Source organism: Apteryx mantelli, chromosome 5, assembly GCF_036417845.1.
Source record: "Apteryx mantelli isolate bAptMan1 chromosome 5, bAptMan1.hap1, whole genome shotgun sequence".
NCBI classification, from domain to species: domain Eukaryota; kingdom Metazoa; phylum Chordata; class Aves; order Apterygiformes; family Apterygidae; genus Apteryx; species Apteryx mantelli.
The window spans coordinates 81,463,382-81,606,873 of record NC_089982.1 but is presented as its reverse complement, the minus strand read 5'-3'; the positions used below and the strand labels follow the sequence as shown (position 1 = coordinate 81,606,873).

At 44.1% G+C, this 143,492-nt stretch overlaps 4 protein-coding genes across 4 annotated transcripts in view; 1 reads left to right on the top strand and 3 right to left on the bottom strand.

Moving 5' to 3' along the window:
- The window catches only part of SUCLG1 (succinate-CoA ligase GDP/ADP-forming subunit alpha), a 16,568-nt gene extending 15,622 nt beyond the window's left edge, over positions 1-946 (bottom strand). Inside the window, exon 1 of the mRNA XM_067298376.1 lies at positions 838-946. Coding sequence (XP_067154477.1) covers positions 838-889 — 52 coding nt within the window. The 5' untranslated portion in view covers positions 890-946. The remainder of the gene's footprint in view (positions 1-837) is intronic.
- Positions 947-31,645: 30,699 nt separating this feature from the next.
- On the bottom strand, positions 31,646-48,908 carry RPIA (ribose 5-phosphate isomerase A). Its single transcript, XM_067298375.1, has 9 exons — positions 48,708-48,908; positions 44,282-44,342; positions 42,217-42,272; positions 38,918-38,977; positions 37,995-38,059; positions 37,620-37,688; positions 36,938-37,079; positions 35,728-35,827; positions 31,646-32,871 (listed from the first exon to the last, which is right to left on the bottom strand). The coding sequence occupies exons 1-9, from the start codon at positions 48,906-48,908 to the stop codon at positions 32,774-32,776; spliced, it is 852 nt and encodes a 283-aa protein (XP_067154476.1). The 3' UTR covers positions 31,646-32,773.
- A 7,736-nt stretch (positions 48,909-56,644) lies between these two features.
- On the top strand, positions 56,645-102,604 carry EIF2AK3 (eukaryotic translation initiation factor 2 alpha kinase 3). The gene is made up of 17 exons (XM_067298374.1): positions 56,645-57,002; positions 63,513-63,642; positions 79,750-79,944; positions 81,954-82,084; positions 84,034-84,268; positions 84,531-84,693; positions 86,436-86,573; positions 87,121-87,243; positions 87,840-88,060; positions 88,391-88,503; positions 89,556-89,678; positions 90,935-91,084; positions 91,961-92,735; positions 97,229-97,396; positions 97,957-98,058; positions 100,247-100,309; positions 101,396-102,604. The coding sequence occupies exons 1-17, from the start codon at positions 56,731-56,733 to the stop codon at positions 101,570-101,572; spliced, it is 3,279 nt and encodes a 1,092-aa protein (XP_067154475.1). The 5' UTR covers positions 56,645-56,730; the 3' UTR covers positions 101,573-102,604.
- A 3,728-nt stretch (positions 102,605-106,332) lies between these two features.
- Positions 106,333-114,955, bottom strand: LOC106484894 (histamine H2 receptor-like). Its single transcript, XM_013943186.2, has 4 exons — positions 114,937-114,955; positions 114,496-114,784; positions 108,596-108,772; positions 106,333-107,005 (listed from the first exon to the last, which is right to left on the bottom strand). The coding sequence occupies exons 1-4, from the start codon at positions 114,953-114,955 to the stop codon at positions 106,333-106,335; spliced, it is 1,158 nt and encodes a 385-aa protein (XP_013798640.2).
- Positions 114,956-143,492: the final 28,537 nt, after the last annotated feature.

Sequence of the window (143,492 nt, the reverse complement as noted above, 5' to 3'; positions counted from 1 at the left end):
CATCTGCTCCCCTCCATCAGATCCAATTCTCACCTGACCAGCAGGAGCCAGTTCAAAGAGCTGAAGTGTGAAAAATAAACACAACAGTACAAAAGTAGAGCTTCCCGCTCGTGCTTATGGAGGATGAGTAAAGACGAAGGAATGTATAGCTGGGGGGATGGCTGCCCTGCCTCAGGAACAACCTGACCAGCTTAAACTGTTGTAGGGCCCCACTACCAGCCCCTGACCTGCAAGTTACCACTCTGAGACATAGAGCTTCGCTTGCACAGGAACGTGGCGAAGTCAGTCAGGTTTAAGGCAGTCCATTCAACGCGAGCTACGAGATCTAGGGCGAATGCGCCAACTCCTCAGCTAACGCTCCAAGAAACGGCTCTCGTGCCTAGGCATACCCATACTGATTTCAGCAGAGGATACCGTGCTACCTGGGCGAAACAAGCAGGCTGGAGGGAGGAAAAAATAACAAACACTTTATTTTCACTTCTCACGGTCTTCAAAATAACGCGTGTGGAAGACTTCGAGCCGCAGTACGAGTCGCGGGTGGCTCGCGGCCTCGCTCGTTAGAAGCGGGTATCCTTATCCTCGACCGAAAGCGACAACTTTGCCGAGGCGAGGCGGGCTGGGAGGGCGCCGGGGGCTCCGCGGCCGCCGGGGGCTCCGCGCCACCACAGCTCCGGCGCGGCCCAGGCGCTGCCGCGGCGCCCCGAGGCCCGCCCCGGGTGACCTTGCTCGGCGCGGGGGGAGCAGGCCGCGGCGCAGCGCCGTTGCCAGGCAGCGGGGAGGGAGGGAGGGAGGGAAGGAGGCAGGGCCCCGCGGCGGCGGCAGCGGCCCGGTACTCACGGCGGAGGAAGCGGCCCAGGAGGCGGGCGGCGGCGCCGCGGCAGTGCGACATCGTCCCCGGCGGATCGCGGCCAGCGGGCGAGAGGCCCTGCGCGCCGCCTGTAGAGCTGCCCACTACCGGCGCGGCGACGGGCAGCCCCGCGCTCCGATTGGCCCGTCTCGGAGGCCCCCCAGTGGCGGCAGCCAATCAATGCCCCCGTGGCCGCGGGGCTTTGTGGGAGTTGTAGTGCCCGGCCCCCTCCGGGGGGGGAGGCGGCGTAGGCCGCACTGTGGCAGCCGCCAACTGCGCCACCCGCGATGGGGAGGAGGGTGAAAACCCGCCTCGATAACGCCTAACTTCTACCAAAATCAGGCCACAAGTAACGTTTGGGATGGGTGCCTGCTGGGAGCAGTCATGGCCCCCCCATTGACCGCCATACCCTTTATGGGTTGTCAGGAGAAGTGAAAAAAGGCTTTGCCTAACGAGCCAAAGGGGGTTTTAAACAGGGATTGCGCTTTATTTGTTGTGGTTGTAGCTGTGACGGTGTAAAGATGCACAAAAAGTAACATTTTTAGGTGGTATTTTTGAGCAGCTGATGCATAAGCCACATACGCTTTAATCGGTTGATCTCTACATATCTCTGCATACTTGTGTATTGTTAACTTGTAATAATATTAATTGGTAATAGCCCTGTTTCTTATTAATTTGTATTGTCATGCAAAATATCCTGCAGTGCAAAGCATTGTTGAGAGAAAGAAAGAAAAAAAAAAAGCTTAATTAACCGCAAGAAAGGCTCAGCTCCTGTTTTTTGAAGAGGGAATTGAGGCAGCCATTCACAAGGTGACCATGCGTCAGGGACAGTGATGACAAGACAGACATGTCCAGAGCAAATAGAGGGTATGTCTACACCTGGGACTTGCAGGCAAGTTAGAAAAATAAGGTAATGGTGTGAGGTCAGTTAATTCATTAAAGAACATGCAGTTCTTGCAACCAGAGTACATTGACCTTAGATCACAGTCATTAGAAACCAAAGAAATCTCAAACCACTTAACTCTACAATGAGATTTCCCACAGTGGGTTTTGAAGTGCTTTAACTTACATTAGTTTCAGGTATGGGTTGGTTTATCTGGTATGTCATGAGCTGCCCTCAGAAACAATGTGTGCATATATTTGTGTATCTGTGGACATATGCATGTGTGAGGGGAGGCAAGAAGAGTCAAAACATTCTTTCAGGATAAGAATAAACATACGCAGTTTTACTCTGATTTCACCTTGATTATTTCATTCACTTCATGTCCACGTAACTGAGGCCAGAATGAGGCCATAAACAATAAATGAAGCACCCAAATGTTCAAATTCTTGTGAAGTATAAATGATGCCCTTCAATTGCACATGCACACTGATTTTATAAGAAATCCATTCACTACTAAAAATATTATACCAGAATCCATTTCCAAATCAATCTGTCCTTGATTTGGGACTTTCACTTCGATTCTTGCAGAAATTATTGAATTTGGGTTAGATGCCACTGTATTATCAATCTGTATACAAGAAGCTTTCAATGTTAGCAATTTCTGTATAAACTATTCCCATGGGAGAGAGAGAAGCTGATCTACCGAATAACACACAGTAAGAAAATGCCGTGTAGACAAGAGAAATGAATGAGACTGGATAGCAGAAAAATGAACAGAAAAATGAGAACCCCAACTGTTTCTAAGTTATCCCCCTCATTTTGGTTCATAGGTAGCTGTCACATTCAGAACTGTCCCACTTCCAAGGGTCAGATAACAGTCCAAGTCCTGGCAACAATGAGATGAGGAGCATTTGACCCCAGCTAAATGATATAGTCGGTCGTTCTTTTTCTTTTTCTCGTGTTGAGCTATGTAGTGTCAGAAGGAAGTCTGCCTGTTGTGTATCAAATGCATTTTAAATGACACTCAGGCATGAAGTCAAGCAACAAAAATAAGGACACCTGCAACTTTTGAATGGTTTTAGTGGGAGTATGAAAGACTGGGGTTTGGGTATTTTTTCAAACCACAGGAGCAGAAACTTCTCTTTAGTCACTTGCATTCAAAACCTGAGTGCATATAGAGTCTTTTGAATCTCTTAATATTCATGCAAGTTACTATCAGCCTAAGAGTAAAAGTTTCAGGGTACAGGAACCAGGCTGCATTCAGCTGCACAATATATAATTGGCCAGACGTACCTGGAGGTGAGAAAAATAAACCCATTTTTTTTTGTTTTAACACAGTGATTTGGCTCCTGTCAGAGAACACTCTGGCCCACCAACATTCATTTAGCTGATTTAATAAACTGCCTACAAAGATCCCGTTCAGTCTAGGGAGAAATGATACAGCAATTAGGTAGCAATTACAGAGGCTCCCTTAGAAAGTTTAGGAGAGACCCAGTTCAGTTCAGAGACATGCAACACGATCATTTGGGAGTGAATAGTCGAAGGATTAAGAAAGACTGTGGGACTTAATCTGAGAACAATATTGGGGAAAGCCCAAATGTCAGCTAAGGGATGGGGTCTCTCCTTAATGTATTTTTAAGTAAGGGACTTCAATTTAAAAGCAAGGCAGATCTTGGACCTGAACATTCTGAAAATCACACACCTAGAGACAAGCTGAATCCTACTGCAAATCTTCTCACTCTCTTACTGATAGTTTGACTTTAATCTTCTTTGTAAGCAGATCTTCCTGATTTTAAACACAGGACTTTCTGCCTCGCAGTAGTCGACAGAGAACTTGACCTTCAGATAGCAGACGGCCCGAAGGAGCTTTATGTTAATGTTTCTCTGCTTGGGAACTCCATGGTAGCATAATATAAAAGCAGCACTGTCTCCTAACATTTTCCCTTTGCTAGATCTTTAGATGAAAAGGAGATTCACTGCATGCACCAAATGCGACTTCTTAGATACTTCCTTGAAACTAATGGCAAAATGTTTTTCTTGCCATCTGTTACACGCCAGCTGGGCAGTTGAGAGGCCTGGGTGTGGTGCCTGGCCCTGCTACACACTTCCCCTGGGCCATCATATAAATGACTCAAACTCTCCCAGCCTTGGTTTCCTCTCTACAAGAGGAGGCAACGATAATGCTGTGTCTCCTTGCATCATGAGCCAAAAGCGTGTAATGCAAATAAATCACCAGCCTGTTAAACATCTGGATTTACCAGCATTAAGAGCAGCAAAAACACTTAAGACAATCATTTTTCCGGGTGTCCTGTCTATGCCCCAGGACCCACATTTGATCTCATTCCACAGTGCAGCTTCAGTCACCCTACAACACCCCATCCAGCTTCCAGCTGCCTCTCCAAAAAGCATAGGTTTCCCTGGAGTCCTGTATCCTATTAGCCAGTCCTCTGCAGCTGTCTCAGACACCCTAGGGTATCCCAGATGACACCTGCATTTAAGCAACCGAGATGAGCCTTTGCTGTCTGAACAATATGCAGCTAAGGGTGAAATTCAGGTCCGGATTCAGTCACCTGAAGATGTCTGTGTGGTAGCTGTGCACGTGCGTGTGGGGTGTCTCCATCGTTACCAGTGGAGATCTAGTCAATACATTCAGCAGAGCCTAGAAGGTGATTCCTGGGATGTACATAGGTGTCTGCTGTAAGGAGAGGACTGAATTGCACTCTCTGTGCACTGCGCTGTTGGGAAGATCTCCGCTGGCTGAGACAGCAGCTTAGCCACCCACCCGCTTGGAGGCATCCATGCGGTGGACAGAGCAATTGAAGGGATTTGAAGCTGGACCTGACTCCCACCCAAAAGTATTTTGATGTCAGTGAAAGGGACACGTCTGTGTTGCTAAATAAAGGGAGGCAGGGACAGGTCCCTGCCCCAAGGCTCACATCCGTGCTGCTCAGGGCTTAAAGCAGTGGCAGGGGAGAGGTTCAGTTCAAAGCTTTTGGAATAATATGAAGGCTCTGTTGCACCCAATGCAAAGTGGTATTTTGTAGCATGAAACTTAAAGCATGTATTGCTTTTCACAAAAAAGCCTTTAATGCTTTTTGCTAGCCCACGATAATGAGAAATGACTTGGAGCCCTGTTATTCCTTTGACAGAGAGTGACGATGGAAAAGGGTCCTTTCTCTGCTGAGTATGTCAGGAAAATCCATCTCCCAGCTATTTGCTGTTCACATTTAAATATGCACAGCCAGAGGTTAAACACTGCCGCTGGTTTCTTAGGGATATGAGTCTTGCAGTTGACTGACAGCTTCAGTAGTTGCTGCTTCCTTTGCTGGCCCGTCAATACATTCATGTCTCTACTGAATGTTATCATATGAGATCAGTAGAAAGCAGGATGCCTTTTTCTTTGCTCTAGTCCAGAAGTTCCTCCTCCCATCTTTTTCTATAATATTGATTTGTAGGGATGTTTGTAAGACCCTGTCAGCCTCCAGACACTTCCCAGAAAGGAAGCTCAAAACGGGGACAAGCCTCTTGTACCCCAGTGTGTTCAACGTTCACTGCAGCACAGCTCCCTGGGAATATAAAGTGTCAGGATTGTAAACATTTATCTCTAAGCTGAAGAATATGCCGGTCAGGAACTTCTCGCTCCTACAGACTCTTCCCTTAACACACCTGCCCGTAAAATCTGGCCCAGAGCTCAACATAAACCACAGAAGACATGAGTGATTTGAAGAGGATAAAGCCCAGAACTAAGAAGAGTTGCTGACCCTTCTAAAAGCAGGCTCATTTGTGGGTTTCTGTGCTTTTGCAAGCAAAATACAGTCTCAGCATCTCAACCCTGCAAGAATCACCAGGAACAGCTGAACCGTTCCTCTGTTATCCGCAAATAATACGGAGGAAATCAGAGGTGAAGATTCTCTCTGAAGGGATTAGCCACACTTGTGCTTTAACCCGCTGAATTTTTTTCCCTGCAGCTTGTGATGCTGCAATGTTAGAGCTACAGTTGAGAGCATCTGCTAAGGAATTAGTTAGAAATGGATTTGCTGTAACTTCTGATGTAACTCCAGATGGCAGAGATAAGAGAGACTAGGACCATTTGAGGGTTTATACCGAGCGAGGGAGAGGTTGGTACTGCTGGTGTTGTATCACTCGCTCCTTTTCTATGTAATCCATGTGGAGTTCTCAGCAAACTTTGAAAGTTTGGTATTCAGTTCTTTGCTTCTGAAACACCATCCCAACTTCCCTGGTATTGCTATTAGTGTTGTTATTTCAGCATTGTTTATTTTTCAGTATTAGTAGTGCCAAATGAAAATAAGCACACAGACACCCCCTTCTTCGCTAAGTAGTGTCATGGCTTGGTATTTCTACAAAGCCTGACATTACTTTGGGGGCTTCACAAGCATTGGGTCAGATTTTAGCATGACACAAATCAGGGTCACAGCACTGACATCAGAAGTGCTTGAGGGGGAAGTCCCCAACTGGGACACCGGGTCCGTACCTGCAGCCGGGTGGTTTTACCTTCTGGCCCACCCAGGACTGACCCTTTCAGATCCATCAGGGCTTGCTCTTCTCCAGGAAGGCAGATGCTCCTGACGGGCTGTGATCACTAGCTATCTTCCCTCCAGATATGGTTTTTTTCCCCTTTGCTGTGTGATCTGAAGCAAGTCTGGCTCTGTCACTTATCAGGGGCTTATCAAAGCTTTCTCGTTTTATTCGGTAAATTTTGCCAGAGATGCTTCAGTAACTCAGGCTCTTAAAGAAAAGCTTGACATTTGATGGGCTTTTGTAGCAGTTCACTGGGTTGCAGCTGGAGCAGCCATACACATGCCACCGCCTCTCTCCCTCCTGGAGACGGCTTGGCCAAGCACAGCGATCCAGTTTATTAAAAACACAGGTGTCAGGCCGGGGCTGCCCCCCAGCGCTGGGAAATGTTCACTTGCACAGTCTGGGGGACTTGCTCTTGCACATGATCAAGTTGCCCTGCTGGTCACAGGGTCACAAGCGGATCTGAAAATGGGGCAGGTTCACAAAAGAAAACAGCAGTTTGGGGCAAATTCTGCCCTGAACGTTACGGCATGGTGTCCTCATGGTGTTAGGGCAGGTCCACTTTAACCTCCACCTTTTTCTAGGGTGAGGTTTTTATTCCAGGCTTTGACTCAGATCAAGATGGCAACACACCAAGTGAAAGCAGGTCTTTCTTAAGCAGGGAAGAGATATGCGTACACAGAGAAAAGCCTCTCCTCTTGGCTTGGCCACCTCACTTTTGCAGAAGTAGAAGAGTTTAGTCTGACTCTTAGACTCTTTGCCCTGCAAAGAGACTGCCACTGAATAACAGTCAATCCCTGTATGATAAATCAGCGTAGCATTCCTGCCTGGGAGGTCAAGCTGGCTTTTCAGGATGCTGGCATGCAGCTCAGCTTCGGCCAAGCTGAAAGCCGACACAGCCCTGATGTCTAAGGGCCAGAGCTGCAGCAGTGGAAAACAGCATAGTCACTTTGACCTCAGCAGCCCCAAAACACTTTGGTTCCTCTGTCTCTGCATAATTAGGCATGGAATAATTTTATTTCTTATCTCTCTGGGGTTTTAGAAATCTTACTTCTGAAATTCAGCATTACAAAACAAGAGAGTAGGAAGGAGGGGTAGCAACCTGCCTCCCCACCCAAAAAACACATCAAAGATGAGGGTCTCAACCTAGTTAAATCTAACTGCCTATAAATATAACAGATTGGGTCCTGCCCTGTTCCCCAGGAATTGCAGGATCCGCAGAGCGATCTCCTTCACTGTGCACAGCAGCAGATCCAGCTACTTCCATCTTCTCTTATTGCCAGATCACTTTCATCATCTGCTATTACAGAGTCCGTGTTATTTAGGAGTCCAGTGAGTCTCAAAAGTGGAAGGGCAGGAAGAAGAGGACAGTAGAAAGAGGAGGCAATGAGAGGTGACCTGTGTTCACACCTCGGGTTACTAATAGCTGACTAAAGAGCATTTTGACTGCCTTCTGCGTTGGGCACTGGATTCATTTTGACTTGCTCCCGTCTCCACATGGGCATTTTCACACGGATCCCCAGCCAACAGTAGCTTCACGTTGGCTGCAGAGCTGAAGAGCTCTAAGAGGTTGAAATCCCCAGTGGTCAAGCAAGCTCTTTCTTACACACACACACATGCTCATACACACACTGGTCCATGACCGTGTGCCTGGATTTGTTCAAATCAACAGGACGTTGCTAGCACAGTTTCAGAAGGACCACTTGGCTGGGCTGTGTGGTCCTGGCTGTTGACTTGGCTAGTCTTTCTCCGGTTCCTCCCAGAGGAGGTAAAAGAGCTCATGTAGTGTGTTACCTCTCAAATAAATGATGCCACGCTTGGTGGGACCAGAACAAAGCACCTTGGCAGGAGCACAGGGGTGGCACCCAAGCACATGCAAGCGTGGAGGGAGAGATGCAGGAGAGCAGAGTCCAGGTGGACAGCACGGAGTGCGCCACTGTCCCCGGTGGGACGTGAGTTCATGCAATTCTCCCCAGGTCAAAAAACAGAAGCGAGGCAAGGCTTGCAGCAGGAACGGGAGCTGGTAGCTTTTATTAGGACCGGCTGATAAACCTGGAGGGCACCAAACAGCATTTGGACATGCAGACTCTCACATGGACTCTAAAACAGCAGCTGAAGACTTCAGGCACAGAACAGCTTGTCACAGCGTGCTGGTGACAGCAGGGTTTCCACCTTCCCCCTCAGCTCTGCCCTGGCGTGGACGGAGCCTGCTGACACTCGGGGCTCAGCAGCAGTCAAAAGCTGCTCTGCAATGTCTGCGGCCGGATCCCACACGTACGTGTTAGATGGGGAAAGGAGCAAACAGAGCTTACAGTTTGAGAAGGAATATTTTAATTACCTTGTACTGAGAATTGTAGATAACTGGAACAGTAGTTATTAGTAAGATAACCAACGGGAACTTATTACTGCTCCCCGCTTCTTCGTTACTTTGAAGAGGTCCCTGTCACACCACTCTGCTGGTACCTTTGCATCCTCTTAAAATCCCACTGACACCACTTGAGTGGGCAGAAAGTGGCCACGGACATCTTAACAGCACCAAAAAAAGTCTGCTCTGTGTTTGTATGGCACTTTGCACAACAGGTTTTAGCTGCTGTTTACAGCTGTGATTGTAACAGCTGTAACCTCAGCTGTAACCATGCTGCAAATCCATAATACGAGTACGAGGAGAACTGGAAAAAAGGAGTCTGAGCGTCCTGTGCAGGCTGATCAGGAACAGACCAAGGAGCCCACAGGCACGGGCCAGAGAGTCCACATGCAAAGCATTCGCTTAATACCTTAGCAAGACATTTGCCAACGTGGTGTGACAAAGCTCACTGCCTCGACCGTGCAAGTCCCTATGTGCAGGCTGTGGCTTGGGTAGTGATCTGCTGGAACTGGGAAAAAGCACCAGGAGGCACCTGGGTCCCCGCTGTGACTGTTTTTACCCCAGCTTTAGGTAATATCTGCTGGTGAGGCAGCCTCGGAGCCCGGGGTGCAGGTTCCCCAGTTACCTGATTGCTTGGGTCTGGGCAGTGCCAAGCTCTCGCCTCTCTCCTGCCTTAGCACTCCTGGGCTGACGAGGCTTGAAGAACTGTTTTTGGCTAGAAAGCAACCCAGCCTGCACTAGGCTCCCTGGTTTGGTCCACAGCCAAGGATGCTGCATTTCCAGGGATCCAGCAGCGGATGGTCCTCAAACAGAAACACAGAGGTTTGGTGGTCCTGCCCCAAGGCTGTCAAGCTTTCCAAACTCTGTTTTGACAATGAGAAAATTTCAGTCTTCTAGGTCCTTTCCCTGAGACATTTCCAGGTACCCAGGTAACATTTGCTAGAGCTTCAGCTTCTGCAAAAGTTTGTCCAAGCCAAAAGGGCTGAAGAAAAAATTTCAAACTCAAGGATTCAACACTCCCCATCAAAAGGCAAGGAGTTTTCCTATCCCTCTGGTGCCAGGCAATGAGGGGCAGGCCATAGAGGAAGAAATTTAGGGGTTTTTTTATGCCTCCTGTATCGTTATCAAACCTTATCTTTTTAATATGACTGTTTTCTAGTGCTACCTCTGTGGAAATAGCCCTGAGATTGCACAGGGAGAGAATGCAAGTGGCAAATATCCCATGCTGTGTCGAGTGCATTGCTTTCTCTCTGGCAGTCTCATGGGGACATTCTTACTAGTTTCAGTGAACTTCACCTGGGGACACACCTTCATTATGAAAGCACAAAGCGAAACTCAGTTGAAAGTCTTGTTTAATTCTGAATTTATGTTGAAGCCTTAAGAAATGGTGGACTGAAATCTGGAAATTCCACTGCTGGCTACAGCAACCTCACAAATGCACCCATTGAACATCTTCATACCAAAGTTGCCTTTTGAAGAAAAATAGAAGTTCTGTCTACTATTTTTGTGGAAACCTAATGACCCCAGAATAAAACATAAACAGAGATTTGTGCCATGGGAGAATTTGTCCAAGTTTTGTGTCCTGAAGCCACCTTTGCCTTTGCAAAAATAACTGAGGACATAAGATGTACGTTGCTTATTTGTAAGGTGAGGGATATCTTTGAGATTTTTTTCTTTCGCTTTAATATTCCAGACTCAGCGATGTGACTGTGCAAAGCTCTGCAAGACTAAGCTGATGTCCCTTTGAAATTCCTGGCTGCAGAATCGATACCTAAAATTGAATGTCCACAGAATGTCTCTAAATGAAATACGCAGGGCCTAATCCTCATTTCTCATGCTTACAGTTAAATTCAGAGCACTTGCAGAGAAGGCACTACAGTTTCAGCACTTCAGACCTTGGGGCTTCTCTGAGATTCCCCTGGCTCTTTACCCTTAAAAGCCTCAGTCAAATTCTCATTTATTATTTGAGACACACACAGAATCAGATTTCACTAAATGTGCCTATTCCAACATTCTTAACATTGTTTAATATATATTTTTCTATTCATTCCTGAAGTTGCGTTAGCACTGGTGGTTGTCAGCAAGGCTTGCCTGTTTTTTTCCGGAGTCTAAAACAACTTACCGTATGTAATTTCCTCTGTACTGAAACAGCCACAGGTACCGCTAGATGTCACAGCTGCTTCACCGTTTGCCTTTTCTCCCAGGGCTGTTTATACTGAGCAGCCTTCATCTGAGGCTTTTATCTTTACAGTATTAGCTAGAGAGGAAAAGCAAGGATCATGTAACTAAGCAAAACCAGGTTTCTGTCCTCGGGCTGTATCTGAAAGAGGTTTTAGGATTGACTTTTGCTGAGCAAATAATTCATGCACTTCTGAAACCATCCAGCTGGACAGAGCAGGCACAGAAATACTCTGGAGCTTGTTTAATCTGAATCAAGTCCTGCCAGACCTCACTGTTTGAAACTACAGCAGAAAACCAGGGAGGAGAAGGGGTTGGAGAAGGTCCACAAAGAAACGTTGATGAAGGAGGAAAAACAACGTAACCACAAGGATATGCTCTTCTCCTTTATTCTGATTATTTCAGTGTTAGGCAAAAGTAACTCTTTTACACTTCTCTAGCATTAGTTTTTGCTAGCGTTTGCTTTGTTTCCGTGGTTATTGATGCTTGCTGGTACTGGAACACAGGACCACCTGTTTCCTCCTGCTGAAATAGCTAAGAAATAACAAAAACATCAGCAGAACATAATTAGGCCAGACTCAGAGCATTTTCTGTTGGCCATGTTTTTCCTCTGTTTTAGTAACTTGTGGCAGAGAGGCAAATGATTGCAACATGAAGGAGCGAGCGTGGTTGCTCGAGGCAATGTGAACATCGGTGGAATATTCTCCCTCTGTCCTCAGGATATTCTGAATTCTGTCTCATAAAAACACTAGTACTCGTAAAAAGTACCAGTGTAAACTTTCTTCTGTGCAACCTCCTTTAGAAACCCAGGCCCCAGCTGCTGTGGCAACACCTCCAGGAGAAATGGGTGCTACAAGCCATTCAGCTCTATGAGTGAGGATATGAATGAGATCAGCTTAAATAAGGACAGATCCCCCAAATCCTCATTTATAACGCAAACAACCTTTTTTATGGAAGTTCTTACTTATTCATTGGATTCAGTGTCACTGACTTAAACATTCAACATCAATGAAATGCTGGAAAGAAAGGGTCAGTTGGGTGAGTACCAAGGACTGTGGCTTCCCTCTCAGAATTATAATCTGGAATTAAAAAAAAGCAAAGCTTTCTTCCCATAGATGTTTCAGGATTGCAGAGAGGACAACAGTTCCCTTCTCAGCATGTTATAGCCCAGTGCAAAAACCCGTCACTCTGCTGTGCAATTCTTAGCAAGAAACCTAGCAAGCCAGGTTGCATACTGCTATAGCAGTGTGAGATAAACTTCAGCTGAGAGCAATACACCTTAAATGCGTGGTTTTGTCTTCATATGCCATGAAACTGGTAGCCTTTCAATTGTAAAACCTTCCAGTTCTGTCCTCTCTGCTAGAAAGTTGCAAAGATTAGGTGAAAATGCGTTTGCACTTCTGCTACCTGCAAACATCCTGATATGGCCGTGTTGCTGTGACTGGGCCAGGGCTTGCTGAGTCCCAAAACAAAATGGGAATGCATTCACACCATGACCATCGTCAGCCATAGTGTCACACCAATTACGCTACACCAAATCAAATGCCTAAAAAAGCAGAGAGAGAAAATCATTACCCAAATTCTCAAGTTTCACTCATCCTGATATTTTTGCCCTGATTTGCCCCACGCAGTCCTGAATTCCACTTGTTCAACTGGTATTTCTGGTTCAAAATGGTTTTGCTCACAGGCAATACCAAAGGAATTGCCTAAGAGTAGGTACAGGTCTCTCTGTGACCATTCTTTGGCCTCAGAGCATACGCTGAGCCTGTCTAGACATTGGTGTTTTGTCCGGCTTCCCAGATGTCTATACCAATTGAATATATCTTGTCTAATTGTATCTCTTATTTCAGCTCAAGAAATTCTACAGCTTCATCATCTGGATGGGGAGCTTTGCTATTCTCGATCCTTTTAATTGCGTCTTCCTGGAGTCACCCTCCTAGGTGCCATGTTCTAGTTCCTGCTATACCCTGTTGACCTTCATTTCTCTGTCAGTCATACCTCTATCCCAGAGCCCAAATGCAGCACAGGGACAGAAGTGACTTACTCCAGCTCTGAGCAGCATTAAGTGGTCCCCCACATCACAAGCTTTGCCTTCAAATGGGGTCAAGCCAAACCAGCTGGCATGGCACTGACCATCAGGGCAGCATTAGTTGCCCAACATATATATGAGGGAAATGAGGAAGGGGCATCTCCCCTGGTCTATTTAACTCTCTGATACATCGCCTACAACTTGACATTGCAACTCTCCCCATTTTCACTAGGGATGACATATGATAGCTAGTCAGTTCATAGGAATGAATTTCCAGACTATGGCCATGAGATGGCAGCACTTAATTAATGAAGTTAATTAATAAAATTTAAAAAGTCACATCAGTGTGTCCTTGCTACAGGCATAGCATTAGTGGAGCAGGATCTTTAGTGGTGGACTCAGCCGATATGAGATTTATTTTGCTAGGCAAAAGTCGAATTTGGCATCATGCCTGTTGGCCATGGCTGAACTCTGTTCCCAGGAGAACACAATGAGATCCATAGGGTAATTTCAAAATCATCTTGCCAGGGAGAAAATTAAACATTCAAGATAGATAGAAACCAAAGCAATAACTGAAGAGTATCGTAGCAAAGTGAAGATCGAAACAGATAACAGGACACAGCTGTTCTGCAGGTATTGTTACTGCCAGACTCTCTGGGTGACATTGTCACACAGAGGATTTTGGCGTGCAGATCCGCTGCCAGCTGGAGCCCATCTCAGCCTGTCCTGCTGTTCCCTGTGTCCCATGGAGCCGGGTCCTGCCCTTTCCTTGTGCCAACATCAGCACTCAGAGAGCAGCGTGGTGAATCGAATTGGGAAGCTGATCCATCTGGTCTTTAACCCCACCAAAAACACAGTGACATCAGAGCCGGATCCACTCCTTGGTGCAGCTGACTGGCTGGTTGCACAATACTAGAGCTGGCAGAGGGGAGAGACCTGGGATCCAACACTGGGACTTTCCTTTTTGGTAGCATCGCATAGGAGGATTGAGTTAAGCCTCTCGTGAACTAGCAAGATTTTGGAGACATGCAAGATTTTGTGCAGGAGATCTTTTTGCTGGAGAACTTGTTTCTAAGCAACCATATATTCAAAATGATATATTTATAACTCAGTTGGATCTAACTTCAAAGTTAGATCAGGTTGCTCAGGGTCATATCCAGTTTGAAGCTGGATCTAACTTCAGAGCTAGCTTTGAGCAAGAGATTGGACTTGATGACCTGCAGAGGTCCAACGTAAATTATTCAATGATTCTATGTATTTGTTATTAAAATGTTTGCAATGTCCACTGAAGGTATAAAATCAATAACCTAAATAAAAGAGTAGAATAGAGTTAAAATATTGTTGGCCTTTAAAAATGCACCTCAGTGTGTGTATCAAGAAATTTAAGTGTTAACATATGTTGCTAACCTAGTGGGGAAAGATAAGGATGAAAATAGTTCAAATACACCTTTAAAATCTTTTCTGCCATGCTCAAATTGAATATTCGAGCGCAGCTATTTGTATGAGGAAGAAATATTTCCAGGCAGTTTCCAGCAAGTGGTGCTAGTTCTCAATTTTCCTGTTGCCTTTTCTTCCTTAAGGATTGTTTCAGGGCGGCGGATAGGCTTTAAGTTGATGGCATCTGCTTTTCAGCACTTTGTCTCCCTCCAGCCCTGAATGAAATACGCTTTGTGCTTAAGCTTTTTTTTTCATTTTGAAGATGTCAAAAGGAAAATTCCTTTAATATTCCTCAGAATATTGTGAATTCTTGATATCATCTGACTAAAATACAGAGAAAAACTTTAGGATATAACTGTCTGCTCTGTATCCCACTAAGGCCCTTTCAAGTTTTTTCTTTAATTCATGCTTAGATCTTTAGGTCTTTCGATAAAACCCCTAAAGGTTTAACCCTAAAAACCCAGGACAATACCACCGCTGTTATTATTTAGCGCAGCCAAACAGGAGATTTCTGATCATATACGTGGTAGCCTTGAAAATATTCACAGAATGAACATGTCATGAGCACTATTTATAGAAGAAGAGGGCAGAAATGTGATTGTGACTTATAGAAATCCACCTTTCCGTTTGTTCGTAACTTCAGACTCACACGAGGGACATTTAAGAAACTCGCACACCAGAACGACTTGCAGAAAGGCACTTTTAGCCGGAGGGGCTGGAACTGCTCTCCGGGACCGTGCCCCGCACCCTGCCCTTGGTGTCCCAGCCCAGGCGCAAGCGGGGACGTCGCGGGAACTCAGGTGCCAGAAGCCCTGACGGCACTTCCAGAAGTCACAGTCCCCCCAGCCCTGCACCCGACACCTCAAATGAAGGTGCCGTATTTTCCTGGAGCTATACACTGACCCCCTTCTGAGAGCCAAACAGACCAACCACTGATATAAATACAGAGGCAAACAGAGCGTGTCCCTTGCGTGCCTTTCCTGGTGTGGGTGATAAGGAGGATTACATTTGGGTTTTCTTTCCCAGGACTGTTAAGAAAATCTCGCTGGTCCTTATTTGGCACAAGGGATGTTTTTCTGCTCAGTGGGGTTTCTGCTTGGTTAAACTGCTTCAGCGCTTACTGTGGAAGATTATTAACTGGCTGCTAAAAGTTCACGCTCCAACCGTTTACCATCAAGCGGAATTATTTGCAAACCCCAATTCAATTCCAGATCAGTGGGATTGTTCACAGGCTTCGAACCACACGAGCCCAAGTACTCTGCTGAGGAAGGCCACAGTGAAGTGCTGCTAATTATATGTAGTGTCTCTAGATGACAAAATATGATTTTGGTCGGATATGCTCATGCAGTAATAAGAAAGTTGTACTTTCTGCAGTGATAGGCACAAATCTCTCCCTCGTTAAACAGTGGGTTCGCAGTGTGCCACCCGCTGGGGCTGCGTGTGCCAAGTGACAAACCGAAACAGATAGAAAAGCCCCAGTTTGCTCTTTTCATTCTTTTGTGTGTAATTTGTTGTTCCTCCTTGACTGGCCCAGAATCACTGAGTTGATTTCATGGCCTCTTGGATCTAGCTTTTAATGCTGGGCATCCAAGGTGAAAGAGAAAAAAAGACATAAATAGCTGTTTTCTCAGTTCTATGCATCGTCTTAATGCTTTTCATAGGACCAAACTAATTAAGGAAGTGTTTTAAAAGAACTAGGGCTGTAATCCAATCTCAGATAATCATCATCTTAGTAAGTCTTAATTCATTCAAGATGATGAGTAAATTATAACATGTGAAATGTCATATATGCAGCCACAGAGAAGACTTGAATGCATCATGTGTGTACATACAAAATGCTGCTGTACGCTTTGGACTCCCTGCTTGAAAATGCATAGCAGGTTGGACTGCCTTCTCACAGAATATGCACAGAATCTGCAATCACTTTACTCACTTTTGCAGTCTTTTGGAGGAAAGACAAGGTACTAATAAGACTTCTCTGTGTACGGAAGGATGAAAGACACAAAGAAGTCTTTTTTGACCTCTTTTTGCAAGCAGCTTGCTCTCCAGTCCCTCGTGCCTGTCTGGTTACATACCTTGTTACTCCAAGCTCTTCTAGACATTGTTATGCAGTACAGTCAATCCCAAAAGCTTGTGGCTATGGGAGATGTTGTGTGTCCTCATGGATTGAAGGAATAGCTGCAGAGCCGTGCTGGTTGTCGCTGGATGGAGTCGCATCACCTCATCTTCTCAATGTGCTCCGACCGCTGCAGGAGGGCTAAGCCACCCCAGACCCTAACCTCAGGCATTGAGTTGTCCATTTGCTGGGTGTCTGTTCAGTGCCTTTGTCAAATATATCCCACATCAGTCCACAGAGACTGCAGTCTCTTTGCGAGCTAGTGCTGTGATCTGTGCTTTACTGTTAGCCACGCGCTGGTTCGGTTAACCTGTTGAGTCAACAGAAATCTTCAGTGGCCTCCAGCTCACGTCCTGTTTCCTGCTTAGTGCACCCATTAAAAACCTTCCCGCATCCTCCTTCTTGCTCTCTTTGAAGATGGATGTGATATTTGCCTTTTTCCAGCCATCAGGAACCTCCCCCAATTGCCACGACCTTCCAAAGATGAAAGCGGCCTCGCAGTGACACGGGGCAGCTCCCTCCGCACCCTCCAGCGCAGCCCGTCTGGTCCCACGTACTGGTGCATACCGAAGCGGCTGAAGCGCTCCCTAACTCTTTCTTCCCCTCCTGCCGGTCCTGCTGCATTCCCACAGGCTCTCCTTGCTGGATCAGAGACCTGGGAGGCCCAAGGGCAAACCTCACCGGTGAAAACCGAGGCAAAAAAGGCACTGAGTACCTCAGCCTTTTCTATGTCTTCTGTCACTAGGTTCCCTGCACCATCAAGCAAGGGGCCCACATTTTACATAGCCTTCTTTCCCCACCAGTGCACTTACAGAAGTTCTCGTTGTCTTTCATCTCCCTTGCTAGGTCCAGCACCAGCTGGGTTCTGGCTTTCCTAATCCATCCCTGCGAGCTTGGGCAACATCTCTATATTCCCCTTGTCTCTATATTCCCTGCTTTTACCTCCTGTGTGCTTCCCCCTTGCGTCTGAGGGCAGCCAGGCCTTCCCTCTGGTCCTCCACGCTGGCCTTCTCCCACTCTGGCTCGATTTCCTGCACGTTGAGTAGACCACTTAGGAGGAGATGAAATCCCACATCCCTCCACTGATGCACTGTAATGGGGACCTGGAGTGGCCAGCTCACACGAAGGTGTCTGAACAGTGTCTCTGATCTCAAAGTTTGATCAGATGAATCCAACACTATTTGTCTCTATTCGCCCAACTTACAGAACTCGCTCATCACAAGATTATTACAGCAGTTTTAGTCAAAGTCCTTTTCTGCACTTTAAGGCAATGTTTTTTGTCCGTCTCTGTGTCTGACTTTAAAGTCAGAGGACGAAGAACTGAGGCCAATAGGTCTACTCATGCTTAGACACTGCAAAATGCAAAAGGCTCAGTGGCTCTTTCTTTTGAGATAATACCAAATCAGAGCTCACCCAAGCCTGACGCCAATTGACCTTCCATACTGGCAGAAAAGAAACTCAACCCACAACTTACTCTGGGTGGGACATCTAAAAACCAACCATTTTTTTTCTCCAGTCCTTAATATGTAGCACATTTTTTTCCTAAACTAGTCTAGCAGTTCCTAGATTAAAATGCTAAGAATCATAGCTATTATATCCAATCTCCTCCTCTATGCCAGCCTGTAGAAACACCATCTGAGATCAGGGCAGGCTTCCTCACCTTCAGCCTACAGCCTAAGCCATGCCTCTTGGAACAGCTGGTCCTCAGGGCATGGAGATGTAGAGCTGTATCAGAGAGATACCCTCGGTGACCGTTTTCAAGACACTCAAGATGCATTGTATATTTTGCCTCAGTGTCTCCACTGTTTGGTCTCTACATATATTGTCAGGGCTAACCTCCTCAAAGTATTTGTCTTGAGAATTCTTGCTGGTTTTCAGAAAAACAAGATTGTTTCAAACCATCTGTTTATCAACAACGAGACAGCTAGTATTGCTGGGTGCAAAACTGATAGCCCTCGTTTATTTTGTCTTCTTGGAACTGTATGGCAAAAACCCAGCCCCATAGCTCATCAGATTTGCTCAAAAACAGCAATATTCTGCAGAGCGTAAAAGCAATCTGCCTGCTGGACATATCAGTGCATTAAATCAGCTTCGGATCAGACCTTCACAGGCGGCGAAGGCGCCAGCAGGACTGATGCAGCAGCAAGCGCTGAAGGTAATTAGTGAGGGATGGGGTGCCTGGCAAGCAGCCAAGTCCACGGTGCAGCCACATTTCATCATCCATTTGATCTGGAAGTAAACAGCATGAAGTGGAGAGCTTCACCCTCCGTCTTACTCAGCAAAAATAGGCTGTTGCGTTTCTGCTGTCCCCTGGATGATTCCCAGAACGCACCCCCTTGTTCCAGCCCTGGCTTCGCGAGGCCTTTCTGCATGGGATTTTCCATATCCTCCCCTTCAGCATACCTTGGTGTAGAACGTGCCCAGTAAATGTGTCACATCAAGGTTTTTTCTATGAATCATCTAGATTTTTTAAACCACACCTCACTCAAAATTTCCAACACGTTCCCTTTCTGTCTTTGGATCCATCTGCAGCTAACACGAGTTTCCTGTTCGTTAGCTTCGTCCGTCTCACTGGAGCTGTCCTGATTTGCACTGAGGGAAGAAATTGAGGCTCGTTGCCATCGTATCAGTATAAGCCTTTTGCTAGACTGCACTTTCCTAGGAAGTAAAATCAACAACTTGAATTTGCGTGAAGTACTCTGCACGTTTTCTGGAGTAGATCTGAAAAATCAATCTGCATCCTTCATTGAATATTCTGAATTTGGGAAAAATTTATACCTATTCTCTTGACTTTGGTCCATCTCTAATAAAACTGTTTTTTATGCTTTCACAATAATACCATACATTGCTGAAGTATTACTATGTTTCTCTGATGTTGAGAGACTGGGTGGCAGGAAGCGATGTGAGGTGCATCGAGCTGATCTATTGTCTTTCTGATTATTGTGTATACAAAGATAGTGAAACTGATGTCATTCAGCCCAGTATTGAATTCTCCATTCTGCACACTTTAAAAAAAAATCATCCGTGTAAGGAAACAAACCTCAGCAAGCTGAACAAGCAGCCTTTCCTCTGCTGCTGTCAGTCTTTTCTTACAGCAAGGTGATCAAAACTCATCATTGTGGTGGACAAAGTGGCTGGTAAAAGGACCAAGATAGAAATCAAAGGTAAGTATATTGTAAATTCTCCATTTTCACTGTCTTCTTTGACTTTCAGTCCATACTGACTAATTTTGTAAATTTTTTAAGTAAGTGTCAGCAGGTGTTGGAGATGTCATTTAAAAAAAGCATTCAAAATGATGCCAAATGCAATAGAAAAGAGATGAATTGGAAAACAGGATGTCGTTTTCCTTTCCAGGTAAGTAACATTCAGTAAATGTTTCCCTGATACCTGTGTGGTAGGTTTCTGAAAGGTTATGGCCAAACTTTCAGCTGGTCTAAGTCAGCACAATTATCTCTGAGGTCATCGTGTCGATTCCCGCGGGGTAAGATCTGCTTTTGCGCTGTCTGAGGCTCAGGCTGCCAATCTCCGCAATACACTGCGCCTCGGAAACTGCTAACAGTCTAAATTGGAGGCAAGTGAGGTTTTTTGTAGGGGATAACAGTGGAGCACGATGGTATGTTTTCAGACAGGTGACCCAGCTGGAGATCAAATGTAAGTGCATTGTTTTGTCATTGTTCTGTTATGCTGTCAAATTTGACCATTTTTGTGGGGTTTGAGTGTTTTTAGGGTAATAAGAGAGTTATCAGCAGGGATGGCCAGGAGAGTAAAATGTATAAAATAAACCTGTCTTCAAGGTTAGAAATTGCCTGCATATTCTTAGAAATTTTTTTAACTAAATTGATTAGATAAAAACCAATATGGGCTCACAAAGCAGGGCAGCCAATAGGTTTGCCGCTTGCGCTTCCAAAAAGGAACGAAAAATGAAATTGATTCAATTTGGCATGAGTGCAGTATAAAGTGCCTCGTTATCGGGAAACCACAGTGAGGAGCACCCATGTGATATGAAGAAGGATAAAGTGCTGTTTAAAAGCCTTAAAAGCTGTGCTTGAGTGCTTTTCAGCCTGCCGCTCAGCCTCTATGACGGCACGCCGTGCACCCTTGGACTGCCTCATTCATCTGCTGCGCTGAAGAAAGGAAACCAGCCCAAAACCTGCTTTTAAACTCAAAATTGCTAAGGTTTTGCCTTGGTGCAAACCACCCATGAACAGATGCTGATCTGCAAAGGGCAGGCGGGTGTAGTCGAGGCTGTGCAAGGAGTCGAGCAGCTCGAGGAAGCCCGTCTTGCTTTAATTCCGCAGGAACCGGCTCCTCGGGGAGCGTGGACGGCAGTGTCGGAGCACAGCCGCAGGAGCAGAGACCTTGCTGCTCTTCCTGCCGTGGAGAACAGCTCCGTCGGTGGCTCTGTTCACTTTGTAAAGGCCTGAAATCTGCTATAAATGTAGGTATCTTGGTTTCTCGATGCCCGCTCAAGAACATCCAGGCCTGATCTTCCTGCTGGCAACGAACCTCTGACTCCACGGGAAATTTAAGATGATCCATTTGTAAAATGAATGCACATTTTTCGCTTTTTTGCCTTGACCTTTCTCTAGCTGTGTTTTCTCATCTGAAAAATGGCAGTTACAAAACCTTCGGAAATAATGCGATTCTTAATAAGCTAGGGGCAGATTCTGACTGCACCAGCACCAGGATTTTACCACGTACAGAGACTGGAGTGTCGCTGTTGTGAGAGATCCATTTTATACTTAAAGAAAACCAATGGCAGTATTAAAAATAAGCTCTCAATGCCATAAAAAAGGCAAACGATGTCCTCAGGTCTTCAGGGGATCAGCCTTGCTGGCACAGAGAATTATTCACCACTAAAAAATAGCAATGAACTAGAGTAAACCCTATTAAAAGACCCTAAGAAACAGTTGCTGGAAATGGTTTGGGCTGGAATATTTGGGCTGGGATCAGTGGCAGCTGCCATGTACAAGCAGTTGCATGTTAATGGAAGATGTCTTCCCGATGGAAAGGAAGAGACGGAAAGCCAGGACTCCTGCTTTGCTCTGCCCTTGGCTCCCTCTGTGTCTCTGGGAAATTCCCGTAATAATTTAGTTTAAAAGGAGGTACCACTACAAAGTTATTTATACAGCTGCAGGGAGGTTAAGAACATTTGGGATTGGCACCAGCAGCACTAAAATGGTGAAATATCACTACTACATATATAAACCCTGCCAGAAACAGCAAATATTTCTTATGAGGGAAGAAAGGGTCAATACTGTTTCAATATATTTTCTGGAAGTTCCCTCATTTTTGAATAAAAATACTTGTTTTTCCAAATCTTTTCTTTAAAAATGAAACATATTTTAAATTGAACTTTTCACATTTTGCAGGATGGTATTTTTATACCGAAAGTGTTATTGGTCCTAATACCCACCCAAAAAAGGGTGAGTGATCAGCCTGCAGATTCTTTAAAAGAATTTAACACTAGTGTAGATGCATCGCACTGTGGGAAGAAGTAGAAAACCTGCAAAGCCCTCCGAATTGATTCGATCAAACCAAAAGGAAAAAATAGATTTTGAGGGAGAAACTATGACGTGACAACATTGCACTCTTCCGTATTTCCCAAGAAGCCCATGGCAGTTCAGCAGCAGAAGGAATTCCAGGTCTTCATGATTGCAGCCCCTTTAAGCCCATTTTCTCATCCTACTGAAGTTCATGAGAAAGATCCTATTGAGTGCCTAGCAACATCGGGTTGTCAGGTCTTATCGCTGTTACTAGCGGAAAAGAACAGTCCTTCCTAGCTGGCACGCCACTCGGCAGCGATTGCAGTCACCTCCCCGCCAGCAGAGCCCAAGCAGGCAAACACTGTGCAGCTGGAGAAGCGTGAAGTGAGAATTGGCCCTCAACCCAAATACTGGCTGGGTGTCATCCCCAGGTGAGATGCTCTCACAGCCTGTTTCCTTCCCCTCTCTTCCAGTTTTGGGGCCACTGGAGCTATATCGGGGGTGTGCACCCCAAGTCCTCTCTCCCGGCTTGATAAAATTAATTTTCCCATTGAACCCTGCTCTACGTTTCACAGCGCACCAAAGTTACAGAAACCTTGTGCACAGCTACTCCAGCTCCCCAGCCACTCCTGCCCGCAGTATTACCATGACACAGAGGAGGACTGTGTGCAGAAATTTCATGGGCAAGCAAATTTCACAGTCAGAAGAGCCAGAATTTAGATAAAAAAACAGATCAGAAGCCATCTGTATTATTTAATGTACTGCACCTACTGTGTTGGGGTTTTGGATCTTCTAATCAAGTCATCAAATCTAGCAGGATCAAGACTGAATGTCCTTTACTTTCTTGATCCGATGGGGAAAATTATAGGGTCATGCAGACTCCACCTTGATTTAATCTGCCTAAACAGTAGTTACAAATTCGCAGCTTTTTAACATCTAACAGGCATGAACATTTCAAGTGTGTCCTGGCAGGTGCCTGTGGGACAAGCTCCAGTCGGAGCTCTGCAGCCTGACAAAGTCCAAAGCCAAATGAAATGCCAAGACTTCGTTAGCTTTGTACAGCACTCCACAGGTAGAGCATAAGCAGAGGGTTTCTTTTCTGGTCTGGCTTCTTCCCAATTATGTTTTTCCAAAAGAAATGCGTGTCACTGACTCCAGGTCGAAACAGAGCAATTTTCTGACTTTAGCTGCATAAATGACTCATGAATAATCATCACATGAGATTTTCCTGAATGTATTTTCAACAGACGTGAACGTTGCAGGATGACACCCAAGCATCTCCACCAACCCATTCGAACAGCAGTGAGAGCATAAGCTTTAAAGATCTCCTTTGTCTTGAAAAGCAATATAACAAGGGCTGGAATTAGGTTCAGCTGCTTTCAGCCCTCTAAAAGCTGGCTATCTAGTCTAAGCTGAACCTCTGGGCTCTGGGACTGAGGTAGGCACTGCCAGGAGGTGATCAGTCCTGCCTAAAATAGATGGGCTGAATCACTTTGGATCCTTCCATGGAGCTCCAAGTTTATTCACGTTAACTGTTCGTGTAGTTTTGGACAGCAAGCTACGTGAAACAAATCCTATTACTAATGCAGCAAGACTAGGAATAAGTTGCTCCTAGTCCTGCTATATCTGTTTGATCAACTAAATGGATGCAGAGATCAACTGATAGATAGATAAATGTATTATAGCAGACAATATTTGTCCATGCTCAGCCCGCTGGCTGGCTAAATAGCAATATTGATCCCATAAATAATGACATCCTTAAAATAACTAACATTCCTGAAGTGGTAAGTACAGGCCTAGGAACATGAATTTCTCCAGCTGAATTCACTTCTTCTTGGGAAAGGCAGCTGTTTGCCACAGAGTAACTGAATGATGCCGACTTTCTCACTCACTGGTTGTATCTTATTTCTCTTAAATCAGTTAAATGAAGACTGGAAAGGTATCGGGTTTCTTTTTTCCCCTTATTTACTGAACATTCAGTTTGGAACTTTGAATATTATTTAATTCAAAAACACTCAAGTTCTCCGAGTGGTCATTGACTGCACAAGGCTTTGTACCTTTATAACCAAAATGTTGCAAATCTGGATGACTGAAATAAGATCTTGCATTATGTACTTAGCTAGAAAATATTTGACTTACTGAATGGATATACCCACGTCAGTTCCACCAAAGTTAAGGAAGACTTTGGGTGCCTAAATATAGATTCAGCACCTTCTTCCAAATCCCTCTTTCTGCAAATCTCAGCTTCCAGGATCCCCTGCTTCTCTTGGAAGCTGATTCTGATGAAAATGTGATAAAGCTTTTCCTAACGTCCTCTTGGAGTCTCTTCTCTCATTTCCTAACACTGTCACCCAAACATGCTTTCAGATTCTCTTTCTTATATTACACTTTAGCAAAAGCCTCTGTAAACTGCAAAGGAATCCGTAAATATTTGTATTGCAGGAAAAGAAGAGCAATTTTAAGAAGGCGAGTACAAGAGCTGTTGTGCTAAAACAGAAAACATATCTGGAACCTGCGTGTGATTCCCAAAGTGAAATGGCAGCCTGCTGCCTGCCTGGAGGCTTAAAAAATGTCCATCTGACTTCCAGGAAAGGAATAATGTGTCTTTCTTTCTTTCTTTCTTTCTTTCTTTCTTTCTTTCTTTCTTTTTCTTTCTCTTTCTTTCTTTTTATTCCTTTTTTACAGGACTCAAAATTAATATAGTTAAATAACACTGAAGGGAAGAAATTACCTAGGCAGGACAGACAAAAAATATCAAGCCTGTGAATAGTATTTAATATGATTTCAATTAAAATACATCACAAAATGTTGTTGGCACCTACAGTCCCGAGAGTAGAGATTTTTCTGATGACACTTTTGTAGCTGATGGTGTCCTCTGTCATTAAAAGTTTCATGCTGACTTGCTATAAAAGCTATAAAAAGCTCAGGGACGGCCCCCTCGCCCAGCCTAGCTGCTGCGCAGGCAGCTCCGTCAGTCCGTGCCGCGCATTTGAGCACCTGCAGATGAAGCCCGAGGGGCACCAGCCCCCGCGACAACAAACCTGGGGGCTCAGAGTCAGGTGTTTTGAGGTCTGCAGCAATTTTCTACATCCTAGAAGGAAAGGGGTACGGAGAGCGGGTGGAGGAGGGAGGAAACATGTCCAGTGGTCCCCACTTCCGTAGTCGCAGGGTGCACGTTCATGAGGTCCTGCTGGAAGGGCTTCACCACTGCCGAAGCCCCGGGGAGCATGAATCAAACAGCAATGGCTGTCACAGAGAATGGCACAAAAAATGAGGGGGGACCTAGAGCATCCAAAACACCCATTTGTATTCAAGTTGAAAAACAAACCTTGTTGGAAGATAACCATCTCTTCATCTGTGTGTGAAACGGTCCCACACCCTTCCACTTCTAATAGATACCCAAGTGATATGCCTAGATTAAGAAAGGATTAATCAGTTTTAGAGCACAACATTCAAAACCAAATAATTTTGCACCAATGGTACTGCTCTGCTCTTACAGCTAACACAAATGACTGATTGCCTCCTTGAGTTGCAAATGTTTTCATAAAGTAAAACTCAGAGGACGCTCTGCAGATATCCACCAGTGTCCCTGAAACAAAAATCTGTCTCTCCTTCCTCATTAACTGTATTGCCAGATCAATTAGCTAGTAACTATAGAGACATTGTGAGACAGCCTCTATTTTCCCAGTATTAGGAGCAATTATTATTCACCTATTCATTTTCCAGTGTAACCTTTTCTTTATTTAAAACCCACCTAGAAAGATCACTGCTGGTGAGATATTAGTACCTCTGAAGGGGCTTGCAGCTGCTGTTTGCTTTCTTTAATCCATCATTTATACTCTGATAAGAACGTGCCCCATCCCTGGCAGAACGACCAATGCCTTCTTCCAAACTTAGCACGCAGAGACAGACCTATCTGTGGCATCCAGATGTCCACAAACAACGCAGCCAAAATCAAGTTACTTTGGGCAGAAGTAGAGGTCAAAACTCCACATGGATGCAAAACCAGAGGAACGCCAGTGTTTCAGCTGAATTACTGTGGAGTCACATTGGCCGAGGGTCCGTTTTCACCCCGGCGCTACGGAGAGGCTGCGGGACAGCGACCGGCCCTGGTTCTGCACTGACAGCCACAGTGTCCTGGTTCAGGAGGATGATTTTGTTGAAGACTCTGCCCTGGGCTCCTAGGATGTGTCCCTGCAGCAAACAAGGATACAACTGTAGGCTCAGTTGGCACCGGCCACCCTCACCTACCTCTAGCTACTGCAGATAGTCACTACACTGAAGGCCTGGTGAACTGGGTTGCAGAATAGCAATGCAGATACAAATTCAGCATCCTTGGGCGCTACAGACTGTTTATGGGGAAAACAGTGCCATTTTGACTTCACTAGCATGCGTAGAGAAACACTGCTAACTCTGGGCTATAAAAAAGAAACCTCTGGGGAGGCTCATGCCACCAGTTCCCTGGTGGACATTTCTCCAGATCATTGCAGGAGAGCAGAGAAAAGGGGTGGCAGTTCAGGGGTGAAGTCTTCCAGCCCAGATATCCCTCTCAAACCTCAGTGGATCCCCAGGACACGCACACCTCTGTGCAATAACATCTTGTGGCCCCCCGCAGACAGCCTTCCAAAGATGTTCAGACATCTCTAGTCCAACCTGCTCAAAGCTGGGTCCGCTGCAAGGCTGGACCAGGTTGCTCAGGGCTCAGACGGCACCAAACGGTGCTAGCATCATTGGGTGAACTTTGTAGGACCCGTCCTGGTGCTGGAAGCAGTGCGGTTGTGTTCACATTGAGGTCTGAGCTCTTGCTTGGTAGCCCAGGGAATGAGCTGAGAACGGTAAATTAACGGAGTTAGCGCTTAGCGACTTGAGTGACGGCATGGTTTACAAGGGTGAAGGTAGCCAGGCTTAGCCACGCCAGTAAATGCCCAGGGAAAGTGTAGCGCCTCGGCAAAAACGTGCAGCGCAGACCTCAAAACCCCGGCCAGATAAAACACGTGTCACTTGAGCTCTCCAACAAGGACAGGAGAAACGTCTTCGTTAATGTCACGCCGCCGCCGCGGGGGCCGTGCTGCACAAGCTGCCCAGCAGAGAAAACCCCAAGGAACGTCTCGGAAAAAGCGGGGGTGGCATTTTGCAGCTTGTGCTGTGCACAAAGCCAAACGAGGTGATTTTCCGCCTGCGGAAACTCGTAATGTCGAGGTGTCCCACAGTGTCACTGGGTGCAGGATCCAGCCCGGCAGCTCTCCAGCCCACACGGTGAACGGCGCGTGAATCATGGCCATGCCACATCGCCAAGCATTGCCACCAAGAAATTCAGGGTCAAACAAAACAGGTAATGACAGCTTCACTGGAAAAATGGAAGCATTAGCGCTGCTTGCATCTGATACGCTCGACTGAGCGTCACCACGACGCAACGGGGATGCCGATGTCCGAGGCTGATCGGTCGCTGCCCCGAATGAGCTTCAGAAATCTGAATTTCATTCTGTCAGTGTGATACCTTCAGACGAACGTAAAACAAAAGGCAATCCTGAATGCCCACTTATAGCTCAGTCAGGATAAACCAGAAAGATTTTTACTCTCTTGTATTAAAAACCTGTTTACTAGGGAGCCAGGAGTGGCCTAAATACCTTGGCTGCCTTTCAGTCATTTTCACAGCTATGAGACCGACTTTAGATTTGTGCCAATTTGGGGATTTGGACTCAGTATAAAAATAATATGTCTGAATATCCATCCTTTCAATGTACTTTTTTTCCAAAACTTATTGAAATATATTGAAATCCCGCAGTGGAATTCAGCAGGGAACAATTTTAGCCAGATCTTAACAGATATTATTTTATTGTTGCGAGGAAAGGTTGCTTTTAACTGCTAGCATTAAGGTATAGTTTAAAAAATGCTGAGCTTCAGCTTTATAGCTGTTAATTTTTTTTTTACTGCCATACAACCAGAAACAGAACAGAAAATAGAGGAGAAAGAAGAGGCTTTTTAGAGGAGAACTGGGAGGTTTTATGAGCAACTTCTACAAAAAGTGACAATGAAATAATATTTCTGTCTAATCAGAGCTGCCTGTTCTGGTCTGGGTATGAATTGGAAATGCATTGTACACGCTACCATCTACCACCCAAAGCAGAGAGAAAGGTGAAATAGTGCTCTTCAGTTATATAAGATTTTGGTATTATTTTGCACTAGCAACAAGCTGTTGGATTTGGACTCCTCACTGATCTGGTCCAGTCCTTGCTAAATTATACATAAAAATAAAAAAGAAAATGATAGTATCCTCTCTGAAAAAAAAAGATAGGTAAGGATTAGAGGAAGGCAAGACGGTCTTTTTTCTTTAGTAAGGAATTAATATTGCAAAAAAGTGTCACAGTATGCCGTCTAGATTTACAGTACGTTTTTTTCAATTTAATTTGTCATTGCTAAATACATTACACTGGGATTAAACTGTGCAGGTTATTAAACACCACTTGCAAGGCGACGCTGTACTGCGGAAAGCAAATCACTTAGAAGTTACCAAAATTTAGCCTTTGAAAGTGTTTGAAGGGAATTGGTGTTTAGCTAATGATTTTGACCTGAAATTAAAGTGATTAAGAATATTCCTAATTCAGCAGCGAAGGTTAACTCGGATATTAAATGATGGTACAGATCTGAGGCTATTAGTCTTTTAAAGTTAGCAAGGTGTTGCTGGCTTTTTTTGGTGCTGAATGCAGCCGCTTTTTTCCTTCCCCTGAATTTCGTGTTTCTGCTACCGACTTCCAGAAATAATATAAATAATTATCAGTGTTTAACTGTCCAGCTTACGAGATCTGCGTGAAATCACAATTATTTATATTGGAAAACTTCATCTTATACTAAGAAATTCTTGTGTGAAATCTTTTTCTTTTTTCCATTGAAAAGTAGTTGATTTATGTAGTTTCTTCTAGAAAAAAATAAGTCATTGATCCTTCGCTGTTTTGCCGTTCACTAAATTTACCTTGACGTTCTGACGTTATTTTCACAAGGCTGTAAGTATAATCAAGGAAGTCTGAAAGAGGTTGGTGTCAGTAGCTGTAAAAATACGAACATGAAAGTCTATTGAACTGCAAACGTTAAATATTTGGTATTACTTTTCCTACCGAGCTGCGGTTACAAAGGCTCTCCTGCACAAAAACGTAAGGGAACTATACGCGAATTTATAGTGCCTGATCAGGAGATAAATTCCATTCAAGACATCTTAAAAAGTTGGTCTATGAAGTTCTGTAAGGATATAGGGGCTTTTTAGCAGTTCTGATCTTGAAGGGCCACAGTGATAAGGAGGTGACATAAATCCCCTTAAAGTTACCTGCAGGGGAAATGAATAATCTTCAATAGTTTTAGGTACAAAAAATTGCATCAAAATTTTTAAGTTCATTTTTAAGCTGAAATACATCACCTTTTTGCTACTGGACTGAGTAAAACAAAACTGCAAAGAAATTTTGGAGGATTCATGGTGCTCAATAAATAAAATTTGAAAAAAACACTTTGAAAATGAGGACTTAATTCCTTTTGCTCATTTTTTTCTGGTGCAGCAATAACAAAGCCAAAACAACCACATGATCTTTGGTTAAGCCACCTAAATTAAAAGCCCTTCCAGACTTAATAACTTTATCGGTTAAGGGAACAGGAAGGTTTTCCCTGGTTACGAGATGGATCTGGCTTTATGTTCAGAAGATATTCGTACTCATTAGTTTCACACTAGTTGCAGCGTGCGCATTTTCTCCGCATCGCTTTGGTTATAAACCTTTGGTTTAATACACGGAGCGCACATCCTCTGTACTGCCTGCTTAATTATTTTCATCTCTTTTTATGTCAAGCTCCTCCGAACAACAATTATGTCAGATCGTAAAGCTAGTCTGACAGTGACAATAATAAAAACCTGACAGACAGTAACACTTGCATGCAACAAGGTGATTTATTTTAGCTCAACACTCAATTTATGTTCATTTAGTCCAATTAATTCAGCTTAACTATTTAACCTGTTAACCAAAGATTAATGGCATTGAATCTGAAGCACTCTATTATTATATTTATATTGCTTTTTTCTTTTTTGGAACAAGACTAGTGTTTTATTACCTCTCTTGCTCATTAATTTTCGTGCTGCTGTTGATCTTTCTTGAAACCTTTTTTTTCTCCAGTGTAAAGTTAATCCATAATTCAGTGCTAATGGTAGCTCGGTCGTGCATTACCCGCCACGCACAGTGCCAAGAGCGATCCGGGGGCTAATGTGCAGGGGACGGATTCCACCATCTCACGGCGGTAAGAGGAACGGCTGCGTGCACGGCAATAGCACACGCTGAACAGTCACAACTGCTCTGCCTTGCGCTTTAACCGGACACCTCCTGCCACCTGTTTTGGGGTTTTTTTGCAGCGCCACCTTCTAAATACGTGCCCATGCTATTACTCCCAAGCTGCAAGAGAGCAGGGCAGCATAAAGACGGCAGCTCCATCTCTTCAGGCTCCTTTGACAAGATCCTTCAAAAATGAAAGACAAAAGCAACTGCCGCAGTGCAAACTAGCCAAGGCATTAAAAAATTAAACTCGGGCGCAAGAGCCATTGGGAGAAGCCCACCGAAGGAGCCACTGCTTCCCAGGCGCAGCTGAGCTCCCCCTGCACAGGGAGATTACACGTATTCGCAGTGCCTGGTCTTCTCTGCAGGTCTATCACGGCATGCTCTGCTGGAAATCCTTCTCTCTCTGAAAAAAACACAGCAACCAACGATCACAACAGCAGTCTGGGACAGCCAGTGGACACCAGAACAGGACACCACGGCAGAGCCACCCGGGCCTGGGTACGTGGGTGCTGAGCACAGCACCGCACCAGCCGTCCCGCTCCTCCTCCTGGTCCCTCTCCATCCCTACGTTGCAAGCTTGGGAGCCCAACGCTGATGTCTAGAGCGGCTCTGCTTTGCACCACTTCGCCAGCTTTGGTCCAGCAGAGTACACAGAGAAGCTCAAGAATTAGACCTGCGACTTTCAGGCTTAGATTTAACAAGCCCCTGCTAAGCACAAAGCTGCATGAGATCACATCTGGGCCAGGGCCAGCAAGTAATGGTGCAGTAATGGTTTTATTGGATTTTTGAGAAGGAGCTGTTTGATTTTAGAGAGTCGGAGTCAACAGCAGCGTTCTCTCCTGCTAATCTCATTTTCAGAAGCACGCTGTGAAAGAAGATGCTTCGTCACAAAGCTTTGCTTGATTGCTCTCTGTGTATCTGGGATTACATTAGGAGCCCGAGAAGTATCTGAAAACAGCCCACGGCAATCTAGACTGAACTATTACATTGTGAATTATTTCTGCAGTATCAAACTTGCGGGAAGAGATATTCCTGGCTTTCCAGCAAGTTGTTGACTTGATGGCAGTCAGTTTTCTCAATACAATCACTTCAGAACTAACAGAATAGTCATGGAGAAAAGGGAAAATTTAAAGATGCAAAAATAGCTCCTTTTTTACAAAAATGAACTATATTTTAAACATGTGGTTTTGAGACATGCAAATGCAAGACATTTCTATGGCAAGCGCTGCAGATAACAAGTGCTGATTAGATATTCCTGTTCATTTAAAATAATCTCATGTATTTATCTGAAGCAAAAAGAAACCAGATGCAAAATGGTGAATTTGGCTTGGGTGAAGTTTGCCTTCATAAGGGAAACACAAACAGAAGCTCTTCACGGAATTACAACGTAACTTGGTCCAACAAGGATCCGCCCTGTTGTCCAAGAAACAGTTACTTTAAGAATCAAACTCCCACCAAATCTGGTATAACAGCTCTTTATTTCAGTGCCTATACCACAAAGTAAGGGCTTGCATTTTGACACCGGAACCATGCAAAGCACCTATATGCAAAGAACAATACATTGAACAATACGTCTCTCTCCTGCTACATGTGGTAAGTTTAGGCAGGAAGACTCAGTTTTCCTTTGCGTTTGCTCTATCCTTCCACAAATCAACCAGCTGCAAGAGGTGCTAAATAACCTTCATTCCAAACAAAATAATTTGCCACTGAACAGTATTTCACGTTGTGCTAAGTTGCTCAAATATGCTTCTGTAAACTTCATCAAGGACCCAGATCTGCTCTTGTTTTACAGGGGATGAAGTCCAGAATATCTCCATATATTGGAACGGACTTTAATCAGAGGTACTGGATCAACACAGTTGTACAAGAGCAGAATTTGGCCCAAAGGATGAATGTCTCCTCCACACAGCGGCCCAGAAAAAGGCCCTTATAATGCTTATGTCCCAGACAAGAGGGATGTAGAGACCACAGTACCCCTAGGCTCAGAGATTTGTCATATGCACAGAGGATAACTAGACACCCCGAACTATTACAAACAGTGGTGTAGAAAAATAAAAGGCATAAAATTTCGAACCAAAAAGGTTCCAAATAAGGCATCAGCAGGTCCCAACTGGATATGCTCCCATTACACACATCACCCTCCCAGCCAAGGGATTAAAACTAATGCACTAGGATTGTACTTCTGACCTCAACCACTAAACACCAAGAGCAACCAGAAGGGTTCAAGTTCTGTTTAAAAAACAACAGCAACAACAAAAAACAAAAACAAAAACTCAAAATAAGAAGTGTCTTTTTTGGTAAATATTTCTTAGAAAATAAAAAAGTGTTAAAGCAATTTGTTTAAAAGATTCTTTAAAAAAAAAGACAACATTCCGGTAAAGTAAAAATATATATATAGGTAGAAATAGAATATAATTTTTTTGTTTTTAAAAAAAGACATTCAGTATCACATCAGCAGATTCTGATCAACTCTTCATCTGTCTTCTGCAATAACCGCTGCTCGTTAAGGCAAAACGTCAGGTTGGCACCATTACGACAGCTGAATCAAACCGGCCGAAGGCAAAGCAGAGCGGGCAGCTCGCCTGGGTCAGCGAGGCTGCTTCTCCCGCACGCTGACCGAGCCGTCCTCCATGCCGAAGTAAACCACCTCTGCCATGTCGATGAAGAGGCCCGTCTCCACCACACCTGCAAAACAAGGTTTCACGCGCCAGTTAACACCAGAGCCACCCCACCGCTCGGATGTTAAGACACACTGGATTTGATACTATTTTTGCAGTTGGTAGCCTGTTTGCAAACGTACTTCTTGTTCCATTTAATTATTCAGTGATGGCACGTTCCTTACTTCACGGCAGTCAGGAGCTGTGTGCTCCGTCTTTGCGAATGACTGATTCCTGCTGCCTTTATCACAATATCACACCGGGCAGCCCTAAGCCACAGCAAGGGCCCGTAAACACCCAGGCCAGCAGTTTCCAAACACGAGCCAGACCTGCGGGTTCAAACTGAGTCTCCAGGCTTTCTTCTCATCCAGCAAAAGATTCCTCTGGGAATCTGAAAATGAAACTTCCCCTGGGAGATGGAAGAAAGCCATTTTCTCGTATGGATGATGGTCTTTGAAATCACAGAGATGAGGACCACAGAAAAGCCCGAGAAAGTTAATTGCATTGTCTTCAGAGGAGTTAAGGGCAAGACGGGTTTGAGGACAAAGATCAAGGGGCGGGGGGTCACTCAGTGGGTCACTCCTTAGACAAAAGGCCTGCGGACACTGTAAGCTCTATTTTGAGAGGTATGAAATTCTCAAGCAACGTGAACGTTGGCAGTTTGTAGCGATGAGGAGCCCAGCCCTGCAGCCTTACGTGCCCTTTCAACACGGTCGCTCGAGGAATGCACGCAGCACGTGGCTGACCAAGGCCCTGGCCTCACCACGGACCCAGAGCGGGAGGCCACCAACGCTCAGAGCCCAGCTCCAGCCCAGGACCACCATGCCATGGAAATTTAACTGCGCTGTTTGCAGCAGTGCAGGGATTTCAACAAGAAGCCCCGCTGCAATCCATGACCTGCATGCCCTCATACTGAGCACTCGCACAGCCAAGCCCCCAAAATCAAGTGCTACCAGATGATCACTACGCAGGGAGGTGGAAGGAAAGGGAGGACAAGGGCTACCACAAGCACAAGGTGGCCAGAGCCCAGTTACCACCACATCCAGGCTTTGACTGCTCTTGCCCTTCTGCCTAGCAAAGATGCTTTTCTCCCCTTAGCAGGCCCATTTCTGAGGAGCAAATGAAGGAGACCATCTCTGCATCAACATGATGGAGTTATGTCTCATCACCTGCCCTTTCATTTCTCCTCCAGACCAGCAGCAGTCATTGCTTTTTTTTTAGATCTGCTCCTGCCTAAAGTTCGAACCTGCCTTCTACGGTTGGCAGCAAGCAAGTGCCAGGTAATTATTCAGACTAAGCAAACACCAGGACAAGCCAAAGCAGAGGTAACAATTTAGCAGTTCGGCCCTAGAGCAGGAAAAAAGAAAATGGGTAAGTTTTCAGCGAATCAACCTTATAATAAACATTGAGGGAAGCAAAGCCACTGCACAGAAACAGCTAGAAGTTACTGGTGACTCTTCACCTAACCTATACCCATGCCCTGTGCTTGGTCTCAAGTTTTAATTGTGGTGTAAGGGCAATGTTTTGCCCCTTTGTGCAAACGTTGAGGTCTGTGCAACAGAATCCCTACCCCTTCCTCGGCAGTAAGACAACACACAAGCAGTGGGCAAAGTTAAAGGGAGCTGTCCTGTGGACTTCAGGGCTGGTAGGTATCAGGGATAAGCAGGGAGCCTCCAAGGAACAAGAGAAAAAAAGACTGAACAGCCAAGAAAGCTACATCTGCGAGCAGCCAAGAAAAGCAGGACTGAAGGGAAGATTTTGAGAAGTCAAATTTCCTTCCAAGATTAACAGTGAAATTAAAAACAGAACAAAGAAAAGAGACTGTTCCACAATGAGAATGGGCTGCACTGCTAGGTATCAGGTCTGCTTCAAGAGCTCTAGGAGAACTTTGCCCTGGTTTTCTGTAAGAAAGTTGCCGATTTGTGGGGTTTACAGCAGAGCAGCTAAAATCGATGTGGTAGTGGTGATGGAGAGAGACTTCGGCAACAGGAGGATTATTCAGTGTCATCACAAGACCCTCCAAGATCAAAACCAAGAGATCAAGCAGAGACCGAGACTGATGCACACCCATAAAAATAAATAAATAAATAAAAGATTTATGATTTTCACTTCCTGATGGTTAAGTCTTCAAGGTCAGCATTTAAGAGCTTGTCTCTGCAGCAGAACATGCTCACAGGGCAATTTAACAGTACTCGCACAACCAGGTCCAGGGACTCAGTATCAAATATTTTATTTGGATGACATGAGACACTGATGCACTCTGCCAGGGAATTAGAAACTGCAGTTAACACTCAGTGCAATTCAACTCACAGAACTGTTAAGGACGGAAATGCGCATATCTCATGCCTTTTTGTAGAAAAAGCCAGCAGTCCCTTAATCTGGGCTTCTTTTGTGCCACGGAACAAAAGAGGCTGCGTTTTGTTTAGAAATAGTTAATGTAACCAGCCACTGTTTCTCTCTTGCATAGAAATAGCTACAACAATGTAGACATTTATAGAGCCACGGGCAGCAACCACATTAAGATACGCTGCACCCCCACAGCAAGGTGAGCCTGTAGACTACACGACAGCAATGGGACACAGAGCTGTAAGCAGCCTCTGGAAAATGATGTAACCCAGAGAAACCCCTCCCTCCAGGGTCCACAAGCGTTTCCATTAAAAGCCCCTCTCTAAATGGGCACAAGGACAGTAAGGAGGAGTGCGGGATTGGCATGCCTAGTGAAGACAGACTTGTGGGTCCCCTGGGATCACCCCAGGCTTTCACCACCATATGGAAATCCTGCTTGTGTACAGTTATAGTAATTCAGCTCATCCCTCCTATTCAGGGTTTTCTAGCACGGACCAAACCTCAGCCAACTCTCAGTTTTTAAAATTGGAGAAATTACCTGGTATCATTTTTATAGCTGTGTTCACTTCACTCCACGTGTGAACCTTGTCAAACTTCCAGTCCAGGATGAAGTTCCCATTGTCCGTCACCACGGGGCCCTGGGAAGCAAACCCATTTATCAGCGCTGCAAGCTCCTGTTCTACCCAGCAAAGCGAGAGGCTGTCACAGCTTCTCCCTGGGCACAACCAACCCTGTCCCTGATGGAACAGTTTAAAGAGCCATCATTCAAGTACATCAGGACAGGCCACTGCTCCGCACAAACAATAAGCCTGTGAACAAAACGGTTGCCCAAGGCAACCATGAGATCCTCATTGTCCTGTGGAACAGCTCAGATAACCACATGGATGCTGGAGATAACAATTCTTTTAAGGGTTCAATTTCATCATTGCATTAGGGGACCCTTTTCACGTGAGCAAAGTCACATGAATATCCTAGAAAGGCTACTATAGGCAACAGAAGCGGAAATAAGATTCCCCCCACCACCACCACCAGCAGTGGTAAGTGTGCTATGTTCTGCTGGATGCCCTCAGGAAGTTTTGGAGTTGAAGGGCTGCTGGCCTCCTTAGTGCCCCAGATGTGCCCAGCACTTTCTCAGACCCAACAGAAGGGGCAGTTGGGTTCTTTTAATACAGCAGAGACAAATGGGGCTGAGAACAAGACATATCAGTGGCACTGAGCAGGGTTTGCAACCACATATACCAGGAGAGACCTGCGTGCAAGACCACAGCAGGAGACCGCATCCTCCGAGGACCCGACTCATGCTGGAGCAGCACAGATGTGCATTCCCTGAGCAAGGCTGGTTTCAAGTTCACGGAGAACGACTGGCTCGCTTTTCTCAGGAGGTTAAACATAGCCTGTGCAGGCTCTCGGGCCAGGGGTTTTCAATGCATTAAAAACAAGTATTATTTAGCTTTCAGGCATTAAGTCCAGTTGTTACTGCAGACACCCCTCTTCTTCCTCTTCCCTTGTGACAGGGACCGGCTAAGTCTGGTTGCCCAACTCAGGATAAGACTGTGGCAGTGGAGACAGAGCAGTTGCAATCTTAATTTAGTCCAGCTCTAGCTCCATGTGGTGAGAATTGCACAAGGTGGCCACTTGCAGAAATAAGAAGCCAAACTTGATTAGATGAAAGACCAGGCCTCTGGTCCTTTGTCTGGCCAGGTTCCCATCGCTCCTTTGGGGAATTGGGGCTGATCAGGGACACTTACTGCTTTGCTAACAGCCATCCGCAGCTCAGCAGCACCTCCAAAGTTTTTGGTCAGGGTTCTAGAGACGGGGACATAAGCCATGGGGATGACTTCAATAGGAATTCCCTTCTTCCACTGCTCCCCAAGGCTCTCTGATTTTTTCCTGAGGACATGGTTTGAGGCGGGATTAGCATCAGATATTACATCGCTAACAACATTAACATAACATACTTATTATATTATCTCTTGCAAATTGCTCAGGCATAAGGCCCTGGAGGGCACAGTGGCTCTTCACCTGTGCACATGTGTAGGAAGAACAAATTCAATGTGTGAAGCTCAATTCACTCACAAGCCCTGTTTTGACTTGTTTTGGACAAGCTTGACAGAAGTTAGCTTTTTTACAGCCCCGTGGCTGTCTGCACAAAAGGGGAAATTTATTCAGTGCTGACAACTACCGAGCTCAGAAAGAGCAATACAGCCATTTCCCCCCACCACTCCTAGCACCACAAACTCTGCTGTCTCCTAAGCCGGTCTGCCGAGTTGAAAATTAAAATAGAAAAGCTAAATTGCTGGAGCACTGGGAGTCGGGCTCATTTCTACCTATTCTTGCTCCCTCTGACCAACTGGAAGGAGAATAATGCTGTAACACAGGGGCATCCAAATTCTCCCCTGTGGAGGGTCAAATAGGATAGTAATATTTTACCTGTAATCAGCAATAACGATGAAGCATTTTGCATATCCTGCAACTATCTTCTCCTGTGTCAAGCAACCACTGCAAGAGAGGGGAGGATAACAAATAAATGTATCAGACCACTTCAGTGTGCCCGGTGGCCTCGAAGGCTAGTTGTCCCTGTCCCACACCAGTGCTCTTCCTCCCCATCATCTTATCCACCTCATCCCTTACTATTATACACATTTCAGCCAGGAGTTAGGTCCCACTGCAATTTTACGCATGGCTCTGCACAAGATCATATAAGACTCTCCACACTACCCAGAGAGACATCTGCAGCTAGACAAGAGGGCTCAGAAGCCACCTGACACCAGTACCCCACACAGACACGCAGACAGCAAGGCTCACCCGCCACCTTTGATAAGGTTGAGGTCACAGTCCACTTCGTCTGCTCCGTCGATGGCAACGTCAAGCTACAGAAAGAGGAAAAACTTGGCTTGGAAAGATCTCCCGTGCAGCATCATGAAGCGCTGCTCTCTGTGCAGCTCAGGAGAGCACCAGCCCTGTACAGGAAGCTCGCAGGGAGGCAGTCGGGCCTTTTTTAGGTAGAAAGGTGCCAAGCAGCAGCCAGAGATGTCACTAGTGCTGGGATCAGCTCGACACCAGCCTGGCCAGAGACGAGTGCCTGTGGAACAGCCACCCAAGGTTTAGCCCCAGCTAAACCACAAGTTTTCTCCACAAGTGGAGAAAAACGACCACTGGCCTGCAATGCACACCACTTCAGCCATTAGTCTGGTCAGCTAAGGGTCAGCACACAAGCAGGAGGCTCCTGGGGAAAATCTCAGTGACAACACTTTGGCAACGCAACACTCCCCTGCCTCAGGCCAGCAAGTCTCAAACTGGAAAAGGTGCCAAACATCTGGAGGAAACACAACTCAATACCCTACTTACCATCCAAAGGGAGAGAAGCACTGTCCTTCCCTTTCACTTTGTGCTGTTAGCATCCAGGATTTGGGGCGCATTTGGCCCTTGCAAGGCAGAGGAGCCCAGTGCACCAGACAGGGCCAGTTTCCTGCCTCTGCAATCCCTGCTCTATGCTAGCCTGGGTCCCACAAGCCATCCCTCAGTCCTAAGTCAAAACCTGCCAGTCAGACCACCACTTTGGGCAAATTAATTATTTCTTCCCTTCTGCCTTAAGCTTGTTTTCACTTAAGTTCTGCAGCGTGGCTGCCTAAACCATTGTCCTCAGAGGAGGCAAGTGAGCCTGATGCTTTAATAAGGAGCAGGTTAGGGAAGGTCAGGTGAGGTTTCATTCCCATGGTTCCACTTACCTCTGGATGTCGGTCCAAGTCACTTAGTGTTAAGCCGTTCTGCAGGATCAGCTGACGGGCCTGTATACCAAGAACACAGCAAACACTGTTCACCAGCAGCAGAAAGCAAACTTGTTGCGTTATTCCCCTAATTCCAACAAGGATGGAGTCTCCCTGGAAGAGCTAGATTTCTCCATCCTGAGGAGCAAAGCTGCATCCAGCAGCAGAAACATGTAACAAGGAGAAAATGCTGCATCCAGACTGGATGACTGAACTAAAATGGTCAGATGGTACATCAGCACTGCTGGGTCCAGGTCTCGCCATACTAAATAACCGGAGGCCCTATGAACTCTGGAGGGAATCACTTATATCCAAGTATAAGGGTAGATACAGGATTTTTGAGTTCTATATTGTCCATTTCAGCTCGGACATCATTGCCCCTCACACCCATCTGGACCCTCTGCTTTCCTTTGGCTGAAAAACGGGAGCAAGAAAGCAAAGTATTTAAAATCACAGAAATAACAGGACTAACAGTGAAAATATTTTTCATTCGGGGAGGGCGGGTGCAAAAAAGAACATGACTAGTATTAAAAAAGTGTGGGAATCCTCCCAAAACAGCTTTGTGGATCTGATCCACTGTTACTGAAGTAGCTGTGTATTTCCCTCTAGTGGCAAGACAGCACAGAGCACCCAGAATTACTCTCCACCTGGCTCATCAGCTTAAACGGAAGTTCACACTTATGGAACCTTAAACTGGTTCAATTTTCAGTGTTACAAACAGCCACGTGAGCGAGATTCCCTCCTTGCACTAACTCTGCTCGAGTCTAGACTTCCTACCACACTTCAGCTGTTCCAGGAAACTCCAGTGCGACAGCCTGGATCAATTTATGCCCCTGAATTTAACTCACTGAATACTAACAAGGTCCATCATTCAAATGTATTGTATCTGAGAAACATTAAGAAGAATTAGCAGGTTATACTAAAGGTAATGAGATATGATTTGAATCTTCTACATTACTGTGGCATTTCATAGCATGCAGTTTCAACACCCATGGGCTGTGGGCTCTTGATCAGACTGTGCACTACGACTGCCCTAATAAGGGCTTGCTAAAGAAAAAACAGACTCCCATCAGTGGGTTTACATTCATTACATGGTGTCCATGTAAGGAGCTTTCAGGGATCTGGGAATTGAAAGCATCAAAAAAAACACAGTGCTGTACATGCAGGCCAGATCCTGATCAGGCTTTGGCTCAGCAGCGTGGAAACAAGGTGGCTCTCTCGGCCGAAGATCAGGCTCTCTGTTTGCAAGGCGATGGGAACAGACCGGCAGAAGTCAAAAGCAGAGCTCCCGCAGCTCGGGGTAAAGCAGCGGCAACTGCGCGGCACTCGCATAACAGTAAATGGCCAGGTTAAGCCCTTTTCCTCCATAGCCCCGGATGCGAGCTGCCCGGCACCTGGAATCCAACATGCAGCCTGGACCACGGCGTTAGCTGGGTGGAAGGACGGATCCTTTCAGTATTAGATGAGTGGCAGGTCGTTGCCAAGGAACGATCTCGCTCTGTGCTCTCGGCACACAACCAGGTGAAAAGAAGAAACAATGCAAAAGCCCGATACTTACCCCAAGCACTAGCTTTAGTGATGATGGTGGAATAACCCAAACTTACAACAGGGAAGGGAGGAGAATAAAAGCCCACTGAAACCAATTCTTCCTTGCCAGTGACCTCAGGCAGCCATTTACACCTGTACATAGTGAAAATAAGATGCTGTTTTGCTGACCTGGGAATGCTTCATTTAGAATTGGTGGAGGTTCAAGAGGCTGCAAAGGATATGAAGCAGCCCCTTGTCTGGAGGATTCGAGACCACACACCTGCACGGGCCATCTCTTCCCTTTAACAGCAGTCTTTTTGCATTATGGGTAAGAAATGCTCTACTGTTACGTGAACTATCTCAACATTTCGTGACAGGGCATTCTCCATTCCACATTCAGCACGAGAGCTTAAGCCGCTTGTTTTCACTATTATCTGTAAGTCCTGGTAACTGAGGTCAGAGGAGTTTTCCTCAGGTTTAAAGGTACATGATATGTTGGGATGAAGATCACTTTAGACAGATCAAAGATACACTGTCACTACAATGTATGTATGCAACAGAAATACTGAGACAGGTGAATAAAAGTTTTTTTCTAGTTTTTACTTTTTGCCCTTTGCAGGAGTTTGCGTTATATCCAGTTGTTTGCCACCAGTTGTTTGCAACAACTGGGAAAAGAGGGAAAAAGCCCTGCCCCTCTGTACTTACACTTAAAGAACATCTGCAGGGCAGGAAGATGTTATGTTTTCATAGGCTTTCAGGATAATTCAGGACGTCCCTAGTCCAACGTCTTGCTCAAATCAGGGTCAGCTATGAGATCAGACCAAGTTGCTCAGGTTGATCACACTCGCAGCAAAAAAGTTTTGACAAAGGTACAATCCCAAGCTCCACAGCAGGACCCAGAAAAGGACGTGTCCAGTTCCCAGAGCGGGACACTGCCACCTGGCCTCGCAAACCCTGCCGTGACATCACCTCTCCCTGCCCTAAGGGGGACAAGATGCACAGCTGCTCTTCTGCAGCACGTTCCCACCTCAGGGGACAGAAGCGGAGAGAGCAAAGCCATTTGCCCGAAGGCAGGGAAGCAGCTCAAAGGCTTCCTGAGCAGCCCCGAGTTTTACCAACAAGCCCACAGTCTCCCTGCAAACTTCTCAGCAGCTAGGTTGGTATGAACCAGGCACTGCAAAAGTTGCACAGCAAAGGAAAGATTAAGCCAATTTCTCTGCAGGAATTTCACGTACAAGCCAGCTGACACATTGTGTCCTGAAGTTTCCTCCTGAAAACACAAGAGTCTGCTATTACTGCTTGCACCATGATTTTCACAGCTTTCAGGGCCTGATCCCAAATCAAAGGAAATCAGTCTAAGCGTCTCCAATGAGTTTTGCATTATGACTCTGGCTGATCATGTTTAAGAGCATTTCTGTGCCATACAACAGGATCCAGAGCAAGCCCCGCACCAACCCTGGGATTACCGGTGTTATAGCATGTTCAAAGTCCAAGCCTCCTGGCACTACGGGATCCATGCACCTCGGGTCAGGGAAACACAGCATCAACACTGCCAGCTTCATTAAGTCAGTCTGCACGCTGCATCGCGGCTACTTTCCCTGGTGCTTTCAGTTAACCCACCCAGCAGTGAGCCAGTCCGGGGAGCATCACGGTTACCTCCCACAGCCAAACAAAAGATAACCTGCGCGACTAACAGCATGGACTAGCAGAAAGCGAAGGAGGAAAGCGCTTACCTGAAAAGATGTAGGGATGCAGACGATTGTGAGGTTCTCTTGTTTAACCCGCTCAGCTGCAGGGGAAAAAAAAAAGAAAAGCAGAAGCTTTGGTTTGTTCATTGCAGAGGCAAAACGCAGCAACGTTCACTTTAAGAAAGCTCAGTTCATAACAGCCCCTTTGAATCACAGCGATTACTCGCTCAGCTTGCAAATAACTCAGTCAGGCACAAAATGCAAACAGGTGCCACCCTGCACAGGCTCAGGCTCTGCGGTCCGCAGACCTCCCCAGCTCAGCCCAAGGCAGCCCGGGCCATTAACCTTTGCATCTCCAGCAGCCGAGGAGCAACGGTTGTGCCCAGTCAGCAGATCATCAACGGGGAAATGAGTCCCACTCCTCTCTCTCCCTCCATTAGACAGGTTTTGCTGTGGTCCTCATAAAGAGAGAGCTACAGCAGCTGTCTGAAAGGTTTTCTGGCTTGTTGCCTTGGGGACATCACATCCATTTATTTTAAAACATTTAAATATATGGCAGGGAAAGGACTAATAAAATAAACTACAGTATTCCATTAAATGGAAGGAAATATTTCCTCCCTCGGGTTAACCTCAAATGACTAAAATCTATTACTAAGATATCATTACGGACAAAATGTAATTTAAGTAAGTACAGTATCAGGCATAAGTCAACAGCCCAAGGGTGTCAGCAACAGCCATCTCATGAGAACAAGCATGCGGGCAACACAGTTCAAGGCAACGACGCCAGTTGTGTGTTCTTACAGCCCGTATCATACCCAGGGATAACGCATCCAGGAGACATGAAAAGTCATACTTTGCTGCCTGGAATGGGCTTTAAATGCTATATACATTTATTTAGAAATTGAATCTGTGTTAAAATCAGGAGCGGCTGTAACATTGAGTCAAACCAGAAAGCTGAATCCCAACTCCTGAACCGCCTCACAGACAAATATGCAGACAAACACGATCTGGGATGAAGTGGCAGAACAGGCAGGCCACACCACGATCTCTCCTGGTATTGTTCGAAGCACTGCACGGCGCTCCGATCGCACCCCTGCCGGCCCGACGCTCAACCAGAGCCGGAGCCGGGCTCAACAGGAGCTCTGCCCGCAGAGCTGCAAGTCCCGAGGGGATTTTCCAGCCACGCAGCGAGCGGCCCAGCTGCGACACACCAAACTTCGCTCCCAAATGAGAGTCCCCTCGTGCTCCTGATCGAAACGCTCAGGAAGGACAGGCCGGTCCAGCGATCCTGACCCGCTGCAGCAGGCTGTTCTGTACGGCATCCAAGCGAAGCCGAGCGCGGTGGCTCAAGTCACACAAGGACTAGGTACAGTACCTTGACAGGCAAATTTGCCCTAAAGCGGAAAGTGCCCTTTAGAAGCCTGCAAAGGAGAAGTTGATCCGTATGCCTCATTAGAGAGAGCACAGAGGTTTAATTAGCCTCACAGTCACTCTCTAAATACGCATCTGTCTTGCTTTAATATTTTGCAAGGAGGGAGAAACTTTCTGAATTACACCTTGAGCAAAACTTACATCCGAGGCACACAGATCAACCTAGCCACAGGGCACAACAGAACTACAGCGGGATTCAATCCTTATTTCCATTATACCACAGCAGGAGCCTTGATATGAATAATATGGATGTGAGCAGGCAGCGTCAGCTGCATACAAATGGGTTAACGGAAGCAGAGCAGCTGCATGGCCTGAAGCCACAGAGCAAGTCAGGACAGGGCAGAGCTGGAACTAGACGGAGGGTTTTTAGCTCCAGTTTTTGGTGGATGCCAGTAAATTGCATTGCCTAGTTGTATGGGGAGAAGAGGCAGCAAAGCACAGCCCCGCTGAACAAAGTCAAGGAAATATTAACTCCTCAGGACTCTCTATGCAATAAAATTGGAGCACAAGTCCCAGTTTTAACCTTCAGCTTCAAGCACGACACAGCAGTCGGCGAACACACCAGATGCACAAGTGCCAAGTCCGCATCTTGACGATTCAGGCCTGGTTTTCAATTAGTTGGGGTAGCTGGACAAGAGGATTTTCCGCCATGGGAATGACACGAAGGGGAGCATCCTACCTAATCGATGCACTGCATGGACAATTGTGGAACCACTTCCGATGCCGAGAACTTGATTGTCCTGCAAATCAAAGAGAGACAGGAGAGAGCTGTTACTGGGGGCTCGGTACAAGGTCTCTTCTGCTTTACCCAATAGAATCTACGAAACATATGCAAGAGGAACCTTGCCCAGATGTACGTTGAAACCCAGTGTATTAGCACAGCAGATAAGAAACACACTGCTCCAGCAAGGGCAGAACTACTTTCTGGTGTTAGCCGGGCTCATTAAGGGATTTTAAGCAACTCAACAACTCCTAAAAGGACATGTGTTTATTAAATACCGCTACGGTCTGAACTCTCCACAGGGTGTTCAATGTACACTTGTTGCTTGTTACCAACATAGGAAGTCGGAATTCCAATTAATCCTTGAGGGAGCATGAAAAGTTCAGCTCAAAAGACATATTTTCCTCCCCCACGAGGGCCTAACTCAGAGGAAGAAGGAAGCCCGAGAAACACTTCCCACATTGCCAAGCTTGCACAGGCAGGACCTCAGAGCTCAACCTCCGGACACTTCTTCATGGCAACATCCCTCTTGGAAACAAGCAACCCAGTTTGCAAGCCCAGTCCCAGCATCAGCCAAGGCTTTTCCTTCTGGAAGCAGGAGAGGACCGTTGGCTCCTGCTGCAGCACCCCGCACACCCTCTCACGCAGGAAAGCTGGAAGCTGCAGACGATACCGCAGAGGAGGAAGTTGAAACATCCTCACGATAACATCTCCCAAGGAAGCCGCACAGTAAAAGCGCCCCTTTGCTGCCAACGGTTTTGTTAGTAAACAGCGCTGCAGCATCAGCGGCCAAAGCAAAGAGCACAGGAGCAGTTCCTCGAGTACAGTAAAAGCTGCCCTCCAAAGCAGAGTATATAACTGCCTACACGAGAGTCTGGTAACACACTGGAAAGCTGGGTAAGCAGCATATCACAGAATCACAGAATCGCTGAGGTTGGAAGGGACCTCTGGAGATCATCTAGTCCAAACCCCCTGCTCCACCAGGGTCACCTAGAGCACGTTGCACAGGATCACGTCCAGGCATGTTTGAATATCTCCAGAGAAGGAGACTCCACAACCTCTCTGGGCAACCTGTTCCAGGGCTCTGTCACCCTCACAGTGAAAAAGTATTTCCTCATGTTCAGATGGAATTGTCTGTGTTTCAGTTTGTGCCCGTTGCCTTGCGTCCTGTCGCTGGGCACCACTGAAGAGAGTCTGGTCCCATCCTCTCGACACCCTCCCTTCAGATACTTGTACACGTTGATAAGATCTCCTCTCAGCCTTCTCTTCTCCAGGCTAAACAGGCCCAGCTCTCTCAGCCTTTCCTCATAAGAGAGATGCTCCAGTCCCCTAATCATCTTAGTGGCCCTTCGCTGGACTTGCTCCAGTAGTGCCACATCCCTCTTGTACTGGGGAGCCCAGAACTGGACGCAGTACTCCAGATGGGGCCTCACCAGGGCTGAGTAGAGGGGGAGAATCACCTCCCTCGACCTGCTGGCAACACTCTTCCTGATGCACCCCAGCATACCATTGGCCTTCTTGGCCACAAGGGCACATTGCTGCCTCATGCTTAACTTGGTGTCCACCAGCACTCCCAGGTCCTTCTCCGCAGAGCTGCTTTCCAGCAGGTCAACCCCCAACCTGTCCTGGTGCAGGGGGTTATTCCTCCCCAGATGCAGGACCCTGCACTTGCCTTTGTTGAACTTCATGAGGTTCCTCTCCGCCCAGCTCTCCAGCCTGTCCAGGTCTCTCTGAACGGCAGCACAGCCCTCTGGTGTATCAGCCACTCATGCTGAAGAGGATCACATTTTAACTGCCGCTCAGCCCTGGACTTTCTCTGCCTCTGGTCTGGCTTAAGAGTGGATTGCTACAGTCTCATCCACAGTGCAGAAGGACCTCTAAAACTTGCAGCAGGATGAGGGCGGATGGTGTAACTGTGTTACGCTCTGCAGCGTAGATCCCCTTAGCCTGTGCTTATTGCCGTCTCAACGTCCAACCCACCGAGAGCTACCATCAGCCTCTCACGCACTTCTAATTTGCAGTGTACTTGGCCCTTCTTCACACAGGATCCAAAGCCTAAACTGACTTAAGGAGGCACAATACCACTAAAGAGAACTTGGATGTGAAAGACTTCAACCCAGCCAGAGATTCAGCACATTCATTAGACAAGTCAGGAGCTTTCTCTCCATGCCCAGCAAATCCAGAGTTTGGCAGCTGTGCACAAAGGCACATCCAGAGTATCTTACTGGGTTACAAGCCTGCCTGGAAAGGTGGAGCTCACATCAGGTCACCCTCCCCTAGGGCTAGTGATTTCCTTCGCTTCTGCAGGTTAAAAGTTTAAAAAGAAAAAAAAAAAAAAAAAGAAAGTTCCAAATCCAGTATGAAACCAGAGACTTGTGCTATGTTCCAGCCCTTACTAACCACTGTGAGTCTGCAAAAGAAGGGGAAAGCAGCAGATCACAGCTGTGTGTTTGCAACGTTGCCAACATGGGAGAAACCCAATCGCTCTCAAGTCTCCCCGGCTTCCTTTCCCTGGCAGGCAGAGCTCAGCCCAGCCACCAGCACAGCTGCAAGGGACCAGGGAGGTTGAGCAGAGGCTGACAGGGTTGGAAACACCACCACTACCCATATTGTGCCAAGAGACTCGTTTTGACCTTGGAAGAGGCAGTTTCATCTCTTTGCCCTCATTTCGACTGTATGGGACAGCTTCTTGGAGCAGCTTGATGCCCTGAAGGGATGATGAAAGCCTCGATATCAGTGGCTCCATTATAATGAAGTGGAAACAACTCACAAAGCCACCAGCCCAGCGACTACGGCAATAAACCTGAAGACATTTATCACTGGTGAGGGACAAAACACTCTCCCTTAGGCAGTGGCAACAGCTTGGGCTAAGCTGGTTTCCCAAAACAATAGGTTAAACCAGTCTAAACCAGTGCTATCGCAACCCCAGCCTCTCCTACGCCAACTACAACCCCCCCCTCGGCAGCTCCCTCCCCACCAAGAGCAGGGCCAAAATCCACCTAGTTCAAAAGTAGGTGTAGGACGAGCATTGGTGAGGGGAGCACGAGGTCAGCGTGCAAGAGGCAGGTCCAGCTCACACCACCAAGGAACAACATTCAGCGCGAAGAATGACATTTCACATAACTCTGTAAAACCCCGGCAAACAAGACAGAGGCATTTAGCCACGATACAGCTCGGCACAACACTCGCATAGAGGTCGAGTAGAGTCAGCTGCAACCAGAGCGTTTCCTCCGAGCTCACCCAGGAGGTGAGAGACACTAACAGAAGTTACAGGTCTGGACAAGGCAATGCACACCTCGTGTCTGGTAGCAACGTCCCATGGACCTGGCCAGGCTAACATACTTCAACATAAACTTCCAAAAACTCAGGGAGACCCATGTTTTTCCAAGGCCTGGAACTAGGATTTACACGAGCAAAGAGCAGGAGAAAAGAAGTGCAAAACCCAAAGTTTCTTCCAGAAAGCCAGCTCAGCCCCAAGCAGCCTACGGCTCGAAAGCCCTGATCCTCATGCTATCCACACTCCTACGAGCACTCACACTGAACAGGAGCACAGCCCTTGACTTCAAAGGTCATTCGTCGCCGGTGTCTGTTTTTCCTGAAAGATTTGTCCAGCACAACTTAGCCCCAACTCAGTAGGGTCTATCCACGTGTCCCCGCAACGCGAGGAAAAAAGAGGAGTAACCAGTCGTGTTTTAGGAGACTATACCGCTCTCTTCGTTAACAGTGGTAGCTTTAATGGCCAAACACATAAGTAACCTTTACAAAGAGCAACTCTACCCTCCCGAGGAGGGTGGAAGGTGAAACGGGAGATCTTCTCTAATAGCTGAGACCATCTAACTCCTTTGCAGTGACTCTAAATGTTTCTCCACAACTGTTTCAAACCAACATTACCCCACTACTGCCTATTTTAATTAATCAGCGTTATTAGCCAGGCCCTGAACTTTAATCAGCTGGAACGAGGCCAGAAACAACATCGTAAGTTTGCTTGAGCGCAAAACAGCTCCAAAGGTCAACCTTTTCGCTAGAAAAAGTCCAAAGTCAGGAACCACATTCTGCCCACGACCAGGCGACCACCCGCTCGCGACAGCCCGCAGCAGCAGTGGCGCCTGGGCTCCTCAACCCGCTCCGCACCTTGCCACCCAGGTCCTTCCTCTCGCAAACTGTCAACGTGCAACTCCGGGGCCGGGGTTCGCTAGGAAAGGAGGTTTAGGCAATCGCCAGTGCTTTTAGGGGTCCCCGGCACCCCGCACCCCGCCGCAGCCCCCCGCAGCGGTGCAAGTTTGGGGGGGGAAACGGCAGGTCGAGGGCGCCGCGGCTGGACGGGGCGGGGGGGGGGGGGTCGCTTCTGCCCGTTTTCCCGGCCAGGCGAGCGCGGGGCTCTCACCTGGACGTGCTTGTCCACGGCCGCCCAGGCGGCCAGGCGCTTGGCCTCCTCTGCCATGGTGCCGCCGAGCCGCCCGCGGGCCGAGCCGCGCCTGCCCCCCGCCGCTGCCGCCGCCGCCGCCGCCGCCCGGTGCCTGCCCGGCGGGCGCGCAGCCGCCAGCACCGTGCTGCGGAGCGGGCCGGGCCGGCCGGGCAGCCGCATGCCGCCGCGGCCCGCCCCCGGGGGGCTCTCCCGCGCGCGATGGGGGCCGCGGCCGGGGCCGCTTCCCTGCCTCCGCCTCCTCCTCCTCCTCCGCCGCCTCCTCCTTCTCCGGGCGGCTGGGACTTGTAGTGCCGCCGGCCGCGAACTACAGCTCCCACAATGCTTCAGCGGCGCGGCCCGGCCCGGCCCGGCCCGCCTTGGCCTCGCTCGGCCCGGCTCGGCTCGGTCCGGCTCGGCTCGGCTCGGCTCAGCTTGGCCCGACTCGGCTTGGCTTGGCCCGATTCAGCTTGGCCCAGCTTGGCCCAGCTCAGCTTGGCTTGGCACGGCTTGGCTTGGCCTGACTCGGCTTGACTCGGCTTGACTCGGCTTGGCCCAGCTCGACTCGGCTTGGCCCAGCTTGACTTGGCCCAACTTGGCTCAGCTCAGCGCAGCTCAGCACGGCTTGGCTTGGCCTGACTCCGCTTGGCTTGGCCTGACTCAGCTTGACCCAGCTCGGCTCAGCTTGGCCCAGCTCGGCTCAGCCCAACTCAGCTTGGCTTGGCCTGACTCAGCTCAGCTCGGCTCAACTTGGCCTGACTTGGCTTGGCCTGACTTGGCTCAGCTCAGCGCAGCTCGGCACGGCTTGGCTTGGCCTGACTCAGCTTGGCTTGGCCTGACTCAGCTCGGCTCAGCTCAGCCCAGCTCAGCTCAGCTTGGCCTGACTTGACTTGGCCCGACTTGGCTCAGCTCAGCTTGGCCCGGCTCAGCTCGGCTCGGCACAGCTTGGTTTGGCCTGACTCGGCTTGGCTTGGCCCAATTCGGCTTTGCCCAGCTCGGCTTGGCTTGGCCCAACTTGACTTGGCCCATCTCGGCTCAGCTCGGCTTGGCTTGGCCCAGCTCGGCTTGGCCCAGCTTGACCCAGCTTGACCTGGCCCAACTCAGCTCAGCTCGGCTTGGCCCAACTTGACTTGGCCCAGCTCAGCTCGGCTTGGCCTAGCTCGGCTCGGCTTGGCCCAACTTGACTTGGCCCATCTCGGCTCAGCTCGGCTTGGCTTGGCCCAGCTCGGCTTGGCCCAGCTTGACCCAGCTTGACCTGGCCCAACTCAGCTCAGCTCGGCTTGGCCCAACTTGACTTGGCCCAGCTCAGCTCGGCTTGGCCTAGCTCGGCTCGGCTTGGCCCAACTTGACTTGGCCCAGCTCAGCTCGGCTTGGCCTAGCTCGGCTCGGCTTGGCACAACTTGACTTGGCCCGACTTGGCTCGGCTCAGCTTGGCCCAGCTCGGCTCGGCCCGACTTGACTTGGCCCGACTTGGTTCAGTTCGGCCCAGCTCAGTTCAGCTCAGCCTGACTCAGCTCAGCTCAGCTCAGCTCGACTTGGCCCAGCTCGGTTCAGCTCAGCCCAACTCGGTTTGGCTCAGCCCGACTCAGCTCCTCTCAGTCTTATTCAGGGCCCACAGGGCCACCACCCCAGCGCTGAGGTGTTGGGAGTTGAGTTTTGGGAGATGAAGCCCTGAAATGATTCCCCCTCCCTGCCAAGCTTCATTTTAACATGTGGGAAGATGTGATATGTTGGACATGGAAGTGCTGGGGGCGACAGGGGGTCGCGGGGGCACCTGCCGACCTCCCCAGCCACCGCAACAGGCTCAAGAGCGGCCTGAGCCATGCCCGGCTGCCCAAAGGCCGCTGTTCTCCGCCTGGTGCTCCAGCCTGGCAGCACCTCGCACGCTGGAAGCTCTCCTATATTCCTATATTCCTGCACGGATGAGCAGGCCAAGCCAGGTCCCTGGTCCCCAAAAGACGTTGGCCCTCAGACCACAGAGTTATCAGCTACCGCTCACTGGAGCTTATCCTGGCCTGCAGGAGGGCTGGTGTAAAACCTAATAGAGGTTTTCAGTAGGGGAGCACATAAACCCTTTTTTTCCTTTTTTTTTTTTTCACTGTATCTTGCATTGGAAGCCATTGAGATTGTTCCTGAGAAAGTAACAGGGAGACAGGTCAGCCTTCAAGTCCTTCCACACCACCATTTTCCCTCCTGGGAGCCTAGTTATGACCATGCTTTGGCGTCTCAGACTGGTGCAACCCTACTGAGATCCATGAGAATTGCAGGTATTTACCACTTACTACTCACTCAAGGTCACAGTGAGTTGAGAAGGATCTTTTTTTATATTTATTTGCACAATAGAAGAGCTGCTGGTGGCCTTTTTTTTTTTTAATTCTGTGCCTGACTGACTTGTTTTGTTGCCACCCTCTGCAATTCTGCAGTGATTTTTAAGGGCTGGAAATTAGCCTTTTTGTTTTCCCTGGGTAAGCAAACCAGTCTTTGAACAATGGGGTATTACTTAAACAAAGACTCCATTATCACTGCCCGGGCGTATCTGAGCAAATTAAGGCCTCACCTTTCTGTACCGAGCAGGTGACTTGCTATTAAGAGCACGTGATGGCTATACAGAATAGTTTGGAGTTTTCTATTAGCTGGCAACGATCTTTCCTGCAAATTACACAGTTTAAAGTGCAAACACACATTTAGTGAAATTTATATTTCAGAAAGACTCTGCTGTAAGTAGTGTGTTCTTCCAAAACGCATTACCATCAGACCTGAAGGAGAAGATGACTGTGTTTGGGGGTTACTCCTTTCATTGCCCCAGTGTTTGACTGCTGCCTGAAATGGAAACAGGTGCTAAGCAGTCGTGGGGGTTTTGCATTGATCAGCAAGCCCATCCTTACATGCGCACATCTCTCAAATCCCACTGGAGTGGGGAGTGCTAGCACTAAAGTGAAGTACGGGTTGAGAAACCTGTTTGTATTCTCACAGCAATTACTGGTAGCTTTGGCTTGAAACATATCTCTTACAGTGCCTGTGCCTGGAGGAACGCAAACATTTGCACTTACAGATAATGCTGTTTTCTGTTAGCGTTTTCTCTGAATCTGCTGGCGAGTTACAGTTTCAGTGAATGCAGGAAAGTCTTCCGTAGAATATTTAATTTATGATGTGCTGAGAATTGCCTGTGCACAAAAGGAGGGCACCAGACTTCTAGAAATGAATTTTCCTCAAGTTTCACTGACAACCAGCTCTATTTGCAAACAGCTCAAAGTCCTTCTGTACAAGCCTGTGTTTGCCCCTTGTCAAAGCCCTGCTGGGAGCCAACTCTAGTCTTCCCTGCTTCAGTACAGAGGGAGGTGTTTGAACCTGCTTTGTTTGAACAGACTTTTTCCTTGTCAGGGAGGGTGGGAACTGCTAGATGTTAACCCCAGCAAAATGCCACACTGGTAAGCAGCGTGGCTTGGACCACAAGACTTGTCAAGAGTGGCTGTATGATTCCCGGTGCTGAATTCTGCATCTAAGGCTGAAATTACATGTTAGAAAATTACACAGTAGCTGAGATAACGGCTTGGTGCTGTCAAAAACAGAAGATCCCGTTCCTTACTCTCTTCACCCACCTTCCACTCTGGTCTTGGGTATACTTTATGCTGGCTCTGGCATTCCTCTGGCCCTGGGCTGAGCTGATTCACCTTGCCACGCAGGCAAACGGAGCATTTTCTTCTTTCAAGATGAGTGAGTTGAACTGGCTCACACAAACTTTACATATCTTTCTGAAGGGGAGTTGTATATCTGGCTTAAGCTGCTCTTGTGCAAGACAGCAAATGCCCCCAAAAGGGGCATTCCCACACACTGATCCAGCCTCTGCCAAGTTTTCCTGTTACTTCCGTGTGTTGGCAGGGGGCTGATTTTTCTGAAAGGTAAAGCAACCGAAAAAATCAAGGTCAATATTCCTGGCCTTGTGCAAGTATGAGGAAGGTGGCAAGAATAATCAGTTGGGAGCGGGAAGGCTGTAGGACAATCTTCTGCAGCAGGCTTAGCCCAACTTAAACCTGTTGTGAAAGTGTGCACTAACCTGAGTGAAATCCTAGCGGAGGCACAGCAGTCCCTGGCTGTCAGACCTGTTTACCCAGTTAACTGTATGTCCCTCTCATTTGATAATGGCATGAAATAGCTAAAAGTCAACAAGACCTATGAAGGTAAAACTTCACCAACACACCAGAGCAACCAAGGGGAAGGTAGAGTATTTGAAAGCACTTCTAACTTATTTTTCCAGACAAACTCTTTTTCCGGTTGGCAGTAACTCTCCAAGCCTGTTCTTCCAATCATGTCTCAGCAAATACATTCTTGCTCCCTCATTTTTTATCCTGCAAACTCCAGTTCAGTGACATTTCTGCTGGATAACACCTACTTCACTTCTTGTCTCTGCTGGGATCCTGTTGGATGAGGAATTGCTTGGTTTCATTCTCCTTATGAAAAGAAATCAGCAGGGGTGCTGGTATATCGGTTACGATGTGTGCAGCTTTTTGACAGTCTGCATTTTCCTGGGGGAAAAGGCAGGCTATAAGTGATCATCTTGCAGGGGACTATTAATGGCCTTTGGTACAGGGCAGCCACAAGGTGGCATGCTGGGCTTTCGCTGCTGTGCCTTGCTGCTCCGAGAGCAGGTTCTTCAAGAAAAGCTGGCAGTTTATATGCGGAGTTACGTAAAACACCATTCATATTAACAGCCAGCATCCTGCAAGTACAGGCTTTGATTTCCAGATAAATGGCTGGTGGGATTTTAAGTTATTGTCATATGACTGAAATAGATCTTGTGTCAGTCAGTCTAAACAGAATGGAGAACGTGAGTCATGCTTTGCAACGAGCAGGAAGTTTGGGTTTGTTGGCACAAGTTTTTAATACAGAGAGGAAATCTTACTACTGTATCACAGTGCTTGGTTTATGGACTTGTGAATAATATCATCCGTGTCTTAAAGAACTAAGTTTCCAAACAGAAACGTGATAGCTTTTAGATCACGATGACTGTTATTCCTTTTGCTGCAGTGCTAAGGAACATAGACGAGGAGCAGCCTAGAAGAATATGCGGACTCTCCTGAAAGCTGTTAACAGCCCCGATAAAATAAAAAGCAGCATTTGGCAGACTGCTGATCTGGGGCAGAGGAGTGGGAGGATATACAAGAAAATGAGTTAATACTCATGAGGTAAGGACACTTGCACAAGGCATTTCATCTTTTGCCTTAAGTGTAATAAACCGTCATGAACCAGGACAAACGTAGAAGCGTTGGTCTACTTGTGAAGCATTCAGATATTCTAAAACTTGCTGTGGTCTGTGGCTATGGAGTATGTGTCTCTAAGCCCCTTGAATAACTAGCAGGGAAAGAGAGCAGCTACTGCAAAAAGCGTGGCACAGTACTAGATTTGCTGCACAATCTCTAAATATAATGGAGCTTCAAATTTAAATATATTGGAGCTACCCTTCAACATGACTGTTCACAGCATTGCTATGCAAGAAAGATTAATTTAAATGGGAACAGGTGCAGGGGAGGGCTAGTGAAACGAACAGGGGAACAGAGAGCCAAAAGCGTAAGGAAAGAATAAAAGCCTTTGGCTTGGTTTGCCTAGCAAAACAGAAGGAATGTGATTACCCCTTATAAACATATGAAGGGACAGACACTCAAGAGAGAGAGGAGTTATCTAAATAAAGAAAATATTAGCACAAGACCATATGGTTATAATAAAAATGTCATTTAAGTTACTAAAAATGACAATTTTCTAACACGAGCCGCTTGGCATGCGGCACAAGGTAAACTCTTTTGGACTTCATTATAATGAATGAAGCCAAAAAAATCTCCGGATTGCAAGCCAGTGGTGGTCTGGGGACCAGTGTTCGTGACCTGCCTTTGCATACATCTGGAGCTGTTTTTTCCAACTCATCAGAAAATAGAGCGTAAGCAGGAAGAAAAATTTAGATACGAGTCTACAAATGACAATTCAAAGCTCTTCAAAAAGAGTTCACTGAGTGGTCAGAGAGCCACATTTCCAAAATCATGAAAGAAAATACTTTGGCTATTCCTGTGTTAATGGCAGGCTGGAGAGAGTGATTAAAAATAAACAGCCAAAATGAGGAAAAGGGGAAAGAAATAGCTGTTGGTATAAATAAAAAGTTATGAGGAGCAGAATAAGGTTATTGGAAGTGAAGCACATCAAAGGAAATCCATAACTGGCATGGCCATGCCCAGCAAAACTCCCTGAAATCTCTAGTAGCGGTACGGGCCCATTACTAGATGGACATGATTAAAACATCAATAACGATGCAGAGTGTTCATTGAACATTTACGATCTATGTTTGTAAAGAAGCAGGAAGATATGTGGGTGGATTACTTAACAGTGATGTGATAAATTCCAGTCCATCAGTAACCAAGGAAGCTCTGGTCTTCCAGGGATAATTGTTACCCCGCTAGCTGTGAAATAGCAACATCCCTTGCCTGTAGACATCCATCTTCAGTAAACCTTAAAATACTGGGGCAATTCTAGAAAAGTGCCAGGATGGTATCTGTCTTCAGACAGGGCTGTTGCATGCTATGCAGTAAATGTAGGTGAAAGAACAGTTCCTGGCTAAATACTGGAAAAGATGATGATTTGTGATTCAATTATTGAAATTAATAATGATTCAATATATGATTCAATCATTGAAATTAATAATGCCAGTCAGAGGTCTAATAGAAACCTCATTTCAGGCTTGAAGGAGACAAATCTTCTTGAAAAAAGAAGATAAGTCCTCTTGAAATTAACTTTTTAGGTGTAATAAACTTAGTTTTTTAGGGCTTTTCCTTAAAACTGCCCAGTATTTTAATGAAAACATGGCATGATACAGCATCAGTTAAGCATATATTGAACACTGGCCACATAGATGGTTTTTAGGACTGGCTATAAACCATTACTGAACAAGGTTGCTTCTAACGGGATCCCTCCAGGAACAGTACTATCTGGGTACGTAATCATTATTTTCATCAGTCATTCGGAGGTAAATATAAATCACTCCTAACACGATTTGCAGCCGGCATCCGCACCGGCAGGGTGGTAAATCAGGAGGACACGGGCTGCTGTTCAGAACATGGGAAACCGGGTCCAAATAAGCAGAAGGAGGTCAAATGCGACGCCGCAGAGCTCCGAAGGGAGCAGGGGCTCTACCGGCCCGGTGAAGGGCTGTGAACACCGGGGGCGCGGAGCTGGACCGACTGCGGCGGGGTTTGGGGCCGGCACAGCCGTTGCGGGGCCTGCCCCGAGCCGCGCTCCCTCAAGCAGCCCCTCGCTGCCCGTCATGGCGGCGGCGGTGGCTCCCGCCCGTGTGGGGGTGGGGGAGGGGCGCACTCCCTCCTTCCCGCCCGGCCAGTCCATTCCGCCCCGGAGGGGCCCTTTAAGGCGCCCCCCCCGCCGCCGCCCGCGCGTTTGGTGCGCGCCGCTGAGCCCGCCCTTCCCGACACGGAGAAACAGCCACGTCTCCAGCGCGGCGGAGGGCCGGTCGGGAAGGGGCGGGGCCGCGCCCTGCGGCGCGCCAGTCAGCAGCACGTGTGGCGCGCGCGCTCCGCCAATCCGCGAGCGGGTCGGTGAATCATGCGCTTCTGATTGGCCGCGGCTGCCGGGGTGAGGGGGAGAGGAGAGGAAGCGGCATGACTCCAATTGGGCCGGCGGCTCTGTTGACAAACACCGTCGCCTCGTTCTTTCCCGCCCCGCCCCGCCGCCGCGCCAATCAAACGGAGGCGGCGGTCGGAGCGACGTGCTGCTCGCCCAATGGGCTTCCTCTCCGCCAGCGGGGGGCGGCCGCGCGCCGGGCGCCGGTACGTGGCGGCGGCGCGGGGCGGGGCGCGGGGCGGGGCGCGGCGGCGCGGGTGGGTGGCGGCGCGCGGCGGGCGCCCATTCTGTGGCGGCGGCGGCGGTTGGCGTTCATGTCCTAACGGCCGGCGGTGGCGGTTGGCGTTCATGTCCTAACGGCCGGCGGCGGCGGGCGAGGCGGGGCCCCTCCATGCGGGGGCCGCGGTGCCGCAGCGCTCTGGCCGCCTTCACGGTGCTCGTGCTGCTGGGGGCGGCGGCGGGCGGCCCGGAGCCGTCGCCGCCTCTGCGGGGCGATGCCGCGGCTGCCGAGGCCGCTTTCGGGCTGGGGGCGGCCGCCGCCCCCGCCGCGCTCCCCGCCGGCCCCGCTGACGTGACGGTGGAGGACGATGAGGCCGGCGTGGCCGCCGCGGCGCCCGGCGAGCAGGAGCCGGAGGAGAGCGGCGAGGCCCGCAGCGGCGGCAGGTGGGCGGCGGTCAGGGCATGGGGGTGCTGGGGAGGGGGTCAGGGCACGGGGAGGGGAGCCAGTGCTGGGGGGGGTCGGTGCATGGGGGTGCATGGGACGGGGGTCGGTGTATGGGGTGGGGTTTAGTGCATGAGAGCCCCAGTGTGGGGGTTAGCGAAGGGGGGATCAGTGCAAAGGGATGCCGAGAATGGGGGTGGGTGCACGGGATAAGGGTCAGTGCATGGGATGGGGTCAGTGCATGGGGGTGCTGGGGTGGGGGTCAGTGTAAAGGGATCTGGGAATGGGGGTCATGCCAGGTGGGTGTCAATGTGCAGGGATGCTGGGGAGGGGGTCAGGGCATCGGGGTGCAGGGGGTGGGGGTCAGTGCAGGGGGTGAGGGTCAGTGCATGGGGGTGCTGGGAAGGGGGTTGGTGCCTCCGGGCGTGGGGTTGCAGTGGGGAAGGAGCTGGGTGGTCAGGGCATGGGGAGGGGAGACAGTGTCCCCAGGGGTATCGGGGGGGTGGAGGTGGTGTGTTGGGAGAGGCCGTGCAGAAGCGGGTGCGGAGGGCACGCGGCGGGGGAAAGGGCTTTGTAAGGTCGGGGGGTTAGAGTGGGAACGGTTTGGAGGAGGGATGTGGGAGAGTTGGGCTGGGTTGACGGGGGGAGCAGTGCACTGGGAAGGGAGTCTGTGGCAAAACGGAGGAGTTGGGGTGTTGTGATCTAGTGTGAGGGATTGAATACAGGTAGAAAGTTCATGGTGCTTCAGGACCTGACCGTCACCGAGGTGGTGGCGATCGTCTGTCATAAAGAGGGAGGAAGGATGCCTTAATTCTTCCTATGTGGCTAAGTTGCTAGATGTCATCCCACTGAACATCTGGCCTGTCTGGTTGTTACTATGATAATACTGAGTCCGATTCCTTCGATGACTTGTTACTGAGTGACAGTGCTGTGCCTGCTGTGAGGAAATCCAAAAGCCAAGGCACCGGTTCTCAGTATCTGTCCTCTAAATTCTTTCCAGCACTTGCACCTCGGGGTTGTTCAGAGTGTTGTATTCCTTTCTGTCGTCTTCTTTCTTTTTCTCTTAAACTCTTGTTTACTTAATTGACTATTAAACACGAGTACTGGTGTATGCTTGAAAAGAAGAAAAGCATGCAAGACAAATTGCCAAAGAAGTTTCAGAATACAACAAGGGGAAATAAAATACTTGTTAAGTACATGTGGCACAAAGCTGTGGCGAAAGAAAGAATCTAATGAATGACTCAAATGCAAAAATGCTACTGAGCTGTTTCCAGTCTGTTTCTGAATTGGCTGAGAAAAGATGAGGTGATAAGCCACAGCTAGAGTTTAAAGGAGGAAAGGCATGACTAAATGCTCATTTTTAGAACACATTCTCAAATAGAAAAGCCCGAGCTTTCTGTTAGTATACGAAGCATTCATTTAGAGGAAGAAACTGACTGACAGCTCTGCATCCCGTTTTCTTTAAGGAAAATATAGTCACCTATTAACAAGAGTCATTCTTTTGTGTATCGGGTCATTAAAATCCTAGCTAGGTTATTACAGTTCTACTGTAGTGGGTATGGGGAAAAGAGTGTGTTCAATTTTTAGTAAGATCTTCATTTACTTACCCTTGAAAATCATTTAAAAGTGAATGTTATGTTAGGTTACTAGAGTTGAACATCTTCAGTGTTTTTTATTTAATCTAATAATTTAAAGCCTAAGATTAAATGTAGCTGTTCTCTAATTGATTAGTGCATTGGAATAGATTTGCTGTCATGAAATGAAAACAGAATTGCTGTATGGTCATAGTATTCTCCTTCATTCTTTTCTTTAATTTTTAACCTCGATATTTGTGAGTCATATGCTCATCTCAGCAAACTGTTCTTCAGGAATAAAATATCCATTTAGTATAACAGGATGTCATTGTAATCTGAAAAAAAAAAATCTGTTTTTTTTGTTGGCAAATGAATGTGATCCTCTGGTTGTCGAGAAATTTTTCTTTCCTAGGAGAAAATAAATGTGATGGTTAGTGAATTACTGTGTTCGTTACATACAGACATGCAAGTTTTGAAATTAGAGTAGCTGTTTAGAGTACAAGCTTGACAAATAGCCTTACAGTATTACAGTATTTGTAACTTGTAATGCCCCAAACAGCTGAAGTCCAGTATTAGGATTTTTTTTTTCCTGAAGCAGAATAGAAGAAAATGTTGTACATAAATGATGATGTTAAGCTCTTTGTTTTGTTAATGAAAACAGCTCCTTTGAATAGATGTAAATATTTTGCTGAGTGAAAGGGTGTAGACAAGCTCAGTAAGTGTTCCTCTTCTATCCTGTTTACATCTTCCCTTTGATGGATTTTTCCCTTGCAATCTTAGCTGTTTTCTTCTGTTTGTAGGTAAATCAGATACCTTCACTTCTGTAGAGTAGAACAAAGCTGTGTTCAAGCCATCTGGTGTGAAGGAGTGTGCTGTGTTCATAACAGGATATAGACAATGTCTTTAGGTCCTAGAATTCACCTTTTATAAATGTATATGAAAGTCTGTAGTTGATTTTTTTTTTTTCCGTATTTTAAAGAGAAAGCTACAACTGCACTTCAATAGCAAGCTTATGTCTGTAAGTGAAAGAGAACAGGAAATGTTAAGAAAACAGATTTTCATATAACTATAGAGGTTATTTGTAGTTGCTGGGTGAAATAAAGGGTATGTCTAGATTTTTTTTTTCATATTGACAAAGTGTAAATAAAATCTGACTATATAGTATTAGCATAGCCTCTGTCAGCTGCTGCTGTTACAGATATCTTTGTATGCACTACGCTGTACTGATCCCATGCTTTAGTCCTTCTATTGGCCATCTGTGAGGACCCAGAAGAGATTCTGTTCTCCACCATTTGGTCCATAATATGTTCTGGAGCACTAGCTAGAGACAGAGTAAAGGTGTGTAATTGTCTTCATTTTACTGATTTAAATTTTCAGGTTTCTGATTGATACATCTTGTTCATAAGCTTGGAGTTTAAGTAACTGCCTGATTTGGAGTTAGGAGTGATTCATTCATTTTATTTATTTATATATATATGTCTGTGTGTATACACAAAGATGTGCGTGTGTGTGTGTATATATATATATTTTTTTTTTCTTCTGGTCCAGGCTTGCGGAGACAATTGCACAGATCTAGAATTGCAATTCTGGCTTCGTTTTGTTTTGGTTTTGCCTTCCCTAGTAGTATGTGATGTGATTCACTCCCTAGTACAATCTGTGATTTATTTTCAACAAATGACAGCAAAAGGCTTGCAAAGAGATGGCTAAAACATTCTTTTTATTCTTAAAAAAAACTTTTCACTTCCTTGACCACATTCTACTGGCGAGTGTTTTGGCGTAAGAATTTGGCATAGTATGCCACAGTAAGCTGTTGTGATAGCAGCGTAGAAAGACAAAAAGCAAGGCACCTCCCCGTTTCTAAGCTCTCTTGAATGAAATAGTTTCTTGGAGTAGTATTAACTAAATTGCTTTTATCAGAATGTCTTAATCTAGTGCTTCAAATAACAGCTCAATTAGACTACCTGAAAGATGGGAAAATCTTTTTTTTTCGTGTCAGCACTCTGTATTCTTGGCACTCAAACTTACAAGCAACGAAATCTCACAGAGAAAGGAGGGAAGCTTGAAAAAAGGAAAACTTGATAGTAAGAGCTAGCAAGGGTCCCAGGACATGTGTAGACAATTGCGGATCCTAAACCAATTAAAGTGCAAGCAACAGGATTTTAACCCTTTGGAGTTGGTCAGAGATGGGGGTAGTAGGCATTAAGATTTTAATTTATGGAAAAATAACTAATTAGAGGAAGTAACTGTGGATTTTAGTACACAAATTAGGATTCTTTTTAGCAGTTTGGTTTTTATGACATGCAGGAATATGGTTTAAGAGCAAGCTAAAGATTGGACCAGAAACATGCCATATAACATCTTAGTTTAAAATGAATCACTCAAAAAAAAAAAAAAACTGAAAGAAATAAATGCTTTTCTTGCACCTGCTTCTAGTTCTAAATGTAGCTAGGCGCAAGTTTAGACTGATGGGTAGAGCTGGGCTGATCCTTTTCCTGTGTCTCAGAGTGTTTGCTCAGAAGGTGGAGTATGTGAAACAAAGTCCATTATACAGCTGCTGGCAGGGGGGACTAACGAAGAATGCCATCGCGCCCAAGGGAGGAGAGGATTTTCAGGGTATTCTTAGTGATTGGTTAAACCACGTTTTAGGCAAGCGTGTGTTGTTGGTACAAAAGTTCCTTCTCATGGCATGAATTCTTTTCCCCCCTCTCATAATCAGTTAAATTTAAAACTTAAGTGAGTTTACACGATGATTTGACTGACCTGAGATCATGGCACGGGTACATGTTCACAAATTACCATCCTGGGTGGTGGGGGAGGCTTTAATAATGAGAACTCTTGGGGAAGGTCGAGGTTTGTGTCTGGTGAGAAAAGATAGTATGAAAAGGTGTAATACAAAGGCATAAAGCATTTCTTACTAGAGGGATAAGACAGGTGGAAAGAATTAGATTAAGGAAAACAGTGTGAGTAGATAGGAAGGAAACATTTTATAGTGTGATGTTAGTTTTTTTTCATCTCTACAATATTACTGCCAAGATTCTTTCCATTCTGGCTGTGTTTCTAGTTTCTACTTTTTTTTTTAACCTAGTTGTCAGCTGAATCAAGATCAAATTTAAATAGATCTTCTTTGAATAATATTTTTATGCAATACTAGAGGGTTTCAAATAAATTGTTTTACAATAATGCATAACCAGATTCTGTTAAATGTGTGTCCAAGGCCTTTGGTGTGCACTTGTTTACAGTGCTTGAGAAGAGATACAATCTTCTTCAATTCAGTTTATTATTAACCTGATCTTGGTTTCTGTACAGTTGCAATAATTATATGTACACAGCTTAAAACTCATGTAGTCTACTGTTCAAATATTTGCACAATTGGTACTTTTCTAACAGTTTCTTAAAGAAGCTTAAGTTTTATGGAGGAATGTGATGTTTGGCTACCTTCAGAAATAGGGGCTACTGCAATATTATTGGCTCAGATTAAAGATGTATTTAATTTTCTATAAGCTATTAATAGTATAGAGCAATATAGTATAAGGTTTTATAAAAATGTGTGGGTTACACTTGCATGTAAAACTGCAGTGTTTCACATGACTTTTGTTGTGGGTGATGTAATAAGCCAGTGTCCTTGAGCATGTTTTTAAAATCATGCTTTTTATTTTCTTCCTCAAAGGAAAACAAGTGCCCCCATCATTTCATCTCTAAACATCAACTTACTGCATTGGTAATTTTGGATAAGTTAATTTATTTGGCTTCAGTTTTACACAATTTTGTGACTCTTACTGGTTAAAATGGTTATTCATGTACATATCTGTGTGAGCAGTAGCCTTTTTGGCCCCCCTCCCCCAGATCAGAAAATAGTTAATTTGCCCATCAGGCTTATTTACACAGTTCTTCAGTCTCATTGAAAACTGTGTCTATAAAGGGTCCTTCTGGGTCACTGAATCAGCCCCCCTCAGTGCAAGCAGCATGTAAAGTGATCCAGTTACACTCCCACAGCCCTTTGAAATGGGTGAGCTTGCTACAAGCCAGGACTGCCCACAGATTCCAGCCCTTTCAGGTCAGGGTGAAACAAGTTTCGAGGAAGAAAAGACCCTTCAAAATGCTTTGTCAGTATTTTGTCTCTGGCCATTACCTGTGGGGGGGTTTTTTTTGGTTTTCTTTTTATGCTTGAGTTCTAGCCCAGTCAGAAATACTCAGTTCAGTTGTGTAAGAAATAAGATTTTTTTAATTGATAAAATTCAGGCTGGCTAGAAATCAACAGCTAGCCTGCTATAAGCATGTATATATATAGCCAGATAGGCTACTTAAAGCATAAGTGGCATAAGACAATTTGCTTTGTCATCTGCAGACATTTGGAGGTTGTTTCTGGTGTTCTGTGTGTGTCTTGGGCAAGACTTGTTTTATTACAAAATGTTGTTAAATCTCCTCCAGGGTTTCCATGCTTTATCTGCAGATGCTGAAAACTTACTTGGTTACAACTTAGTATTTCTTACATACTGATTTGCTGGGTTAATTGTTCCTGGGGTCTGGAGGTTTTGGGTTTTAGTTTTTAAAAATAGTCATTTTAAAGATCCCTGGGGAAGGGGCTGGAGAAAATAGTGTTTATACTTTTCACATAAATATCTGAAAAGAGAGGAAGATCTCATTCAGTAGTAACATCTGTATTTGGGAGCGAAAAGTCAGCTGTCCCCCTGTGAAACTGAACTCTGAAAGAGTGTTATGGTATATAGAATTAGTTTGTGACATCTAGCCATGCACTTCAGATTTTCTACTATCTCTTGTTTGTCTAGGTAGAGCTACCAGGTGCTGTTTTGCAGAATATGTTGACTTAAGTTTATTTAAAAGAGTATAACTTCTGAAAATACATACTATTAGCTATCTTCTGAAGAGGAGAAACTAGATTGCTGTAGTTTTGACTATGGAATATGTCTTGACTTTCAGGTCTTTAGTAATTATTAGCACTTTGGATGGACGAATTGCTGCACTGGATCCAGAAAATAGTGGGAGAAAACAGTGGGATCTGGATGTGGGATCAGGTTCTCTTGTGTCGTCCAGTCTTAGTAAACCAGAGGTAAGACTTAATCTCTTTCTTGGCTAAATCTTTGACGATGATAATAGACTTTTCTATAATAAACCGAGTGTGCTCTCATCCACTGTGATAAATGCCAAATAATGCAGCAAACTTAGTGTGGACAAAGTTTCATGGCCAATCTCAACTCCTTTGGAGTGCTTACATCATGTTGCCATTTCCAACTAGTGTGTGTCACCATTTTAGTTGAGATTGATGTATGCAACAACTATCAAGCTAGATGATGTAACTGAGTTTGGGGATTGTATGCAATTGCTGGTTGGAAACAAGTTCCTTGTATTTTGAAGCAACCTAAAGGTCATCTGCTTTGTATTACTGAGGTATGTTTTGGCAGGTACTGACATCTCCTCCCCCCCCCCCCCCAAGAGAAGCAAAAGTCCTTGTGACTTAAAAAACACGATCTTTTGTTCATTTGTTATACTAGATAAGCAGGCTGCCTATGAAATAGTATGTGTTAGCAACAAAATAGAGCACTGAAGGTCACCCTGAAGTACTGAGTGAGAAAGGGTTGCATCATTTCTTGCTGATGAGCTGTATGAAGGAAATCTAAAGAGTTAAATGTGTTTTTGGGGGCCATTTCAGCTAACAGTTTGAGTAAACTTAGGCTAGAAAATAGAAGAAAGCTGGTTTGCTTTTATTCCCATATTGAAGAAGCGAGCTGTGAATCATTCTCTCCTAGAACTAGGAGGGATAAATAAACAAACTAAGAGGTAGTTTGTGGTGCTAACCAAGTGTACGGTCCTTTGCTGTTGCGGATGATTGGATTTGATGACCGATCCTGTGTTTCTTGGTACATGTTCGTGCTTTGGCATGTTGAGCATCAGAGAAGGAAAGTTGAATTCGGGGGTGTTCAGACTGTATCAGCATCTTGTATGTGGTTACTGTCTAATTTACATAGCCTGTATTTCAGTGCAAAGAAGTCTGATGAAAGATTCGGGTTTTTTGCTGCTGTAGTGTAAGTGTGAGAGGTAGTAATAAATATCTCAGACTGATTGCAAAAATAAAGTGAATGTCAGCTTGTGTTCCTTTGTTTCTAAGAGAATTTCATCTAGGGTCGCAACTTCTTGAGGCTTGTTCTTTTAAGATAGGATATTTTGGCATTTAACAAAAAACACTGTGGGAGAGAAGAAATTTCATAAGAATATTTTCTGGAGCAGAAGTGTAAAGAACATGAAAACTGTAAAGAGCAAAGTGTCTGTTATATTTGTGAAGGACCACAGTTCATTTTCAATACTAGAAACCTAAAATATTAGTCTGTAATCTGTTGCGCAGGATAGCTTTTCGTGACCACAGTGAAAATAGAACAACTGTTTATAAAACAAATGTTTGAAATGGATGCAAATGTAAATTTCATTATTCACTATAAATTAAAAGACTTGGGTCCAGGCTTCTCAAATTTTAAGAATGCAAGTGCTTGGTGTCACAGAAGCCTTTTACAAATGTACATTTTTGTCCCTCAACTGATTTATCCTGAGTTTTGAGCTTTTTCCAGTGTGGTGCGACTGTAGAAACAAGGTCGGTGCTTGAAAGACAAAAATCCTGGTTCTTCGGGGCAATATTTAATTCCTTTCTGTGGCTATAAGTTAGTAGGCTATTGGAAACATAAAAATATAGTTTTAAAGAATGCTTGTTATGCACATACTAAGTTTTCAGCTGAGATTTCAAATTGTTGCATTTCTACAACTGTGGCCAAAAGCAGTGATGGATTTTGCTGAAAATATCTAGATTTTGACAGTTACGATACATAATGTCCAAAATTAGTTCTCTTGTAAGTAGAGAACTTCATTCTGGACTTTTAGAAGCCTTTCGGAGTTATGAATATAGGTCTTTTTTGGACTTACTTTCAGGTAAACAAACGCAGTTAAGATCAGACAGAATTTTTCAAGAAATAGGAGTGATGAATGCTCCAAGTAAGCTACACTAAAATGTTTAAACACACTACATGTTTTAAAACCTAATCTATTGTCAGAATCAACTGGAAGATTTCTTACAATGGATGTAGAGACTTCGAGTGAATACTTAGTCACACTAAAGTTGTTCTGGGTCAAAATGTTAGATTCATGAAAGCATCAGAGCCTGTCCTCTCACTGCTCTGCACTGTTTTCTCCCTGATTTCACACGAGGCATGTTGAGTTTTATTCTCTCAAACTAATTACTGAAGCTTTTTCTTCATGTTCCAGCCTTTTTGAGATAGCAGTGCTGTCTGTGCTTGCAACCGCATACTATCTTCTGTTTAAAACAGTATCATTAGGTAAGAGGTAAACCTAGAGCTTCTTGCAAGAAACGGCAGGTGAGAAACTCCTCTTGCATTATCCTTGTAGTGTTAAAGATTTGTGTTCTTGCAGAATGAGGAACTGCTAAGCCTTAATTGTTTTGTTTTTTGTTTTGTTTTTACCCTCTTGGGTGACAGTGCGATGAGCTCTAGTTCCAGGTCCTGGTGCAAAAGTATCAAATTAATTTTTAAATGCCTTTTAAGAATAGGCATTAGGACTTTAAACATAGTGTTTAAAAGAACTATAGTTACTTCCTAAATTTAGCCTCACCTCTGCCTAGCTGTAAAATGTCAGCTAGGCTGTCTTGAGCTCATGTGTTAATTAGGAAAGTGAGGTAGTAAAATTTCAAATGTTCCAGCAGCTCTGTCAAACACTTCAGATCTTGAAACTACTGCTGAAGACACTGACAAGCGAGATGTTCATCAGTTGTCATATGAACAGATCAATTAAAAAGGAAAGTATGTTAAACTACTAATTGTTTATCTGGGTAACTGAGATGGTAGAATTCTCTCTTTGGCTCTAAGCTCCAGCCTCTACAGTCATGGTCAGGGTGCCAATGCTGAAAACCTACGACTCTGCATTTCAGTCTTGTGCATCAGAACTTTGGTTCCCCCTCTACTACATGTTAAAAGAAAAAGCCGTTCTCTTCAAAGAGTTATATGTTACAACTCCAAGATTCATCATTAGCAAGTGATCTGTATGTGCAAAGGAGTAAAGTTCAGCGTAAAGTCATTGAATCTCAAATTTTCCAAAAGGGAGCTTACTTTTAACAAAACCACTTCCATTTACTCTTTAAAATTTAACTTTGTAATGAATACACCATCTGTACTTAGATGAGAATACATTTGTGGGAATCAGCCTGCTGGAATAATGACTGTTAATCATGTGGAAATAGAGAGCTGTCTCTGAGCACTGGAAATGGTTCCTAAGACATCATTAGAAGACTGTTGTTTACTAACAAAGGTGATGCATTCTTTTACCTGGATAGCTTTATACTAAAATACTTAATGTGCTTCTGTCTCTCTTTCGTGAGGCATCTATCGTATCAGAGACATGCAAGTGTGAAACTACCTGTAAATTAAAATAACTGGTCAGTAGAGGCTAGCGTGACTGATAGGACAGTGGGGAACTGGAGAAGAGTAGTAGGTGATGAGACAGAAAAAGACCTACTACAGGATGGGTAAACTGTAAGGATGCTGCCGTGAAAAAGCTGGTAGCTGAGGTGTGATGAGAAATGGGAAAACAAGTGGAATACTTGATGGTGATGATGTGAGAGTAACAGCTTAAAAATACGTTTGTGACTGTGACACGATATTTTGAGCTGTCAGGAGCAGTGCAGGGAGTTGAGCCTCATGGGTAAGGGTGGCTCAAATCGTGGTTTCAGTAGTCTGAATAGAGACATCTTGAATGTCCTGGGTAAAGGTAACTGCATTTGCTTCCAATTTGGGTGTTACAGAGTAATCCCTAAGTAAGAATCCAGTTTCTTTATTTGAGAGATTGGGGATCATGTGACAAAATAAGTTTGAATCCACGTGGCTGACATCTGTAGCAGTCACAGTAAACATACCATTGTAACTCCAAAAAATGAAATAATTGGGTTATGTGATGTTACAAAATCTGTTAATCAACATCCTTATTTCTCTGAAGGCTCTTAGTACCTTCAGACTTGTGCTTTGCATTAAATATTGTACTCTTGCCTTTTTTTAGCATTATAGCCACACAAAATAAACTTTTTCTACAAATTTAGACATTTGTCTGTTTTTTGTTTGTTTGGTGTGTTTTTTGTTTTTTTGGACTTAAAACTGGAAGGTTTTTGTGAGACAGCCTAGGATTATTATTTTTTCCTCCAGAGAAATGTGGAGATGCAAAGAAGTTGTATATACTGAGGCAAGCTGAAAACTAATTGCATTGTAGGCAAATTGGACCAGTAGGTATCTTTGGTTTATTCCTGTTTTGCCCTTTGGAGAGGAAAGGCTGGTGTTTATAGCAGTATGTAAGTTGGGAGGGGATTTGGAAGTCTGTAAATCTCCACGATGACAGGATTAGTATACAACATAAATTTCTTTTTCTTGCTTTGCTCTGCAAACATTTTTAAATTCTCAATCCTTTGGTTCCCCAAAAGGAAAGCAATGTTAAGTTCTGCTGTGAAGTATCCAGGTACCTTGCAACAACTCTAAGATGCTAATTGCCTGGGCATAATCCTGAAAGGCTGGCAGTACTTTGGAGAAAGCAATTTCTGTACCCAGTCAAGGGCAGAGAAGGGCCAAAAGCCGTCCTGGGTTGCTTTGGAGACAAGGGAAGAAATTCAGCAACTCTTATCCTCTGGCCTCTTGCTCTTCAGTGCAGAAGAAATTACAAAATCCACGCTGAAGCAGGTCGCAGCAAGACAAGAGGTCAAAACGCCCTCTAGGGATTTGGACTTGTGATTTCTAGGTTTTTTTTCTTTTGTGTGGCCTGCCTGAGGTTAGGGGAGGGTAAATAATTCAGTTCTCTCTTTGAGAGAAAAATCTTTTAACATCAGTTTTAAGAAAATCGTACCTACCACTTAGGGCACCTGTGCAGAGGTATTTTATTAATTAGCCTGAATAAAAATGACGTTTGTTTAGTCCATTGTATTCTACTTAAGGATTTTCTTTTCCTTCCCCTCCCCCCTAAGTCACTGTCTGCAAACACCATTCAACGGTAAGCTGGGATATGTTTGTTTGGGGGGTTACTTAAGACTCAGTCATACTTGTTGGAGCACTTTCACTTCAAGGGTTATTATAGCAACTGTTAAATGCAGTGAGGAATATTATGGATTTCTATCAAACCTGTATAAATCTCTTCTGACTCTTTGAAAAGAACAAAAGTAGAACAAAAGTCACTTCAGACTACACAAATATTCTGAGAAAATGGCTTTTGCTGTACTGGCTTTTTGTTCAGAAAAATTAATGGGTCTATCTGGCTCACTAAGATTAATCTTAACTTTTAATGTATTTGTGTATCTTACACATCTGGCATGGAATACATCAGCACCAGAAGCAGTCTTTTCTGCCTAGCACTCAGAAGAGTCTTTGGGTACCACTGTGGGCTTCATGCCGGAGCAAATGCTGTGCAGTGGGGTCAGACTTCTGTATACAGAGACTCAGAAGTTGGTTCTCTGAAGCCTTAGTGTATACACATCTATGTGAAGCACAATTTTACTCCAGAAAGTGAAGAATAAAAAATTTTAAACTTGTATTAATGCTGTAAAAATTATTTTCCAACTGTAATATGTTGTAATCAGCCCCAGATTGTTCTTCTCTGTTCAAGTAAGCGGAGTAAATTAAGCAGTGGACTTGTTGAGGTGACTAATCTGGGGAAAATCTGTTTCCTTGCAGATAAAGTGGTATAACTTTTGTTACCTGGAAGAGTATACTGATAGTTCCTTGTGTCCGGTAGCTAATTGTTATCTTTGCTTACTACTAAGACAAATGTTGGAACATCAGATGCTCTGATAGCTGAAGGTCCTCTTCCTGAAGAGGAAGGCTGCAGCATCATCTGGTTTTCAAAATCATACAATTTTTTTGTAATAGAAATGGGGGTTAAATTTAACTGAATGACATGCAAGATCTGGGGATTGATAACATCACTTCTGCTGAGGTTGGAGGTGATCGGTTTAAAATGGAGAATAAAGACCTCTCTGTACTAGGAGATGCTGTGACAGGTTATCTGCTGCCATCTCGATTCCTCCGCAGCAGAAGGGAAATGCAATCCTATGCTGCCTGAGGGGAGAGATAGAGATTAGTGTCTTAAATGGTCCTGGAAAAGCTCATAATGAATGAGAAGCGAGTGTCCAGAATTGTACTTCAAAGAAAGATAAATTTTAATTGCAATTGAAGCAGAGAAGGCTTATTAGGGCTATCAAAGGGAGCAGAGCCTGTGTTTTGCAAGAAGAGAATAGATATGACTGCTCTTTAACTATATAGATGTACTGTGATTCCTGGTGGCACAATGGGTTCTTCTCATTTCTGTTACTGGAAATGCGCAAGGTATCATGGCAATACTCTGCAAGCTCAGGTACTCAGAAATCCACAGGTCTCCATATTATCTTCACTGTTTTCCTGGTAAAACTACTTGTAGGTCTCCTGAAAATCAAACTTCTAATAGTTTAGTGGACAAAAAATCATCGGCTAGGGACCAGTTATTTTAAAATATTTGGATAGCTAGAAGTTCTGCTTCAGTAGAAAATCTCAACGAACTTCTTAAATATGGAGTGGTAAATCTGTGGAGAAGGGGATCTGCTGACAGTCACTTGAGTTAGGAGTTAACGTGATATAGCACCATGTTTTCTGTTGGGCTGACAAATAGGGCTATTCCTTTGACAAGTGGTCTTCGATATTTATGAAAACTGCACATCTTCAAAGGCAGTTATCTTAGTTTAATGGCTCGTTCAATTACGAAAAAAGAAAAAAAGACTTCCTATAACTGCAGCTTGGTGGCTTTCTTACTGACACTTAATGTGGTTAGCAGTGATAAAGCTCTGATAACATGCTGACATGTGTCCTCTAACTCATACTGTAATAACATTCGGGGGGGGAGACAACTTCCGTTACTAAGGCACGTGGGAAGCTAAATTAGCTAAGTATTGTGGCCTGAATGATATCAGAGCTCTCAACGCTAATCCTCACAAGTGATACTTTTCTCCATACAAAGCCAGAAAAGTTTCTAAATCGGAGTCATTCTGGGCTAATGTTTATGGCCAACTTCTGACTGTGGTGCTCACAGACATTGTCAAAATATGCTGTAGCAAATCTGGGAAAGGATGTTTATCATCAGCTTGCTGTCTCCAAGCCTCCTCTGTTGTTTAGTTATTTTTATAGTAGCTTGTAATTTAATTGGATGTGGTAGACTGCGTGTTTTTTATTGGTCGTTAAGCAGTTTTAGTGTGTATAGATATTAAAATGGATCAGCTTGAGTAATGCCTAGACAAACACCTCATCCAGAACAGAGGATAGATATTTGGAGCTCAGCTGCCCAGAACACAGCAAAAAACTGGTTTCTTCTGCCCTAGTGACTTTTTCCAACCTTCAGCACGTATTTTATATATATATGTATGGTATGTATATATATGTACACACACACACACATATGAAAGTGCCTGTTCCAAGCTTTAAGCATTTCAGACAGTTTAGCGAATCATTCCCCTCGCAGCACAACCGCTGACATTTCATTTCCGAATTTCTTGTGAACTCTGTGCTCTATATGCATTAATCTTTGTCAGACTTGCAATGCATTTTCTGCACTCTGTTGTCTAACCTTTCTACTTCTTTTAAATCCTTGAAAAAGGAGGGATTTTGCTTTTGCCCTGTCCTGTTCTCCTCCTGTATTGGGCTCCCTTTTCCTGTGAGAGTGGCTCTGTGGCCCAGAGTATTTTTCAAGACATGGGGACTCTGTGTCCTTCTCTAGAAAGCACCCTGTCCTGGCAGGGGGGGAGGCAGGAAATAACTCCCAAGATCAACATAAATCTTGGACCTCTAAAGTGGCAGGGTTTCTGCTACTGCCTTCCCCCCAGCCCCTTCCTATGCCCTCCTTTAAGAGAAGCATCTTGCTTCTCTCCCTAGTGGTGCTATTGGCCCATGTAGTCTTGCAAGAGACATTCAAGGGGAAATAAGTTAAAACATCAACTTAAAACATCCCAGTACTGGTACAATACCAATTTTGCCATGGTGGCTTATGAGTTCTGACAGGGCCTGTTTCTGTAGAAGTGAGGTTTGGGGTAATTTTTACTTTCTTCACTAATCTTTTTCCGTATGTGTTGTTACTTTCAAGGAGTTGAGTGATGGACTCAATAGCTGCAGCTCCTGTTTGTCTTGGGAAGGACTGCTCTTAAGTTCTGGAAGACTGTTGCAGTTTTTTCTTATTAATAAAACTTGCTACATTAAAAAGGAGGATGGAATAATGTCAAAATAAAGTCTTTCTTAAAGCGCTGTGCTGTTTTTTATTATTAAGGGGAACAGTTTTAAAAAGTCTGTTACCATGGCAGCAAAGCAGGCTGGCATCTCTGTAGTCAAAACCCCAAGTCTTGTTTGACTATGATTAAAGTAACGGCAGCATTTTAGTTTGTTAGCCTTCAGAAGACGAGTCTATTTGATTGCACAGCAAACAGCATTAGGGAACTGGTTTCTTTTGAAGCTGGGACAAGGTCTAGTTAACTCACTGTGGTTCCTCCATCCATTTCACTGCATGGCTGCTCAAGGAGGGGCAGGGGACAGTGCAAGGCTGCTTCTTTTAATAACAAACTCAAGCCAACCAAGATACTGTGCCCTTGACACTGGTAGTGAGAGTATATTCTCCAGCTACAGTGCTGCTGTCATCTGCTGCTTTTTGTGTTTCTTTGTGTAAAAGACAGTTTTGTCAGGACCCTTGTTTCTACTAGATCAGATTTTAAGGATAGGATCATGACAGTGATATCAGCTGTAGTCATTTAATAAAGTTGTGGGAAGGATGTTGCAGATGATGTTTCCAAAAGAAAAAAAAGGAATAGTTGGGGGGGTGTCTTTTTTTGGGGGGGGGGGAGGGGGGAGTGTTTGAACAGTTTGGGACTAAACAACTTCTCTATGCCCTGTACTCACCCAGGCACAAGGCTAGGGGGCCGTGTCCCTTCAGTGCTGCAGCTGTACTATGTGCTTGGGGTACGTGAAATATTTGCCCACCAAAGCTTGACTTGGCCCAGTCTTGCCTAACCAAGGAAGAATGAATTAGAAACTACCAGGTAGTGGAGTATGGGAGGTGGAGGAGGGAGAAGAAAGGCCTTATTAGATATAGGCTAATATCACACGGCTCCTAACATGGCCACTGGCAGAAGCAGGACCAGATTTGGTGACTTGACAAATCCCTTGAACTCCCATCTCTAGGTAAGCTGCACAGCTTGATGGTAAAAATCAGTTAGATTTTAGAGGCATATACCCTCCTTACCCCTGTGCAAAGGTGGTGTGACTTTTCACTGTATCACACACCTGCTCAAATAATACCTATTTCTTTGGCTTCTCTGATGTGCCACCTGGCATCAGCTGTCCTTTACCTCATCAGAGAAGGAAGACCACGTGATCCTGCCTCCCTAAATTGCAGTGGCAAAATACTGAATCATCAGAAGTACAACCTTTCTCGTGGTTCTGGTGTTGAAGATGGTGGTCTCAGCACCATCACTGCTAGGAACAGGATGTAGTTAGCAACAGACACGTGTACGTATTTTGGAAACGGTTACAGTGCTGAACTCAAATGTATTGGTATTTACAAGAAATGACAACTGTTCTAGACAAAACAACTATCTATAGGTGTTTCCTGCTTTGGTTTCCTCATTGCCCTTGAGAATGGCTCAGAAGGTCGTTTTACATATGATTGATGTGAATCATGGACTTCCCTTTGCCATTTTTTTTTTCTTCCTTGGCTGTTTAAACAGGACTGTATGCCTTGAAGAATATTTGTTCTTTTATGTGTGCTTTAGGCAGTGGAATAACTTGACGCTACAGACTGTTTTTTTGTTTTTTTTTAAGATTATACTGGTGTCTGGGTCTTTGTTCTCTTCTTAAGGAAGTGTCAGTGTTGTGGACCTAGCAAAAAGTTTGATGAAAAATACGTCCTTGGACTCTCTCTGTTCCCCTCATCCCAGTATATTTCTGTTTGAATAGGATTTGCCTAAGTTAATAATACTACATTGTCATCCTTGTACCCTATGCTTGAATTTCTGCACGAAGGTGAGGGGAAAACAGATGAATCAACCATGCTTAAATCCAAACTGAAGAGGAAGAATAACCTCTTATATTAGAAGAAAGTCATAAGCCAGAGCCCCTGTGCAGATACCTCCTGAGTGCCTATCAGAAAGAGCAGGCAATAAATGGGTCCTAGGCAAACCTGAACCAGATACATCTCAGGGCCTTGCACAGTACCTGGTAGGGCTTGGTCTGTTAAAGAAGTAACTGCTTGTATATAGGACCTGAAAATCTATAAAAGTTCATAGGAATACTTGTATGCTGTATGCCAGTGATTAAAAAACAAAAGTGGAGCAGGTAATGGTTGCTTTCTCTTTCCTGCATGTGTTTGTGTGGGCTCGTTTGCACCCTTTATAGTGAAGCTGCCTCATGTGGCTTTTAATACATCACCTAGATTAATTTTAAAGGGGCTTAAAAGACATTTTTCGCTCGGAAGTAGCTTTCTTAAAAGCATACCTAATGTTAGCAGTGATCCTATTGTAGAGGTAATCATAGCAAAAAGATTGGTACTGTTACCACATAAGGGTGCACCAGTTAACCAAGACTAACCAGATAGGTTAGTCTTGGTTCATCAGTAGTAACCAGAACCAACCTCTCACAGAAGTGATAGTTTATCATACGAGTGAGGTTTGAAATCCACAAGCTTAAGTATTAGAAGAACATAGAGACCTAAGACTTCCGTTCTAAGGGAAATATTTTACCTTGGTTTAGTTATTTCCTTGGAGTTATTAGAAAGTCCAGCACAGCTGATAGTGACTATTTTGGCACCGGATTTGTCTCAGCTCTGTCTGCACGTGAGCATGCTTGATTTTTGCTTCATATGCTGAAGATTTTTAGTTATGGGAAACGGATATAACACTTACTGTTAAACAGCTCGTGGAAGCTTTAGTACTTCAGCTTGTTTTTCTCTCTGTTTACATGGCTCTTTTTTTTTTTTCTAAAATAAATCAGTAGCTGTCTTCCTGCACCACTTTCAACCTGTCGTGGAATCTCTCGTGGGGTGCCCTCCTTTCCAGTAAAGAGTCTAGACAGCAAATTCCCTGGTAGCGTATGCCATTTCGGATCGTTATGCCTTTTTGCTTTTTGTTCGGGCTTTTTAGAAACTGCATTACCTCACCCGTCGGCCTGGTGATTGAGCAGCCGCCGCCGCTGATAGGCCTGCAGCACCCTGCCCGGAGCCAATGGAGAACTTCAGCTTCAAACTCTTGACGAGCAAAAGAACAGCGGCTTGTTTAGGGCTCAGTAGTTAATGTGGGGTTTGGGTTTTTTTTGTGTGTTTCTGTTTTTTTTCTTTTTTTCAAGTGTTACTTCTGAAAGACAAGCCACTTAACAATTATGTGCCATATTGCTGACCAGTGAAGCTGAACAAATAGCTATTTACATTGACAGATCAGAGGAATGTATAAGTGCATCGTGGTAACCTACATTTTCCGTGCCAAGAGATTTGCAGCTGACTGCCTGGGTGACTCACTCCTTGGATTAGGAGATGAGGTAATGCTTTGGAGATACAGGGTGATGTCATTCCTTTACCTGAGCTGCATGCCGATGCTGGTGGCTTGTACTTTCAAGGAAAGTCCCTTTGCTGCTTCTGAAATCCTAGAGAACAGGCTGCATAACTCTGATAGGAATTAATATTATTTGCTGTGTTTTTAACCTCTGTGTCTAAAACCACTCTTGAAAAAAAAATGTCAGCACATATGCCCACAGATGCCTTTTGTTGTACGTGTGTGTTTACCTGCAAGTATGCAAATTTGCATACTTGTCCCGATCTTCAAATAAAGCCATTCTGGTATTAGAGGACCTTTGGGGTAATCAAGTGCAGTCCCTTGTCCGTGCTGTGTCATGTAATCCCATTTATAGGTAGATTCCTCTTACAAGAAGATGAATTTTTTTGCTCCTGCTATTCCAGTTGGAGGCTGTTGTGGAATACCACATTTGTGATGGTCAGTAACTGAAATGTCTAGCTTACACTTATTCACGGTCAGTTAACCCCATCTGCTCTTATACCGGCGTTGTCCCTTGGTGTAATAGCTCTTTCCCCTGCCACTGCTTGCTTCTCCGATGGGTTCACAGACAGCAGTTGTATCTTTTCTCAGCCTTTCTTTTCCTGTGTCATATGGGATATGCTGCTCCCTCAGGCTCCTCTTAAGATCGGGAGCACAGACAGGTGATCAGCAGAGCTAACCAGAGCTGCCTTGGCTTTCATCTGCAATAGGGATTGAGGTCTTAACAGATGAGCAGTTTACTGCCCTGCTGTTGGAAATTTTTTGAATTCATGCAAGACATGACCTGATTTGACTCATATCTTGGGAGTATACAAGTGTATGTTGCTAAGTGAACTTGCATATTGGGAATTTGGGTGTGGTGTTCCCAGAAATGACCGATGTTTTGTCTCTCTTGTTTAATAGTGGAGAATTTCCCAAGAATTACTGGTCAGGCCCTGGAGAACTTCAGGATGAGGGAAACACAGTGCTGTGTGTCTGTCACACTATCCCCGGAGCTCTGAAAGTTATGCTGTCTAGGTACCAGCACCACGTGTGTGGTGTGACCACGGTACATGAATTTAGCTGCCTAATGGTCTAGTAGAATTTCTTCAGGATCCAACTTGAAGTCAGCCTCTGATTCTTGCTAGGATTTGACATGTCTGTGAAAGCTGAAGTGAAGACGTAAGTAACTGTTTGGCAAGAGGCAGAGGAATAGCAGAATGCGACTGGTCTGGCAGTCAGGTTGTGAGGACCTGTGACCCCAGAGCCCAACCAGATGAACAGATTGCAGTTACCTGGTTCAAAAAAATAGTTACGCAACTAACATGCATAAATTGTTATAGGCAAGTGATGCAGAAAAGTGTGAAACTTATGTTCGTGTGGCTTTTATCAAAGGAGGTAAGTGGTTACTACAACTCAAGGGAGAAGCTATTTAGCGTCACATTGCATGGGAAGGTATGTGGCCATAACTGCTTCTTCCCTCTCCTTTGTGTGGATTTTTAAGGGAGAGTGAACAGATAACCCCACCCTTGGCCTGACTTCGGGTTTGTGTTGACATTTAGAGCATATGTTAGGTGACCTTAACATTTCTGAGCAAGCTTGGTTTTGAATGCCTCCCTGATATATGATTTTAGGCTCCTTTCTTAAGGATTGCCTCTCTGTCTTCCCAGTTGTCCTTGTTTCCTAATGTCTTCATTCGTAGTAGTGCTTCTCCTATGTTCTGAAAGCTTCTGACCCTGTCTGACCTTGGGGTTCAGAGCTACATCCAAACCCAGCACCACTAGGATCTCTCCAGTGCTTCCTTGGAGTTGTCCTAGTCAAAGTCCTTTCTCTTTGAGTTACGTCATTCCTTATTGCTTTACCCACTCCTCCACCGTTGCTGCATAACCTGTTCCCTGCTGGCTCTGGTAACAGTGAGCTGGCACTGAACGCCCTGCAAGGCTGTCTTCCTTATGAAGAGACCCCACCGATACCGTCTCATTTGTTCATGAAGGACGAATGTTCTGTTTTACCCCAAAATGCCCATCTCAGCCCCTCAGTTATCAGTGTTTTCTACCTTTCCCTTCTTTTCATTTCTTTTTCCTGAATGACACCTATCTGATTGACATGTTGGTGCCAGGCGTGATTCAGTCCCCCTTGTAATCGGTTCCATGAAGCAGGAATCTTCCAAAACACAAAGTTTTTGATTCTTTCTCTCATAATCTTATTTTGCATCTGTTCCAAAACTCAGAGTCAAAAACATCATCCACAAACAGCTGTGGCTCACAGATTTCCATGTGATATATTGATGGCATAACAGGATTTACCCGGCTTGGTCTCTGTGTGCTGAAACAGTAGTACAGGAGCTGGTTTAGCCGTTGTTTCTTTGGAAAGCTGATTATAAAAGGAACCTTGTCTGTTGTTCATTTCTTATTCCAGAGAATATCTCGTATTGCTATAGATAAGCATGGGCCTCCGAATTACTCGCAGGTGTTTGGTCCACTTGCAGATAAAAGGCCTGACAGAGGATTTATTAATGTAAAGTCAGGGCTGCGCAAGCTAAAAGTTTTCGTCAGAATTATTCTGGATTTGTGAAAGAATGGACTGCAAAAAAGATGTTACTCTTCTGTGTAAGGCAAGCATTTTAACAAAACAGTCAAACCTGGTTAAGGCCACAGCTTTGGTACTGGGATCTTTTGTTTGCAAGAAAGCATTTTCCAAAATCGGGAAGTCTTTGTTTCTAAAGTTCATAAGGCTGCTCTGGAATAAAAGCATCTATGTAAGCCTTATTTGTTTGCTTTTTTTCCTATTGATCATGTGATTTCTACAAATTCCCCCCCCCCCCCCCCGGCATACAAACTTCTGCTTTTGTTATTGTTTTCTTTCTATAAGTGTATGTTTGTATGTGTATATCCCCCTGCCAATGGCAGGCCATAAAGCAGCATTCCTTGTGCATCCCAGCTCACTCATACCTGATCCTGCCTTTTTTGTCGCAAGGTGAATATCTGAGCGGGAAAAAACTTACCTCATTTTGCTTTGTAAAGTACTTTGCAACTACTCAGGGGTCTATTTTTATCACCTCTTCAATTACACGCTGTGTTCCTGTGAGGGTTTTTTTATTTAATTGTCAATCACCGTGAGGCTTTTCTGTGCTGGAGAGCATTGGTGTTGGATCCTTCAGGGATCTTAGATGCAGTCACCAGCATTGTGAGGTAATTCACCCTAAATTTTCTATTTGAATGAGGTGTATCAGATAGTGTAAAAAGAGATATTAGTCATGATATGCACGAATCTACAAAATCTATCTTTCCCTCCCTATTTATATGAATCCCAACTCTGCTTAATGCCATATGCTCTTCTGTGACCCAGTTAGAGGAATAAAAAGTCTCCTGGTAGAGAGAATTTCTATCATGCAGAAGATGTGGTTTCAGATCCTCTCAGTAGTTCCAGAAATAATAACTAGAAACCTTTTGGATCTTTTGTAATACAAAGCTGTGTTTTGGAGTCTAAGCAGGAATATTTTATTTGGAGTGACTAATACACATGTACCAGAAGCCATCTTTAAATTATAAAGTGTAAGGTATCTGAACTTAATGTGATTATGTTGTAGGGTACTACCCAAATGGATGGAGGTTCTGAAAAGCATTAAAATCTTCTACATTAATCCATATCCTGAAAAGCTTAAGATTATGTGGATTACAGTTTCCCACTGTTCTTGACAGGCACAGCCACTGTGGCTTCACAGTATTAGTTATGGTCTATCATGCTGATAATGAGTTTCTTAATAAGTCCCTTAGTACTCATTGACAATGACTCATACTTCCGAACTAGGATCTCCTTGAAAATCTCAGTGTAATGGATGGAGTTCTGTGTCCTGGAGAAGATACGTTGACCTGTTGGGTGCTTAAGAAAAAGCCAGATGAGTTTTAAAAGAATTATATTCTTAAACATAAGAAATTATGGGGAGGAGAAGCTAGACTTAACTGTCTAAAAAGGCAAAAATGAAATATGAGCTCTGATTTAAATGATAATTGCTTTGTCTGCTTTAAAGGATAATGCATTTTCTGGAGTAGTCATTAATTGCAGAATTGCTCACATACAGTCTCAGCTTTTCTTTTAAAACAGAATTCAGTCCTCTCATCTAGAGAGAATGATAGATTCTGCGTTTAGCAGTAAATCAGCTCTGGAAAAAAACCCAACAAAGTAAAACTTCACTTGCAATGCCCCTGTCTTGAAACTATTGTAAATAACCTGTCATAGTTGCACTTTAACCAGTGAGTATTTATTCTCCTCAGTAATGTCTCTGTTACTCCCCTTATCAGATTTTCTACAGGTTGGATGAATGCTAATCTATCAACTGGTTGAGCTTTAAAATGGTTTTGCGTAAAGTGGAAAAAGTGTCATATACTGTCATATAGGGATTTAATTTTAGTCCTCAAACTTTTTCTCTCTTCAGTATAACTTAAAAAAAAGATTCTGGGATACAAAACTTTAAAAAATAAAACCATGGGGATATAAAGCACTATATTTGATCATACAGTGTTTCTATTTGCACTCTGTGTGTGTTTTGCTAAAATTGTGTTTAAGTGGTGTCTAACGGTCAATTCAATGCAATTCTTTTAGGTATTTGGAAATAAGATGATAATTCCTTCCTTGGATGGGGACCTTTTCCAGTGGGATCGGGATCGAGAGAGCATGGAAGCAGTTCCTTTTACAGTTGAATCTCTTCTTGAGTCATCCTACAAATTCGGCGAGGACGTTGTTTTAGTTGGGGGAAAGTCTTTAACAACCTACGGGCTGAGCTCATATTCGGGGAAGGTAAAAGCCTGAAAAGTTACCTTGCGACTGTGTGTTCCTAGGACTGCCTTGTAAATAGGTTGCTCTTGAGATTTTAAAGCACGATACAATTCTAATATAAAAACGCGTGTCTCAGAAGAGCAGAATCTGAACTTCTTGGGCAAATCCAGCAGGCTGGAATAAGAGTAAGCAGGGGTGCCACTGGACGGTGCGGCTGTGCCAGCCCAGTGCCCTGCTATGGTCCCTCCCGCTGCATCCCTTGCGCTAGCTTTAATGCTTGTCTCGCCCTTCGCTGAGCTGACTCATCTTGCATACCCAACAGAAGACTCCTCACTTTTTATTGGATTAGTTTTGTGCTGGGTTAGCAAATTTAGTCGGCTCAGCAAGGGGTGGGGTGAGCACCAGAGCGCGCGCAGGGGAAGGGGCAGGGATTCTGTGAGCAGAGGTGAGTGAGGAGGAAACGAGAAATTGCCTCTTTCCAGCAAGCTGTAAGAGGAATTCAGCTGTATCATGTAGCTGCAACTGAAGGAGACTTACTCTGCAGTTACTGAGTATTGAAGAAAGCTTTAGGTGATGCACAGATTTCAGTTTTGATTTTCGCAACTAAGAAGCAATAGCTGGTGGAAAACGAGAAAAGCATTCAGCATATACAAATGTTTGAGACTTGTAGTTGTTGCCAGCACGTTTACTGTCTCTTAGAAGAAGTGTTCCTTACTTTTTAAAGTCCTACGCAAGTTAGTTGAAAACTAATTGCTATCTGACTAGGTTAGAAGGCATTTTTCTTCTGAAATACATTGGTTGAAAGGTGTGTATTTTTAAAAACACAAAAGGAAAAAAGGCTTAAAAAGAAAAGGAATTGATTGCATTGTTCAGAGTTCTAGATTTTCATGACTCCCTTCCCATTTTTGTCAGATATCATTAAAATGATTATAGATACTTCATGTAGTGAAGAACAGACTAAATCATAAATGTCAATGCATTTAAAAAAAGACAAGGAGAAAAACAAAATAGATAATGGTTAAAAAAAAATGCTTTTTAAAAATTTAAAACTTCAAATGTTTGTTTCCCACAAAATCAATTTTTCCATTTCGACCAGACAGTTTAACAGAGACCACTTCTATGGCAATCAGTTGCGATAAAGAATATAGACCCGAAACTGAATTCGAAATCACTTTGATTTTCTCATCGATAGCAGAGGACACTGCACAGTAATAGAGGACTCCTCCCCCCCAGTTCAGGAAGTGGAAATTTCAGTTTCTGCTTTGATTCCTGGCTTATGCGTCGAGCGGCAGAGGGGCACCTTACAGGAAGCAGTGCCTGACTCTTCCTCGCTAAGAGGTTCAGCAATCTCTTGTCTTTGGCAGTATGACGTTAATTCAGACTTCCGACAAGTGTGTTCAACTCACTTTCCCAAATACAATTGCCTGTATAATCCAAATTCTGTTTTCTAATCCAAGCCGTCATCTTTGAAATTGGGAATATTGCAAAGTCTGCGTGACTGGGAGAGTTAAATAAGGTACTCTCCCCCTTTAATAGCAGGAAAGACAAAGTGGGATGGCTCTGCAGTATTTTATATAAATCAATAGTATGTCATTTGAAGTTAATAGAGTTACGCTGAGGCAAATATGGCAAGAAAACAGAATTATCCTCTTGGCCTCATGTAGGAAGCATTTTTCTATGTCCATAGAGATAGGATAGGAAAGAGGGAGCTGAGATCCCTCTCTGTTAGCAGCAGAAAAGCATGCAAAGAATAGTCAAAAGATAGTCAAAGATGGTACAAACTGACTAATGGCTTCTCAGCTGTGGACTTCCTAGCACTTTTTGAAAATTATAGTCTGAGAAGTGCTCATCGTTTTTTAAACCAGGCTTTTCAGGATCCCCTCAAGTTGAGCATCTGAAACAACAGAGCTCTAAATTGCTTGTGAGCCAAAAACATAAGAATTGTTAGTTTTGAACGTTGCTGTTGGTTACGTTTGTTTGTCTTGAAGTTCTCAAGCTTTCTAAATGGAGTCCCTTGCCTTGTCCCTTAGGTGAAGTATATCTGCTCAGCTATGGGCTGCCGCCGGTGGGATGATGATGAATCGGAACAGGAAGACACTCTTCTGTTGCACCGAACCCAGAAAACAGTCCGTGCTGTTGGTCCGCGCAGTGGCAATGAGAAGTAAGTGTATGAATGATTCAAAAGCAGTCAGACAGAGATTAGTTCTTAATATGTAATGTTTTAAGGATTTGACCTGCTTTTTACCCTCGTTAAATTAGGAATTGCGCGAGGGAGTTTAGATTGTTAACCAAAGGAATGTGGCAGACTGTCGTTTAGGTTCTAACCCCTGGCTTTTCAATGCATTTGAAAAATCTCTTAAACTTCAGTTTTATAGATGATTAGACAGAAAATGTATTTGCACATATTGACTCTCCCTAAATTAAATGAAAATGACTTTTCTTGTCCTTGGATATCTCCAAAGAGTTTGTCAACAGCTACTGCACAAGGGAAATGTCACAAATGTGACTGTTCCAACTGTTGATTTTGTACATCAGGAAACAGTTTGTCTTCTTATGACTTACTGATTTTTAGAGTTCTTTACATTCTCATGGTAACTATCACTGGAGTATTTTGTACTTGATGTCTTCAGCTGTCATTTTAGGTTGATTTAAAATGTTTTTGGCCTATTTTTTAGGTGTCGTTCTTAAACCAACTTTGTTCTTTTCATAACGTGTCTGTCCCTTAAAAGTTGTGGGTCAGTGTTGACTGGTTCAGTCTGTGACTGCTGTTGTTGTCATGATGAAGTTTTAACACATCAAGAGTTTTATAAAAATACAGACACACATTCCGCAAGGAAAAAATATACTGCACGAAATACAGGTTTAAAAGGCTAGTTACTGCACATACATCCAATAATTGCCCAACAATTTAGCAAAGAACTAGTCTTTCCCTGTTCCCCCTGCTCCCTCTTCTGTTTGCAGCAGGATTTGACAGGTTGTGCAACTGTAGTCTGTCAGAGATAGCCTAATTATAACTTGAATAGATTAGCAGATCAGAAGTCTTAAAAGAGAAATCTTGGATTTTGTGGTTTGTTGGGAATGATACTGGCAGGGAAAGGTATGTCACAAAAACATAGCAATATGCATGCTCTTTCCTTCGTACATCTCGTTTTCAAAAATGTACTGTGACATCTTGTGTATCTGAATGCTCCTGTCTGTGGTCAGAAAGAGAGATGCTATCCTGTTCACACAGTAGTTCTGCTATGTGTTAATCCGGAGAAAGAACAGCTCTTAAACAACAAAATTCAACTGAAAATATAAAATATGCACAAATTTTATCATATGAGTTTAAATGTTTTAAGGGGGCAATCTATGGCTCTTCACTGGTGCCACAGTGTTTCTAGCAAACTTTGGGTACCCAAACATTATTTATGAAAGTATTTTTCAGTTTCTGCCTTCATTGGTTGGTTTACAAAAGTTAAGGAGCTTTTGGCCACATAAGACATCTCTGTGTTCCTCATACAGTCATGTTTTTTCAGAACGTGTTAACCTACGAGCAGTCCTGGTTTCATTGCAGTAGCTGTCAAAGAGATCCTGTATTAAGATACCTGTGGGATTAAAGCAAAAATAAAGAATAATTTCTCCCCCAGCTTGAAAATTTTGTTTCACATAAAATCTGCTTTATCAATAGAGAAATGTCATGTGTCATAGAGAAATGTCAGTGCTGCTTCCTAAACACTCTACACTTACAGCTTTTATCCGATGCATAATGTTTTTCTACCTAAACAGACCCAACTGTATTACTTTATTTTTAATTGCCCTCCCCATATACTAAACTTAACCTTTAATGCCATTGGACCTCCTTCACTAGCTGTTTTACTTTACCTTCTCAGCTCATGCATCATGTGCTACAAGTTTTCTAAGCTTGTTGTTTGGCTTGAGTCCTGGAAATAGCCTAGTTAGAGGATTAGCATCCCCTTTCCTGATACAATTGGCTTCATCTTACAATTTTACTGCAAAATATGGGTCAAATATACGTAATTCACTTTAAGAATATTTTGAATGGAAGGCTTGGGAGTTCCCATGTAATATGTAAGTTGTTTCTACAAAGTTTTTCTTCTTCTCTTTAAGGTGGAATTTCAGCGTCGGTCACTTTGAACTGCGCTATGTCCCAGATATTGAAACTAGAGCGGGATATATTGAGAGCAATTTTAAAGCAAATATGAACAAAGAAGAAACTAAAATAATTTCAGATGTGGAGGAGCAGGAAGCTGTGATGAAAGATACAGTGATAAAGGTCTCGGTAGCTGACTGGAAGGTTATGGCTTTTAATAAACGAGAAGGACATCTGGAATGGGAATACCAGGTACTGGAAAAGACAAAGTATTAAATGTTATGGAAGTAGAAGTTTTATGGCATTATAGAAAATTCTATTTATTTTGAATTTTCTTAGTAAAAAAAAAAAAAAGCAGCACATCTGCTTGTAACCTTTTTTTTTTACTGAAGTTTTATCTTTGAGCTGTTACATCTGTTACAAAAACTAAAACAAGGAATTTAAGCATGTCATTTAGCATTATTCTTGCATAACTTCTGTAACATTAATTTCCATTTACCTCTCTGTTCTTCAGTTTTGCACTCCAATTGCTTCTGCATGGCTAGTTAAAGATGGCAAGGTAATTCCAATCAGTCTGTTTGATGACACAAGTTACACCGCGAACAATGAAGTATTAGAAGATGAAGAGGATCTTGTGGAAGCTGCCAGAGGGGCCACAGAATCCAGTGTCTATTTGGGTGAGACGCCTATTGCAGCATTTTCTGCAGTGAGCATTCTCTGCTGAGGTTTCAGTAACACATATCCCAGAAGGGCACCTACTCTAGATTTAAAGATTTATAACAGGCAGAGCTGTGTTTTCATCCCTTCCAGCCTGCTCTGGTCATCTCTGCTGCTGTCATTCTAAGAGAGACTTCTGTGTATCCATCTTAGAAATTCTAACAAATATAGAAGGTACAGACAAATACAGAAGGTATAGCTTTGGCTCTGGCAGAATTAATTTGTCTGATTTTTTTGGACTAAAGTGGTAGTAAAAAGACTTTTTTCTTTCTTTTTCAAAAACAAAAGATAATAAAACCATAAATCTTCGACTCTGAAATGTTCACTGCTTTGTAGTTTCAATACTTTTGAGATGATTCCAAGTCTTGAAACTTTTGAAGATAGGTTTATACCTAACAAGGCAGTCTTATTGCTTGGTAAACAATAAGCAATATTTCCTTCCAGCCCACTGATTTGTCACATTCTTTTTTATCTTTGCACAGATTACAGTAACTTACCGTGAAGAAATTTCAGCTAAGGTTTTGTGCAACTGAGTCCAGCTGTCAAAATTTATTTAGTTTTATTTAATGTGGTTGTGACAATTTGAAATAGAGTGGCCCCAAGTCCTCCCTCCTCTCACGTGTCTCTCTGGGAGGTAAACGTGCTTTGGCTTTCTAAGGCATTTTTTGCCTTAGCCTTTTTCTCTTGAGTCTTTACGCTCATATTTTACACTCAGCTTTCCAGAAAGTGGTTAAACAGATGAATCTTGAAAGTAACACTATGAAGAAGCTGGCTTGTCGCAGCATTCCTGTTAATGACTGTTGAAGAGTAATCTGTACCAGCATTAACAAGTTTAAAGGCAGTCTTACCTATGCAAAGCCCAAGTTGCTTTATAACTCTTTAAAATTGCTGGCATTTTTCTGGAACTTTGATTCCACAACAGTTAAAACAAGCTATTCTGATCTCTTGCTTTTTTTAGAATGAAGGGAACATATTATTTGAATACATTCAGACCTAGTAATCAGAATACAGAGAAATATTTTCCAAAATGCTTGCTTCAAACTAGCACAAACTGCAAAGGTTATAATAATGAAAGCTTACAAACGTATGGATTTTGCTTTTCTTCGGCTAAGCAGTTTGAGTCACAAATACCAAAATTGCTCCTTGAACTTCTTGGGTAAGTAGGTGTAGAGCTGCATGGTGCCTCTTGAGTTGAGATGAGCTGTCTAACAACTTCTGGTCAAGCTGCTGCACTGATCACTGTGAAAAACAGAAAATGGAGGAGACAGGGATCCTTCTTTAACACTGTTTTACAATGAAGAGAAACTGGCGCTTAACTAATTTATGTTGGTTAATGCATGGTGATGATTTGACTTCCCTACTACAGTAATAAATATATTTTTCGCAGTGTTTATTAGATCTACCTGGAATTAAACATGAGATACTTTTTCCTTCTTTGGGTGGGTACTCTCTGAAATGCTGCTTAAGAGAAACCACCCTTTCCAGTGGGGTTCAGTGCCCAGCCTTTACTGTCCTGCAAGTAAGGCATTAAGTGTGGCTAGAAGACTTCTTGTTCCTTACAACAACAGTTGGTCGTGCAATAAATACAAGGTTAAAAAATGAATGCCTTGAAGCGCTAGGAATTTTTAACCGCATTCATAACTGGGCAATTTTATGCTGGTCTAAATCTTAACACAAATATGCTCTCTGGTTTATTACTTAGGTATGTACAGGGGCCAGCTGTATCTTCAGTCATCAGTCAGAATTTCTGAAAAATTCCCAACCAACCCAAAGGCTCTGGAATCCAGAAATGATAATGCAATTATTCCTCTTCCCAAAATCAAATGGAAACCTTTAATCCGTAAGTAACAATCCAGAGTTTTGTTTATTGTCTTAGCACTGAAAAGACAGGACATCTTTCAGACTTCCATTATGCATCAGACTAGTCTAATGTTTCCAGCTGTAAACTAGTTCAGGAACAATCTCTGTGCTTTATTATTTATTTATTTTTTTAATTAAATGTTTAATGTCTAAATGACTCGCTTTCTTTTACTATGAATTTGACAGTATTTTATTTAATGATGACATGCTCATCTTCTAAATCAAATCTTTCTCCAAAAAGGATGAAATGTTTGCAGTGATGTGAATATCAGTTAATGGACTTGTCCAAAAAAAGAGTATTTTGGCTGGGGGGGTGGGGGGATTTATTAAGTGATAGTTATCTTAAAATACCCTTTTTAATGTCTCTTTGCATGAATTTTGATTCATAGTTTGGTTCAACAATCTTACGTTTTCTGAAATTATGCAACTGGAATTCTCATAGAATTCGTACAAGAACAGAATGTGTGAAAGTGTGGAATTTTTATAACAGCTTAGCTCAGAAAATTAAGTTTCCTTTCTATGCTTAGATTCTCCTTCCAGGACTCCAGTGTTGGTGGGCTCTGATGAATTTGATAAGTGTCTCAGCAATGACAAGTATTCTCATGAAGAGTACAGTAACGGAGCACTTTCAGTTCTGCAGTATCCATACGGTAAGTGGAAGTCCTGAAGTCTGAAGTGTTTCAAATAACCATGTTTACCCATGTGTTATCTGTGAAATTCAATAAATGCCCATGTGTTTGATCTTAAAAATACATCCTTTTTAACACTTAATGAACCAGGAAATTATTGCCCAAACTAGGATTTCCAAATTGTGTTGTATGTACTATTAGTGCTACACAGACCACTTCGGACTGCCAGAAGTTGCCACTGCAGAAGTTTTGTATGTACTGCCGTTACCAGTAATAGCTGTACACAATGAAAAATGTTTGCTTTTTTTTTTTTCAGAATTTGCTAACATTGCTAGAGGCTCAGCCTTGCTGTATAAATTTTCTATATTGAAGACTTCCTGCACTGAAGTCTTTCAGTGGTCAGGCCTTCTGTGGCAGTAAACTTTGACTGGAGCCCTAGCTTGGCATAGAGTCCACGACTTTGAATAACTGAACTCGGCTATAGGTCATTTAAAATCATAGGACATGCAAACAAGAAGACGGTGTGTCTGTTGAGAAAACCTATTAATGAGAAGACAGAATTGCTTGGTAGTTACCCACAAGTAAATCTATCCCCGCTTTGTGTCTTTTATGCACAGATAACGGTTATTATTTACCTTACTACAAGAGAGAAAGAAATAAACGTAGCACCCAGATCACTGTCAGGTTTTTTGAGGATATGAACTACAAGAATATTCGCAAAAAAGATCCTGTTCTTCTGCTTCACTGGTGGAAAGAAATAGTTGGCACTATTATATTCTGCATTGTGGCCACAACTTTTATTGTACGCAAACTTTTCCATCCCCATCCGCACAGCAGAGTAAGTACTCTTTCTCAGTCCTAAACACAAAAAGTATTATTCTAGGCTTTCCTTTTGGTTTTCAGTGAGTAATGGTAATAAGTTAATAACTAATGAGATAGCATAATCAAAAGCCTAAATTTATTATTTAATCTATTTGTTAAGGCTGTCAGCTGCAGTGTACAAGTTGCTTAACTGCTTCAGCAAGCAAATAAATTGCTTCAACCATATCTGAAGTCTTTGGAAATATTTACACAGAAATGATTTAATGCTGTGTCCAAGGGTACAAATAGATCTCAGATATTAAGGACTTGGGTTTTTTTGTTCTTGTTTTGGTGTAACCCTTGTTAGCTGCGGAAGGAATCTGAAACACAGTGTCAGACTGATAGTAAATATGAGCCCACTTGTGGAGATGTTAAGGAGACCAGCTGGAGTGATGTCAAGAACTCCGGATACGTGTCAAGGTGAGCTCAAGTAACCACAATTCAACAAAACTCGTAAAAGGTTTTAGTCAGTGTGAGAACTAACGTTATCTGGAGAAAGGCGTTTGTACTCGCTGATTCTTACCTACCCTCGTTCTCAGGCTCCATAGGATAATTGTCAACTGCAACACAGAACCCTATTGCCGTGTTATCGGTGGGAGATTGCAATTATGATTAGTCTGAGCAATCACTGAGAGGCTACAGGATACCTGTGTTTGGGAATGTTGTTCTTGTATTTCTCACTGATATGTGAAATGGAAAATTGGCCCTTGGGGTCCTCAGTCAGTGTTTGCCCTTCTGGTTCTGTGTTTGCAGTTTAAGGAATTGGAGATGGAAGCATCTGATATTTTGTGAGCAAGCTGAGCAGAGTATATTTGAAACAAACCTTTGCTACTATTTTGAAGGAGATTGGTTAAGACAGAAGAGTTTATAGGCATATGTCACTGGTACTTTGGAGAAAATGTGACCGTGAGCTGTATCCTTGCAACTTGCTGAAGCTATGAACTGGAGAAATTAAAATGAGGAAGAATAAGAAGGATTATGAGATATAAAAACAGTGATGTTTCAAAAAAGACACTTTAGAAGAACTAGTAGCAAAAATACTTAAGGGGGGCAATTTTTTTAAAGGCAAATTGTGATTTAGATACTTGGCTGTCACCATCTAGTATGAGGATAGGAACTTAGGCTAAATACCTCTGATCTTGACAGTAAGCACACAACCTAATATTCTTAAAAGCTTCTTCAATTTATCATGTGCAACTGTAAGGAGTCTTTCTGGGAATGTGATAGACACCGCATAAACGCGTAATCAACAACTGTCCATTTCATAAACAACTAACCATCTGATTACATCAGTGGGTGAGCACAGGAAAAAGACAAGAGAAATGCTTGAAGTCATTCAGCATGTTTTGCCTGTAGAGAAATATTTCACCCTTAGAAAAATAAAATCACTTATGAGTATCCTTACTAATGCATTTTTCTTCACTATCCTCCCACCCTTCTTCTGTTCCTTTCTCACACCCCTCTTCCTCCAGATATCTGACAGATTTTGAACCAATTCAGTGCCTGGGCCGCGGAGGTTTTGGAGTTGTTTTTGAAGCCAAAAATAAAGTAGATGACTGCAACTATGCTATCAAAAGGATCCGTTTACCTAACAGGTAATGAATGAGTTTGAGATACAGAATAAGTAATGAGTTGTGGAATCCTATCCTACGCTGAACCATCTGTTCCTGAATTAATTTCCAGATATTATTACATTAGGATGAATAACATACTTTCTACTGGGGGGCTGACTGAGTTTTGGCATTGAGAATTTGGCATATGTAATCACAGCAGAAGGGTGACCTGCTTGGCTAAAATACTTACATAGCAGGACCCTTGAGAGGATGCTATGGCTACATGGGATCTCCTTTGATTGCCTAGATGAATAAAGCCTTTGATAACAGGACCAGTGATTTGTAGCACTGTTAATTTGCTTCTCTCCTTCCTCTCCTTACCTCTCCTACTCCACCCTTTCTTTCTTTTCTCCCTCCCTCTTCAGCTTTTCTGACTCCATTTGTCCATTTGTTTCATTTCTGGTCCCACAACCCTTACCTTTTCTTTCAGTCATAGGTGGTCAAGCCATGCTGCTGAATTACCCTACACAGAGCTTGCAGCACTTCCTTTTAGTGGGAGATGGGAGACACTGCTTCTGGAAATCTCGAGTTAGAACAGCAAAAGGCAGGCCAGTAGAGGGAGGGGGTAAAGCTATGAAATCTAGAATTACTATTTTTTAAATGTGTTAAATAAGCTTGATTATTTAAGATAAAGGTTTTGTTCAGAAAACTAAGGTAGCCTGAATTTTTCTTTTCCAAGCCTATAACATTAAAATCCATTAAATAAAACTGTTTTGACTTCATTTGATCCAGTTATGGTCTCATGAAGAGAGAGATTCTTGTAAGATATCAGGCTACCTGTTTTCCTATCTGTAGAATGGAGATAGTCTTTATGCAGTCTCCTAAAGTTCTGCCAATTAAAGAAGATACTAAGGTATAATGGTCTGTCTTCTTTTGTGTCAGTGTCTTCTACATCCCTGTAGAATATTGCCATTTAGCGGACCTTTTTCCTATCCTTGTAAACAGCTGAGAGCAAGATGAAGTTTTTCTTCTAAGTTTTGCTGCCCGTAATTATTTGAAAAGAGATGAATAAATAATTAGCCATTATGAGCATATACTGCTCCCCCACACTTCTAACCTGAAGGAGTTATTCTGGGGAATTTAAGGCAGATCTGGCTCTTGGTGTGAAGAGCAATACTACTAGCCTGGTTTATACTGGGCTAGCTTTGGTTAAATTCCTTTGCAGAAGTTTCTGTGCTGTGTTGTTGCTTTATGTGACCTTGTCTTTTTATTTTCCTCCTCCTCACCCAAAACCCTAGGGAGCTGGCTCGTGAAAAGGTGATGCGGGAAGTTAAGGCATTAGCTAAACTTGAACACCCAGGTATTGTTCGGTATTTCAATGCATGGCTGGAAGCTCCACCTGAGAGATGGCAGGAAAAGATGGATGAACAGTGGTTAAAAGATGAAAGGTAACAACTCATTTATGACAAGATGAAATATTTTTAATAATTGAATGTGAAGTTACTCATCAACAGAACGAGAGAACTGGTAGACTATCCAGGAAGGTGGAGAGACCAGTCAGGAAAGAGAGAATTGATTATTAAGGACCTGTTAAGGTCTTCATTTAACTTTTCTGTTTGAATCTTTGTGTGGGTAGAAGATTGGGGCATTGTTTGTTGCTGAGATTTGGTATTTCTGTCGTCTTTGTTCCTTGTTACTGCTGTCCTCCTCCTGTTTGTTGTCTTGGTTTAGGTTGGTGATTTATAAAGCTTGGAAAATGGAAAACTGGGTAAAGGAGAAGATTAAGAGGGTGTTAAAAGTAAGGAAAAAGTGAATATATGTTAGCAGCAGTTAAAGGTGTCAAGGAAGGAATGAAGCCTAATTTGAGACTATTTAGTGGTCTCATAATAACATCTTAAAATGCCTAAGAATTTTTAGAATACATTGACCTTTATATTTCAGGCACCAAATTAACATTTCACAGCTCTAACTTTTCCAACACTACAATAAATGTTCTAAAGAAGTGAATTTTTTTGAGCTGAAGATAAGCCTGATTGCACATAGGGAGGCAGGCAGTAGAGCTTGCTAAATTTTCCTTTATCATTCATGAGATACTTAGCACAACACATTTATCTCAATGAGAAAACATAATCCTCACTCAGAAAAATGGATGCCGAATCCTGGTTATTAGTGATTCTCACACTCAAGAGTTATTTGCTATTGTGATAGGATACTTTCTGTTCTCAAAGGAAGCAGCTGTTAAAACCTAGTCTTCTGAAAACTCATTTATGATGGGATGAAGTTCTGCAGTATTGATTTCTGCTTTTTTTCTTTTCTTTTTTTAGCACTGATTGGCCACTCAGTTCTCCCAGTCCAATGGACGTTCCATCATTTAAGATTAGAACAGAGCCATTCTCTACAAAAGAACACATTGAAGTTATTGCCACTTCCTCAGAGAGGGTAAGGTCTTTCTCCGTGGGGATACCCTGTGGCCAGTCTGATTCATCAGGAAGCCAATTTTCTCCTCTGGAATTTTCTGCCACGGACAACAGGGACTTGCACCAGTCAGAAGACCCAATATTAAACCTTCAGAACAGTGTTCTTACGGGCTGTGAAGTGGAAGACAGTACTATCAACAATACCAAGTTGGGTCACTCCTTTGAAATTTGCCCTCCAGCTATTCCTGTTGTACACCTGAGGGAAGGGACCTCTTCTTCAATTGTGTTTGAGGATTCTGGGTGCGGAAATGCTTCCAGTAAGGAAGATAAAATTGATGTTTCACATGATGAAAGTGTTTCTGAGGATCAGCCAACAAGTACGAAAGAGTCAGATAACAGGAAATCTGCTTCAGGAAGCCCTCTCTCAATTTCTCCACCAAGGCCAACAAGCTTAAGCCTGGACCTTTCTAAAAATACTGCAGAAAAAGTCAAACCCACCTCTCCAAAAGTGTATCTTTACATCCAGATGCAACTCTGCAGGAAAGAGAACCTTAAAGACTGGATGAGCAGAAGATGTATGATAGAGGAGAGGGAAAGGACAGAGTGTCTGCAGATATTTCTGCAGATAGCTGAAGCGGTTGACTTTCTGCATGGCAAAGGATTAATGCACAGGGATCTCAAGGTTTGTATTGATCGCGTATTGTAGGAAATGTTCTTCTCTCTCTTGGCATGATCACCACTGAATGCCTGAACTTTCCAAATTCTAGTTGTAACTGTAATCATTAGCTGTGTCCTTTTGACAAATATTTTCTGGTTTGCTGCTGTGAGATTATCTTTGGAGCTATGGTAACTTGAATTATCTGTACCCAAACTGTCACACACAAGTCTCCGGTGCTGTAAAGTTCCTGAAGCGTGTGGACTGATTCAAATGGCAGCAGAGAGTAGCTGGCCCTCTACTGCGTTACTAACTTGAGTGTCAGCAATTGCACATTTGACTGTCCCTCAGCTCAATTTTAGGTTCTGCTTTAAACTGACAGATCATGAGTATGTGGTTACAGGTAACTTTTTATATATATATATATATATATATATATATATATATATATATATATATATATATATATTTGGGGGTAGTACAGCATTGGAGACAAACCCTGCTAAGATAGATGACAGTATCAGTTACCTCAGGATGGGTGTTACAAAAGCTAACTTAATGTTTTTACAATAATTTGGAAATGCAGTGCTCCAGGAAATAAACATTAATCATTTATTATTACAATTAAAGTCTTTCTGCAGCAAGACTACTTGTACCTGGCACAGATCCTCTGCATTTGTTATGGCATTTTTAATTCTGGTTTATACTTTTACAGATTTGTTCATTGCTGAGCTGTATGGCAAAGAAAGCTTCTAGCATGAAACCTCTTCTGCTGTTTGGTGTGAACCAGATAATTCTGTTATTTTTCTCCTTCTTCTTTCTACAGTAATACTGCGTAAGAGCAGCAGTGTTAGTCATGCTTACAGAAGTTAAAAGTAAAGTATTAGTACTCTAGGATTGAAACGTAAACTGTTCCACAGCTGAATTCCTGAGTCAGTGCCGACTATCATAATGCAGCTGCTCTGAAGGATGCATAATCTTTGTAATGTGTGATAACATGCAGCGTGTTAAGACTGGTAATGAGTGCTGTACAGCATGGGAAAGTTGTTTGTTTTTTAGCTCTGGCATTTGAGATAACTGAAATAGGAGTAACTAACTTACTGGTTTTGTACCTTTTGTACCTCTTGCGCTTGCTTCCGATCCTATTGTAGTGCCTAATCTTGCTGAAACTTAGCACGGGAAGTGTCATTGTTGCCAAGTATCAAAATTTAGATAGAGTCACGATTAAGTTAGTCTTATGATAACAATCTCTGAGAATTGGAGTCCTTTACTTTTACCAAACGGTGGAGAGGCAGTTCCTGTTTCTGTTTGCTTTTTTGGGGAGGCATTAATACCTACCTCAGTGGAGTAAATACTGAAATGATAACAACTGTTGTTGGAGCTCCTCAGATGGTAATCATTTGGTATCAGTAGAAACAAAAGATAAAAATACCATCTCAGACATGTCTGTTAAAAGGGAAATGAGTTTGAGTTCAATAACACTAAAAGAATATGCCAAAGTTAGAAAAACTTATGACATATCCAAGTACTTTTTTTCTCATCAGCATTAAGCATTTATTTTGAACCAGCTCTCTGAATATTTTTAGTGCTTGAGAAACCTACCAGACAAGTAATTTAATCCATATATTAATATGTTGCTAGACATGTTAATTAATGACATTTCTTAACAATGCAGTCACTTGTAACTCTCTGCAGAGTCTTCGCTGGGATCACTGTTCGGCAAAGCTTTGTAGATCTTGGCTTAAAGCTATGTTGGTGTCAATCAGCAGTTATGTAGAGTTTTGTTGGAACATCTTAAAAGTTCAGTGTTGGCAGGAAGATGAACAAGAGGTTTTTTTGTTTACTTGGTATAAACGACTTGGAAAGGATCTCCCTGAATGAACAACTTCCAGCCTTCAGAAAACTTCCTGTGCATGTATAGACATTATTCTTGGATCCTGGAGGTTTATTTGTCTATTATTTGTTAATTTGGTCAAAATAACAGCTAGTGGATTTAATTTTTTCTGTTTTCAGAAGCTCCTTGGAAAAGATCTCATCTAATTTTGTGTGTCAGCACTAATAAGCGAGTGATCTGCAAATCTGGTTTTCCTCTGCTAACAGCTAGCTAGCTCTGCTGTAGCACTTCTTGTTCCCATTGGCACTAGTGAGAACTGGTTGGACCTATTTGAAAATAGATTTGCATGTGTACATATTGAGAGGTTCAAAGATCTTTTAAAACAGATTATTAAATTAACAGTGCACATTGAGATATATTCATTAGGCTCACACTAATCAGAGAGACCTTAATGACAGGGTGGTAGGAATTTAGGCAAGCAGGTAAGCAAGTGAATAGGTCGCACTTCTAATTCTTTGAAGGAGAGCGAAACAATTATGTCTATCAAGTGGATTGGCTGTTATTCCCAGGATAAGCTGTCAGCCGTGCTTTGACAGCTCAAAAGAAATGATGGGTCCTATCAAATGAGATATCAAAGGATCAAAAAACCAGTCTTAGTTACGTTTTGCAGCATTAATTGAATTGAACAGTCATCTTCCAGATGTGTGATTACATCCTTCATTTATGTGAAAAACTGGGAATTTTTACTCTGATTGAAGAATCTGAAATTTCTTTGTGCACAAGGCAAGATAACTAAACTAGAAATTGGTTGTATTCTTCTGATTTAAATCACAATTGCGTGCATCTACCTTAGTCTTACTATTTCAGAGTGTGTTCTTGCTGGCTGTTTTTTGCTGGGGGTTTGCAAGAGTGGGGAGCTCCACTCTCCTTAATCTGTCAACACTATAGGCTGGGCTAGGCCGGTCAGAGACAATCTCTGTTCTGTTTTCAGCCAGACAAGTAAGTGAAATAAAACTTTCTGTTAAGGTCTGGACGAGTTTGTTTTCTCTGCGAAGCAAGATGCATCTTCTCGATTTGTGTTTGCTGGAGGAGGAGGGGAACGAAGATGAAGGCTGTAGCCTCTAAATCCCTCATGGAGAAGTTTGTGTCTTGAGTATTAACAATTCTGCATTAAAAGATTTTGATAAATGCTCCAGGAAGAGTGTGCATGCCGTCGGAGGGTGGGTGCCATATAAATGCTTCAGAGATAACCTGAAGCTGCTGTGGGTTTACAGGGTAGCAGCTTTTGTGCGCTAGATGAGCTGTGACTCCAAATGCTATGACATTCATTACAGGAAAATATTGTAGGAGATAAGAGCTGGTGCAGAAGGCCTGTGCTTTAGAGACAGGATGTGGGTGCTGAGAGCCAGCGAGTTGTATCTCACTGTTTCTACAGTGCTTATCTCAGAGCTGTCTGGGCATTTTACTTGCTTAAAGAACAAGCCTTTTTTCTGTCTTGTTTCTCACACAGAGCAGGTTTGTCTTTAACCGGGAAAATTGGATGGACTTTGGAAGAGGTCAGCCTTGTAGTCCTTTAATCTTGTGCAGAAATATTGCCCTGTATCCGCCTTCTCCTGTTGCAGGGTTTATGTCAACAAAGCATGTATCATGTTCTCCCAGCCTTGAATGTCCAGGAGCTCGAGAGGAGTTCGCTTGCCCCACACTGGCTGCGTCTTTTCTGCACCTCTGCCCTTTCCCCGCACGTAATCCTGCTGCTCCTCTCCTGCGGGAGCAGTCTGTCCTTCCCCCAGAACTGTGCCTGCATCTTTATTTGTAACAGAAGCGGAGCAGTCATGGTTCAGAGAAATAATCATTCCTTTTCGCACGTGGTATTCTGTCAGCCAGCATGCAACACGCACGTCTCCGTGAGAAGCGAATGGATGCCCACCACGAGCAAGGGGGCACCCCTGAACACTTCTTTATGAGCTTCCTTCAGCTTCAGTCTCCGTTATCAACAGTTTAAAGTGAAGACGGTGGTAGCTGGCAAGCAAGCTACAGCAGAGTTAAGCTAAAGCAGAGTTAAGCCAGAGCGTCACTGCTGCTGCTCTTGTGAATTGCAAAATTAACAAACTTTTATTTCTGTTGGGTAGCCAGTTGCTCCCACAGTTAAACTTAAGCAGTGCTTTGTACTTTTGTATCAAAAAGCAGACCTTGTTCCCAGACTTCCAGTATAGCTATAGTTTAACATTAAGATGATGGGCTTTGTGCCAGTTAAAAATTTTGTGGATGCTTTTAGTGCTCAGAGATCAGCATAAAGGACTAAGAGTCAGAACTCCGCATCGGATGTGAATTTGTCATATGTCTGATGGAGAGTTGGGTAACTTCTCTGTGCTGCTATTTCCCACAGCTGTTTACTTTTGCATATGTTCCTTAGCAGACTTCTGTAGTGTTAGTAAACCTCTTCTGGAAGGCAAGAGAATGGGCAGTCTGGGATTCAAGAAGGGAGACTACTTAATGCGGAATAATTCTCTTTTCCTGAATAGCAGGGGTTCTTAGCCCGTCCTGCTAATCTGATCTTTAATTAGCAATTTTTAGCCTTGACAGCATGGCTTATCTGAATTAGAACAAAGTGCTGTATCTACTGAGACACAGAGACTTGTTTGTCACATACAGTGTTTTTTTTCTTTCCACCTGATTGTTTTTTCAGCCTTCCAATATATTTTTCACAATGGATGACATAGTAAAGGTTGGGGATTTTGGACTGGTAACTGCTATGGACCAAGACGAGGAGGAGGAATCAGTACTTACGCCGATGCCAGCTTATGCCAGACACACAGGACAAGTCGGGACAAAACTCTACATGAGCCCCGAGCAGGTTAGTGTTCTCTGTTCTAGCAGGGCACAGAAGACATGTGAATTCCCAAGAGCTCAAACATCAGGCACTCCTTCTACATAGTAACTTGTTGCAATCAGGTTACTTAAATTCTTTTATTGTAACCATCAAGGTAAAGTTTTGACCTAAATTGAATTCCAGAATTAATATATATATTTATCAAAGCAAAAGGTGTTTGGCTAATGATTTCTACTTAGATGCATTAATTAATTAATCTTGCTATAAGGTTATTTTTCTCATAACATTAAGAATGAATTCAAGTTAAATAAGAAAGGATGCACTGTGGTACAAGAGATTTAAGCTGAAGCATTTTACCTTGCAGTTGGACCTGCAGAGGGGAGCTGATGATCAGGAACTTAACTGGTTCGTGCTCCCTTGGGGAAGTTTGTGCCCAGAGGCTGATAGAGCACCTGCCCTGTAGTTTTCAGCTCTGCACAGAACTAATCACTTCCGTGGGCTGACCGAATGGGGTTTGATTACATTGTGTGCCATTCCTTATAGTAAGGAGTTTGATTGACCTAACCCTAATTTTGGCTTTTCAGATCTATGGGAACACCTATTCGCACAAAGTGGATATCTTTTCTTTGGGACTGATTCTCTTTGAGCTGCTTTACCCTTTCAGCACGCAGATGGAGAGGGTCAGGGTAGGTATGGTACTGCACCAAGGATTATCTGCAGTTTGATCATTTGCTTAAAATACCTATTCGCTTGGTAGAGCATTTGCAAGAGGTTCTTCTTGGCTTTAGTTTTGAAATTAGAAGCACAGCTTCTTTATCAGCTTTGCACAGACCTCCTGAATCACGGGAATGAATTGCAGTCTTGCTAATGTGTGCAATCGAATTGAGACCCTAACTTCTTTACAAATTTCCTCTGTTGTCAAGCCAAGTAAGAGAAACTATTGAAATACGATATCCAAGATCTCAAGCAACAAATACACTTATGACTTCAAGCCTATCAGTTTGTTTTTCATTCAAGAGTTGGACCCATGCTGCGCATTTTTGCCATTCCTTCCTCCTTTTGCATCTCCAGTGCTTTGTCACTCAGAACACTTAGTGGAAGTTGCTGTTGCTTTTCCTGTAGTGAGTCTTGGCTGTGAGTCTTGCTCATCCTAAAGTACCATCTTTCCAGTAACAAAATGACCTCTCATTGCATCAGCTGTGAATTTGGGAGGTTTGATGGTGCATTATTATTCTTCCCTGCTATTAAAATACATGTGAGATCCATCTTTCCCATCAGGAACAAGTTCATACAGAAGAACAAGGGCTACAGCCAATTTTTCTTCTTGTACATCGTGATCAGTGACCTATGCATGAAAGAAGAGAGAATTGTTGTAACTTGTATTTGTCGCTAAGATATGTTTGGTGCGTTTAAATTCTCATGTGAGGACAGATTGTTTTTAGCAGAGATGTAAAAGCAGCTTGAACAAAACCATGAAATCAGCCTGACAAAGTGCTTCACCTCTGCTAGTGTTGCATTCTGCTGCTGAAAACCTTTTAGCTTTTTATGACACAAAGGAGCATATTCTGGAGAAGGATTGACAGTTGCTTAACTTGAACCCCTTGTGTTGAAGCCAGTTTAAATTTCTCTGAATAAAAATAATTTTACTGGGACGCATACCCCATGAAGAGCTTTCCTTGATCATCAAGATGTTATGCAGCAGTGACTACAGGAGCTTTGCCCTTCCAATTTCTGTCCTAAATATAGAAGCAAAGCAAGAAATCAGGAAAATGAATCCTAAATCGTGTTTAGCTCAAACTCCCAAGAATTTTTCTTTCATAAGGAAGAAAAATGCTCCGCCTGACCAGGTAGCCCAGCAAATCCTAGGAGTCTGTGACGAGGAGCGGAAAAATTCCCAGAGGAGAAATGCAAGAGGCCTGCCTCTGTCTCAGGCTGTTAGCGGTTAGTCTGTGGCAGTGCAGATTATTTTTAAATTAGATGTTTGAAAACAGATACGAATGCGGACTGAATTGGTAAAAAAGAACAGGTATTTTGAAGCCGTTTATTGACACAAAGCTCAATTTCATCTTGCTCAGAAGTGTGACTGTTAGCCATCACTGCAAGGATCAGTTTACGCTCTCAGTGGAGTAACAGTGGATTGACTTTGTTTTAACTTCAAAATTCTTATATTTTATGCTCAATTTTTTGCAAAAGGGGATACTTCCTAAAGGAAGCAAAGTGCTAAATACTGTCTTTCTCTGCTAAAAGCATGCCAAAGCGGGTCATGGGTTACTGGAAATTACAGAATTTAAATTTATAAGTAGCCTGCTGCAAATTATGTAGCTGAACATGGGAAATACTGTCACTAGATGGAGCCAATGTCCTTGTTATGAAACGAACAGTGACAAACGGAGAGCAGTTGCATGGACTCACAAACAGGCCATTTGAACTGCTTTCAAAACTGCTGATGGATCTGCTCATCAGTCCATAAACATCAAATAAAGATTGGTGCTTACATTGTTAAGACAGAGCCAGTCATTTTGGGTGTCTTAATACTGGTGTAGAAGATCTTGGGGATTACAGGTGGTGTGCAGCTCTGTTGACCTTATTGAGCCAAAGTGGAAAAGTGCAAGTTTGTATCTGGACAGTTTAAAATTGCAGAATCAGACGCTCTTGTAACGTGTTTTCTAGTGCAGACTGTATACATAGGGAAACAGCAACTTGTACATTTAAGTATGTTGTGATTTGAACCACTAAAGCGATAATTAAAAACAAGCCTTTCCTTCATCAGGCTGATTTGTTTGCATAGTTTGCATATTTTTGAAAAATAATAAAATAATACTGTTGGAGAATGGTATTTTGGAAGAGTTAAGTGTTTTCCTTAATATTTTACAGACCTTAAGTGATGTCAGAAATTTGAAGTTTCCATCATTGTTCACTCAGAAATATGCACAGGAGGTAAGCATATCTGATGCTAATAATTCTAGCTTTTTTTCTGATTTGCTTTCCAATTGTTTTGCAAGTAAAAATGCAAAAGTTTTAGCTTTCTTGTTTTTAAGATGCATTTCTCTGTCCAGGTATTTTACTATGCTTCAAAATTACAATGTTGTAATGTGGGGTTGGACTAGATGATCTCCAGAGGTCCCTTCCAACCTCAACCATTCTGTGATTCTGTGCATGCTGCTATTTTTGTCACACAGTTTAACTGCAAAAACTGTACAATATTATCTGGCTTTCCTTTGTCACTTGATGTCATTCATTTCACCTAAATCCTGATGTGATTTCTTGCAACAAGTCCGTATTCACAAAGTGCAGAGAGTTCTAGACTGGCTCTATGGGGTCTAGCTCCAGGAATGGAATTTTGCAAGTGGAAAACTATTTGTATTAGTCAGATCTTTAAAGTGATACAATTTCAGATAAAGAGGAGGTGATGTATAAAACCTCTCTGAGGAAAAGCTGAGATGCTTCCAGGTTTTCATGGTGGTTTCAACCCAGGAGTTCAGAGACCAGCCTTTCTTGCTTTACAGCTGCAGCTAACTGGGGGAATGTGCTGTGCTCTGCTGTAGCAGGACACGCTGTTTCTCACTCCAAGAGATATTCTGAGAAGTGCTTTTGGTGATGAAGTTTGAGACACATCTTCAAGCTGTCTATATATTTCAAGGAAAACTCCTAACTAGTGCATGTGGCAGCTTAAACCTGATGCTAAAAATTACCCATAAGTTAAATTTCATATAAGATTTTTAAATTCTTATGATTGCAAATAATGTAAAGGTTTTATAACTCCATTGAACTTTGGGTCAGATTTGATCTGCCAAATAGAGTGTAGTCCTTGATAATAAAGATAGTTTAGTGCATGCACAGTGATATGTTTTCAAATGTTTAATGCACTTCTAAATATTGTGCTAAAGCATTAATACCCAAATTACTAAGAAAGCACCTGGGGACATTTTCCAGTTGTTCATACAGCAACAGTTAAAGTCAGAACATTAAAGAGGAAGGAATTTATCAATTGGTTCATGTAGCACATGTCATCTTTTCTTTTAGTACACCATGGTAAAGGACATGCTCTCTCCAAGTCCCACTGAAAGACCGGAGGCTGCAGTAATCATAGAAAATCCTGTATTTGAAGACTTGGAACTCCCAGCAAAACCAGTGCTTAGACAGAGGTCACGGACAATGAGTTTATCAGGAAATAAGCATTCAAGACAACCAAGCAAATAATTATCCTCAGGATCACTTCTTCCACTCGACAGGCTTTAAAGGGATTGTTCAGCAGAAGGATCCTATGTTGCAGAATGTCTAACTTGGAAATAGTTTACTTAAACTTTTTTTTCCATGTTTAATGTATAAGATGTGTTGGACAGATTTTGGTTTACTTTGACAGCCAATGAAAGGCAGTAACTACACTTTTTACATTCCATTTTTCTTACCTTAACTCTTCTAGGTGGATGGGTCCAGCTACTGTGCTTACCAATTTTGTGCTCCATTATCTTTTGTTTGGGTTTATTGGGTTTTTTTTGAAGCTTGTAAATGTCAGCTTGCTGGGTAAGTGAGAGATCTGTAACATGTAAATAGAATTAAAATACTGTATTTTTATAGTGCAAATTACAGTCTCTAAGCCTAGTGAGTATATATCCAGATCACTTGCTCTTTGATGAAATGAAGATGATTTTGAAACAAACTATGACTCCATTTTTGTCCCTGGTGGGTAAACTGGAAATCTGCACTATTTTTAAAGCAAAAAAGTACCACACCTGTACATACAGTCACTCTCCATAGTCAGTCATTAGAGGAAATTGTTTCGTATTTCCGCACTATAGTAGATCTTAGGGAATGCATTTGATACTGATAAACCTGTAGAAAAGGAAAAGGAACTTTTTGCCATGAAAAAGGGTTTATAGACAATGGTTGGAAGAGCCATAGTAAAAAAATATGTATGAAAATGTTGTGATTCTGACAATTTAAACCTAATGAAGTCATACGTGTCCTATGTAATCTTGTAGATTTGTACTTTTAAAAAAAATCAACCGGTAGGCATTTGTTGTAATCTGCTAATTTAACTGCCTAATACCATGCTTTTATTTCTCTTTGTAAATATGTTAATTTTTATTTATAAAATACAGAATCAATCCATTTGGGTTGGTGGTGTACAGAATGCACTTGCTATAATTGTTGGGTGCATTAATTATTGTGACTTCTTTCAAGTCTAAATGATTTAATAAACTTTTTTATTAAAAAATATATAGTAGTTGCTTCTGTTCAAAACCTGCATCAGTGCATGCTGCAGATGGCAGCCTTGTGCAGTCAGAACAGGACAGAAAGGCAATTTCTCTAACTTGCCCTGCATTCCTGTCTCAGATACATGATATGTAAAGATGGATATATATGCCACTTCAAAGCAAGATACTATCTGAAGAAGGGGAGATCTGAGCTCTCAAAAGCTGAGGTGTGGATTATGGAGGCTTGGACATTATCTCAAGTGTTAACAGAGGGGGAAGAAGAAGGGAAAATTTTTATACTGTTAGAACTTTTGCATAAATGCATTTTTCTGTTTTACAGTAACTTACAACTTCAAAAATTTAAGCTTGTAATCTTTGAAATCAGTTCCGTAAAATGAAGCCAGAGTCGGGTCCTTCAGGGGTCGTTGCACTGTGGTATGACACTACATCTAGCAATTCAACCCGCTGGCACTCTGCAGCCTTGTGATAAGGCAAAAGTGGATTACAAGATTTTCTTCCTTGTGCTCTCAAGCTGACTGTGTCCTAGACTCTCGCCCAGATGAAGCCAGAATGCTGTAGTTAATGTTCGGTCAAAACCAGAAATTTAGCAAGTTTAGTTGGGTCAGAACAGAAGTGTTAAGCATGCCCTCTTCCCTTGGATTTCCCAGTTTATAACATCAGCTAGAGATGCACAGGTAATTGGCCACCTCTGAAGCCTGGGTGCCTCTAGCTTCGCCCCCAGTTCAGTGATTACAGATGGATGGCAGGAAATGAAGGATGAGATACCTGTAATTTGGAGTATAATTGTGCTGTTGCTTATTGCCAAGGGCTCTGCAGCATTTCAGTGCCAAAAAAATGAATGGTACCTTCACACTAGGGCTGTCTGTGTACGTGGGGGGGTTATATTTATCCTCAAAGGCCTGTGCAAACCCCATCCTCTGTGGTGTGTGCCCAGCCACAAAAGCACCTGGCCGCTCTCAGCTCTTCACTACCTGAGTTGATGACTCTGCTCCTCTTAGCGCTGGATTTTGCAGTCATTCTTGTCTTCACTCCTTTTTTCTCCAGCCTTTGGCCAAGAAAGTCTTCCTTTCCCTCACCAGAGCAGTTGTCTCTGTGCACTCAGGTGTGTTGCCTGGATGCAGTCACTTCCCTGCCTCTGGCAGCTCCGCTTGCTCTGTCCCCCAGGAGGCAAAAGGACACTTCTCTGTGATATGAAACACCCACCTGGCTTAGAAATCCAGAGCTGTCATCCCATCAGCTCCAGGACTGTTTTACCAGCTCTTCAGAACCAGGCTACCTGCACTGGAGCACCTACCACGTTTTCCTTGCTTGAATCAGATTATAACTATACTGTACTTGCTCGTTCCTTCCCTATCCCTCTGCAGGAGCTCTTCTTCCCAGCTATGCTCAGCTCAGATGATTGAAGATCCCAAGGCATTTGTCTAATGTGTCCTCTCTGCTAACATGCTGGAATGGAAAGCAGTGAAGGGCAGGTTTTTCTCAGGATAACCATGTGCAGACAATAGCTGCAATGGTCTGTGCTACCTCCGTACTTGAGATCCCACTATTTACATAGGCCAGTCTAAAGCCCTGTTGGCAGGAACGTCTGATGTTTCATTCACCAGTTGTTAGTTAATTTATGAGCAGCTGTAGGAAATTTAGAAAACAACTGTCAGGCTGCCTCAGGTCCCTTGGCTTCCTGTGGCCATGGAAATCAGTGTGTGCCTTTCTGCCAACTCCTTTTTTGGCCAAGGGACGCCCAAACACAGGCTACCGCAGCTGCCAGCCTGCAGCCCTGAAAAAGGGAGTTCTGGTCTCGGGCTCTTCTACACCGTGTAGTCCTAACCATTGCAAAGCACAGTATGGTGCCTATACCTCTGCCCCTCCACCTGACAGCTCGGAGGGCTCTTGGGGGTAGAACCCAATTCCTTGTCCTGTTTATCAAAATGAGTTGGCTGTCAGGAGCAAGGATCCTGCCTAGTCCACCTTTGGGCCCATTTGGTCTAGATGCTCCCCCTCCCCGGAATCAGGATCATGAGGTTATTCTCCTTACCCATTCCAGGTATTTATTGGCATTGAAGGAGCCAGGAGAGCCGACACACTCCATGAAGAGGCATTTGCCAGGAGCACTAGTGTTGCAACCATGCACGCATCAGGGCTGTTTCTTCTCCTGAAGAACCAGGTTCTTAAGGAGCAAGGACTTTGGCCTCTTTGTGCCTGTCTTCAGTAGCTGAGGTACTTGAGACAGTGGCTTGTTGCTTTCTGCTACACCTTTTTAGGTTCTGTCCTCCGTGCTACCACTGCTCTCAGTGCAGTGACTCTCACACGTAAACCAGCCTGAGCCTGCACCTGAAACATGCAGAGGGGGCAGCGATGGCTGAGATCTGAGCACTCGCATGACTCTGCTAGAGAAAAATCTGTGTTCCTGAAATTTTCTGAGGTGCTTCTGGCAATTCAGCTCCTGCTTTTGCCCTGTGTTAGATACTTGCAGAGATGTTCAGGTGCAATCCTGCCTTTCCAGGGTCATCCTGTGGTTGTTCCACAGCTCTCCTCCAGGGAACCAGTGCTGTGGAGCTGCTGTTTAAAGTCCAGTGAAGCACATAATAAGAATAACCATGTTCCTGTATTAGTTTGAAACAGCTGATCAGATACGTACATTCATGACCTGCCCTTCTATACTTTCTGCTTGAGGTCCATACACTGTTGCTGGGATTTTAGTGGTGAGAGGAAAGGATATTTATCATCCTTTTTTATGGCTGTGTGGTCCAGCAATACTCTATATGGTTACACTCATAGCGTCAATGTATGGACACCATAGTGCAAAAAACACTTACTTACACTTAACCAGTAACTCTTCACATCTGCCCTTTGGCTGGTGTCAGTCACCTGTAACGTCTTTTGAGCTCCTTGGGTAGTTGGTGCTCTAGAGAAATGTTTCAGCCAGCCTTGCTCATCTCTGGGGGTCTAAGACATAAGGTCCATTTCCAGAATAAATAAGGACTAAGGAGACTTGTCATAGATAATTCACAGAAAACACCACTGAAGCAATGGTCTTAGATTTTACAAAGGCATCCAAAGAAAAACCATGCACATCATAGAGTATTTCTCCTGCCCATCCCTGCCTGATGCTGAACCAATCTTATACTGTCAAACACCAAGTCTGAAACTTGAAGGCACTAAGCCCCTCTGTATTTCAGAAGCAAGTATGTTAGTTAAACCCTTTGCAGACAGCCCAGACTGGCTTTATACAGGAGTTAACTCTGCTCTTTGACCACATCCTGCCAATGCCCATTCACAGACTGACACAAGTGAACCTATTAAAATTTGTCAAACTTGTGATGTAAGTTGCAAGATGAGAGCTACACTGACTTCATCAGAAAAAATGCTGTCCCATCGTCGGTTGTAGGAGATCACCAGGCTATAAATAGAGTAAGACAAGTTCACATTATCAAACCGATTTTTTTTTCCAGAATGAAGTTTGAATTCATCTTAGGAAATATTCATTAAAAAAAAAAAAAAAATCAATAGCAATACACCAACTAGCTTCATTAGTTATAATAAATTGCCCCAAAATAGCAAAAAGTTCCTCATTCATAAAACCATGGAAGATGAAGAAATACCTTGTAGTATGCCTCCAGCTGTAATAAACATTCCAGCCCTATTCCAGCCTCTCCTTCCCCTATTTTCCTACCCATTACTCTTCCATTTGGATGTGCTCTTGCACTGTTCACACCACAACCTCCAGCAACTGATTCTGAATTCCTATTGCTTGGGTTTGCCCTTCAGAGCGCCGTTAGGCACTGGCACGCTATATTCTAAGTCTGGAGCAGTCTTGGAAAATGTGGCTATTGAAACCATGTCTTCTCCAATGTCCACCTGAGACCTGTGCCTGCAAATGAGCAGCTTCTTCAGGGCCCGCTGGAAGTCCCGGTTCAGGAAAGCATAGAGCATTGGGTTGATAGTGGAGTTGCAATAACCTAACCAAGTGATGATCTTGAAGGTGTCAACCAAGACCGTGCTAGTGGAATCAGCACCTTTGGCAGCTAGCCAAACATTCAGGACAAAGTACGGCAGCCAGCACAGCACAAAGACAGAAATGATAATGCTAATGGTCCGCGTGGCTTTGTTCTCCAGCTGCAGGTGGTTCTGCCGCTTGCTGTTGGGGTGGTAGTGAATCTCCAGAGTCTGAGACATGATCCGCGTGGCCTTGAGCCGTGAAGCTCGGTAGATGAAGAAATACATGCTGCACATGACCATGAAGGGGACAAAAAATGCAAGGGCAGAAGCTACAATGGCAAAAATCCAGTTGGTGACAAAGATGCATTCTCTGCCTGCATCGAAATCCACCCCAGGAATCTCATTCCAGCCTTGCATGACAGGAAGGAAGGAAATGAGGGAAGAGTATACCCAAACCACGCAGGTCATTACAATGCATCTGCAAAAGAAGAGAGATAGGGGAGGGGAGAGAGGGTCTGAGTTATTCTGAGATGAGAACATCCAGTACAATTCAATCCCCATGGTAACCCCTGTGGGATATCACTGAACAACAGTCCCAGAGGGTTTTGAGAAGTGGCAGAGCAGAGAGAAAGCTGGGATACAGCAAGTCCATATGTGAATGTCCCTAATGACTTGGTACTTTGGATCTGTGGTTTACAGAATGGCCCAGGTCAGTATAAGGGCTGCTCAGAGCTGGCTGGAAAAACAGGAAGAATAATGGTTTTACGGAAGGTTTTTGTTATTGTTTTGTATTTAAAACCATAACACGTAGACTTTTCTAATCAGTTTCAGCATTAATGTCCGCTTACTATGTCATCCTCTAAGGATCCTGCCTGCAAGAGGGCTGCAGCTGACGGATGCTGTAGATGCTCAGCATCACTGCAGCATTTGCTCTGCGTCGTGTGTGCTGCACAGCCCCCTTCCCCATTTTGGCAACTGTGTGCGCTCTGCAAATCGTACACTGCAGGAGCTGCAGCTGGGAAAAAGACTTTCCTGAAAGAGCCTGAACCCACCTTGCGAGCTATCAATAGCAGAGTAGCCATGGCAGCAAAGACACTGGAGCTGCGGCGTCCTCACTGCCCACCCTTCGACAGCTGCACTCGTTCAAAGGTAGTTTGGGGGTGCTGTAACATTCAGCAGTCTTGGCAGCAGAAAGGCACTCAAAGACACCCAAACGCAGAGATACCATCCTTTGCCCCAGGACTGCTCCCTGAACACCCTTCTGCATTTAAATACCTACAGTTTTAAAGGGGATCCACCAAACCATACTGGTGGCTGGGACCCTATTCCAGTGAGAAAGGCCAGTAGCAAATGGACTGTAAAGGGATGATACAAGAAATCTGGTGAGAAACCAATTTGGAGAACCTCCTACCCTGCAGTCCTCATTTGAACGCTACATGTGAAACCTTGGCAGGAGCTTAAAAACTCATCCTGTTTTCTCCACATTAATATCACTTTGTAAGTACTAAGAATTTAAGAGGCGGAAGACAATTGCTAGAGGAATTCTTCTGGGTGTCATTTCTCCTCCTCCTCGGAGAAAACGCCCCCTGAAATGCCTACCAAGGGAAACATTGTAGACACAAGTCAGCCCACATCACTGGTTTCTACCCTGTTCTGGAAACCAGCCTTAACTCAAAAGGTGCTTTCCCACAAGCACTGTCAAATCAGGCCAGCTGCATTCCCCCCAGCTGCAAAGTTTTAAATGGTGCTAAGATCTTTTTAATCACATCATGCTGGTTTGGGGCAGTCAATAGCTCATTTAGAACTGCCATGGCCTGTACTGAAAAGGGACAGAGTGAAAATCTGCAGATAAATTAACCATGTAGACATGTAATGCCAGTGTTTGTCCTCAATGACTCTGTGAAATGGAGAACCGTCTTTCTCACATAGAAAATCTGCAGCAGAAGAGGAACAGGAGCCTTAGAGCTTTGCAGGGAGAATGAAATATCTGAGAGATCACCGCAATTTTCCCCTCTCCCTGCCACCCTTGTGGCTGCCCTCCAACTTCTTGAGGAGCAAATATACTCACCTGCCACGGGACATCCTTTTCGAATAGTGGTAAGGGGTCACCACGGAGCAGTATCTGTCCAGGCTAATAAAGCACAAAGTAACGATGGATGCAGTGCAAAACATGACGTCGAAGGAGATCCACACCTTGCAAAACAGCTTCCCAAACAGCCACATCCCCGTCACCTCGTAAATGATACTGGGAGGGAAAACAGGTAGAAACCAAAGTTAGAAACTGAGGCTGATTTAATGCTATGAATCACAGAGCTTTATGAATTCTCCTTAATTCTTGGGACATGGAAGATGCTCCCTACGCCAAGAAACTCAGCTTTCATCCGGGCTCAGGCTTCAAAACTGAAGTATTTCAACTCCTGGGTAAAAAAAAGAAAAGCCCAGGAGGATGCCTGCGAGTCTTTTACATTATCTGACTCACAAATGCCTCAGTGAGGAAAACACCCAGCAAAAAGGAGATAATATGCCAAAATTACCCCAGCAAAGTCAGGGAGGGCCTGTAAGAAGTGAGCAGCCGGGGAAGGAACATATGGCAGCTGTACGAAAGCTGATGCATGTTTCTATAGCATTCAATTAAATGCAATTTGCTTCCTCTTTCTTTTACCAGTTTTATGTAACTACTGGGGTGCTGCTCAAATAACTCCTGTGGTTGAATTTTATGTGAAAGGGTGAGTAACTACCGATCCCTGCAAAGCTTTAATTATCCTGTACCTTCATAGCTCTGTGGTCAAATGTAGTGTAGCTAAGGCAGGGGCATTGTAGTGCACTTAGGTCAGCTCTGCCGCCTAGCAAGGGCAAAAATAATCAACTTTATATAAGAGGAGTTAGAAAAATAATGCCTGGTTTGCATCTAATTAGCAACAATTCATTAAAACTACTTGTAAAGGTTGTTTCACAGCCCAACAATTGCTGCAAGTGCATCAACAGGTTACCGCGCTGCTGAAGGGCCCCAGCCCTAGGCAACCTTTCATTATGCAAGATGCTATGCAAAAATTCAAGCAAACATTAAGTCTATAGCAGAACTTGTTTGCACAACCTGGTGGCCTCCAGTTTTGCAGAACAGAAGGCCTGAAAACTACTAACTTGTTCACCCCTTTTACACACGCACTGAAAGGGGATTTACAGATAGGGAAATGAGATGTAATAAGTTAAAGCACAGGTTCAATAGCAGACTCGGTGTCACTCCTCAGAAGCCCTCTTTACCCAGAGATGCCGCAAGGCCAAGGGGCGCCTATGGGGCAAGCAGTGGGGCACCTGGCGGCTGATCCTCTGCTTTCATCAATGTCCCTGCACACCTCAGGCTTCATGGCTGAGCACGCACCTAACTCTGTCGGCACACACAGGGCAGAAGAACATTCACCCTTTTTGTGGGATACATCTGACTTAGCGGGTGCTCCACAGCACAACATAGTAGATACGTCTTCACTCTTACCTGTTGGATAAAGTCTCTGCAGGCCTTGAAGTGATACAGATTTAAAAGGAATAATAAAAGCACTAAGAAATGCACAGTATGAGCAGAAGTGAGGTCACCTCAGTGTTTCACTTATGCTTGGAAAAAGAAAAGAATAAGCTAGAAACATTCAGGCTGGAAGCTGCTAGGCTGACTGGAGTACCTAGACAACAAGCTAAGCACAGCTGAACCGCTCCTTCAAACACGCCAGACCAAGAACAAAACAGCAGTCTTGCTCTTATGAAATTAAAGCACTGGGTGACAATCCTTCTTATTTTCTTTCTTTTGCAAAGCCTCCTTTCCTGAGCCAAAACTACTCCTAGGGTTACTTTTTTCCCCTTCTTTTTGGCATGTGCTAACACTCAAGCCAAGGAGCTAACAGCTAGCAAGCAGCAATTCAAAAGAGCAATATAGATACGAAGCTGAGAACATGGGAAAGACGTGACCCAAAAGCTACCCCATCGGGGGTGCAACAACACGCACTTGTGCTGGCAGAGCCAGTTCCTCACCAAATGGCCCACATAGAGTTTGCAAGACTTCACTCCAGGCAGCCATAAATAAAGTGCAGCCTTTCCTCAGACAGGAGCTTGCAGAAGAGCCCAACAGGATACAAAATCTCGTTAGTCAGGATGCCCATTTCTGCCTTCGCTTTTACATCTGAAGGTCAAGACCCTCCTTGCTCAAGTAATTCTCAGCTAGGATGTTTTTTGAGCTACAAGGTTACACCAGTGCCAGTTTCTCACCCACAGCTATTTTCTCAAGCACTTAGTTTTCAACTCTGGATGACCCATTTCAAGTTTTGAGGATCACAAAGTTGGCAGGAGCACACTAACTAAGATCATACAGTTCCCAGCTCATCTAAGCACTACCCTACCACAGTAAGAAGCCAGTGGAGGAACAGACAAAGTTTGCTCTGGCTGAGCATTAAGACTCCCTTGGATCTGCCTGTGGATCCAGGTGTTACAGGGCAGAGGGATGCTCAGCCAGGTACAACTGAACCAACAGTCAGACAGAAAGCAGAAACAGGCTGAGAGATTGGCCAAATACTACCCAGCTGGGGTGGTAGAGCACCCCTTAGCACTACAACATGGGAAGCTCTGTGCTATAATCCTTGCCTTGAAACCTGCTGTTAGCCCCATGGTTTTTCAGCTCCTCCAGTAGGAACCATGATGTTGGGGCATTCAAGAACCTTTAGAAAAGGAGCAGAACTGCTATCTGTCAAATATCAGGCTTGACCCCCACCAGTGGCCACGATGGTTCTTCCCCTCCAGAAATATTTGCCGTTCCTTGTTTGTTCTCTGCTCGTTCCACTTGGAGGCTTCATGCAGACCTCCTCAGCACAACATACAAGTCTCTCTAACGGCAGTCTCGACATAAGACCTTTGCTCTTTCCAACAGCTCAGCAGGGGCTCTGAAACTGCCTTGGGGCCTGCAGGTCCCATGCCCAGTACTGACAGGCTTAATGTATGCTGTTGCTTGCAGTGTTGGGACATTCCCCGCTTTCCACCTTCCTCTGAAGATGCTGTTGCCATGCTTTTCAAACCAGCCTTTGCTGCACCAGCATTGGTGCTCTGCTATTCATTCCCTTCCATACGTTTTTTTTATTAAATAAGGCATCATATTAAGCCATTGTCTCACTAACTGCATAGCAGTTTTCATGGAAATCCTTCCTCACTCATAATGCCCTCTCCTATCCTTCCCTTCCCAATTTTGCCCTTCTTTTGGGGCATATGAAGCCACAGACAGATTCCCAATGAACATTTCTTCTTCTTCATCTTGTTACTTCCATGTTTTCCTGGAAGCTGGCATCGTCCAACTCCTTTCCCTTTAAGTTCCTAACCAGAGCAGAACATGCTGCCAAATTCCCTCTTTCCCCCTGCCATGGAGGAAGTGGTACTCCAAGTGATGGCGGTTGCCTTCAGTCTTACAGGGGGAAATTACAGCTGCTGAGATGCCTGCCTGCCTTTGCTCTTTGCTCCTGTCACCTCCTGTTGCCAAGATTGCAAACACCATGTCAGTAGGTTGGAGGCAGAAGTCATGAGGATGCTGTGTAACCAGAAATGTCCAAACTCAATTCGCAAGAAAAAGAAGAAATGAAGGACAGGTGCCCCCTAGCAGGCAGCCATGCTGGGAAGTGTCCTCAAGCGCAATGGAAGTGAGGGAGCAGGTGATGCTGCCCTCTCCCAGAGAGGAGCTTTAAAGACACCTGGCTGGACTGGAAGACTGGAATGAGAAACCCTAATTTCTGGGCCCAACGAGGACATGGAAAGAAGAAAAAAATAGCCCAAGAAAATGCTGGGTAACAGAGAGATTGTTAGAAGCACGTCAGCTAATTATTAGTGCCTGACACACTGCTGTTCCTTTTCTGCATGGCTGACATGGTCTGGTGCGTTTTATCACAGTGACCTTGCTTGTGCAGCACAGGAGGGGAACATCAGATCTTCTCCTGGGAAAAAACAGTGTGTGCTCCTGTCAGTGGTAGCCCATGGATCATTTCTGCACCCACTCTGGGGTGGGGAGAAGGAACCAGGTTGTCGGGCAGAAAAGCCCAGTTCAAGCCTTGCAGAGGCCACAGTTACCAGTTGCAGCCCAACTCAGCCTGGTCTTGCCCTGTAGCTGGAGCAGGGAAGGAAGCAGTGTGCCAGACTTCTGGGGCCACTTCAGCCAGGTCCTTACCCACTCACTGGCTCTGAGCAGTTGCCAATCATCAGGGTACAGGGCCTAGACCAGCCAACCTGGAGACTCTTTCCACTACTGACTTGCAAACAGGCCTGTCAACACTCCCATCTTTCTTCTACATATAGCAAAAAACCTCACTATCAGTGATACAAATCTTCTGGTCTGTCTCCTGGTTAAGTCACTACCTTAATTTCCAGTGCCTTTAATAGGGTGGGAGCAGGTTAGATCACCATATAACTAAGCTGGAATCCAGGCCCCCAGAAGGTATTTGCAGCACCAGGAGAAGGGAAGGGACAGGTAAATATAGATGGATAATTTCAGAAGCTAAATTTAAATATTCAAGGCGCTTAGAATTGAAATTGGCAGTAATACTGTTTAAAAGGCATCATTAACTGTTTTTTCACCTGACAATATAAACTTACAACTGAGTTTATAATTTTTTGTTGGGAAAATATCTTTCAGTGCCAAATTCAGAAGCGTAGGCAACCCTATGAGAATTAAGGCACAACATGCGAAAATAGGCATTGGCTTCTTTATATTGCTCTAAGAATGCTAAACTCAGTGCAGTCACTCACTCTAAACAAATTTATGGTCATTTTGCAGCACAAGACAGCCAGAGCCTATAGCTAACAAGTCTCTTGGTTTGTTTTACTTAATTTTACCCAAGCAGTGAAGCTCCCTTAGATACTGACCTCAGGCAGGGTGAACTGCCCTCTAGAAATGCCTCTTCCTTCATTAAATACATCCTACTTACCTAATATCTCCTCAATAAATTACCTTACTTATGCTAAAATAAAATCCTTACTTTTATACAATCACAGAGAGGGGAGATGGCCTTTGTGCCCACGTCAACTCTGACAGTTATCTGATAGCATCGCAAATTGATAATACAGACAAAACCAAATGAAATTAATGACATTTGCTATCCCATTGCAGACTGCAATTTTTCTGCTCTGTTTAGGTAAAAGATTTATTTTACAAGTTCACCAACTTTTCCCACAAACTCCACTGGTATTTTGACTGAACTGGAAGGAATAATAAAAATTCTGTGTTGCAACAAAACTATGAAGAATAACAACTTTGCAAGAACCTTTCAAGTTCAGCAATCTGAAATCATTCATTTTCTTTCACTAGTAAGGGTCTTTCTTATTCCTCCCTCCCACCACCAGAAAATAAGAGATAATGTTAAAGCAGCACAAAATCAAAGGTGCAGAATCTAACTCCACTTGTTTTAAATGTCATTCTTGACTGGCAAAGACAAGGGAATAATATAGTCTGATTTCGCCTACCTTTGAAATGTTAGCAGAACCAGTGTAGCCATTATGCTTAATACTGACACTAATGACAGTCCTCATCTCGCGTTCCCCAAACAGAGTGCACAAAAACATTCAGCAACCACGCTGGTCCTGCAAGCATTGCGGAGCTAGTCCTGGAAAATGAGACTCATCACACCGTAGCCATCTGAAAAGCCGGATACCTAGTTTAGATGAGCTGCCAGGGCCCCTCTGCAGCCAACAGGGGAAAATGCCCTTGGGAAGTCTCTCTCTCTATTCATTATAAAGGGAACCCAGTCAACAGGCTTGGGTGGGGAAACTGAGGCACAAAAGCATACATACATACTCACTGACCCATAGACACACAACTAAGCTCATAGGAGCTCAGCCCTAAGCACAACACACGAACCGCTAGATAACCCAGCTCAGACAGCAGCTGCCGAGCTAGAAGAAATGATGTTGCACACCTACACTGTAGGCAGATCTTACCTTACAAGCACTTCTTACCTAAACGGCATGACGAGACACGCTACAAGGAAGTCTGCCGTGGCTAAAGACATGATAAACATATAGGTGACAGTGCGCAGCCTCTTTTCCACCACAGGGCAGATAAAGACTACTGTGTTTCCCAGAAGCGTGATCAAGTCAATAAGGGTTAGTATCAGCCCAATGACCACCTCCTGGAGGCCAATCCCTGCCCAGTTTCCACCTCCTTTCACGAAGGATGAGGCAGCAGAGGAGAAATTAGAGAGCCAAGATGCATTTTCATCCCTCAGCATCTTCCCACTGTTAAAATCTGAAAGAGAGAAGAAGAAAGAAAGAAAGAAAGAAAGAAAAAGAAAACAAGGTCTTTAGCACAAATGAATTTGAGATCTATGAAAGGAAAGATGGAAACCATATTTATGCTACATTCACTTCAAGAAAAAGAAAAAAAACCCACACACACACCCTGCTGTGTCTGTGCCATCACTGTACCATTGTTATCAGTCCGTTAGAAGCATCTGCAATCCTGAGTGTGAGACCATAAATGTGCAGCACTGGCTGAAGTTCTTCATGACAATTAAAAGCTCTCCTGTGAATGAAATGTACATCATTAGGTGAAGCATGATACAGGGAAAAAAAGAAAGAAAAGCACTGAGAGCAGAGAGGCCAAGTAAATTAAATCCAAAATTAAAGCAGCTCTGCTAAATCCCATTTAACAGCAGCATGTCATCATAGTCATAAAATATATTCTCATTATCATCTTTGTCACCCACAGACTGGCTCAGACTGCTTGCCCAGGCTGGCTGTATTCATAAACCATTATTCAGTACATGCTCTGGCCTGGATTGTCCTCTTACTTTTTTAGGCTGTCAGGTTAAGAGCTTTCTACAGCCACTGGAGAACAGTGGGCAGCTCCATCCTATGGTCTGAATCACCATCTGGGGGTGCCAGGAATCACCTAATGGGGTGACTAAATGGGGGACTTGACTCTTTAGCTTAAGTCAAGGAAATCCATGCACTCATGTCCACAGCTTCCTAGCTCAGTTCCCAGATTTTGACCAAATGGTGTCACAGGTACCTGTGACTTGCAGCTAGTCAGAAGGTGGGACTGACACTCTGCAAAAAATTCCAGCATTTCAAAATTCATTAATGTGGCCAATGGGAAAAAAAAAGTCAAAACTTACATGGAAAAGAAAATTATAAAAGTGATTTTGAAACTGTTACATTTCAATGATTCCACTTTCCCTATGACTTGACTAAGCTCCCACAGTACCCTCACATCCTTCCCACATCTCCAGTGCATCACTACTGAGTGCAATGTAAGAATGGGTCAAGACAAATGTCCACGCAATCCAGCATACCTTATCTCACAGTGGCAAAAAACATTGCCTTGGAAGGATTATAAGAGAAAGACAAGCACAGAGCAAAATTTCCCCAGTGCATGCTTTGCCTTCCAACAGTTTGTGATCCAGGTACTTCCCCCAAAGACGTTTTCTATGTGTTAAATAATCCCCAAAGGACTTCTGTGTCAGAACTTGTCTTGCCTCTCCTTTAGCCCACTTTACCTTTTAGCATCCACAACATCCTGTAGCAAGAATTTCCACAGCTCAGCTACAGGCTGTGCAAAGAAGCACCTCTCTTTGTTTTGAGCCTGCCACCAGCTAGTTTCATGGGATGCCCTCTAGTCCCCATACTGGAAGAGAGAGCAAACAATCAGTCCCCATCCAGCCCCTCAGATTCTCATTCCTCTTCCTACAGGCACGACTGAAGGTCCTTGGCCATCTCTGCTGCTCTTCTGAGCCTCTGGAGGGACCAAAATTGCAAACAGTTTTCAAGATGTAAATGCACTGTGGATTCTGTAATGGCATAATGATGCTCTCTGTTTTGTCCTTGATTCCTTTCATAATAACTCCTAATGTGGTTTGCTTTTTTTGATTGGCACTTAGCACTGAGATGACCTTTGCATGGAACTACCTATTATAATGCAAACATCTTCTTTCTGAGTGGTAATGGTCAGCTCAGAGCCCACTGTTTTAGATATGAAACTAGGATGGTTCCCTCCCTTTCTCCTTCCCCAAAGTCCATCACTTTACAAATTTATTCTTCCATTTTAATGCTCAGTCACTGAGTCTCATAAAGGCTTTTCCGCAATTCTTTAAGTTAGGCATTGTCTTTAGTACCCTGATTAAACCTTGTAACATCTGCAAATATCATCACTTCACTCGTCACCAATTTTTCCAGTTTGTTATAAATGTATGAACACCACATGTCCCAGCACCAATCCCTGTAGGAAGCACTGATGATCTCTCTCTGCTACATGATGACTCACCATCCACTGCTCCCCTTCATTTCACCTTTTAGATAATTATTTATCCATGCAAGTAACTCAGGACTCTCAACTCAGGACTATCAAGTTTTCTTAAAAGCCCTGCATGAGGGACTATATTGAAAACCTTTCAGAAATCCAAGCAGGCTACACCAACTAGATCTCTCTCACCCACATACTTGTTGACTTTTTCAAAAACCTCCTGTATGTTTGTGAGGCTGGGTTGCCCTTTATAACAACAATACTGACTTTTCTGCAGTATATAATATGCGTATTACACGTACCCACCTATTCTTCAATATCCTCAGCTCCCTCCCATGACTTCTACCTATTTGCTGGATTTAGTATTTTTGTTTCTTTCAAGTTAAAAAAAAATCTGGACATATCAAAAACTCTCTAGAAAAACTAGAGAGGAAAAATTCTCCTCTGTGCCTCCTCACCTGAGTTGGGGCTTGCTGATTGGGAACTGAAGCTCTCCTGCCCCTCCAGGTTTAAGAACAAGCAGGTTTGTTGGACATCAAGGTCTGTGGCAGGTCCCTGAGTAGGTAAAGGGCATGTCTTTTCAGGTAAATCGGTCATAATGAAAAGGTTCCTGGACAGCATTTCACATCTTGATAACACAAGAGAAAAATATCCCACAGGAAAAAAAAAAATTGTCTCCAGTTTTCACATTATTGACACGAACTGAGAGAATCTAAGCCATTTAATCTAACGCTCCCACTGCAGATGTCATGAAAATGAATGAGCTCCTGCGAAACATTTGATTTCAATGCAACCACATTTTCTAGCAGAAAAATTGTTCAGCCTGTTCTCCTCACTACATGGTCCACACAGATGGTGCAGTGACTGGGCTGATGAAGCAGCAGGACCTAGTCAGAGCCCAGGTGACAACTCATGGCTGCACTAGCCACCCATGTTACCAAATCCACTCCTCTGAAAGTCCATTACACAGCAATCATCTCCATCTTCCAGCTCATTTGGTCATTTGCTGTCTCCCACACCTATCAGGAGATGCTAGCATTCTCAAACCTCCTGGAGGTCTAAAAACAGGAGGACCTAGCACCTGAAGGTCTAAAAACAGTCCTCTAATTTCAGCCTTAAGCTGATCCCTAACCATAGGGATAGGCAAACACAGCCCAGCCAGCCCTATGTTCTCCCAGAAGAGCATGCAGCACTAAGACAGGATCCCGAGACATTGATGGCATTCAAGTTCACTCAATTTCAGGTTTTTTTCCCTTGATATTGGCCTGTGGCCTTGAATAATTATAGATGAGAATGCAGGGTTGGACTGTCTAGAGTTTTTTAGATGCAATACAAAACCAGAAGAGTTTAAAACTCACATCTTCCTCCTGCAAACAATGACTGTGCTCAAATGGTTGTATAGTATGTATAAATGTTAGTACAGATATAATTAAAAGTAGATCATTGAACACACCACTGCTCTGACACTGATCCATGGACGCTGCAGTCATAAATTCTAAGCACAGGCAGGACACAGCTATCAGAGTTCATCTTTCCAAACTCTCTATGAGTAATTGCCCATATAGCCTGGGTTAGATCTTCTCAAGTGAAAACTAACAGCAAGTTGCTTAATGTAGAATACCTCCAGGAGCGTGATACAGCGATACACAGACAGAGGTGACTAAAGTGTCCACACTCACAAAACATTAGAGGAACACTGTCTGCATCATCGTATCATATTATTTTTTGGATATGACACCAGGACAGACTGAGGTGGGTGAAATGAGACTCTGTCCTCTGACATCCTAAGTGAGTTCTCCGACAACAAATATTCAGCAAAAAGAAGAATCTCTTCTTGCTTGAAACTTCAGTTTTGGATTCAAGGTCCAGACAGCAGGATCCTGCTGCTCCTGGCTTCTTTTCAAGGATCCTCAATAGACAGTCCCTGAAAGCTCATCAGCAGTTTGTGTTATAGCCAACAGGTTTTTTGGCCTGTGACCAGCAACTCATCTCTTTCTCTCTAAGAAATGCTACTCCTGAACACCTGGAGAATCGTTAATTAATACAGGAAACCAGGGGATGATACAATCTTAAAATCTCCATCCTTCCAAGGAATGTACTTTCATTCATGAAATAAGTATTGGAGCTATTAAACGCTTGTACGAGTGGCACCAGCCCATGGGGATGTTGTGGTTATGCCACTGATACGGCACAGTGAAACTCCCTAATATCAGTCTTTCAACCCTTCCTGTAAGGAGCCTTCTTAAGTGAATGGGATAAATGTCCTGTTGCACCATGATGTGGGATCACCCCAGGTTTCCTGCCAGCCTCAGCTGCCTTAGGGTTTGCATTCTTCTTATTTGGACGTAATGGTTTTGCTTCCCTTTAAAATTTCCTGGGCTAGATTCTCTTTTCATTCTGCTTGATAGAAGTCTAGAGCAACTCCATCATTTCAGCCGTTTTCCTTTAATATACAGAAAGTATGACCTAATTTATTTAGCAAACAAATCCCAAGGAAAAGGTTAATTTCATCACCAAATGGATATCTTTCAATAGAGGGGGAGAAAAAAAACCTCTGCAATCTCAAGGTTGACTGCACTTTAAAACCTTAATTAGGAAAGTTGGAAATATATTTGCTGTCAGACTCAACTTCTCTGCTGCTTACTAAACCAAATAAGTAAGAATCCGCATACCACCACATGCAACTGTACCTACTCCAGGACCTCAAAATATGTTTCATTTCTCCCCACTGCCGTGAGCCAAGACTGCAGTTGCTCCATAGTTTGTTAGAAAGCAGGGCATTACTATGCAAGCCTGGTGTGTGGTGATAAAGGAGGAGAAATGTCCCTGGGGATGCTTCCACCAGTACAACATGTATTTGAGGAGGTCACGCTAGCAAGCAAGCCTCTGCAGTGACTTTCCTCCTCTCTCTCTTTTCTCTCTCTCTCCCCTCAACCAACTTCTGCCTGCCTTCACCAGCTGAAGGGTAGCACCTCTCAGGGCACAAACGGTTTCTTATTTTGCAGTTGTGCGGCACCTAATGAAAATGAGGTCTGTGATTTGTCAGGGAGGAGGAGATCAACAGCATACACAGACACGACCACTCTTGCAAAGGGTGCAAAAGGGGTCCCGAAAGGGGAGGAACCAGAAACCCTCTGCCACGGCGCTGCCCCAAGCTGATGGGGCAGCAGGGACAGTACGACACTGCGGAGCTGGGGATGCATTCGCGGCGCTGTCTATCCACAGCGCTGCAGAGCGGGAGTCTGCCCCGGCTGCCCAGCAAAGGTCAGCCCAGAAATAGTGTGTGCTGGGGGAATGCCGCTGGACGTAGAGCCACTTCCCAAATAACAAGGCTCATCCTCAGATTGTCTGCGTACTGACAGCCATCCTCGCTGCCCACCCCCAAATCAGCATGGAGCAACTCCTACAACCCCCCCACTCCAGCAGTTAAGCAGACGTCACGTCTGGCAACACCGCGCGAGCAAACCCATGACACTTACCTCCAAAACTGGCCATTAATTGCAGTCCGTCGGCTTGAAGCATCTCAACCGTATCACTCGGCCAGGTGCTCGCTGCCTTTCCCAACAGCGGGAGACGACTGACTCACGCCTGCTCGCAGCCTCCCAGGTCCCTTCCCACGGAGCTCCTCCTCAGCCTGGGTACGTGCAGTCGGTTATTTCTGCCCTGGCACGGCACGCCGAACCTGTATCTATTAAACAGCACAGAGATTTCAGTTTGAGACTCCCCCCCGCAGAAGCACGCGCTCTTCCGTAGTAAAGGCAAGCGGATCGAACGGCAGCGGGCTTTCCCGAGGTGCCTCCCGGGGGTCCTAAGGCTCACGCAGTGAAAACCTTGCACAGCAGCCTGGGGCTTTCCAGGCTCGTTTTGACTTCAGGCGCTGCCCTGGCAGGGACTCCCCAGGCAAAGACCGCGCTCCGGGAATGGCTTTCCCAAGGCGCGGGCAAAGATGCCGGCAGCATCGCAGCGCTAAAACTCCAGCCGGAGTCAAACCCGGGCGGCAAAGCCAGGGGTGCCGGCCGGCATCCGGGGTGTCCCTCGTGCAAGGGGGGGAAGCTGAGCTGGGGTGCAAAAAGCCCAAACCTCCTCCTGGGAAAAACCACCCCCCGGTGGTTCCACCACCTGGATCCACCACCCGCCCCCCGTGGGCGCACCGAGCTCCCACCCCTCAGCTGCCCAAGGGGTAAGGGGGGCTGCTTGGGAGTGGTCTTTTGGGGGGCAGGCAGGGGAGCTCTGCCTGGGGGGCGGGAATAACCCTGCAGGATAGCCCTGCTGGAGGGGGAGCTGGGGGGGCTCTGTCTGGGGTGTGCTGGGAGTTTGGGGGTCTATGGGGGGACAGGATACCCCTGCTGGGGGAGGGCTGGGGGAGCTCTGCCTGGGGTGTGCTGGGGGTTGGGGGTCTATGGGGGGACAGGATAGCCCTGCTGGGGGGCTGGGGGAGCTCTGCCTGGGGGGGGGGAAAGGGGGTCTATGGGGGGACGGGATAGCCCTGCTGGGGGGTGGGGGCCGGGGGAGCTCTTCTTGGGGGTGCTGGGGGGGGGACGGAGGGTCTATGGGGGGTGGGATAGCCCTGCTGGGGGGCTGGGGAGCTCTGCCTGGGGGGTGCTGGGGGGGGGACGGAGGGTCTATGGGGGGTGGGATAGCCCTGCTGGGGGGCTGGGGGAGCTCTGCCTGGAGGGAATGGGGGGGGTTGGGGGGGTCTATGGGGGGACAGGATAGCCCTGCTGGGGGGCTGGGGGAGCTCTGCCTGGGGGGGGGGAAAGGGGGTCTATGGGGGGACGGGATAGCCCTGCTGGGGGGTGGGGGCCGGGGGAGCTCTTCTTGGGGGTGCTGGGGGGGGGGACGGAGGGTCTATGGGGGGATGGGAGAGCCCTGCTGGGGGGCTGGGGGAGCTCTGCCTGGAGGGAATGGGGGGGGTTGGGGGGGTCTATGGGGGGACAGGATAGCCCTGCTGGGGGGGGGGGCTGGAGGAGCTCTGAGGGGGGGCCGGGAGGGACCGGGGAGAGGCTGCTGGGGGGGGGCGCTGCGCTGGGGGCGGGGGGAGGGCAGCGGCGGGCGGCTGCACTTACCGGCCCCAGGGCGCCGCGGCTGCAGGCGGCTCCGGCCGCGCCGCCCTCCGCGGGGCCCCGCTCCGCCCGCGGCCCGGCCCGGCCCGGCCCAGCCCGGCTTCCCCGCGGCGCGGCGCGGCGGAGGGGGGAAGCCGCGTCCCGCCCGCGCCGCGCGGCCGTTAACGGCGAGCGAGGGGCGCGGGCGCCGCCGCCTCCCTCACGGCCGGGCGAGGCGGGAAGAGCCGCGCGCCATCGCGCCGCTCCTCACAGCGGGGCCGGCGGCGCCAGAAGGCGGAATAAAACGGCGTTTCGGAGGGGAGCGGGCGGGAAAGCGGGCAGGCAGCAAAGGAGGCGGAAAACGAGGCAGGGCGGGTTTGCTGTGCCCTCGCTAGCGCAGCCCGGCTCTGCGCTGGGCACTGGCCGGCCGGGTTTTAGCAGCCAGATCGAGCAAGTTTGGGCAGTTCTGTGCTGTGCTCGTTGCTTCAGGAGCAGCCGGTTGCCCTTTAAAAGAATCATAAAATCTACCTTAAATCCACTTCTGGTGCTTCGCCCCTCGGCGGACGAAACAAAACGGAGGAAAAAGAAATCGAGGGGAAACGGTTCCTCTCGCACCCAGGCACAGTCTCGGCTCCCTGTTCTCCTTCAGCGACGAAATCCTGGGTATAAAACCTTTCCTTGGAGAAATAAGTGGTGCGTGGATCAGAATGTTTTGTGGCTCTAAATTCATTTCATTGCTTTAGTCGACATAATCTTCCGCGCATTTCTGGAAAAGTCAGTTTTGACAACTTCCACGCAAAATACTTCAACATTGTTTTAAATGATCTTTTAATCTACATTAAACTAAACTTACATTAACTTATGTTAATTTACATTCAACTAAAAGTATTTCTAAAGCTTGAAAACTGAGCAAAATGTTTATTAGTGCCAGTATGTCAAATGGGAACGCCCGACCAGGAAAGATAAGCGAAGTGTAAGAAGTTATAATTCAAACAATTCAAACAATTTAAGAACTGGGGTTTTTTTAAAAAAAAAAAGCTTTTTTTTTTTATTTCTCCAGCACTGACAACCATCAACAAATTAAATGAAGCAAAAACATATATATGTAATATAGAAGTAACAAAAATTTTGACATACGTTTTAAATAATGGCTAGCCTATCTTATTCGGCTGACAGCACCTTCCTCATGCCTGCTTTTTTCTCCTCCTCTATTTCATTTGAATCTACAGTGCAAGAATAGTTAAAAAAAAAAAAGAACTAGCATCTGTCAATAAGTAATAGGTTGTAGATCATTGCTGTAGGTCTGATTTAAGTGCACAGCTGTATCAGAGCGTTAGAGGCTCTGACGTGTCTCGGCTTCGTGGTAACTCCAGTTACTGTCCATGGTAGCGCCGGTCAACGCGACCCGTCTCAGCACGGAGAGCGGGTCTCGGCTTCGCTTCAGCCATCGCTATTTGCCTCTCGCTGTGGCGCTCTCTATCGCCAGGTGGTTCAGGAGGACCGTCAGGCTCAAATAATAGAGGTTTTACAGCATAGGGAATAATAACAAAAGCCTGCAGTTCTTCAGCCGTTTGATAGTAGCACGGATCCCTAAAATTGACAAAAAAGGTAGATAACAGTAAGAAGGAGAAGAAAGTGCTTTGGACAAAGTGCTCCAATGCTGTCAACCTCTTGTATTAATATGTTATCTGGGATCTGGATCACCTGTTGGAATGTCACAAACCACCATAAACACAGCAGAATTTAATATTTCTCTATTGGAATCCCTGGGATATTGTAAAGCAAGGCAAGGGTCATATGGGTTGCTAGGGGGCTTGTTTTTACATTATATGGCATGCTACCTAGAAAGGGAGGAGGCAGGAATAGAGTAGAATTTAATTGCCTTTCTGATCTTGGCTAGAATAGAAATGTACATTTTGGAGAGTCTTTTCTGTATCAAAAGCAGCTTGACCTCAGAAAACTTGAAAAGGAGTTGCAGTCATACGGACACTGAGGTGCTGCCAAAGGTAGAATGCAACATGTCTCCTTAAATTAGAGGCTAGGAGGATGTGGGATGGGGAACACCCAGGAATGCTTTGCAGCTTCATTTGCCATTGGTACCAACCTGGAAAGCATTGGTAAAACCCCTGAGAAGGGGAAGCCGTTCTGAAGACAACTCTCAGACAAATATGGCAAGCACAGAGCACATCGTTTCTGCCTGTAATAATTCCCAGAGAGTTTTGCATACCTGCATGGCACTCAACAAGGCGTCTTGTACACCGGAGCGTAAGACACTAGGGATTAGGTTGTCAAGTAGCAGTGTATAAAGAGACATTTTTCTTGGTGGGTTTTAGACATCAATGCATAGGCAATGGGGATCTGCCATGGCATATGATAACTGCATCACACAGGGAGATCCACCAAAGTCATAGAGAATAACAAATAGTAAAAAAAACCTGTAAATCAGATGGGACTGGGTAAATGGGATTATAAGAGTTGCAAATTTATCTTCCTGTTCTCTTCCTTTCTTGTGAGGGGGAGCCTGGCCTGATGCTACTACCCTTATTCAGCACCATTCTTAGGGAAGCTACGTGAAAGGCAAAAAAGAAGAAAGGAGCATTTGCTTTCCTGTCTGTCTTGACTTAGTCAGGTGTGAAGCTGCATAAACAGATATCTTTACTCTAAAATAACTTTTTAATAACTCTGTTGATTGACAGGGATTACAAACAGAAGCCACCAAAGACACTTGCTAACCATTGTTTTTCTAGCTGTACTACAGATCAGATGCAGCTGTCTCAGATGTGCTTTCTGTCAGGTTATATTGGTGTGCTTCGCTTGATTTCTGTATAAGCAGTGGTATTCATCAACTCCAAGAATGAAGTTCCTTCGACACATGACACCTGCTGTGCTCCCTGATTGTGCTTTTTTAATACCTTGTGTGCTGTTGTATCTGATACATTTCTAGTACTTGATGAATTGTCTGACAATTTTCCTTTCAACTTTCACTCAGACTCCATATATTCATGCTTTCTCTTTCAGATGGGTTCCACCAGGATTTAGTCTTGACATGTTCACCCCTAAGATGAACAGTGAGGGGTTATTCTCATTTTCTACTTCAGGTATTCAAATCAGAATCAGATCCGAGTCACTTTTACTTGCCCCTCTGCCCCCAAAAGCGGTTTCACTTCTCTCTGATGTCTGTGTATGGGAAATACAGTTTAAACAGGAAAAGTTAGGAGTGTATCTAATTTATATTCTTAAAGTAAATAGTTTAGTTCCCCCCACCAGTCGTCCAGATTTGGGTTTCAGTAATGTTTCTGGTGATGCAGTTGTAACCCTGCAGATACCGGTGCCTGTTTTTGCTTGCTCTAGCTGAACTGTAGCCAGTGTCATGCTGTTGAAAAATCAGGGTCCTCTTGGTTTTCAAGGGAACTAGAAATCCCACAAGCATTCCTAGTGGAAATCCACAGGAAATACTGGAGCCTGAGACAGTCTATCAGATGCTTTTTTAATCACAGGCAACTATTATTTCAAGACAGGACGAAGGGTATATAGTTCTGGAATTATGGAAAGACTAAAGAGAAAAAAACACCCACCAAAACTTGAATTGGATCAGCACAGAAGGTTTTCATAAGTATCAGGAGGTTTTTATGGAAGTGGTCAATATTCTTGGTTTTATGGGGCAATTTTAGATGGTTAGACCTATCCTACTAGGAGAGGAGGAGAGGAATTGACATTTTAAAACTATCAAAACCAAACTCTAATGTGATAGAGGTCTCCCATCTAAGTGGCACCCCAGTCTTTCTTGGTGTTGATGATGTGAAAGTAATCTCTGACAAAGATCAGGAGCAGACAGCTGTAAGAAGCTGTAATAGGGGTCAGGGCAAAGAGGGCAGTTGTGCAGGGGAACTCCTAATGAGTCTGGGCTGTGTCACTTATGTCAGGAAGGCAGTGTACCCTAAGTAGCTTGTTATTCATGAAAAAGAGTTTTAAAATCCTTATTCTTGTGTGTTATGTGGGTTTCTCATGGTTACAAACGGTGTGTGGTTTCCAGAAGGACCTGTGGTCACTCTCACAATACCTCTGCTCACGATCCCTCAACAGCAGGGCTGTAGTTACTGAACCTAGTTAATTAGTAGATGGAGTTATGGATCCAAATCCTGGTCTAATTGTGGTTCTCCCTTGAACTACAGAATAATGAGGCTTGTAAGCTGCAAAAGCATATTCAGAAACAGAAATGGCATAGCACTGCATATGACTAGTAACGGTGACAGATCCTGAATGTTCTTCTGCTTTAGTGTTTGAATTGTTCGTTGTCTCTTCTTTGCAACTCAGCAACACTGATGTTACTCCATATGTCAGTGATCAGCTACAGTTGAACGTTCATCTGACACCTTGATGAAACATTGGGCGTCTTATCCTGTAGGGAAAGATCTAATGCTGTCAGATCAGTCCTTTCACATTGACTGATAATCCAAGAGCCATAGTTATGCCTGAGATAGTATAATTCAAAAGAGGTATTTAATTGTGGCAGGAAAATATCCCTAGGTTTAGGTGAAAGCAATCAGGATTTTTACAGTAGGGCCAGCTCTCATGTATCAGGAGACTTTCTGGGAACTTCAGTTAGCTTACAATGAAGCATGAATGGTGTCTACTATATATACACTAATGAAATTGTTTGTTCATGTCTCTGAAGTGGCTTGTTTATCTGTGTAGCTGCTGGGCAGATGCCTTGTACTTGTGTGGGAGATTTCTCTAGAATTTTGATAGTGCTTCTATGCAAGATGTTTTTGCCTGTAAAAGGGCATGTCCTACTTATCAGATAGTCAGGTTTTCAACAAGGCCACACATCTTTCCCTTGTTTACACCACTGAACTTTCACCTGAGGATCATTGTTTTGCAAACAAAAGCCCATTGTCAAGAAGGAGCCTTGGTATTTTTACCCTTATGTTAATGAGGAATAAACTGAGGCCCAATGAGTAAGACCAACATTTCCCAAAGTGCTCTCTAATTACGGTTACGAGGCACCTCCATTCCTGAGCATCCAGGCTGGGATACCTAGGCTGGATTTCCAGAAGGGTTGTATAACTTACTCCAGTGTGCGTACTCCAGGGTTCTCACAGCCTCTCTGGAAAATTCAAGCACAGAAGGTATTAAGGCACTCAAACCAAGTCATCAAAAATGAGTGAATGTTTTGTAAGCCTCCATGATTTGCCAAAACCTGCATAATGAATCAGTGCCAGGGGTTGGGGGAGGGGGGACACCTCCAAATTCTGTGTGTTCACCATTACCTATGTCTGATGTGAGCAAGGGAGAAAATTTTAGACAGAAATCCTACTTAATAGACACTAGAGATCTGCTGCAGAGACCACCAAGGGGAAGTGAAAAGGCTTTCCTTGACCTTGGAAGAGGACACCAGTAGGCACAGCAATACACAAAACAGTATCCTGAGCAGTAGGAGAGCACTGAATGCCCACAAACAAAACCACTGGAGGGAAAGAAAATATATATATATCCTACGCATTGTATCAGGATGCAGTATCTATTTAAATAGCCGGTATATTTTTCACTTGATTCCAGCAAATCTATTTCATGGCTCTATTGTGTATTTCTGGCAACAGCAGTGAAATTATTCTATAAGTCTCTTTAGAAAAAAAAAAAAGTGTCATCTAAAAAATCTTATCATGGAAACTAATTGTTAGGCTCAAGCTTCTAAAGTTTTTTTTTTTTTTTTAAACTTTTGTGACAAGCTGGACAAGGGCCGTTTTCTCTTCTGCTGCAAAACCTAATTATATACATACATAAAAAAATAGAAGGCACTAACCATTTGTCTAGCATGACTCATCACTGTCTTTCCAAATGTCAAAAATGCTGGCAAGCAGACTACAACCACGAACACATTAGTGTCTCACAAGGCTGCTTGGCTTGATTACAGGCTGACGAGGATTAGGCTGAGTAATTTGGAGGAGATGGGAGGAAGATTTCACTGGACAGCTAGGATTATTGAATGCTAGAAACATTGCAGAAGGTGAACCACTAAAGAACAGTCTAGCGCAGTCAGTGACCCCCGTAGCAGGGTGTTAGTTTCTACAGACCAGAAGATATGAAGAAAAAAAAAAAAGAGCATTTTCCAAGTGGAAGAGGAAGAGGAGACACCCCCATGTGGCAATACTATAAATAACAACCTCTCCCACACAGCCATTCCCTGGGAATGGTTTTTCTCATGCGCTGTTGTACACCCTGTAACTGCAGCAGCCGCACTGACCAGAGCATGGACATGTTACTACTGAGCCGCTGCTATCATAGCTTGAACTTCTAGCCTCAGACAGGCCTCAGGAAGCTGCTGAACAGGAACACAAGCACTGTGTATTGTAAACACAAGCTGAGAGCTTCTCCAGGGCTGGCCTACCTTAATCAGGCTGTGCAGTCCTACCCAAGGAAACCAAGTTTATCCTTACATCTAAAATAACTTTGTAATCCAGAGAGGAGTTATTCTAAAGCAGGAGGACATTCAGACCCTCCTTCTATCCAAGACCAATGCTGACGCCTGAAAATCCTGCTTTAGACCAGGCAGTGGGAAGAAGGGTTTCTGATACACCTCAGTGAGACACCAGATGTCCTCACTGGGACACACCTCATCACATGGCTGCGGAGGTACTGCCCAGTGAATGCACTGTACCTTCTTGTGGCCCCACTGGAAAATCAGGGTCCCACTAGGAAGCACAGCACAGCTGCTAGAGTTTCTTCCCTGCCCTGGGACTATATATGTCAGGGCAGCCCCAAGGCAGAGGAGCCCATAGGGTTGAGTAGAAGATGGGCCAGAAGACCAAGTCTTGGGCTCAGAGCATCAAGCCTGTTGAACCTCCTGTAGTCAACTGTTGCCAAACAGAAGTCACAGGTACAGCTGAAAGCACTAGAGGACTCTGAAGGAGTCCACAGCAAGGCAGGCAGGGCACGTTTCTGAAACACAACGCATGCCATTCCTCAACTTTTAGGGCACTGATTTGCTGAAACAGATCTTGGTGCCAGGGCCTCTCTGTTCCAACAAGAACCATTGTCATTCACATTTTATGGTCCTGTCTCAAATTGCATCACCTCGCTGTTTAAGTTCTCGTCCGCAGAGCTCAGCAGTCCGTCTCATTCACATGCACAGCATCTCCAGTCTGGTTCAAGCCAAGACTGGCTGCTGAGCTGTGAAATAGGTGTTTCCACTCTACTGGCTCTTTCCTCTGTGCCTGGAGCAAAGACTATCTCAGTTGGTGACATCACAACAGTAATGCCTGATCTTCAGAGATATTTTCTGATTTGTAATTTTCTACTATGAAAAATTATTCAGATAGGCAGGGAAATGGTGGAAAGAACAGAACTAGACAGGTTGCTTTTTTGGCACTAGACAGTTTAAATCTCAGACCTTACAATGCTACACAGAGATATCACAGTGCTCTCTGCAAATAGATGAATCACATTTTTTGTCATTCAGCAAATATAACTAGGGTTTATTTTTAGCTTTAATTGAATATCTCCTTTAAATCTTATCACTGCCCACTCAGATCGAGTGGATTAGATATAAATACAGGCATAATGTAGACTACATTGTGCTGAAGAACAGAGCAACAGCAAAATAAAACTTTTCCAAGGCATTTCATCTAGAATCCAGGAGATACCAGGGACTAGTTTATTGATGTGATTCATAGCTGAAGAATAAAAAGTTGTCTGGTGAGGTTAATAGTTTACAATTTAATAAGTATTTTCACCTGAGGATCTTAAAAATTTGCTGCAAAAGACTGTAGTTCAGGCTAAGTTTATAAAATATTTTAAGAACAAGCTTTTTTCCCCCCCCCTCTGTACATCTTAATAAAAAAAATCACAATTAGACTTGCAAAAATACTTTAGCACTGTATAACTTAATTACCTTTCCAACTTAATTTCCAATACAGAAATAAATCTTACTAGCTTCAGTAACTTTATAATGTTACATCCATACACATTTGGATGTGAAAAACATACCATTGCTTGTCTTAAGCTTAACTAACACTGTAATATGCCTTGCAGCTCTGTGGGTAGAAAGTAGAATAGAACAGTTGAAGCATTGCTGTTCCACCAGAAAGTGTGAGATAATTGCCCACAGTTGTGCTGAGAATACACACCTGATACAAATATCTATGAAAGCTGTTTGTAAAACTGAGGATGTGTTTAAACTAGCAAAATGAGAAACATGCTGCTTCACTTAAATAGAAAAATCAAACTCTGGCAATGGTATTTTGCTCCAAAGGTAAGTAAGCCTTGGGAAGATGTGCTGGAAATCAGATATACTCCAAAGTGTTTTTTTTTTTTTTTTTAATGTGTGAATCTTGCTTGATCATAAAATCTGGTCTCTGATAGAAGGTCTAGGATATAAATGCAAAGTCAGTGAAGGAATATAACAAAAAAAAAAAAAGGAGCAACTTCCTGGGAACCATGAAGAATCACTGCAAATGTTGACAATAACTTGCCATGGGCACATGTGCAGCGTGCCAGCAGCTCCTGGCACACTGCTGGGAATGCCACTCAGGGCCTTTTGCTGTTACAGCATTACAGCTGCTAGATCTTGAAAGCAGCAGGCCATAGGGGGAACTTCATTTGATAGGTTATACTACAAAAGAGGCTGAATAATGGATAAGACATCTCTGAATATGATCTTGTAAGATGATTTACCGTGAACCAGAATACACAGCCTTTTAGGAACAGGACAAAAATTCATCTCTTCAAAACCTTATCCTTTCCAGAAACAAAAAATGTAAAAAAAAAAGTGGAGAAGAGAGTGAAGAACTTGCAACATCATTGATGGTGGCATAGAAATGGTGGGGGAACATTTCCCTGCCAGGGAACTGTCTGAGCAGTACATCTCTATCAGCTCCTTGCTTTCTTATATTTGGTCTTTCTTTTCCTGTTCTTCTAGCACTGTAATTCTCCTAGGTGCCAGCAAAAAGCAGTGCACCAGGTGCTGTCTCTGTGTGGGTCTATAATATGAATTACTTTATCTAGCCACTAACTTACGAACAAAGTCAAAAAAGGTATTTCTGTTCACTTCTGTATCCGATTGGGTCTTAAACATCCCAGACCTCCTTTCATAAAAATAATTTACCTACTTTCTGCTGCCTGATCTGGAATACTAAAAAAAAAGTTTATCTACTTTTTTATTTATTGTATTTTTCATCACTGGTTCCAGCTCTGGCATTCTGATCCTAGAGTTTGGGAAGGTTTAATTTTGCTGACTTACTTTGTCTTCTCCATGAGAAAAGATGTACTTTCCTCACATTTCCATCCAAAGTACTTCTTGCTGTTAGAGGTTTTATCAGAGACATGTCCAAGACTGAGTATACCAAGGCATGATTGATATATATATGTGCACACTAAGAAAACTCCATCCGTACTTAACAGTTGGGTGTCTACATTATATTTTTCCATCAGAAAGGGTTTGAATGGCTGCTTTCAGGGGAACATCAGAATTCAATGTTATAGAGCCTGAGTTACAATTTCTATATTAAAAGTAGTAAAATTTCTCCTCTTCTGCTCTCTTCCATGAATTTTACTCCCATTCCCAGACCTGAGTGCTGGAGTTAAAGTCTGTATGATTTAGTATTTGTATTGGTCTATAGGTTGCTGCTACACTCAAATCCCATCACCCACACACAACAGAAAGCTTCCCTCTAACTAAAAACACATAAGACGAGCTGAAAAACAATTTGGATAATTCCTGGTACATAAAAAGGAGGCACCCAGGTCAGAGTGGTTCTCGCAGTGCTGTTTTAAGCATCCTTGGGCAGATGCTTTGCTGTACTGACCAGAACAGTCACTGCAAGTGAAAACAAAATCCAGGTCCCAACCACCTGCAGTATTTCCAGGTTTTGTTCCAGTGATTAGTATTTGTCCATTTTGCAGTAGATAAAGTACCAGTCCCTAAGGTTCTCCCCATTTAACAACCAAGTTCCCTAAGTGCTTAGCTACAATGGCAAGCTTCTACTTGCTTCATTTCTTTCTGGTCCTGTGAAAGTTGTCATCTTGGCTGCACCATGGTCTGGGTCAACAGGAGACCTGCAAGTCCTGTGAATCTATAGTCTGGAAACTGCAACACCTTCCCAGGGAGTGAGAGATTAGGATTTTCACCATAAGATTGGTTCTTCTTCTGGGAACATTATTTCCCAAAAGACAGCTGCTCCCTCCTCTTCTGTGTGTCCTAACCCTGCTCTGTGCAACTTTTAAAGGTTTTAAGTGCAGACTGGCTTCATTTGCGAATTCCCAGGCAGACTCAGTCTAGAGATGAGTAGCTAGGTGTTTACACCCAGCCAAGATACAAGCTTCTCTAGGCACACTCAAAATGATTTTAGGTTTCTCAGCAAGTTTTCCTGGTAGAACTTACCTGGGACAGGTGTCTATGACATCTCGGGTCCTCTTTGCTTTTTATTTCCCTTTTTTAAACACTTACTCTTGGACTTTCAAGTGTTTACACTTAAATTCTGCCAGAGCTGCACTTTGACTCTTAGTCAATAGATCTGCTCCAATATCCAGCGAAACTGCTAGATCAGGTTTCAAATAAAGCCTCTTTTATTGTTCAAAGGAGGTATCTGCCTAAAGGCTTTGCCCATATTCACAGCAGTGGCAGGTTGCACTGAGGTAGCGATGCCCATGCAGCTGGGCCAGTGCAGGATCAATGCCCCAAGTTCCCCTCCACTGCCTCCCTTGCTGGTTTGCCAGAGAACTGCCTGTGTGCACATTTAAGCTGACCTGGGTCATTTTGACTGAAATGCCTAGAAAGCACTCACATAAATAGCTCAGCTGGAAGGAGGGAAAGAGGAACCACTGGCAGAGGAAGGGTGCTGCATAGCCAGTGACCCCTCTTATATCAGCAAGGGTGGTTACAGTTCACATCTGTCTATACTCTAGAAGCCTTTTAATTCAACTAGACCAATGCAAAACACAGGCATGGTATTCTTAAATACTATATTGATTTATTTGACACTGATTTATTCTAGGTAAATATAGGGTAGATTCAAAGAATTGATAGAGACGATCTCTTTAAACAGTTTTACTGAACTGGTTTTAATCAAATTATCTAAGTAAAACCTGAATATAGAAACCAAATATAGACAAGAACACAGGTTATAAGATGTTCTACACTTTTTCCTCAAAAACTACCTTTTCTGATTATTGTGATGAAGTCATTGTTCACGCTTTATTTCTGAGGCAACACCATCCATAGCCACAAAGCCTGCATTTCCCAAGTCAGTCCCACAGCTGAAATCCTGCCGCTCTATATTGTGCAAGTCAGCCTGGACATGAAGGGTTTGGGAGACCCCCAACTACCTTGAATACCTTTCAAGAGCTCTACAAGATGTTACGAGCCTTACACACATCTCACTCCTTCAGCATGTTTTTGTGCTAAGGAAATGTCCATTTCTGAACAGGACAGTTAATAACCATCGGCAACAGACTGCATATTGCCCACCCTGCAAAGCAATTACCCCTTTGTTAAAACCAACTTAGCAAAAGAAAACCACCAGCAAGGGGCATTTGGGCTTCAACCATTATGTCCTCATAGGGATTGAACTAAAATTAGTATTTGCAAGAATGAATATTGGTAGAAAGAGCAACTAAGGTGGCTGTTCAGTGCTGGTGAGGGAAAGGAGCATGGCACCTGCGGGGTACATAGCCGCAAGGGAGGTGGCACAGCTCTGATGGTCTGGTTCTTGTGGAGAACAGCCAAGTGCCTCCACCCTCAGCAAGACAAGCTCAGGAACAGGAGGCAGCCAGGTCTAAGACAACTTTAGCCAGACTTTCTCTACTCTGTTACTATTTGAGAATGAGTTAAACAGGACTTGTCTCCTTTATCCTGATACAATACCGACCTAATGTACTCTTCAAAGCCATCACCACCTCAAGCCAAAGACTTAAGCTCTAGAGATTGTGTCCAGATGTCATGATGGGAAATTTGCTTAGTCCTGTCTCAAAATTAATGAAAAACAGCCTCCTTATGGATGAACAGAAGTTTGACAACAGACAATAATGCATGCTCTCCTCAAATCTCCTGACTGCATGGTTGATGCATCAGGGACATGTGTATATACACAAGGACATGTGCTAGTGTAGACACAGATTCAAAGGAGATCTATGGTATCTGCATCACTGGTGGAATGAGAGTTCATCCACAGCTGAAATCTATTCTTATTTATCAAGATAAATAAGACTATTTATCTTGAGGTGTGTTCTTCTAATCATCCTTTGATGATCAGTGGCTAACTCAGGAGCTGTAGGTATGCTGGAAAACACCTGAGGAAAAAGTTATGCTTTCCCACCTTGTCCTTTTAGCCAGGAGTGATAGTTGGCTGAGTGGGCAGGTAGAGGATTGTGCTGGTGTAAAGGCTAAGGAGATCTCCCTGTCTAGTAGGGGAGCAGCTGTGCCATTTGCCTGGCACTGCTGGCAGAGCATCTGCTGGAGCCTTTGAAAAAACCTGGCACAAACCCAGTGGAACTGGCTAGTTTTGCAGAAACTTGTGATCAGTGATTAGTGCTCATCTATTAAACCTCAGACAGTGAATGAAGAACTGTTTGGCTCTGAAGTTGGAATCCCACATTCCACCAGAAATAAAAGTTAGGAAAATAATCTGAGCAGAAGTCATCACCACAGACAGCTAAGGCTTCCAGAAGCCGCATAACCAGAAGTGGGAGATGGCCAGCTTCAACTCAGATGCCTCCAAGAGGTCCACATACAGATCCACAAAATAGCACAGGGAAGAAATGAACACTTCTCAGTTCAGAGAACTGGTTTAATGTAGAGTGATAAGTACCTTCCTGAGGCTCAGTGGCAAGTCCACTGAGATAGACTAGGCAATGCATGGCTTGTTTCTCCAGCGCTAAGATCTGACACTCCATGAGGCATGTCTCAGACTTTCTGGCTCTGCCTGGTTATCAGGCAAGGTCTCTGCCCCTTTCTGGCATGTTCCCATTCCCAGAAGGGGCAGTCCCTGCAATCTGGCCTCTATCAGAGAGTCTCTGAACATCTGAGGTTTTTGCTTGTAAACTGAAGCAGGGAAAAATCAGCAGAGATTTAGTTAGAAGTCAAGTCCCCAAATAGAGAATTCTGCAGTTCCCAAAGCTTCATACCAGGAACTGTTCCTTTTGATGGATCAGAGTGTTAGGCTATCATAGCATTTTTTTAAATCAGATTATTTCAGAAGACTGAGGATATCCAGATGGCTTTTCTGATTTGCTTTTTTTAAAGCCACATTACACAGAACCATTAATAAAGGCTACTGTGTTCTGTTCATTTTTAATTAAAACACAAGATGCTGCTTGTAAAAGGCTCCTGTAATTAGACTGGTTCAAGCACTTCTCAGAGGGATGACTGCTTGGAAATGCTACTCCATTAAAAAGAAAAGATATTACAGAAATACAGGCAGGAAAAAATTCAGTGGTGTATAGAAACCAGAACAGAGCTTCTAGACAACACAGGAGCTGGAATAGTCAGCAGATCCCAGATCTCCATGCTCTGTGCAGCTCAGACCTGGCTTTCCCACTAACTGGCCTTTCGGCTATTCAGCAGGTTTTGGTTTTATTTTGTGCCATGTCAAAGCCTTTTTTTTCCATAAGAAAAAATCCTTTTTTTCTGGCTAGCATTTGTTATAATGGCCTCAAGGGAGCTTTAAATGTTCAATGACTGTACCAGAGAGTTCAGAAATACTTAGCTCAAGCCAATTAAGCTATAAATTAAACATGAGAAGGAGAATCTTGCATATGAAATTTCTTCATATTTTTATGAGACATATTAATCAGTAAAGTTTTGCAACCACTGCTTTACAGTTAGGTAATGCCCAAGAACACTTGAAACATTAACTTGTGAATTGCATGACTCACAAAACTGAAGATTTTGGAGCAGAAGTCTGCAATTCTATTTCTTTCTCCCCAGTGTGTTGATTTGTGCATTGATCATATTCCCCAGGTTCCTCTGAGCTCAAGGCTGTCATTTAAAAAGTAATCAGCGTTTCATTTGCAGGCACCATGCTTCTGTGGATTGTAGAGCCAATATACGCATGGGGACAGGCAATTCCGCAGCTATGCTCTTAAAGCAAGAGCATGTCGAGTAATTGATTTTCTACAGCATCTTCCATCACTTGAACAATAATGGATTTTTTAAACAGATTGGTCTTAAAATCTAGAGTGAGCCTGGAAAAAAAGAATGCCTAGAGTGATCTGAAAAAGACATGGTAAAGTGTGTCATAGAAGCTCACCTGTGAGATGTCTTAAGAAGGCATATAGACATCTGGCATCCTGAAGAGGTGGCTAATGAGGTTGATTAAAAAGACTTTAGTCTACATATTATTTTGTGCTTACCCAGAATACACAAAATGCCTTACCTAGCCAGTGGAACCAACTTCTCCCAGTACTCCTGATCTCATACTGATACAACAGGGATAGACTTTGGATCAGTGGCATCAGGTTGCAGAAAAGTTTATGACAGCAGGGTAAGTATAAAACCTAGTCTTTCATGCTTGCTAGAGGGGAAAGGGAAACTTGTTTATGAAGATTCATAAACTTGAGTGCATGTGGACTGCTAATGGCAGAACCTGAATATGTAGGACTTTTACATTTAGTTATAAAGTGAAACATCCCATTAAAATGCAAAAGTCCTTGTTTAGTTGAAGAGTACACTGAAAAACAATAGTAAAATGAAAATGGAATATTTTATAAGGATAAGTTAATTTCAGATGAAACTGCTTTTCTGTAAGACTGACTATATGTGAAAACAAAGGGCAAATCCAGTGCTCACAACTTGTCAGAGAAGAATCAGTCTCTGAAGATTTTCTAAACTACTTAGACAAGTAGAGTGTTACCCAGCAGCACCTCTTATTGGTTTATGTTGTAGCAAGATATAATGAAAATACAGTGTTATCACAGATATATGAAAGTTCATTGCAAAGGCAGAAGTAGGTCAGAGATAGGGAATTAGCAGCAGAGGCAATGCTCACCCAAAATACAATCACAAAGCACCCAGGAGAACCTGTGAAATTACATTGGTGAAGCTAATCAATACATCTTCTAGCTTGCTAGTATAAAAGATTAAACAAGCCCCAATCTTCTGCGTATAATCTATAGGTTACTGGTGACAACGTTGCACTTGGCTGTTTTTTCTGAAATGACAGTCCTTCTCTTGTGATTCACCTTCATGTGGGAGGAATCTGCTAAAGTCTGCAGGGCTCTTATAGTCACTCACAGATCTGTTCACAAAAACACACCACACACCTCCATCCCACGACTGACCTACAAGTTTGAGTCCCCACAGAAGAATACCCGCTTATTCCTCCTCAGCGCTGCCTGTGACAAATATTAAAGCCATATTATAATGCATTAGGGCATTAGCCTTACAAACCATGGCCAAGGCACTCGGAGCTTGGAGATACTTAGAGGAAAACAGGTCCCGAGTCCATTAACAAGCAAGACTAACTAAAATTGTGCCGTTTCTATTGAAATCTCAGGCTGAAACCTAACACTGATGTGTAAGTTAGTCATACTGCTCTCCTGGTCTCTGAGGAGGACTAAGAGACATTCAGGGCTCCCGTGAGCACAGCTCGATCTTCGTCTTTTGCAGTGTTCCACTGCTGTGAAATAGCCAAGAACTGGAAGAGCAGTATGGTAGCGCTATGTAGATGGGCGCCCTGCATGCTTTACTTCTTATAAGTGAGCAGAAGTTCTCAATTTCTGTTTTTGCCTCCCTTTCCCACCCCCACCCCCCCCAGCTCAGAGAGGAAGCAGCTAGAAAGCTGGAGTTGAGGGGACTTTGTCATGTCAATGGCCCAAGCTCAGCAATCTCTGCATGCTCTCCATCTGCAAGCACTTGGAGGGCAAGGGAACGCCTGCCCTTTGCCACAGACCCTCTGCCAGCCTTGAGGTGCCCCTTTTCCAATTTGAGAAGCCAGAATTGAATTAAACCAAGACAAGCATGTGGGAAATCAATGCTCCAAATTAATCACACTGAGATAACAGTTTTTCATTACTGAAGAAAGCATTAAAACTAGGGGCTACTCCTTTATGGGGCTGCTTCAAGAATTTAAGCCTATGTCCATTATGCTTGCTTGTCCTTAAGGCATTTCAGGAATTCCAGAAGTGAGTCCAAGGCCCCAGTGAAATCTATGGCCATACTGGTTTTCAGACTCTGGCCTGTCAGACTCTGCTAGAAGCCTTGCATAATTGTATTAAAACAAGCAAAATATGAAACACAAAACCCCCAAAGTCAAACAAAACAGGACTGAGGGGCAGAAAAAACAATGAGGATATTGTTACGCTGGATTTCCCAGCTCAGTGTTTTGAGCAAACCAGTTCTTTTGTTATCCGCTACCATTATCCACCACATCCTTGGAACAAACCCTACCCTGCCCTGCCCCCCCCCAATAGTTTAATATTTTATTTGCAACAACAAAGACAGACTTCATCTTACCCTTGACACAATAAATTAATTGAAGCAAGTGCCTACCCTATGCTTGTAAATGCAAAATGCCCACTGACCATTAATAGCTCTGGCTTCAGCAGCCTACATGTACTGTACTTCTGGACACAGGATGGGAGGAAAAAAAAGCAGATTTAATATGCTGCCAGTGGAGATTCGTATTTGTCTGGTTAATATCTCAGAGCATTCTTCACAAAAGAGTGATTTTAGTTGTCTTTGTGTTGCAATGTGTGGTCAAGCCTGGCAATACAATTAGTGCTAACCTGGGGATGAAGGGGATACAGGGACCACTGTAATACTTCTGCCATTAATGCATATCACCACTTAACATTTGTTATCTAGCAGTTAAATATGCTTCCTTCACATGCTGCATCAGATACTTAATCATTTTTCAGATCTCTACAATCTTTGCTGCCAGAAAAACTAGATGATGGCACTTGATGCAGGCCACAAGAGATGAAAGTTAAACGTCATTGCATATCTCCTAATAAAAGCCTGTAGTGTATCGCACAACTCACAAAGGTCGACCCATAGTGTGTGGTACTGTATGGAACAAGGTGTGCAGCCAGGAAATATCCAATTATGGCATTTAAAGCTCTATAGCATGAGCCCACAAAGCTGATAACTACTGGAGCTTGCCCCACACTCCTCACATGGCCTGGGGAGCTGGTTGCTGGAGTGCCCGTAGGGGCCAGCAGCACAGAGGCAGAAGAACAGGCAAGTTATACCATTTGTACTGGGCAAATTAGTGTTTATATTTATCTATTCTTCCATTATTCCAGATATTTTCCACAGCAGACAGAGATGCAAATAAACACTACAGTAATTTGAGATGCCAGGATTTTAAAATAGGTACCAAATTAGCAATTGTCATTGTACCAGTGGGCTGTTTGTTTGTTGTCTTAAGAAGGATCATGGGTTCCTAAGGGCCCTGATAACACCTGAGTTCATCTACATTGACACCTTAGTTCAGATCAAAAACCTGGTTTTAAAATGAGTCTCCCAGTTGTCCCCACTTGCTGCATGTGGGTTTGCACCACAGAGCAGTCTCAGCCCATACAAACTGGATCTCTCTGGACATAAAACCAGCTGGTGTGCTCCAGGAGCACATCTCGTGCTCCAGCTGCTAAGAGGCACCCAGCCCACAGGGCCAGGCAGGACCTACCTAAAACCCCCAGTGCACATGTACTGTGGGCTCCGGGTCCTCAGCACCCGTTATTTCACTCTACACATCCGCTACTGTTGTGCTGTGCTGCCTAATGAATGGATGCTTTCCTTCACACCTTCCATGTTTTAGCCAACTAGCCCTACCCCCACCTTACACAAATAGCACCAGGGAAACCTCGACCCCACCATGCCACTTGAAACTGTGGGATTTGTAGCAACAGGCCAGTGCTGGAGAAACTTCAAGGACAGTGTTTGATATCTCTACAACTGTCCCCTCACTTCTACCTTCATCAGCTTCCACAGAGCCTTCAGGTCCTAAGTCATTTTCCCACTCACTCTTCAAATAAACCCCTGACCCAAAATCCAGGAGACCTTGACACCAGACAAATTTAATACTTCACTGGTATGAGAGCAGGAGCACAGGAAGTTCTTCTCCGTGCAGTGCTTATGCACCACAAAAATTGAGGTTTGGGTTGCAACAAAACCATTTGCAGGCTCTGATCACATTCACCAAACAGCTTGAGCTGGAATGGTTCAGGTATAGTTGAGCTATTAGGTGTGGTTGAGTCTACCTCAGAAAAGGGAAGTCAGCTCTCCAGGTTTTATATACATACGCAAACACACAAATATATTTATACATGCTTCTAAATAAAACAAGGTCAGAGACAAAACCCTGTGGCTACAAGGCTAATCAGCTTGAACTGGCCTTCCTCCACACAGGTTAAGGCTAACCCTCTGTAGCTGGCTTGTCTTGGAGAGCCACAGAGTAAGCTAACAATTAAGTTATGTGGACCACAGTGGTCCAGTGCTTCAGCTTATTCCCCAGCCCTCTTATTTAGCAGCATAGATATGTCTTCAAGATTCCTTTTAATGCTATTCTCTATGATTTAAGCGTGGAAAGAAAAAAGGTTTTCCTGTGCCATCCCCAAATCAGACTGTTAATTATTCATATTGGTCAAGTTTTTGACTGAACAAGGAACAGATAAGTGGGATGTTGCCACCTCCAAGAAATCAGTGCTTGAATAGGAAAATAATCTATTACAGGATGTGCAGTGACTGTGGAATACATTATCCCAGGACTAGCTTTTCTAGGGATAGCCATTCCCTAAGTCAGCTCCTAATAGAGTGTAGAAAGCAATCAGGAATACAGTGAAGGGAATGCACCTGCATTGCAGAGTTAAAATAACTTAGTTGGTGTTTTTCATCTCCAGTCTGATGTTTCTGCTAAGTTTCATCAAGCCCTGTCCTCAAGAACTCAAGCAATCTTTTCTTCTCCAGCAGCTACCAGCCTGGGAGTTTGTGGCTCACACGCCTAGCTGCTTTACCCCTACTTCCCTGGGATGAAAGTGGGGAGGGAAAGGGGGTTCCTTTCAGTGCAGTATTTCTTCACAAGAAAAAAACCTTCTTTGGGGCAATAAATCCATTTGCAAAAGTGTTAGAAGTGAAGGCAAGATAAACAAAGGCAATAACAACTAAAGGCTTGTACTTTTGCTTAAAGGCCTAGATGAGGGGAAAGGAGAACAGAGCAGAAGAGTCCAGTGCTTACAGGAGATCAGAGAGCATGATGGAGTTCTGGAAGGAGAGCAGAGGCAGAGAGGAGACTGTGGTTGGATGACTAGACTGAAAAGAGCAGAAGATTGAAGGATGGCAGGAGTTTAGCAAAAGCAGGCAGAAGGGACACTTGCAAACACCCCTTCAGGGCAACACTGGATAGAAACAAACACACTGGTATAATTAAGAGCTTCATTGCTAGCACCTAGCTCAGACACACATACCACCAAACAGAGTCCTGAGTGATCAGCTTGCACACCAAGAGGTCCCCAAACATCAGGGTCCTTGAGGCAGGCAGTACACTTGCTGCTCCAGTAACCCCACAACAGTGTTCACCCCCTGCAACAAGTCCCCCATCTTCCTACAAGCTCTCATCCTTTTACCAGATCTCTGAATTTCTAGGTAGTCCTTAGCCATTGACCTTCACTGCCAGCACTACCTGCTGCACAGCAGCAGAGAACATTACTTTCCCAGGCTCATCAAGTGACTTACCCTGCTACTCAGCTATTTCTCTTTTATATCACAGTTTCTTCATTTCTTTGCTATGCTTGAAGCAGCTTTTCCCAGCTCTCAAGACTGTACTTTTCCCATAACCAGTAAGTAGCTCCAGGAGACTGTTTGCAGACCCAAAGCCCCTGTTTTCAGCCCATACCCCTATTTTTAAAGACACTACTATTATCCTGCTCTTAAACTCTCCATCACAACCAGAGGCACCTGGTACCAAGCATGCAGCCTGTTCCTGTGACAAGCTGTAAATGAGCCTAACTCATAAGGACTGGGGCCTCGCAAAGGCACAGTCAGCAAAACACCTGTGGGCTGATATTAGTAGCCTCAAAACTGATTTTAGTGAGCCGTGTGCTGAGCACAGTCTTTCTTAGAGCATGTTTCTTGGTAAGCCACTACAGCTTTGGGCAGCCAGGGAGGACCACGTAGGCTCCATTAGCAGGGTGAGCACCGACACAGGCCAGGGCCCTGCTGAGGGTTTTGCAGGGAAGAGGAGCAGACGGCAAGTGCAGGACGGGCTCTGGGAGGAGCGGAGGATGTCAATGCACTGAGCAACAGGGAGATGCTACTGGCAGGGCTGATCCTGCTCTGCTGTGAGGAGGGCAGAGCACCGCCTCGGTGCAGGGAGCTGTGGCTGCTGCCGGGACCAGAGCTGCTGGAAGGGTGATGGGGATGGCAAGTGCTTTCAGATGCAGTGGCCATGAGAGAAGAGCTTCTGGGAACTGCCAGGTTGGGTGGCTCTTCTCAGCAGGGCTGCCTGCAGCTAATTTTTTTCAAGTGGGATAAAGCCTGAGCCTCTCAAAATGAGTGGAAATCTTTCCAGGGAATGCAATAGTCTTTGGATGAAGCTTTCAGCATATGTGAACCCACCTGTCTCTGGAAGAACACACAATGGTGATCATGCCATAGTAAGAAATGCAATCTGATTTGGGGACACTTTCTGTTACATATGTTGCAATGCGGCTAATTTGGCCCTCCAGTGAAATTAGTTTTGTGCTAGAAGGCGTCACACCTGAATTCAAGAGGATGTACAATATAGGTGATTATACGTGATAGCAAATCTTAACACCTATCTGCTCCTCTATGTGATGCTTAAGACAGCTTGATTGAAATAAAATCCTTAAGTGTTTATTTTTGCTTTTTGTATTTATTCACATCTTTTATATGCACATTCCTTGGGTAAATACAGTAAAATCTCATTACAGTGAATCTAGATTTAAAGCACTAGCAGTTGGCATAGCAAGACTGGAAGATTATCCTGTGTTGATTAGAACAGAAGCTTTTTGATGAGACCATTTACCCTGCTGACCTATTCAATTAATTGGCTCATTATGGAGCCAAATGGCCAGAAGCCATGTCTTGTCTGCTGAACTATCTTCCTCCAGATATGCAGCCTATAAAGAAATGAAATCTATTTCTTTTTCCTATTGCTAGGGCATCTCATTTTACTGTTAAGTAACACATGCGGCTGTATATCTCCAGCTGGACATGGAAGGATTAGAACTGAATTAGCAGCTATTAGAGCATATTTCAGTTTGACAAGAGGAAATAAAACAGAAATGTTTCACATAGGCTTAGTTCAATGTAAGACTGGCTCTCCTGAGGTGCTGCAGGGACGAATGCTTGGTTTGTTGGTTATAGGTTGGGGTGCCTGGCTGGACTGCGTCTCTGAAGGTCTTATGAAGGCCGTATGACCCCAGCGTACCTCAGAAACGTCAGATCACAAGGTAAAGGGAGGGCTTACGACACACAAACTACAATTTTCTGAAGACCCTGTGGCAGATTAAGCTGCTAATGAGAAAAGTAAAACATTTGGGTCAGCACAGCCCTCAGATTTCATTTTGATCTCACTGAAGGAGAACTGAAAAATAGTGGCAAAATCAAAACTTTGGTATTACAGGAAATGTAGTTTCCAATTAAAAAAAGATAAATGGAAAATTCCAAGCAGCTTAATGGATGTGGTTTATATCTGACAAAGGCATAGTCAGCAAAT

Bases quoted from the DNA above. Each gene is read 5' to 3' on its own strand.
- EIF2AK3 (XM_067298374.1), top strand. From the start codon at position 56,731: ATGCGGGGGCCGCGGTGCCGCAGCGCTCTGGCCGCCTTCACGGTGCTC. The intron at 88,061-88,390 runs GTAAGTACTCTT...AACCCTTGTTAG, and splicing joins ATCCCCATCCGCACAGCAGA to CTGCGGAAGGAATCTGAAAC. The intron at 100,310-101,395 runs GTAAGCATATCT...CTTTTCTTTTAG, and splicing joins CTCAGAAATATGCACAGGAG to TACACCATGGTAAAGGACAT.
- RPIA (XM_067298375.1), bottom strand. From the start codon at position 48,908: ATGCGGCTGCCCGGCCGGCCCGGCCCGCTCCGCAGCACGGTGCTGGCG. The intron at 38,060-38,917 runs GTAAGTGGAACC...CTCTTTCTGTAG, and splicing joins ACTTGGACCGACATCCAGAG to CTTGACGTTGCCATCGACGG. The intron at 35,828-36,937 runs GTAAGTGTCCCT...TTTGCTTCCCAG, and splicing joins GGATGGCTGTTAGCAAAGCA to GGCCCCGTGGTGACGGACAA.
- LOC106484894 (XM_013943186.2), bottom strand. The intron at 108,773-114,495 runs GTAAGAAGTGCT...TTTCCCTCCCAG, and splicing joins TGTCTCGTCATGCCGTTTAG to TATCATTTACGAGGTGACGG. The intron at 107,006-108,595 runs GTGAGTATATTT...CTTCTTTTGCAG, and splicing joins AAAAGGATGTCCCGTGGCAG to ATGCATTGTAATGACCTGCG.